The sequence below is a fragment of the Paroedura picta genome, chromosome 7, assembly GCF_049243985.1.
Source record: "Paroedura picta isolate Pp20150507F chromosome 7, Ppicta_v3.0, whole genome shotgun sequence".
Classification (NCBI taxonomy): domain Eukaryota; kingdom Metazoa; phylum Chordata; class Lepidosauria; order Squamata; family Gekkonidae; genus Paroedura; species Paroedura picta.
In genome coordinates this window covers 23,398,220-23,542,398 of record NC_135375.1, presented here as the reverse complement: position 1 = coordinate 23,542,398, position 144,179 = coordinate 23,398,220, and the positions used below count along the sequence as shown (strand labels likewise).

Here is a 144,179-nt window from a genome sequence, read left to right as displayed (position 1 = left end):
GTCATGATATGGCCAACGAATGGCCAATTAACCTCCTATTATCTGTTGGGAAATTATATTCTTCCCTTTTGCACCAACGATTAGTGGAATGGATCAAGAACAATAAAAGTCCTGGCAGGAAGCTTTATGTTGCCTTTATGGATCTTAAGGAAGCATTTTATTCATTCAGGCTGTGGGAGAAATGTGGCCTATCAATTAATTAAAGACAACTGTGGCTAATTAAGAGCCTACACACCAATACTACTGCCTAGGCCCAGCGTGGTGCAGAGGTGTAACTCACAGAGGGTTTCACCATCTAGTAGAAGGTGAGGCAAGACTGTCTGCTTGCTCTCTTTCTTTTTGATTTATATCCAAATTACCTGACATCAAGTTTTTCTACTCTTGAGTTTCATGCCCCCATATTAGCTTCAAAAGAAATACCCTTACTGGTGTATGTTGATTATTCAGTTCTGCACCAAGTTTGGCTTAAAGACACTCCTGGGACGTTTCTCAAATCAGTACTTAAATGAGGAATCACAAACAAATCTAAAATCTTGTGATTTTTTTTCTAAAAATGGCATCCTGGATCTTTCCAAGTCTAGAATTTCTGCTCCCTAGGAATAGTTTCCTCTTCAAACCTCCCCTGGTCTCACCAGCCCATGTTTGCCCTGAATAAGATTAAACTTGCTACTGGAGCAATATCCTGCTCCTTCTTCTTATTCCATTCTTAAATAATATCCCAGTGTTATTTTGGTGATCACAAAATCTTTTTACCATCCCCTATGTCATTTCATATGTAGGATAAGGGGAGATCCTTGTTGCATCTCAGATGTATCTCTCAGATCTGAACTCAGCCAAAAGTCATTGGAAGCTAGAGCATGACTTAGCTAAGGCTTAGGATTATTTATGCTTCAGAAGCTGGAAATCTGCTGTTCTTTCTTAAATAAGATGCTTAGCATTCTTGATTGATGAAGACAGTAAATACTAGATTAAAGCAGCTGGAGTTTGTCACTGAAGACTTATTCTTGCTAGGTAAGGCAAAGACCCTTTCACTTGTCTAGCATCACCCTAAGGAGCTAGATGACAGCAGTACAGTGATGTGCTCTCACCAAGTCTGCTTGAGTCAAGTCTTACCACCTTGGATTCTGCCGTTATACATGAGACACCTAATGACTCCCTACCTTGTTAGCTCATATTAATGCTATCCTGATCAAAGTATTAGATGGGAAATTTAATTGTATTTCATATTCAGATTGTCATTGCCCTTGTGGTTAGGGTAAGAGGGATACTCCATTCCATAAAATATTGGAATGTTGGGGCTTTTTACTGCTTTTAGAAATTACTGCATCTCACCACTTTTAACACACTCGCCATTTACATTCGAGCGGCATAAGAGCCAGTTTGGTGTAGTGGATGGAGTGCGGACTTCTAATCTGGCATGCTGGGTTTGATTCTGTATTCCCCCACATGCAGCCAGCTGGGTGACCTTGGGTTTGCCATGGCGCTGATAAAACTGTTTTGACCGAGCGGTGATATAAGGGGTCTCTCAGCCTCACCCACCTCACAGGGTGTCTGTTGTGGGGAGAAGAAAGGGAAGGCGACTGTAAGCCGCTTTGAGCCTCCTTCAGGTAGGGAAAAGTGGCATATAGGAACCAACTCTTCTTCTTCTTCTATAATATCCCATATCTGATGCTAGACTGTGATCTGAACATAACCTACTCAGTCGCAAAATTTCTAACATATTTTTGTTCAGTAAATAATGTATTATTCTTTTAGTCATTGCTCAAGATCATGTGAACATTGGAACTCTGAAAAGGAAAGGAAAGGAAGGAAGTTACTTTGTTGCACTGATTAATAATATATTAAGGGCTTTTGAGAGGTTTTATTTACACTGCTTGCCCTTCCATGAAACTAATACACACCTTCATTATTTATGAATAATGCACACCTCTCCAGTTTAACAACAATTAAATTATGCAGCACTAGAAGACAACGAACAAACTAATTCACAGAGCCATGTTGATCCTCGTTGAGATTATTACATTGCTTTTCCTGTGTGACGGATTATCTACAAAATATATTTAAATGGAAGTGGGCCAATTGCAGCCAAATGGCCATGACTTCTTGGACATCAACAATGCAGTCCAGAGTTACTTCCTTTCTAACCTCACTGAACGCTGTTTAGAATTGCATTGAAAAAGCTAGGGTATGAGGTGTATCCGAAGTGGAATTCTGATGCTGATCAGCTGTGAGTCATCTACTGCCCACCCCACACTTTGCTGTGTTCCAGCAGCAAGCTAGTAGGTTGCAATGTTTCCAGGGCTGAGACATCAGGAGTGGAGTCTTGGTCCTGGCAGTCAGCTGTGAGTTCCCTTCTGAATTCCTCTTTTCATTGGGTTGAAGCAGCACTGAGACCCCATGAAATTTCTTCAAGAGGAGATCAGAAGCGGACTCTCAGCTGATGGGGGATTATTTCAGAGTCTGGTTCAGGGACATATGCCTCCCCAGCCCACCCCAGCACCATCCCTGGGAGGGAGGTAGCCAAGAATTCTTAGCTAAATATTCAGAAGAAGTTCTTGGTGGTTAGAGTGGTTCCTCAGTAGAACAGGCTTCCTCATGAGGTGGTGGGTTCTCCTTCTTTGGAAGTTTTTAAGCAGAGGTTAGTAATCTGACAGAAATGCTGATTTTATTAATTTAGGCATATTGTGAGTGGGTGGGCAGGAAGGGATGTGTCAGTGTTTGTCTCTTGTGGCCCTTCCTTGCATACCCAGGGAATTGCTGATCACTACTGTGGGATAGTAGATGAATTTCCTCCAGGCCAGGCTGGATTCTGGAGTTTTTTTGTGTGGGGGGTGGGATCACTTGGGCATGGAATTAGGGTCATTATGAGTGGGCAGGTAGTTGTGAGTGCATTGTGCAGGGGGTTGGACTAGATGACCCTGGAAGTACCTTCCAACTCCATGATTCTATGATCTACTTGACCAGTTCCAAAGAGAAAACTTGGTGGCTGCATGGTGAGCCATGGCAAATCTAGTTCATTTTTTGTTGCAGCTGGACAAGAGGGTCCAGGAAGGTTGACCCTCATAGTAATTGCCATTACTATGGCAATACCTTCTTCACCATGACTCCAACTTGCACATCTTTAAGCTCAAGTGGCACCAGTTAGGAACACCCCCCAAGACATCAGTTCACTGAGGCTTTCCCCAATATACTTAATGGCCCCAGCAGCTACTTGGTGCCAAGTAGCATGAACAGGCTGTGAACACCAGAACAACCTGTCAGTTAATCAGATCCCCGATCAGAAGAAGTACACAGGTTGTGAACTCAACCAGCAGGTGTTCGAGCATCTCTACCTTAGCTGTTCAAAGGTTGCTTCAGCAACAGCCGTGCAAGATTCATGTGCTGCTACTTGATCCACTTGATATAATTAGTTACAGTGTTGAGATGTTCATGGGCTTTGGAATGGTGATGTTATCATAGGACACCATTCCATTTTTTTCAAGCTTCGTTCTTTCTCCCCAAGAACAAAAGCATTTAAATATGTAATCCCCCACCCCATACACCAAACTTCATTGAGTGATTTACTCAGGCTTTCTCAACCAGAGTTTCATGAAACCGTGGGGTTTCTTGATGGCCCTGGAAGAGTTTCCTGAATGGGTGGGAATTAATTATTTTTATATGTTTTTAAAATTTGTAAAATATATATGGTCATGTTGACCTGCCTCCCCTCCCAAAATGGCCAATGTTGGGCCTGGAGGGGGGCCTGGAGGGGGGTGGGAAGGGAGGGGACCCATGTAGGGAAGGGAGGGGACCCATGTAGGCATGTACACAGCGATACTGCCCAACCATATTCTGCACGATCACACCACTCCTGGGGTTTCTCAAAGTCTAGGGCAGAGGTAGTCAACCTGTGGTCCTCCAAATGTCCATGGACTACCATTCCTATGAGCCCCTGCCATCAAGCAGGGGCTCATGGGAATTGTAGTCCATTGATATCTGGAGGACCACAGGTTGACTACCCCTGGTCTAGGGTATGGAATGTTTTTCAATGGTAAAAAAGTTAAGAAAGGTTGGATTATTGATCATTTCTGAACTAACTAGTGGAAGCACTGTAGTTGTGGACAATGAGAACATGCTCGTATAGGAACAATGGCAATTGGGACACTCTAATGAGGTACAAGGAACAATGTGAAATTCATACTATACTTCTGATGAAAGTGTCCCAGCTGCCTGAATGTGTTTTATATTTTTTTTATATTTTTTTAAAATAACCATTTAAACAATTGTGATTATATGTGTGCCATCCTAAACTGGGTTATGGGGTCAGTACTTGGAAGGGAGACCACGAAGGAAGACTCTGCAGAGGAAGGCAATGGCAAACCACTTCTGCTTCCCACTTGCCTTAGAAGCTGAGGTTGTCATAAGTCAGTGGTGACTTGATAGCATTTTCCAAACAAGCAAGCCAAACTGCACCCTTCTAAGTCCATGGAAGTCTATACAATTCTTTGTGTATTTATATATAGTGGGGGTTCACAGCGAAGTAGGGTATCACTCTGCTTGGCATAGCTATGTTCACTGCAAGCATCTGAAGGAATTCATAAAGTACATGGATGCGGACAGGTGCTGCTTACCTATCAATGTGCATATGTCAGAACATACTTTTGGACACATAACTTAAGTCTCAAGTTCACTGGCACAGTGGCTAGCTCTCAATTGCCCATTTACTGGAGCAGTATTTGGAAACATTCCCACAAGGGACTTTGGTACATTTTAACATGCCCTTTTGTAAATCGTAGAATTAGCTGTATGAAAACCCCTGATTAGTAGTGTCATCTAGTCTAGCATTTTATAAAATTCTGCCCCAGTCCTGACTAGTTAGGGTGATATTTGGGAGAATGGCCATTGGCGCGACTGATGGAGTTACCTACCTTTCCTAGAGCAAAGAATAGAATGTGTTTTGATACTCTGTACTGCGCCCAGATCAAAATCTGAACGAAAACCATATTGACAATTAAAATGTCAAAAAATCTGGACTTCGATGTATCCTTCCAGGGAACTGAGAAACAGTAGAGGCGGAGGGAAGGCCCACTTAGCAGTTTCAGACTGTACCGTAACACAGTGAAACTGATATCAAGATGGGAAGAAGAGCTAGTGGGAGAATAGCTGACTCAGGCCCCCTTTTTATTTTAAGGAGCCCAAACATGTGACATGAAGAGGAAAAAACAAAGGATTCTGCCCATATATTAATGACAAACATCTGCCTTCCACAGTTCAATCATTTAACTTCTCATTATTTACAGAAACAGAAATGCTTTGTGCTTGTTTTAAGCCATTTTGTTTTCCTGCAGTAGGCCAAATTGGGATCTCACATTCAACCTGGAAAGAAGCAATTCCTGATTTATAGGCACTGACAGCTGAGCAGAATATTACCTGCATGCCTATTACCTGAGGAGAGCAGAGTTGGGAAGCAGAGTCAGTACTTGGGAGGGAAACCTTCAGAGATAGAGTAGGGTTGCTATGGAGAGTAAGGTAATGGCCAACCACCCCTGCTCATCAACTCGATGGGACACCATTATTAATTCTGTCTTAATGAATTATTTTATAACTATTATATTTTTAAGTTATTTCAATGTTGAACCGTTTTAATGTTATGATGTTGCCGGCTTGGGGACCCTCTTTGGGTGGAAAGGCAGCATAGAAATGTTTTAAATAAATAAACAGAGTGATTAAAGATCAAAACCTGGGTTGGGATGAGAAGGATCCAAATAAGGAGGCAGGAATGTTTGAATGGAGATGGGTTTGATTCTCATTGACTGAGGTCAGCAGAAATCAGATCTGTTATCATATAGATCTCCAAGTATGAACCTTTCTCCCATGAATGATTGCCATTCAGTTTGGTGTGGGGAAAAAGCCACTATCAACACTATGACAAGGGAATCTATTATCCCTTCCAATTATTGGGGAAGCCAGGCCTTCCCAATAGAGATTTATGGGAAGTTTCTCTTTTCCTGTCACAATCATCATACTTTTGTTGCACTAATTTCTAACTATTGTTGTTGATGAAGGTGGGTTCATATGGAACATGTTATTAACAGGCCAAATACCCATTCTCTGAAATGTGTAACTCCTAGCAGAAACATAGATTCAGGTGGACAGCTGTGTTCGTCTGAAGCAATAGAAGAAGAAGAAGAAGAAGAAGAAGAAGAAGAAGAAGAAGAAGAAGAAGAAGAAGAAGAAGAAGAAGAGTTGGTTCTTATATGCCGCATTTCTCTACTAGAAGGAGGCTAAAAGCGGCTTACATTCGCCTTCCCTTTCCTCTCCCCACAACAGACACCCTGTGAGGAGGGTGAGGCTGAGAGAGCCCTGATATCACTGCCCAATCAGAGCTTTATCAGTGCTGTGGCGAGCCCAAGGTCACCCAGCTGGCTGCATGTGGGGGAGCGGGGAATCAAACCTGGCTCACCAGGTTACAAGTTTGCACTCCTAACCACTACACCAAGCTGGCTCAAAGTTTGAGTCTAGAGGACCAACCAGTTTTAATTCTGGATATAAGAAGTGTGCATGCACTCAAAGGCTTATACCCTGAATTAAGCTTTGTTGGCCTTAAAGGTGCCCCTGGATGCAAACTTCGCTCTATTGCTACCATAAACAGCTTTAAAATGATTATGTACTAATCTCTGCTTCTGCCATCCACATAGGTCTAAATCACTTGTCCATTGTAAAGTGCGGGAGGATGGATTACAAAAAAAACTTCCAGCATAGATATCAATCAATTCAGAAACCTGACACAAACACATGTAAAACTGCCTTTCTGTTTCCTAGCCATGCATGCCAATAGCACAACAGTGGCTAAAAAGAGCTTTAAGCAGCATATATGAATTTGACGTATCATTTATTTATTATTTGCTTCCCTTATACCCCTCTTTTCTCCGTAATGAGAACCTGAAGCAGCTTACCTCATTCTCCTTTCCTCAATTGCATCCTCAAAGCAACCTGTGTGGTGAGAAACTAGGCCAGTCACACATACACATTCCATGGAAGAATGGAGATATGAACTTGGGGCCATTCCGCACATGGACCAATGTTGCTAAATGTTTGCAGTATGCAGAAACGCTAAAGACAATTGCAGAAGGAAGCTTTGTTTTACTGTTAAGCACTTCTGTGGAGGGACTTCAGCCAAATAAGCCTTGCTTATTCATTGCTTTCACCAGTTTAAGGGGGAAAAATGGCGATTGTGTCTCCGGAAGCTCGGGGGCTAGAGCTAGGGAGGGACATTCTTTCTACTGCTATTTTGAGAACGCATATGTCTTTCGCTGATGTGTTGTGGCTTGTGCTCAGAAGTGTAGCGTTTTTTGGGGGGGGGATCCACTTTTCTGGATTTCCCCCTAAGCGCTCTAAAATTCTGATTGTTGCTGGAGTTTGGCAGGAGTTTTGCGGTTTGTTTATGACGTCACGTGAAACGTTAAATTAATAGCGTTTACAAAAGGTAAGACTTTGGCTACATTAAAGTTGTGCGGAATGGCCCTTGGTTTTCCCAGATCATAGTCAAATCATCAACTATACTAAATTGACTCTCATATGACTGAGCCACAAATTGCCCATTTGTTTCTAGGCCAGATTCACAGCTTGTGCTCTATGCAGTTTCTCCCATTTTCTCTGCCTTTGGACCATCCAAGGATAGTTCCAGGAGCTTTCCTTTGTAAGTATGAGTCTTCCACTAGGAAGGGCTTTTTTGGGAGGCACCTGAACTATGGAATATTCTTCAGTGAGGCCCATGGGGCTTCCATCACGTTTACCTTTAGAAAGTTGTTTAAGATTTCTTTTTTGGGAAATGGGTCATCAAGAGGTGAGTTAGTTGAAGAAAAATCCAAAGGTTCCATGGAGCTGGGCAGGTCATAGGATTCATCTTTATATGTTTTAGCTGGATGTAGATCGGTAAGGATGGAATCAGAAAGCATCTTTTTCTCTAGGATCCGTGGTGGCTTCTGAGAACTTTGTTGGAGAATTGATATTTATGCTTGGCTCTATGGCTGTTGGTGTTTTCTGTCATATGAGCAGTATGGATGTTTTGAAGTATTTATAAATTACATGTTTTGTAGATGATGTTTTTATTGTCACATATGATGGTCCTAATTGTAAGTTTACTTGCAAAATGGATGACATTTTCACTGAGAAATCGCACAAAGCTAGCAACACTCTGATTAACCTGATGAGGCACAGAGTAGAAGGGTTCTCATTTACTGCTGAATTATGCCACTTTATACAACAGGACTGTGGGCTGAGGGGCCAGAATTAAATGTTAAATGTTATATGAGAAAACAATCAATGCATATAAAATTAGTATATGAAGGAGAGGGACCAAGGGACCAAGCCCTATGAAGATAGGTTGAGGGACTTGGGAATGTTCAGCCTGGAGAAGAGGTTGAGAGGGGACATGATAGCCCTCTTTAAGTATTTGAAAGGTTGTCACTTGGAGGAGGGCAGGATGCTGTTTCTGTTGGCTGCAGAGGAGAGGACATGCAGTAATGGGTTTAAACTTCAAGTACAACGATATAGGCTAGATATCAGGAAAAAAATTTTCACAGTCATAGTTCAGCAGTGGAATAGGCTGCCTAAGGAGTGGGTGAGCTCCCCCTCACTGGCAGTCTTCAAGCAAAGGTTGGATGCCCACTTTTCTTGGATGCTTTAAGATGCTTTGGGCTGATCCTATGTTGAGCAGGGGGTTGGACTAGATGGCCTGTATGGCTCCTTCCAACTCTATGATTCTGTGATTCTGAGAGGGATAATGTGATTTTAGTGTAACATTAGTATCACTGACAAAGTGCATTCTGCACATGTAAGCTTACAACTCAAATAAAAAGAAATTCCCTGGCGCACACAGTCCATCCTTGTGTTGTGAGTGTGCACATACAACTCTGGGGCGGAAAAGGTCTGTCATGCCTCATGGGGATCCCATTGCAGGATGGTGGGACAGTGGCATGCTGCTATCCTACTATTGAGGGGGTGTAGGAATGCCCTATTCGGTTCTGCAACACCCCACCGTTGAATGGGGCATTTTGTGTTTCTGCACGGACATCGTAGTGACACTTATACACAGGCCTGCCCTAGCCGGGCTTCTACTGGCTGCCGAGACAGGGAATGCAGAAGACTCTCCCTTGACACGGGCCATCCGAGGCCCTGATTCAGGCCAGGGCCAGGAGGGGGCCAGGATGTTGGTGATGTCATGCATATGTGGGGAGTAGTCCCACTGCCCTGTTGCCACCAGCCTGGCCTTTCTGCCTCATGCATAATCGGTCTATGAGAGCAGTTGTGCAGTGTCTCTCTTTCCTGTAGTGATTATTTCTCCCTCAAAAATCCTTCACAGATGCTCTTTTTCATTCCCATTTGGTGAATGCCTTAGAACAAGTTTTTAAAGGCAGAGTCTTCTTGCTGGAAGCATGATCCAGGCAGGGTAGTTGATGTCTTGGTGCCCTGTTGGCTAGATTATGACAGCAAAAGGCAAGCAAGTAAACAAAACTAAATCAGAGGAATGCTTTCTGTGTCATTTTGTACCACCAGCACCCAAGTAATGATTTCCAAGAGCGGAGGGGAGTGATTTCCCTTCCTCCCCCCCCCCTCCAAATGTACCTTTTCCATTTCAGCTTGGCTCAAATTCAGGGAAGATCCAAGTTTCCTTCCCCCAGCCTAAAAAAAAAAAATACATGGCTAGTCAACAGGCATTCTTAGGGAAGTTCTAGCTGCCTTCATAGTATCATTGGAACGGATCAGTGAGAGCCCTTGTGAACAGAATGTGCAGTATTGTAGAAAAGTACCTTTGCCAAGAGTCATTTCATTGTTTTCATATCAACAGTGGAAAGCAAACCTTCTTAATTTAAAGCATACTTGCATACAGGGGGGCCCAGCACACTGCACATTCCCTATCATGAAGCTGATTCGATGCCAGAGGCCCTGAAAACACAATAGTGGGGTGTTTCTTTAAGGGAGGGCAGGACAGAGACCGACTTTTGATTTTCAAAAAGGGAAACTAATCACTGAGGTGTTGCGAGACTGTTTTCTATGAATTACTAGAATGAAAACAGATGGTTCCTTTTGCTGGTCCCGGGTGGGGAGGGGAGGGGAGGGGAAGGCAGGTAAAACATAAAACCATGGATTTTGCTGGAAGAGTCTGACCACCTACCATCAAGCTGGAATCAGTGAAAACCTGAATCTGGTAAACTCTGCATGAATGTAGCTTTTCAGGGGAATAGTTGCTATCCTAGCAGCCTTTTGTACAAAAGAAGAAAACCCTCTGCTTAGTAACAACACAACTAAGGGAGGGTTTATGCAATACGGAAAAAGTTTAACCAGTGCTTTAAAAGAACAAGCACAATATTGTAATTCTCCAAAAGTATGTATCTGTAGAAATGCCACTGTAAATTCCAAATCCAAAATGAGGAACTGGTAAAGCCTGTGACTGCTTGTGACTGCTTCTTCAGTGGACCCCAACCCAAAACGTTTACTATGTTTCTGCTTTCAAAGGATTGGATAAAGTTTTCCCTATTGTATAACAGGGGTAGTCAAACTGCGGCCCTCCAGATGTCCATGGACTACAATTCCCATGAGCCCCTGCCAGCGTTTGACTACCCCTGTTGTACAACCTCTTACTTACTTGTGTTGTGACTGCACAGTGGGTTATCTTTTTTTGTACAACTGCAATACACTATGCATCCCATTTTGTATATTCGGATCCTAGCAGCCTTGGCAGGCAGGCATAACTAGACAGAATGTTGCATTTGCAGAAGGTAGAAATAGATTCAGATCCCTTGTTAGACATCTATGTATTTATTTATTAAGTTTGCATACCAGGCCTGGAGTGGTTCACAACATGAAAAGAACAACAACAATAAAACTTCATCATCATAAAGCATCAATAATCAATAAAAACCGCCATAAAATCATAGCAACAGTTGCTGCCCTACACATAGACCCCTGACCATCCTTCTCCACCTTCAGGCTGGTCATTCATTGGTGGGTCTCTGTGGAGGAGGAAAGATGAAGAGACAGAGAGGAGGAAAGGGAGCTAAACAATTACACGGAGCTAAGAAAATATTCTAAGCAAGTCACAGCCTTTCACTGCTTCCTGTAGTGCTGCCCAGATTAAACCAATGGAGAACATATTTGTGGCAGTTCTGATGCTGCAGCTGAGCCATCCCAGAAGCAGCCCTGGTGTGGCCAAACCACATAACACAAACACCAATGCGATCTTTGAGGTCTGTAGAACTAGTGTGTTTTCAGAAGGAGGCTTGACATGAGGCAGGTATAAGATGTAAATTTTCAGTGCCTTATCGCTCTAGTGTGACCCCCTCAGCTGCTGCACTAGTACGATGAAGACTACTTAAAAATACTGCTGCTTTGGATGAGACTTGGGGAGAAACGATTTAATTACTCATTCAATAAGGTACTTCCTTTTGTTCATTCTGAATCAGTTGTCAGTCAAGTTCATTGGGTGCTCCCAAGTTCTAGTATTATGAAAGAGGGAGAACAATTCTCTCTATGCTGTTTCTCTTGATGTTATGTGAAAGACCTTAACCTAAGACCCCAGAGTTTAGCTACCAGTCAGAGTAGACAATATCTATCATGATAGACCAATGACTTGACTCTGTATAAGGAGACTCATATTCAAACTCATCCCCGCTCTCTGTCAATCAGATGCTTGGGACATGGTTCAGGCTACCAACTACTGACTGCTAAATGACTAAGCACAAAGACATTTGCACATATATTTATCTGTTCTTTGCCTTGCATAACAAATCATAGAATGGACAGTTGTGTGTATTTTGGCCTTGCTTCCTTTCTTTGTGGGGAAAAATTATATCTTCTAAAAGTAATGTGTTATATTAAACTTTTGGGTTTGGGCTCTAAAACTTACAATGCATGGAGGCAATGCCGCTTTCATTTTAAATTAAAATCAACCGAAGGAATTCTATGACTTAAAAAAGAAATAACACAAAAATGAATGCAGTGCCCAAACTTTGCACTCACTTTAACATGTTCTACTTTACAGCATAAGGAAGTTAAAATATGCGCTGACTAATGGAATGCTTAGTGCATGGAAATTTCACTCCTCTCTTTGTTCACACAACTTCTGACAATTTTTTATAATAAATCTAATCATCCAAAACACAGTTTATGAAGTGTTCAGTATTTCCACTGGAGCTGTAAAGGAAGCAGTCTTGTTAGCATGTCATAGGATAAATAAAAGGTGTTTCCTAGTCTTCCTAACTGGAAGCCCCTTTACCGTAAGACAAACACAGCAGGAAGACTATGATAATAACTCTTCTTCATTTTCTGAATACATCAGGTTGTTGCCAATGCCAGCAAAATGGATCAAAAGTAATTTCCTATTGCAGGGAAATGAGCAAAATTATGGAGGTGGTACAGCCTTGTACTCAAAACCAAAGATAATTTCTGGGTGGTTGTCTTTGAGACACTCAACCCATACTAGTTGGGCTTCCGTCCTGGCCACAGGGTCGAGACGGATGATCTTCCACGCCAGCTGGATTGGGGCAGTTCAGCCATCCTTGTGATATCCAAGGGACCTCCTGTCGCCCTATACCCCCGGAGGGCTTTATGCTCTGCGAGTACTAACTTGTTGGTGATCCCCGGCCACCAGGAAGTTCACCTTGCCTCGACTAGGGTCAGGGCCTTTTTGATCCTGGCCCCAACGAGCTCCTGGAAGAGCTGAAGGCCCTTCTGGCTCTTCCACCATGTCTACAGTTGAGGCTAGGGCATGGAAGATCAGATGGGCCCCCCACTAGAAAAGACCACCACCAGGCTAGGTCATCACTGTTGGTGGATTGCCAGCATGCGAAGTTGCCCTATGGCACACTGAGAGGCAGTCTGTTATTATTGTGGTGTGGGAGGATAGGTTTTTGCCACCAGGGTACAAAATTTTAATAGGATATGATAGTTGTGTGTTTTATGTGGGGTTTTTACAGTATAACCCACCCTGAGATGGCTTGCCAATAGCGACAGGAAATAAACATGAACATGAACATGAACAAATAGGATGGATGGATGGATGGATGGATGGATAGATGGATATGAAGGCAACATACCAGTCCAGTTGTTTCTGCCCAGAGTAGGTATGCAGCTCTGGATTGGGAAATACCTGGAGATGCTGGGAGTGGAGCCAGGAGTGGGAGGAATTGGGGCAGGGAGGGACCTCAATGGAGTATAATGCTATGGACTCCACCCTCCAAACTTTCAGAGCTGCTCATATAAATAGAAAGAAACAAGTATTGTGCAAAATTTGAACTTCCAATATTCAGTTGAAAACCGCCATTGGTGGTTCTTACTGCCTATGGATGCAAAGTTGCCTCTTGGTGTGTGACTATACAGTGGATAATACAATGCAAACCAATTTTATATGCAAATAACTGCAGAATTGGGGCTGCTTCTTCTGGATGATCCCTCCACCCATTACAGTCCCGAAGGCTGAGCTATTGGTTCTCAGCAAACAATCAGCAGTCAGGTAGGTGATTGCAGATGGTGGCAGCTCTGTGAGCTCCCACCCCTCAGGAGAGTAGGCCATTAATTATGTTCCTTTACTCTAAATCCCTGTCCACTTTTGTAGAAACCCAAGAGCCTAGATATGGTTCACCCTCTGTCCTTTAACAAGGCTATCTCTGGCTTGAAAAATTCCTTAAGATTTGTAGGCAGAGCCAGAGGAGAACTTACAAAGAACTTACTGATCCCTTGATGTAGTCTCAGAGAACCTCAGGGCCTCCAGTGTGAGGAGTCTGATTGACATATCTAGAAAGATAAGATTATCTAGAAGATTTCTGTAGAATGGACTGCATCATTTCTATCTGCAGATAGAAGATCATGGGAAGTACACATTTTGGGAATCTCCCTTATGTACAAATCTTCCCACCAACAAAAAACAACAGTCAACAAAGAGAGGGGTGTATGAAGCTGTGTCACTTTTCAGCCTGAAAGCTATTCCCTGTAGTGTAAATTGGTATAGTCCATTCAACTGCCTCTGCATTCTTCCTACTTTTAGTACCGCAGTGATTCTGGCATAGATAAACTAGGCTGTACTAACATCAGCTGAAGAGCTTTTGCATCCCTAGAGAAAATGTAGATTTATAATTTGCTGAGGTCCAAAAACTGACCTGTTTCTTTCTCTGGACTCAGTTTCTTTTGACATCCCAGAACCCTGATATAATTGAACCAGTAGCAAAGTTTTTACATCTTGCCATGAGAAATCGTGAATGTATTATGTCTAAAGCATGATCTTTGCCTTTGTTCTCACTAGCAGTGGATCCTTTTGCACTTTCCCTTCTTATATTGTATTTTTATATGCTATTAAAGGCTTGTTGTTGTTGTTGTTGTTTCTCTGGAGCTAAAATTATCCAAAGACAGAGTTTGAGTTTGGCTCTTGGTACAGGATTAGCTTTGGTAAGCCTTTACAGCCACAGTGAAATAGATGAATTTGCTTTGTCACTGCACAAAATGTCAAGAGAAACAAGAATCCACAAGGTGTCCTTTCACAGAAGAAGACTGAAACAATCCCATGCACTGTTTCCTAACAACTCTCAATACATGGCATTGTTTCTTGGACACCTTTGAGATTTACCTCTATTGCTTGGATTGGTATCCTTCTCATTTTTAGGTTAGGCTAGATATCAGGAAAAAATGTTCAGTCAGATTAGTTCAGCAGTGGAATAGGCTGCCTAAGGAGGTGGTGAGCTCCCCCTCACTGGCAATCTTCAAGCAAAGGTTGGATGCACACTTTTCTTGGATGCTTTAGGATGCTTAGGGCTGATCCTGCGTTGAGCAGGGGGTTGGACTAGATGGCCTGTATGGCCCCTTCCAACTCTATGATTCTGTGATTCTGTGATTCTGTTACTTTTACCACAAAATAATGAAAAATGGTTACTTTGGACAGAAGATTTGAGGAAGGCTACCATGAAATAGTTTGTGGATGCATTCTGCTTCATCATCATCATCATCATCATCATCATCATAGCAGCTAATTGTTTTGTACCCCGCTTTTTATTACCCGAGTCTCAAAGCAGCTTATGGCTGCCTTCCCTTCCTCTTCCTCTATTTACAAAACAGTAACAGGCAGTTATTTTGATTCTTGCTTCAATACAAACGTGTCTTAAGGTATGTATTGCCCTTCACTGTGTCTTTCACATGAACCCTGCTTAAGCAAGTAGTCTACTCTATGCAAGTACAATCCAAGAAAACTTTGTCATGACTAAACCCTATTGAAGTCCTGACCTGGATGGCCCAGGCCAGCCCAATCTTATTAGATCTCAGAAGCTCTCCAAAGTGTGCCTTAGTTAGCATTTAGATGGGAGAACACCAAAGAAGTCCAGGGCTGCTACACAGAGAGTGGACCATCCAGTTCAGGGTCTTCAACCACAGGGAGATCCAAACATATAACATATTTTGAAGGGTGAGTGATGTTTCTGCAATCAAATCAAACAGAGATTTTTCTACAGCAGTCTATGAGCAGAACAAAATGGACGGCAATACTTATAAAGTCAAAAACCCAAATGTTGGTGGAGAAGATATCCCTTCTGGACAGGATATTGTGGCATAGTAAAAAATGAAGGGGTCATGCACAATAAGTTTACAGAGGTCATGAGGTCCCAGGTTTCCCCTGTGATCAGGAAGACACCGCCTCTGGCAGCTCAGAACCGCCTGACCAGGCAGGAATCCAAAGAACAGTGCTGAATGAGTTGTCAGTGACCTTTACGTTAATTTCTGTCCAAACAGTGGCCTGTGCCATGTGGCTGTGTTTGACACTCCTGGGAATATCAGAAATCTGATGGTGAAATAAAATGGAGGAGCTGCTGCTTTAAGAGATTTTAAAAACAATCTGCCGTGTGTGTGTGTGTGTGTGTGTGTGTGTGTGGTGTGTGCATAAGCTAACCTAAACTAGTTTCTTGGATCTTGGCTAAACTAGAAGCTTTTTTCCCCCTTGGCAAATGCCAGTCACTCATTAGGATAAGTTGAGTACATCTTTGTATAGACAGAGGCTGGGTCTTGCTAGGACCCTGGGACTACCCAGTACCAAAGCATCATGTTGATTTACCCCATAGGTCTGAATGGCAGCCATTAAGTTACAGGAGATAAAGAGGTGCCTCTAGGAAGATCACATAAGCTTTGCTTTTTTCTTCCAGGAAGCATCAGGGAGTCTCCTTTACAGAGATTGTTTCAGTGGATTATTGTAACATACTCGGCACACTAGCACCTTTGATGGGCAAAATGTGTTGATAATGTGTGGCATACACACTTATCAGTATCTGGTTCGGCCACACTTGGAGTATTGTGTTCAGTTTTGGGCACCCCAATTGAAGAGGGATGTTGACAAACTGGAACATGTCCATAGGAGGGCAACAAAGATGGTGAGGGGTTTGAAGACCAAGACGTATGAAGAAAGGCTGGGGGAGCTTGGTCTGTTTAGCCTAGAGAGGAGATGACTGAGAGGGTATCTGATAACCATCTTCAAGTATTTAAAAGGGTGCCATATAGAGGATGGAGCAGAATTGTTCTCTCTGGCCCCAGAACCAATGGGATGAAATTAATTCAAAAGAAATTCCATCTAAACATGCGGAAGAAGTTCCTGACAGTTAGAGCGGTTTCTCAGTGGAACAGGCTTCCTCGGGAGGTGGTGGGTTCTCCATCTTTGGAAATTTTAAAACAGAGGCTAGATAGCCATCTGACGGAGAGGCTGATTCTGTGAAGGCAAAGAGGTGGCAGATTACAGTAGATGAGGGATTGGTATGTGAGTGTCCTGCATAGTGCAGGGGGTTGGACTAGATGACCCATGAGGTCCCTTCCAACTCTATTATTCTATCATTCTATGATTCTATTCTATGATTCATACACTAGTACTGAAACTAAGCAGGATATCTGGCTATGCTGTTTTCATATTAACTGGACAGGGAGGCTGATGAAGCACACCAACCTGCCCAACCTCACCAATGTTGCAATCTTAAGCAGAGTCAAACCTTTCTAAGACGACTCAATGGTCTTTGAATGGTGTGACTGTTTATAATTGTACTATGATTCATGCATCACTTTTTAAGGTTTATACTTCCAAGTTTTATATATGTGTATCTTAACACACACATGCCTAAAGAGAAAAAATGTATAAGTGGAAGTGGCCCAGCCTAGCCTGGTCTTGCCAGATCTCAGAAGCTAAGCAGGGTCAACCCTGGTTAGTACTTGGATGGCAGACCAGAAGTCCACGGCTGCTATGCAAAGCGAGGCAATGGCAAACCACCTCTGTCATCTCTTGCCTGAAAAACCCTACAGGGTCACCATAAGTAAACTTTGACTTGATGGCATTTTCTACCCCCCTTTGGGATATAATGTCATACCTGTCAGGGAGCCAGATTTATCTGCAGTTCCTCAAGTGTACAATCAATAAAAACCTGGTGTTGTTGCACACCAAGGGCATGGAAGAAAGTCCATGCTCCTCTGATGTCCTTAACATTCAATGTATTAAAGTTACAGTGTTTTACATAATTTTTATGATGAATAAAAGAACTCTCTCTCTCCCTCTCTCTCCCTCACTATTCTACGATTAAGAAGTGTACATCTTCCCATCTATCTCTGATTTTGATATAGTTATTGCCTTCATTATGTTTCCCCCTGGAATTAAACCCAAAACAAATAGTGGACATATAAACTAAGATGGTTTTTCCAGTTTGGTCCTTGGATCTACTAAACACTTTGATTATGGTGTGTGCTAATTTGCTGCTCACCCTCTGCCTTTATATATGGACTGGTAACTTCCATTTCGAAGTATCTGAAGAAGCGTTTGTGTACATGAAAGCTCACACCTTGAATAAAACTTTGTTGGTCTTACAGGTGCCACTGGACTCCAATTTGGTTCTGCTGCTTCAGACCAACATGGCTACCCATCTGAATCTATTTTCTATAGCTATGTTAGTCTATAACACCAAACTAGAACTGGAGTCTAGTGGCACATTAAAAACCAACAAGGTATATTACAGCATAAGCTTTTGTGCGTTGAAGCTGGCTTCCTCAGGTGCATGAGGTATAAGCTTCAGACCAATTTATATACAAAGGAGAGAATGTTACAAAGTAGCTAATTTGAAGCAAGATCCAAGCTAAAAAGTTAGCAATTTGCTCAGCAAGGAGGCGAAAGATGCTTCCAACTGTTGCAGGATGGATAAAAGCACTTGCCCTGACTAAGATGTACTTCATTTTCTCACTTCATCTGAACATCAATTCTGAACATCACTTTTTTCAGGTATCCACCCAATACATTTGTCACAAATGTTAAGTGTTTGATTTGCCAATCCCATAGCAAAATTCTGGTTATTTTATGCCTTCATACGAAAATTTTTAATGTTCCATAGATACCATTGGGTAGGAGGACTGGATTGTAGACTCTGGTCTCCTTTATTTATTCTCAAAATGTTCCTCAGCATAATATTCCAACCAGACTAAAAGGACAGTGACAGGCTCATAAAATAAGTCTACGAGGGATCATTGCGGTACTAAAAAGATGCAGCAGCTAAACAATGCGACATGGTAACCGCTTCCCAAAATCTGTAACACTTGGGAGGTGTTGGCTACAATGCCATGGCTGATTTTCTTTCTTGTAAAGAACTTCTCCAAAGTCTTAAACTTCTTATTTCTAAGTGCTGCCATTTCAGTAGCAATGGGCATAACATCAGGATCTTTTCCACAGACTTCTTAGTAGACAACATCCTGCTTTGCATGTCAGTGTTTTTAAAAACATGATTGTAAGATTTTTAGCTATAAACACCATAGCTCATGCCCCCCTCCATTGTTGAGTCTATGGGCAGTGTTAGCATTATAAGAACAGGGAATGAGTGCCACCACAAAATGGCTGCCATAGAAGCTGGGCCCATCATAGAATGGTGGGAGATTCCAACCCAAGCATTCAGCTTTGATGTGGGTTGCTAACCTCCAGGTGGGTCCTGGAGAGCTCCTGGAATGACAGCTGCTCTCTTGACTACAGAGATCAGTTCTACTGGGAAAAACTGCTGTTTCAGAGGCTGGATTCCATGGTATTATATCTCACTGAGTTCCCTCCATTCTCCAAGCCCCATGCTCCACAGGCTGTACCCCCCTCCCTCAATCTCCACGAATTTCCCAGCCCAAAGTTGACAACTATAGCTGCAGTGGATGAAAAAATTTATGAATGTGTGTTCCCTGTAGAAAAAAGGTGTTGCACCACCTACTCCAATGAGTTGCTTTGGAAAATAGGGATCCTGTAGAAAATCTATACTTTCCATCAGTAGAACAAGAAGGCCCACTGGCATGATGTCTCTGGAGGGAAGGCCCAGAAGGAGCAGGAGGGCAAATTGGGAAGTCTGCAGCATAAGGGAAACAAGTGAAAATTGCTTTCATTTCCATCATCAGAATTTTCCTACTGGATCGAACCTTTTTCATGCAATATTTATGGAACATAATTATAATTATAATGTGCATCATATATGCATACAAATGGTTATGTTGCTTTATTCCAGTGATGAAGAAGCGAAGTTGAAGAATGCATATCATGGGAAACATTCAGTGCAAGGAAACAGAGTGTGACATGAAAGAATTAGAGGTTCACTTTGCTGAAGGAAAAAGCAGTATTTAAATATGGCGTTTTGGGGGGCAAAACAGCAGTTGTGAGAAAGACAAAATCATTCCAGTTGAGGGACAGAACAGGAGGATGCTGACCTCAGAGATAAGCAGGAAGAGGAATCTATAAGCTTGATCAAATGCAAGACACTGCAGAAAACTATATGAATAAGCTATGGCAAATATAAACAAGATAGCATATAAACAGTGAGCAGGGAGGGTCTATGCGTGTTCTAGCAAAGCAAAGGAAATGTAGATGTTTCCTTTAATTTTTCCAAAGTCTAATTCCTTTGGGTGTGATGTGTTATTTCCCCTTTCTGGGAAACAGTGAAATGAACCCACTTTTGGTAAGAGGTGCCTCAAATACTCACTGAGGCTGGGAAATGCTTCTTCTGTTGCTGGCAGAGTAGAAGTCCTGTCAGAGGCCATGGGTGAGCTGTTTTGTGGAAGCTGGAAAACTGCCCATAGTGATTCTCTAATAAGATGGGAATATTCCAAAGAAAAGGATGTCTTTATCAGTTTATAGCAGACAAAGCACAACCAACCCATTCCTAGTGTGCAGTTGGATTAGGTGTACTTTGAACATCTCGACATGTTAAGGGGAATTTAGCATTCAGAGCTCACAATGAAACAGCAGTGATTTGGATCTGTGTGGCCAATTTCTGAGGCTGGCAAGATAGAATGACTAGACTTCAGAAGGTTTTACTAAATCTTTAACATGCTGGATGAATTTGAAATAATGCCCGAAAGAAGATACCATATCATTAAGCTTTGCCCAAGGACTCTGATGTTCTTAGAAACCCTAAGCAATTTGCTAATAGCTCTAAATGCTGATTCATTTCAGTATTTGGAGGTTTTTATTCAACCCGACATTTCCCACAATTTAATTAGATTATTATAACCAGAGCAAACTTGTAAAATTATGGTCCATCCAAAGCCATATGGCCTACAGCCATGGTGAGTAATTACGTTTTTCTAATGGTACACAGAATGGTGGTATCTGTGTTGGGAGGTGAGCTTTCATGCATGTCTGTCCTCTCCAAATTAAAGCTGATTTGTCAGTCTCTAAAGTGGGGAACAATTACAATTGGTCCATTGCTCATTAACAAGTTTTTTGAAAGAACAAGGCACCAAATAGTTCCCCTTTCAGTTCTATCAATCCAGTGAACAGGTACCAATTTCCAGCAGTCAGTGATGTTCAAGCACTCAGTTTGACAAAGCAACATGGAGCCTGAAAGAAACAGCATAGGCATAAATTCAAATAATTGATTCACATAATTGTTAACCCAGTCTGACCGCCTGGCATAATAGGCAAGACTGCCAGCTATGAAACAGTGTCTCAATTCACTAAATTGCAGAAAGCATATGTTGGGTGCTGCAAAGAGCAAAGTTTCAAAAGTTGCTTAAGAAGAGGTAGCATGCCATAAAGTTCAACCCCAGGTAAGTTCAACCAGGGTTCTCTCTGCCCCATATGGATGCCAGTCTCTAGGAGAGAGATCCCCTGGAATTATAGCTCAGCTCCAAGTGACAGACATGAGTTCCCCTGAAGAAAATGGCTGCTTTGGAAGGTGGACTCCATAGCATTATACTCCATTGGGGGCCTTCCCCACCCACTCCCAGCCCCACTCTCCAAAGTATCCAGTTATTTCCCAACCCAGAGCTATTGACAGCCTGAACCCAAGCAGCCTTCTAAATGAAAGGGAAAGGGAAAGGTATCCCCGGTGCAAGCACCGGGTCATGTCTGACCTTTGGGGTGACACCCTCCAGCATTTTCATGACAGACTCAGTACGGGGTGGTTGGCCAGTGCCTTCCGCAGTCATTACCGTTTGCTGTTTAAGGATGGAAGGCTGAGTCAACCTTGAGCCGGCTGCTGGGATTGAACTCCCAGCCTCATGGGCAGAGCTTCAGACAGCATGTCTGCTGCCCTACCACTCTCTGTGCCACAAGAGGCTCTAAATGTAGCTCTACATAAAAGACAGGATTTAAATAAACCATTTTTATTCAAGAGATAGAAGAAACAAGGAGGTTCAGTAATAAGGTTTAAGACTATTTACAAGTTACACATAGGTTTTTCAGGCCCTCTTGTTATAGCTTTTCAGATATACAGATTGGGTACAAACAATAATTCTCAGCTGAGCTTTATTTTTGAAGTAATACCGGCCTTTCCTCAGCCTCAGGATTCTCTCAGAGTAAATGTGAGTTCCTCTCAGGAACCACAAATCTTTCACTATTTCCCTCATAAATTGGAACTTCAAGACAGCTGTTGTCTCGTCCTCAACCATTCACTTTGTTAGCCTGCTTTCCCACAGAAGCCAGATTTCGGAGATTTATATCATCTTCTGAGATAGGTTCTTTCCCATATGAATACTCTGGAAACACATTGATTGGATTAGCCTGCTTACAAACAGAGCAAACTCTGAGACAGTTTCTAACTCAAGTTCAAAAAAAAAACGTTGACTATGCATTCATTCCACCAAAACAGGAGTACATCTACGTGTAAGAAAAACCCAACATGGGTTCACTTTTAGAACTGAATCAGGGTACCAGTACTTGGATAAATGTCAAGTCTGCTGTTGCACATTTGACTGTAACATTGACTGAAAATTACTCAGTGCACATTCAAAGAAGAATGTATATTCAGTATACAGATCCAATATGGGTTCATAGTATCTTGCCACCAAGGCTTTGAAGGTTCAGACCCCATCTGACTCAACACCTCAAAACTGACAGTTTAACAGGTTTTCTTCTCCACCCCGGCCCCCTCCCAACTGGCTTCCTCCATAGGCCCAGGTTGATTGTTAGTTGCTCTGCACATAGACACCAAACAGGCATAAAAGGGACTGACGGCAAAGACTGAGAAACTGAGAAAAAAAGGCACCAGCAGACCAAAAAAATGCCTGCCACAAATCATAGCACATCACAAAAATCAGGGGAGGGGCTGCAACTCCTGCATGCATGCCACAATCACTCCGAACAAGGTACTGGGGCAGGGGGATTGAGGAGTAACTGGTTGTTATGTTGAGCACAGGGTGAGGATCCCAGACCCAACCTGAAATGTGTGAAAGGCTCATGGATATCACTATTAATCAAATCACAAATAGTTACAAGCCAGGGACTGACTGGGACATCTGATTTCTCATCCTGTATCCATTCCCTCTCAGCATTTTATCTAGGGTTCTCAGGTTCTCCATGGCCACCAGCAGGCAGTGAGTTGGCCAGGTTGGGAGAATGTCCGCTTAAATATTTAGAAAGCATTTTATGGTGTTGAGGGCTGTTTATAGATGGAATATGCTCCCTTGGAGGGTGGGGGAGTCTCCTGTCAGGGGTGGGGGACAGAAGGCGACTGGGTGGCTGCTGGACAGTCAGGCAAGCCAATTGGAGGAGGAGGCACTCAGGGGCGGGACAGCTACACTGAGTGGGTGTTTAGCGCTGAGTGGCACTTAAGCCATGAGACACGCTCCTCCTCCAAGGCCTTCTAGTTACAGCTGGTGTGGATGATACTCCCCATCCATAGTTTCAATCCACCTATCTGTCTGGTAGCCTAGGAATCCTACAATAATGTAGGAGGGAACATCCAACATGACACCTTCCATTGCTACTCTTGCCGACACCCTAGAGACCACACTATGGTATAGGAAATAGGCATGCCGTTGCGTTTCTTACACCTGATCTTCAAGGTTCAGAGAGTGCCAAAGAATGTAGGAAACAAACATAGGCAAATCACAAGAATATCATTATTGTGACTTTGGAATGGGTCCAAATACAAGGTTCATACATACAACTATATCGATTTATTATTATTATACAACTGACATGTGAAAGCTAAATGTATGTGCCAGTGGCACTTGTATGAAGGTATCTGCAGTGAAAAAGAAGAGTTGGTTCTTATATGCCGCGTTTCTCTACCTGAAGGAATCTCAAAGTGGCTTACATTCTCCTTCCCTTTCCTCTCCCCATAACAGACATCCTGTGAGGTAGGTGGGGCTGAGAGAGCCCTGATATCACTGCTTGGTCAGAACATCTGTATCAATGCTGTGGTGAGCCCAAGGTCTTTTGTATATCCTTTTGTATATCCTTTTGTATATCCTAGGCATCTCTTCATGTTACATTCATCAGACGAGGAATATAAATTTGTGAACCAGAAATCAAGGCTTTAGTGATGAGAATTCATGGATTAATCACCTTTAAGACAGCATAATACAATTGCCAAGAGTTTGATCTGGGAAGCCCAAGTTCAGATCTCCACTCTGCCATAGAAGCTTGCTGGGTGACCTTGAGCCGGTCACACATTCTAGCCTACCTCACAGGACTGTTGTGAGGACAAAGTATAGGATGGAATAATGTATGCGACCCTGACCTCCAAGAAGGGAGGGTAGGATAAAATAAAGACTAATGAAGCTAATGGAAAACTCCAGGAAAAAAAAAATCCCACTAGGCTGAAGAGAAGCAGGATTACTTCAATGTAGGTCAAACCCCTCCCTAAAAAGAAAGAAAAAAGTTCACCAGTGTGTGCTATGCATTTCAAATCAATCGTAGCTGCATCTTACTAGGTAGTTGGTTAACAGCACCCAGTTCTGACTGTTGTTTGTTTATACGTACACGATAAAATGTTACTTTTATTAAATCAATATAAAATGACAGGAATATAATTTCATTATGTTAAAGGGCCATAAAAAATGCAACACAGACACACAAGGAAATGTTGCATTGTGAAGCATGTAGAGTTTAGGCCAATTTATTTTCTTCCAAGAAATGATAATTTACAAAATGAGGGCATGAAAGAGTACTGTCCTTTTGCTACTTTAGATATCCTGTATGTGTTTTGCAAAATGTGGATGAATCGGTGTTACCAAATATTTATTAGCATGCATCCGGATGGATGATTCTCGCAGTCTTCAAAGGTCTTGAAGGAAGAGAGCGAGAGAATTAAAATTTTAGAAGTAGCAGGTACCTCTTCTAACCTAGGACCTGCACTGAAGATAGCTCCTTTTTAAACCTAGCAGTGGGAACAATTAATAAAGGAACCCATTAAGGTCTGATTGTTGCTGCTAAAAAGGAAGGTTGGGTTTCAATCCTTTGAAGTAACTGAGAATGATTCAGGCCTCATTACAGAGATATAATCTACATTCATACATTTATGTTAGTGATTCAGATCTATTGGGACAGATTGAATTCCGTTAAATAGTACATCTTTCCTCTGGAACTTTTCTCAGGCTTTTTCAGGCTAACCTAAGAGGGGACTTAACAATAGAAAGTAGTAGGGTACTTAGGATTCAACTGTGCTGTAAAAGAAAGGCTATACAGAAAGTAGGAAAAAAGGAATGAGATGTAATCTAAAAAGCTATGTCAGTTTTTCATTGGGCCTCTGTTTGTAAGTGCCTGTCCTGTCATCACATCGTATAGAGAGAAAAAGAGCTCATGAGTTCTTCTTCACCAAATATTGTATCTGCTGTAACAAGATTTAATAGGATAGTTTCTAAGACCGTTAAAAAAAAATAAAACTTTTCAGTCAGGCAAAAGACGAAATGCTGCAAACAGGATCTAAGAAAAACATTTGCACACAAAAAATTTTTTTTTATAAAATAAGTTGAAAGGGGTTAATTTACTTCATTAATCCTTCAGAACATTCTTTTTTATCCAGTATTTAATTGTACTCTGCAAATCGGCTGTAACTGAATGTGCCATAGAAGTTCCATTTACACCAGTGGTTCATTTGGAAGAAACTTGGAATAAACACATAATACACTTGGGGCCTTTTCTTGCATGCCCAGGGAAATGTGGATTGCCACTTTAGGATAGGAGGCAAATTTCCTACAGGCCAGGCTGGCCAGGGATTCTGGTTTTCCGGGGGGGGGGGGAGATATCATCTGGGCATGGAACTGAAGTCACTGTGGATAGGCAGATAAGTTCCTGATTCTGCAGGGGGTTGACCCTTCCAACTCTGTGATTCTATGATTCTTATTGTAATAATTAATAATTATCCATTATTATCCCCTCTGTCGTCCAATGAGGGAAGAGTGGTATACATGGTTTCCTTCTCATTCTGTCGTCACAACAACTGTGTGAGGTCAATTAGGCTGAGAGAAAGGTAACAGAGTGAGCTTTATGGGTAAGTGGAGATTTGAATCTCAGTATTCCAACACACTCAGAACTACTTGCCAATATTTCAAACCTTTCATCATGTATTTTCCCATAGGGTTTTTTTTTTTTAAGATAATGGCTCCAATACAGTTGGAGTTTCATGCAACTAGTTTGTGCCGTACTAGTGGCCTTTAATGGAAACAAGTACCAAAAGTTGCAACTTATGGTATTTTATTATATAAATTTATACAATGCTTATTTGATAGATTTATATTATGCTTTCCCAAAACTGCTTACACTTCTGTTCTTCCTTCCTCCATACAACAGCTCTGTGAGGTTAAGAGAGAATTACTGGCCCAGGCTCCTTTCCTCTCCCCTACCACCATTAACAGGCATCTCCCTTCCAGAATCCTAACTACCTGCCTGCCAAAGTATCCTTCCTCTGTCCCTGAGCCCTCCGACATGGTCTGTTTCTGATGGCACCAGGCAGAGTCGGGCTGGGGTGAGCCGCCATTATTGTTGCCAAAAATGCTGCCTTTCCATACCATCTGTATGTCCTTTACCAGTGATGGTGGGTGCTGCACACAATAGGGAGGATGGAGGGAGGACACAAAGCAGATAGGGGAGCAGGTTCCTGGGCCACAGATTGACAGCAGTTGGCCAGCCGCATCTCAGAGTGTGTTGACGCCACCTGCCCTTATTGTGAGAAAGGGTTGCTCAGTGTGGAAGCTTTCTTTCTCTAGATGGGTCTCAGTTACAAAATTGAAGGAATAATGCTTTACAAAATGGAGTCAACCTGTTCTTTGGGTTGAAATGCAACCCATATCACAGATCTATAGGGCAAGGCCAAGAAGAGTTATATTCTTCTAAGTTCAGTGAAGGTAATGTTGGCTCAGTACTGTGTACGTCTGCTTATGAATCTGAGAAACAAGTGACAGCAGGCACCATTTCTGGTTCCTCTAGGCCTGTGGTCCCCGACCTCCGGTCTGGGTACCGGTACCGGTCTGTGGATCAGTTGGTACCGTGCTGTGGTTCCTCCTCCTCCTCGGGGGTTGCCCTGCCACTCTGTCGCCGGCTCACCTTTGGTGCTCTCCAGCGGCCGCCATGGCTGGGGCTCCCCCTTGGTGTGGCATTGCGCAGCTGCTGATAGCAGCGCTCCCCAGAGGGCGGCGGGAAGTCAGGGGCATCAGCGGGAAAGCAAGTGGAGCAGGGGCTCAGGTGGCGGCGGTGACATCCCTCGGCAAAAGACTACTCCCCCCTGGGCCTCAGTAAAATTGTCAAGTGTTGACTGGTCCTCGGTGATAAAAAGGTTGGGGACCACTGCTCTAGGCCACCGTAATTTGGACCAGTGCTTTAGGATCCCTTTCCCCCCTTGCATTTAAACTAAGACCTCAAAAATAGCCTAGCACAACGCATTCATCCAAGGCACTGAGAGCATGCTTCAAATATGAAGAGGAAATATTTTGGAGTGGCACAAACAATGTAATAAAGCACATAGATTCCACCCACTAAACTTTTCTATTTTCATTTTAAAGGCAGTTTAAATGCCTCCCTCCCCAATCAAAAGCCATAAATTTCAGAACTGACTCTGGTGAGGGAGTACGCATCATAATTGAAGAAAATCATTTCTAATTTTCTACTGCTGCATTACCAATAAACTCTGCAGCCCAACCTAATTAATCAATCCAATCTGAGAACTATTTGTTCTGTATGTATGCTCTGCTAGTTAAGGGAAGATTGATTCCAAATGCACAATATATAATGCCTTGGCTGTTTTTTCCATTACATTCCATTGATCAGCATTTTCTTTACATTATGCTTCTTCCAAGCAAACTCTGTGTTTACATACAAGAGAATCCAATTCTCTTTTTCATTATTTAGAGGGCTAATTTTTCCTCTCTAGCATTCGTTTAGAACATGAAATAATACCCCCTTGCCTTGCAAATGTTGCAATCCTTATTTCATGCTGGCAAACACCACCAACACACTCTTTTTTGTCCTTTCTTCCAGTGTGGCAGTCTCGCAGATCCTGAGAAACTATCTGGAGAGAGGCATTCCTTAGCACTGAGGAAGGTATACACATTTGGCCTGTTCTCTTGGAAGCCTGTTAAGTGTTGGCAACAACAGGGATCAGCACAGGAAGAGCCTAGTATATCTGTCATGATATTCCTTGTGAAACATGACAAATTCACTGGGAAGGGCAGATAATAACAGCACCTTCTGTGAAAAATAAATCATTAGACGCCCTTCAGAAACAATAGAGGACTTTGGGGAAAGAAAGTTTTTCAAACTGGAAAATGTGCCCCTTTTCTGGCAAAGGCAATCGCATGATAATAATATGACAGACAGGCTTTACAGATAAAAGTTTGCAATGCCAACATTAAGTCCTCCCCTACCTGAGGTCCCCTTATTTTCTTTTGAAGTCAGCTGCCTAATTGGGTAAGTGAATCATGTTAGCAATTAGAAGTGGACCATTTAAGGGACCTTATTATTTCAAAGCGAGTTTGGAAGTGATAAATCTTGGGGAACTCCAAAAGGAAGTGTTGGTTTTTAAAGTGTGATTTCCACCCCCCCCCCCTTATTTCAGCAACGGAAGCGAGAAATCGCAGATTCATTTAAAAAAAAAGGGGGGGGGAAGCAAGAGACCTCCGTGGAAGCTGGCAGAGGAGAGGAGAGCAAAAGGACCTAATTATGTCTCCTTTCTCTCTCTTTTTTTATATTCTCTCTGACCATCATATAAACTGTTTTTGCTGGGTCGGTTTGAGCTATATATTGTTTCCAATCCCACCTCCCTTTTCTTTCCTTCTTTTTTTTTGGGGGGGGGGGCGAGAAAGAGAGAGAGTCAGCAAAGCAACAAGCACCAGGTGGCTCTTAAGTACTCGCTGCCAAAAAAATAAAATAAAAATCCTTTTCTAGAAAACAAGTTAAAGAGAGAGAGAGAGAGAGAGAGAGAGAGAGCAGGAGGAGGAGGAGGAGAGGAGGAGGAGGGGGGGCTCCCTAGAGGGGATTGGCTGAGCCTGGAAGACAGGGAAATTAGTAAAGCATGAGTCTCCAAGCCATGCTGGTGGCCAGCAGATCCCTGCAGAAGAACTGCGAGAGGAGCAATTAGCTGCTGCCGCCGCTGCCGGAGAGGAAGGGGGGGAAAGGGCAGATCCTGGCGGCTCTCGCTCTCTCCCAGCAGGCGCTTGCTCGCCGCAACCGGGCAAAGGGGTTTCAGATGTCCCAGCGCCGCTGCTTGACCCCCTGCAAATAAAAACCTGCGCGCCACAGAGGCACAAGAGTCTCACCTCTCCGGGTTTGTAATCTCTCGCCTTCGGGATACGGCTTCCAACCTGTCGGGAGCCTGAAGGGGGCGGGTGGCTTGATGTCTCCCGTCTCCCCCTCTTCCTCCCCCCCCCCAAATTTCTCCTTTTCTTAAAAGATCCGTCTGGTCGAGATAGAGGTTTATTTGGGAGGGCAAAGAAACGGGAGGCGCGTTTTCCCTTCCCTCCCTGGACGTGCGTTTCTCGACTCCAGAGGTGCGGAGCTGCTAGGGGGGGATTCTCCGTCTGCTCCTCTTCCGATCTTTTCAAAACTTTTTTTTTTGGGGGGGAATAAGTGTGTGTGTGGGGGGGGGGTGTCTTCTTGCGGTTGTTCACTCCCCTGTCATCCCTCTCTTCTTTCCAGACTCGCTTGCTCGAAGATGGTGCGGCCGGGACCGGGAGTGAGGCGGCCGCCGTGTTAAGCTCGCCCCCCGACCAGGAGCCGGCGTTCCGGGGCTGGGCTGGGGAGCGCTCCCGGCGGGACTCGGTCTTTGACGCGGAGGCGCCCTCCAGGCCCCGGCGGGAAGGAGCGGCGGTAGTGGGGGGGCCCCCTGCGGCATGGATGCGGGCGCCCTCCCGTCAGGCCAGCGCACAGCCCCGCGGGCGTTAAGCGGGCGCGCAGCCCCTCAGCCGCCCCCTCGCCTCTGCCCGCGGCGCCCCCTTCCAGCATGTTCCTTTTCATGAGGCACTCTGCAGCGCCCAGAGCTTCAGGACAATGTGCAAATGGAGACTGACACAGGGTGCCGCCGCCGCCGCCTTCGCCCACCTGCCCGCCGCCGCCGCCTCCGCCAGCGCCAGCGCCTCCTCCTCCGCCTCCTGCGGCGGCTGCTGCTTCGTGGTGCTCCTCCTCTGGATGTCCGCGCTGGCTTTGCCCTGCCATGAGCCCGGCCGGGCCGTGCCGCTCCCCAAGGCCACCAACTCTTCCTCGTCGTCGTCTTCGGCCGCCGCCGCCGCCGCCGCCTCCTCCCCGGCCAGCGCCGGCAGACACGTGCGGAGCTACTATCACCTCAGCGGGGACGTGCACTGGAGGAAGCTGTACTCCTACAACAAGTTCTTCCTCCGGATTGAGCCCAACGGGAAAGTCAGCGGCACCAAGAGCCAAGACTGCCCGGACAGTAAGTAGCGCCGTGGCTTTCGCTCGCGCCGCCCGGCCCGAGGGCGCTCTGTACATGCCCAGAGGCCCCGCCGCCGCCGCCTCGTCGTGGGGGTGCGCGCACATCCCGCACGCTTGAGTTCTGGCACGGGGCACTTGTGTCTCGGAGTGAGGTTTTACAGACATTCTCTCCCCCCAAATCCCCGAGCTGGCCGCCTCCCTTAGTATCTGCCTGATCAATATTCGAACGAAGTTTTGCACAAATTCCTTTGCAGCCCCTTAAAGTTGCTGGACATTTGGTGTGTGCCTGGGGGAAGTGGGAGGTGGTTGTCACAGTGCAGTCTTCGGCAGTGCAGTCAGTCCTGGGAGACAAATGGGTTGAGGTTGGCCTTGTTACTTCGGGATACTCCTGGAAACTGCTGGTCTTTGCCATCATTTTATTGAAAGGAGAGGGTGAATGAACAGGGGGTGTTGCATCTCATCCCCCCCCCTCTCCTTTTGCCGTGTCCAGAGCATCATTTCTGCAAATGCAGATCTGCAGTGAATTCTGGCTTGAATCGAGCCCCCTGGATAGGAGGGAGAAAGTGACGGTGGGAAGGCAAGAAGAGCGAAGTTGCCATTTGCTTAATTTCAAACTCTTTATCCTATGGGGTTTGTGCAGACTGGAATACAAAGGCAGTGGTGTCTTAGGTTGGTTCTGGAAATTGTGTCAGATCGACAGGTTAGGAACTCTGGGGAAACCGAGAGGATGCCTTGAACTGAAAAAAAATGTACTTGGGAATGATATAATTTTGAAATCTGGATCAGTCCTTTTAAAAAAGGGGTGTTGAGTGTGGGGAGGCAAGTGGCTGAAAGTCTGGCAGAGCTCCCTGCTCTGCTTCTCCCAGGGGGCTCACCCGTTTCACTAAAAAGACAGGTTTCCCCCTTTATCTTAACTTTTTTCCCCTCCCTGTTTGGCTGGCAACTCATAACATCTTAATATTTTAAAAAACTCAGGCATGTGCTTCTTGCATCTCTGTTTTTTAATTGTGACTCTGCATTGTCAAATAGTGTATATATATGCTGCTCTAGTGGCATCCTGTCAGGACTTCCTCCCCCCCCATACACCCGCTAAGGGGTCTCGTGTTGCAGCCCTGAGAAAGCCTTGTAAACATCTGGGGCTACATCCAGTCACCCAGACCTCACACACATCTCTGTCCCCCCTTTTCTCTCTCTCTTTTTTTTTTTAAAGTGAGGGTCGATATATGTATTTAAAGTCAGTCATGTTTAACTTTTTTTCCAGGAGCAGAATTGGAGAACTGTAGCCTTCAAGTCACTTTCCTTTGCCTGCACAGTCTCAGTATAAGTAACTGCAGTAAATCACAGGCTCTTTCATTGTAATTTTAAGTGACTCCATCCTTGCAAGACAAAAAAAAGGAGGGAGGGGGAGACCTAGCGACTAGGGTGATTTACAGTGCAGTCCTATCCAGAGTTACCACCCTTGCAAGTCAACTAAAGTCAACAGGCTTACGAGAGTGTAAAGGCTTCAGGACAGCATATTATTGATATGTTTGAATAAGCTGTGTGAATACATTTAGAGGCTCGTTGAAATGCTGGTAGCTGTTCCTTGAGACGGCAGGCAGCTTTTTGTCTCTGATCACATTTGGACTCTGTGCTTGCGTTAAGAGGCCCAGGTTGGCAGACCTCGCGGTTTTCCTTGCATTTTCCAAAACAATAAGGGATATGTAAGTTAGGGTCAGCTACAGAGATGGGCCCTACAGTCATTTTAACTCACAGCTCATTTACACTCAGGTTTCCTTTATTGGGTGTGAAGAAAAATCGAGAGGCATAACCACCCTTATGGTTCTCTACAGGATTCGAACCCATAACCCCATGCGAGCTAAATGGAAATTTCCTGCCTACACTGGTCACCCACTCCATCAGCACTCATTTAACTAAAACAAGACTTTAAAAAAATGGGCATGTTGCAGTTCAGGGACTGTGGGAGGAAGGTACTGGACCTTAAAGAAGATAAACTGTTTATGCATAACTGGATAAAACAGTTGGACTTGGAGAACGTTGAATTCTTATATGGTGGCCCGGCTTGGTACACTTGACTCTGTATTCTCTGCTTAAGTAGCTTGGTATCAGTTACCACACGTTGCTGATTTGTGCCGTATCTGTTAAGGAGCTACTATATGGCTGACTCTTATTTTATGTTTTTTGTGAAAATGAACATAGTTGTATGACTAAGATTCTTCTTGGGTACCTGCTTCATGGATTGCAGTAGAAGCAAGACCATTATAAACATTGAACCAGCAAACGGTGGCAGGGGCTCATGAGAATTGTAGTCCATGAACATCTGGAGGACCACAGGTTGACTACCCATGGTGTAGAGGACACCCTTGGACCTTGGGAGTCTTGGACTCAAGTGTTTGCTTGGGCAATGGAAGTTCATTAGGGAAGTCGTGGGCCAAACATTTCCCTCTACTGAACATTCTTTGAAGGGTTGTGGTGAAGAAATGAATGGGATGTCTACCTTTCACCTCTGTCTTTGTGTGAGATGCCTGTTGTGTTGGTACCTAGGTGTTAGAGGCTGTCAAGGGAACTTGATGTGAGCCCCCTTCATGGGGCTTTGCAAACTCAAGAATCTGACATTCTTGGGGGTTCCCACATAAAGAGAATGATTTGTTTTTTGTAACCCTGGATATACCCAGGCCCACTATGCATTCTTTTTTGTCATGGAATGTTCCCCTTGTTACAAAGGGAGTGGGGTAGAACTACATACACACTGGATACTGAATGTTTCATATGTCGACTGTGCCATATGATGCAGACTTCTGTTTTTAGTTCCTGTTGCCCTTATTCATTTTGAGGTATTCCCTTACAGAGCTGGTGGCTGTTTCTATGGGAAGTGCAGGTTCTGGGAGTTGTGCATGCTTTTCACTTCTTGTGAGATATTCTCTGGGGCATTTTAGCATCCTAAATTTGTTAGCTTCTGTCACCTTATGCTAGAAGTAAGCTGCAGGACTCTTGATAACTCCCCCCCCCCACCTTCTTTGCTCATGGTATTAAGATTTGGGTTTAACCTTCCCAAGCTGATTGGAACCAACTGGCCTTCGCTTAATACATGCATTGTTCATATATGGCATTCCGTTGCTGCAAGATAGTGCATTTCTTCTAACATATTAGTTGCATTCATATTAGCCATGATAGTTAAACTGAGCCTCCATCTCTGAGCAGCAGTCCTGGTGAAGACTGTCAACTTCATACCCTGCTTGGGAGATTTCCAGAGATTGGCCACTCCTGAGGAAAAGATAATGTGGGCTTAGATATCACTTCAGTGGGATCCAGAATGCAGTTCTGGTGCTCTTTGTTTTTCATGAATTATTTCTGGGGAGAAAGGTTTGGACTAGTTTGCGAATAAACATAGCAAGCTGTTGCACCTTCAGCCAAGAGGGAGTAAAAAGGTGCTTTGTTGTTATCAGTATTTTCACTGCAGTACTTCAGCAAAAAGAGTGTGGGAACAGGATTGCCTCTTTTATTTTATTTTTCTTCACTGTCTGTCCTCCTGTGCTGTAACAGTGTGCCTGCCATACAAAAATAAAGTAGTTCAGACACGTTTTCCCTGCAAGACCTCTGTGTGTCAGACTGCTGGTAAAGGCATTGAATGGGACAAGTTAAAAGGTGGTACTTTCAGGTGCACCTGTGTGCATGTGTGGTGTGTGTAAGTGCCATCAAGTCACAGCTGACTTGTGGCAACCCCATAGGGCAGGGGTGACCAGTCTGTAGCTTTCCAGATGTATGCGGACTACAATTTCCACAAGTCCCTGTCTGTGCATACTGGAATTGTAGTGTGTGGACATCTGGAGAGCCCCATTCTGGCCACCTCTTCCATCGGGTTTTTCAGGCAGGAGACATTCAGAGTTGGTTTGCCATTCTCTGCCACTGCAGAGCAACCCTGGACTTCCCTGTTGGTCTCCCATTCAGGTACTAACCAGGGCTGACTCCACTTTGGTTTCCGAGATGAGGCTGAGCTAGCCTAGGCCACTCAGTTCAGGGTGGGGCACCAATAGGAGAACTTAATGTTTTTATAAAAGGCTTTGTCATGTAAACCCCCCCCCCCCCCCACATCATGCTGTTTTTCCTAATTGTGCAAGTGAATTCTTTACAACAATAGCTGGGGAGACAACAGCATGCATCCTCTTGTAGCTGCAGTGTGGTTCTTCACAAGGAAGTCCCCCTTTTATTTATCACATCACTATACTAACAGCAAAAGAGCCTCTTGTGGCGCAGAGTGGTAAGCGACCGAAATGCTGTCTGAAACTGTCCATGAGGCTGGGAGTTCGATCCCAGCAGCCGGCTCAAGGTTGACTCAGCCTTCCAACCTTCCGAGGTCGGTAAAATGAGTACCCAGCTTGCTGGGAGGTAAACGGTAATGACTGGGGAAGGCACTGGCAAACCACCCCGTATTGACTGTGCCATGAAAACGCTAGAGGACGTCACCCCAAGGGTCAGACATGATTTGGTGCTTGCACAGGGGATACCTTTACCTTTATACTAACAGCAGCTGTGTATTAAAGCTAGCATCGCTAGCTTGACAAGGGACAAACCCCCATAGTGTGTGGGAGAAGGCTGTTCCTGGGAGCAGAAGGTATAATATTGTGTAGGGTTTCTAGTGCTACTGTCGCACTGGCTAGATTTGTACAATTTCCTGCTTCTGTTTTGTGGAATGGGGGTTTAGGCAGAATGAGAACCTGTAAAACTTTGGCTCTTTATGTAGATATGTCCTTAACTTGACAGGTAACTGTGTGGTTGGGATCATGGAGAACTTTCAACCCAAGATGAAGAACTCCAAGTGTGTATGGTCCTGCAGGAATCCAGAACAGTATCATAATTATGATTTCAAAGACACTTTCATCTTGCCCCGCTTGGGGCTGATATACAAGAGAGCTTGGGTACTTCCTCATTTTGGTACCATACCTGCAGAGTTTTCTAAAAAGTATGGTCGGGTGATGTCCAGGAAACCAGTGTGGTGGCAGGTGGAGCAGGGTGGGATTGCACCTTCAGCTTAAAGGATCTAGCTCATAGGTGCCTGACACCACATACCAACCTTCTCCTGATTTTGAGAAATCGGCTCAGGAAACAAAATATTTGCCTGCTCTGCTTCTCCGGCCTTTCTGCCAATACTGAATCCTGGTATGATTCTCTAAAGAAAGGTGCAGGGAAACTTGGACAGTAGCAGAATTGGTGGACCATTGGTTAGGAGCATCTAAGTGCTGCTTCTGGAATCTTCTACAAATAGCCTTCCCATGGTAAGTGCCATGGTAAGTGCCAATGCTAATATGAGGCATGGTGATGCGGACATTTCAGACAGAATACGTGGAATGCAGTTGGGATAGAGTACTGTCTATTGACTATCTGTATATCTATGGGCTTTCAGGCTGGCCACAAGTTTTGCATTTTTCTTAAACATGAGTGTAGTGCGGAAGAGCATACCATGTTGATTACCAGGATCTCCTTATAATCATTGTGCGCTCTTTCCAGGTGGCATAAAGCTATGTTCTGTAGAGTGTTTCATATGGTAAGAATTCTACAGTTAACAGTATGAAAACTGTGCCTGAGGCATGCTGTAAAAAAACTGAACTTTACAAAAAGAAGAGAATCCACTTATGCATTGAAGCTTTCTTTTTTTTTAATGCTAATTTGTAGCTTCGGTCAGCTGACTCTCCTGAGACTTTTCCCACAAAACCACCTTGAAGCTTTGGAAGTGGAAGAAAGGGTTAAAAAAACCCCTTTTTCCCAGTGACCCTTTGAATATTCAGGGAAGAGTATGATCTTTTATTTTCATGTTCTTCCCCAATTTAAAAGGCTTCTTCAACTGTAGGGCTCCTGAGTCTTTCCCCACAAAGCCAACGAAGCTTTGGAGAAGTGGAAAAGGTTTAAAAAAAAAACCTTTTCCCCAGCGACCCTTTTCCTATATATTCCAAGCAGAAGCCTGAGGCAGTAAATTAACATATAAAGAACTGCCCTCAACCTCCCCTGGGAGGGATGAATGGGAAGTTACTGTAACTAGTCAGCTGGCCTCTCTTGAGGTTTGTCAATATATGGTACCTTGTTAAAGCAGTAGTCAACCTCTTGGTGAAGTATCTATTGCTTCATGACGCCTGATATTTGATGAGACTTTGCAGTCATTAAATTGTCTACTTGAGAGCCCTAATTTATTATCTTTTTGCCTGTGTCTGAGTTAGTAAGGAAGTATTCTTAACTAGATATGTCTGAAATACTTAGAATTTAAGTTCAGTTGAAATCAGAGGGTATGAGTGTGTCAGGTTTAAACAAATGACATTCCAGTGATATCATGGGAAGAGCTAGATTATGTCCACATTTCCACGTTCCTGTGTTATTGCTGTGTTGAGTTTGCTGCTTGTCAGTTTCTGAAATCTAGTTTACCCACATCACTACAGTGCTCCAGGTAGATAAAAATACTGGTATACTGAATATTAGTGTAATATTAAAGTGAGACATCATGAAAGTGGAAATTATTTTGCCATGCACAGTAACTGTAATTAATACAGCTGAATACGAGTGCAGCCCAGCCACAAGCACAAGCATTATGCGCAGCTTTCCTGGATTTTATCGAGAAGGTAAAAAGTGTGGTTTGCATGTTGAAATACTTAACCTTGGCTGCATTGTGCACCATTTCCATCACTAAATTTCAACGAGGTCGGTTCAAATTTAACTTTTAAGGAAGGGCTGCAAAATTGGATTTAAAAAAATCTCTAGTAGAATGCCAATGAAATCGTATTAAAGAAGCTGTTCGTATTAAAGAAGCTGTTCATATTCAGTTTAAAACAGCTTCTTTGTCAATAAAGCTCGTAAAGGATCAGCCCAGACAAAACAAATTCATTCAGAAGCAGGTTCCAATGAGACTCAGTTACATTTGGATGCCCATGTCTTATTTAAACTGGCACACTGTTTGCACGGGCAGTGTTAGCGTACACTAGGCATCTCTAACTATGGCGAACATTGGCACACTAACATTGTCCATACAGCAGGCAAAGGACCTGTTTAAATAAGGCATAGGCACGTACAGTGCCGAATGGGTAATTTATTCTTGCCTGCCCGGTGTCACATTTTACTCTGAGCCTGAGTTCTCTCGGCCTTCCTTTCGAAGTAGGCTTAGGGTTGCAGAGAGTGACTCAGAATAAACACTTGGATGGGAAGCTAACCAGGACTTGCTAAGTAGCTTAAACAAGATGCATTTCAATAGCAGGTTAGGTCCATAAATTCTGTATATTAAGTACTAAATAAAGGTTTACTTTGGCAGATGTTTCCCAACTTGATTACATAGTGCTATTACCTCAGCCTTTCTTATACCTTTAAGATAATAGGATTCGGCGATGGGGGGGAGGTGAATGATGGCGGTACTGTCAAAAAGCCTGGGACAGCTTGCATAATTTAGCCCTGCCTGGAGTATATCTGTCACTAGATACGCGTAGGGTGGAGTGGCTTTTGTTTTATTTTCTTTGCAGTTAGAGCTTTGCCCTGAAACTTATCCATACGGCTCTCCAGCTTACTTCAGTGTTGCAGCTGCAAAGGTTTCTCTGAAAAAAGCTGAGCTTGAAAAGCTGATTCCAGGAGTGAATAAAGCAGCTGTAAGTCTCTCTCTCTCTCTCTCTCTGGTGATGACTGCTAACATGTGTGAAATAACAGTCAAAGGGTTAGCATTAAAGCACTGCTTTTTCAACATTCCCCCAGAGAGTACCTAAGCAAAGTTTGGGGAGGAAGAAGCCCCACAGCAATGTGCAGAATTGAAAAAAAAAGGACCAGATTTGGGGTCATTTGGCAATGTGTATATAGAAAGGGAATGTTAATCTGCAGTAAGGCAACCATGCATTTCATCTTTTGGAATTAAACTTTGAACATTCAATAGGGATGTCTATATGAGATATATGGGGTAAGGCTATTTATCTAGATCAGTGATTCACAACACAGTGCTTACGGGTGCTACAGTACCCACTAGTCTGGTTCCTGGTGCCCACTTCCCTCTTCCTCAAAGTATCTGATTTTTATTTATTATTTACATTTATAGACCGCCCCTATCAAATTGTTCATCTCAGGGTGGTTTACCTCCAAGGAACCAGTCCATCCCATTAAAACAGGAAGGGCTTCAGAAGATCAGGAGGAGTCACATTCATGTCTGCGGGAACAATCTTTGGGAACAGACTTGAAATGGAACAAGAAGCCCGCTACAGAAGGCCCAGCATTCTGTGGCAGGTTCCATGCAGCCATTTTGTGGTAAGCTGTGCCCCTTGGGAACTATTTTGGGGTGCTGCCCAGTGCCTGCTTTCAGAATCGCACGGGTTCAACAAATTTGGGAACCCCTCTAAGTAACCCAGAACAACAATGCTCTTCTTCATTGTGTCTTCACAACAGTGTTTTGAAGTACGTTGGCTAGGTGTGGAGGTTACCAAGTGAGTTTATTTTTTAATGTTAGGTGGTGATTTAAACATTGGCCTTGGTAGTCCTACTCTTATATTCTAACCGAAACATCATGTAGCACTCATGCAAATACCATGATCTTGGGCCAAGGGACCAAGCCCTATGAAGATAGGTTGAGGGACTTGGGAATGTTCAGCCTGGAGAAAAGGAGGTTGAGAGGGGACATGATAGCCCTCTTTAAGTATTTGAAAGATTGTCACTTGGAGGAGGGCAGGATGCTGTTTCTGTTGGCTGCAGAGGAGAGGACACGCAGTAATGGGTTTAAACTTAAAGTACAACGATATAGGCTAGATATCAGGAAAAAAATTTTCACAGTCAGAGTAGTTCAGCAGTGGAATAGGCTGCCTAAGGAGGTGGTGAGCTCCCCCTCACTGGCAGTCTTCAAGCAAAGGTTGGATACATACTTTTCTTGGATGCTTTAGGATGCTTAGGGCTGATCCTGCGTAGAGCAAGGGGTTGGACTAGATGGCCTGTATGGCCCCTTCCAACTCTATGATTCTATGAAGAGAGCAACTTTTGAATACAAAGTCCAAAGTAACTGTAAATAACTATAAATAATCTAGAAGATCAATATGAGTGTGTGTGTATGGGGGGGGGTGGAGTGTTTTGTACCTAATCTATGTAATAGAACCCCAATTATAAGGAATCTACTCTTGGGGATAAAATGTGCATGAACATTTAATGTTTCTCATCCTACCACTGTTGTATTGCAGCTAATTTCCCCAAAGCCAGTTATGGGAATCAGTACACAGCATTAAAAGTGTGGTTTAGTTGGGGGCTAAATACTGGTGGATGGAGCAGTATTCAGCCCACATATCCATCCACCTTTTCCCTGTCAAATTGCCCCCAACCCAAGTCTCTTTTATTCAGAGGGATTGCAGTGAGTGTTAATAACATGCCCTTAATAGGGATCCACAGCACCTGCAAACAGGCTTCCTTGTGCCCACGATAATAGGCAGGTCCAGGTGCAGCTTTTGCCCATAAAGGCTTCTGAATCTCCACGGTGCAGTTTTCTTAAAATGTCCCTTTAGGCGCCCCTGCTATCACAACACAAAGATCTTCACTGTGTGGCTGAATGTTAGCTGCGGCAGCCATTTTGTGGCCGGTTCCACTTACTGCAGTAGCCATTTTGTTGCAGTTATCATATGGTTGTACCCAACATACTGTGTCAGAATTCTAAAGGTTCAAAAAGGTTGAGGACATCTATGCGAAACTCTATATCTCTGTGTTGCATATTTTGAAACATTAAAGTAAAAGAAGTAGCTTTGGTTTGTTGTTGACTTCAGAATCTAGTACATGGATGAGGATCAGTTTAAAATTCAGTGGGAACTTTAGAAGCTTATGATTACTTTCAATCGATTTTGAAGCTGGTTGTATACAAGTGGTCTCTGCCTTTTTTTCCCCCTTTGAGGAACCTTTTTTCCCACAAAATTATCTGAGAAGCAACTGATGTCTGCCTTGAGACCACTGCTTGCCTACAAGGAATTATTGAATGTCTTCCTGAGTTCCCTCCTTAATTTATATTGGGCACTGTCCAACTGTTGGTCCTTACTATTATCTGGTATAGGATTAAGATGCAATTTAGAATACAACCAGAATTTTTTTGTTCCTGTTGTAAGAGTAGATCAATAGTGAGTGGGGATGCTTTTGGAACTCTTACCCAGAGTTCTCCTTTGGTTTTGGATAGATTCAAGTGGGTAGCCATGTTGGTCTGAAATAGCACAATAAAGTCCAGTAGCACCTTTAAGACCCACAAAGATTTATTCCGGGCGTGAGCTTTCAAGTGCAAGCACTCTTCGTCGGACTATGAACTCCCAAGAAGAATATTATTCATTAGGAGTTTACCCATTGTCCTGTTTATTATTTCCTTATTTTGCTTTGAGTGCTATGCTTCTGCAGTTTCCGTTCATATGTATTTCTCCCCTCCAAGACCCTAAGCGGAATAAAAAGCAACTGACCCTGGTGTGTGCTGGGGGTGGGGGATAAAACTACTCTAATTGTTTCCTCATGATCACCTTAAGTTCCTTTGAGAATTGGTTTTGTATATTAAACAGTAATTGCTTTTCTTATACTAAGCCTTCCCAGTTTACTGTTTTCATTCCACCCTCCCTCCCATAAGCGTCAGGGCATGCTGTTGACAGTTTTAAAAAATAGGCATAGAGAAAATCGGAAATTATGTACTGCTTCCTAATAAGTACTGAGTAGGGAAGCAGTATGCTTTTTATTATACCAACTGGTTTCTCATTTAAATCTCAGTTGTTCCTGGAGCTCAACTCCATAATTTATAACCAGTGACTTACAACTCTGGGCATTTGGGATTTATGAATGCGGAAGGTATTGTATTCTTTGGTGTCTACATGACACTCTCTTGTTACCTTTACTCATTCCCATAGGGCAGACCCTCTGCACGGATACCCCTAGCTTTATCATAAATCTATTAAAATATACAGTTGTAAGGAGCCTTTGTCTTCATAAAACTGATTTATAGCCACCTGCTAGAAATGTCTATGAAAACATTTGGTAAGAATCACCCTGACAACTTAAGATGAAACTGACACAAAGGCCAAAGGAGCTAGAGTGTCCCACACTATTTCAACCGGGCTAATTTTCTGCATGTTGCTTAAGTGAAGAGCATGGGCTTGAAAGGGAATTTTGCTTCAGGCAGCCAGATTTGACCTAGAAAGAAGCAGCCAATGACTGCATATACACTGAAATTTACTCAGATGTAATTAGAGTTCAGTGGAACATCCTGTTGAACACAGTTGGGTTTCATGTATGTGTACATAAGTTACAGGTAAAGAAGTGGAAATGGAACAAACCACTGTCATACATTTTAAAATATTTCTGGAAGAAAAGGAAACTGATCCAAATTGAGGCGAAGAGAAAGGAAAGTTAGTGAATCCTTTCCTGTGCTGGTTTCCTCCAGGGTTTATGCCCTTTCATGGCTGCTGTTTTATCGGGGAGTGTGTGTGTAACTATTTAATGCTTGTATGTTTTCCCTCACAGGTGAAATAAGGATTCCAGAGAGATGGGGAAGTGATTAAGACAGGGAAACTGACAGAGGCAAATGAGATAAGCTCTGAGTTACTAAACTCAGTTGGAACTTCAGTTCCTGCTGCATAAAACTTGATAAAACAAACATATTGCAAGAAAGTGGTAGTGATGTTCTATGGTGATTCTTGTAAATCTATCCTGAATTATGTACAGTGACATGACCATTGGTGTGGAATGGCCTTCCTACACGGTGTTGTAAAATGGAGCTACCGAGTTTCAGCAGTTTGGGCTGGCAAAATTCTTTAGGGTTGACAGTCTGAAAAGAATTCCGTCAATTGACCAGTCAGTTATTGTCAACTAATGGTTTAAGAATTTCTAAATCATTACATTTATCAAGCCAGCACGACAATGCATGTTATTTAGTTCTGGACTATATTTATGTTGTTGATAACTGTGTTTCAATTCTTTAAAAATTGAAGCCTATTTGAGTACCTTTTCTTGAAAGACAAACTGGGCCAAAAGCCTTTTTGAATAATACATATGGAATATGTGTTGGGAAATACCTGACATTTTGGGAGTGGAGGGTGGGGTTTGGGGGAGGGGAAGGCCCTCAATAGGATATAGGGCCATAGAATCTGCTCTCCAAATCAGCCATTTTCTCCAGGGGAAATGATCTTTATAATCTGGAGTTCATTGGAAATAGCAGATCTCTAAGTGCCACCTGGAAGTTGGCAACAGTAACTGAAGATGCATATTTTTAAGTCCTTGCTGCAACCGCTTCTGCTCCCTTCATGCATGCTTGGATCCAAAATGCTACAGGATTTTCGTTGACCAGCTTTCTCCTTGTTTACATTGGTACCCACCAACCATATAGCTATCATCTTTTCATTTTGGGTTCCACCGTCTTTTCTTAGATATCAAACCAGAAGTATGTGCCATTTTTGCTTGATGCAATCTTGATGAATGTTGATAAAAATTCAGTGTGTGAGGAGCAAACTTGAGCTTCAGTAGGTCTGGTAGAGAAGGTAGTAATTGGGACAAAAGCTGATGTTTCTAGAACTGTGTTTCTTTTGAGAGTCATCTTTGGCATAACCAGTTGAATCTTTTCTCCTGTATTACATTTTGGATATTTTTTATGACCTAGAAAGAAAGAAATCAGCTGTGAGCAGGGTGAATGAAGTAGGGCAACCTTTTCATATCTGAACCAGTATACAGAACCCCTGCATCTTCTTCTTCTGCATAGTGAAGTAGAACTGTCAACTTTGAGTGGTTTCTTCTTCGTCTTTGATCTTCTGAAATAAAAGCAGCTTTTACTGTTATATGCTAATTTTTTCTTTTTAATTTCTATTTGTTTTATATTTTCATCTTGTTGGAATCCACCCCGAGGCTTTGGAATAAATTGGGAGAACAGGCGTTCTGAGAAACATCTGATTTCCCCCCCCCCCTTTCTGAAGTTCAGATTATATAGCTGTCTCTCTCTATATACATAACCCAAACGGGGTAAATTTAGTATTTCCATTCTACTCCTTAGTGGAAGGAATATTAAAACAAGCCTATATTTTGGGTGTAGGTGTTTACTAAATGTGGTCCATGAAACAGGACATGCTTAAAATGTGGCTTGAGTAATTCATTTTAAATAATGCTTTTACAGGCATTCTTTGCTTTTAAACTGGGTCGCTGGTGTTCTTTCTTTGAACACTCTGTTCTAATTGGAACAGTAAATCATTGAAGATGCTCAAAGTGGATTCCCTTGTATGGTGGACAACTGGACTGTGCCTCTTTACTACCCTTAGCTTGTGCTCTGCATTCAGTTATTGCCTGTTTAGAGATAGGGTGTCATTATGAAAGCATTGCCTTCTTTCATGGTTCAGATAAGACCAATTTCCTCCTGCATTTACTGGACGATAATCAATGCATTTACCCTCTACATAAGTATTTGACCTAGGACATCTTTGGCATTACTAGGAAAGGTAAGATTGGAATTGCAGATAAATAAAATGTTATCACAGTTCAGTGTGTCTTAATATACACATCAGCAGAAGAAAAATAACCACATTCAGTTTGTTCTCTGGTGTGTCAGCCCAGGTCATGACCTTCCCCACACACATATACACATGAAAGAAGTTCTCCTTTTTCTTGTTCTCATTGATTGCTCATGTTCTCCTTCTGTGTTTCCTCACCCAGAAGCTTCTGTTCACTGTTAGCACTGCTTAGAGATGTGAAGGCCTGGAAATATTCCAGACTTGGGAGAAGCAGGAGTACTGGGGGGGGGGGGGGGGGTTAAGGAACTGGGGTGGGGGGTGGGGTGGAGGAAGCCCGCTTGTGAATATTATTTACATCTGTAGTATTGTTTCAGTTTGGAAGACATGAGCAAGGCTGTCAAGGACATTTTGGAGGTCAACACTTCTTAAGGTCATCATAAGTCAGAAGTGACACTTCACTTGCATGCAATTACACACACATGCGTATAATTACACACATACTTATGTATTTTTGTACTGTAAAGAGGTTATTTTCTGTGGGAGGGAAAAATATTGGCCAGCTTCTGACCGGGCAAGCCAAGTTTGGTTCCCCACTCTTCCGCATGCAGCCAGATGGGTAACCTATGGCTCAATGCTGTTCTCATAGAGCAGTGATGTCCGGGCTCTTTCAGCCCCACCTACCTCACAGGGTGCCTGTTGTGGAGGGAGGAAGGAAGGTGATTGTAAGCCTCTATGAAACTCCATCTGGTAGTGAAAAGCGGGACACAAAAGCCAACCATAATATGTCCGAGAGGGGAGGTCTGTAAATAAATAAGCTCTTCTTGCTAATTTAAAATGTCAGTGGTTTCTATTTTTGATGTGTTTCTTCTTTAACTGTTGGAATTATGGTGCAGAAACTTGTCATGTAGGGCAGAGGGCTTAGAGATGAAGCATTTTGTTTTGCCTACAGAAGGTCTCAGGATCTGTTTGTGACCTCTGACATTGCATTTTCTTAATGCACTCCTAGCAATCAGATGTGCACTGAGAGTTCCATGCTTAGAACTCTGTTCCCAAGTTCCTGGGAGCATTCTTGGATTGGCTTTGTGGTCCTTGGGCAGAGGGCAGTGAAATGGTCCATGGGGGCCATCATTGTGCAGACCATCAGTAGGGCATTTCAAGATGCAAAAATGGTGTGTTTCCTCTTCCATGGTTCTGCTCTAAATTGACCTCTGTTTGAGTGGAAACTATGAGGAATTCACCGAACATGTTTAATCACCAGGACCTGGTGAAAAACATAAAATAGATGCACTTATTTAAGCCCAAATAATAGGTGCTGAGACCTAAGTGCCTTTCAAGTACAATCCACTCCAGATTACAGTTGGAATAATATTGCTTAATTCATAGAACTCAGATTAACATTTTGAGAGTTATGGATAGTCATCAAGGTCTGAGGTTAGATAGAGATGGACTTCTATGTGTGGGCACCTTTGTGCATTCTTTCCCCTAAACCATAAGATTAGCAAGCATGTGTCAGTCAGCTCAAGGAGCTGGGTGAGCATGTGCTATCTTTACAATTGCAAGTGGGGCTGTTTGCTGACTGCTTGGCAAGTCTATATGTGTGGTCACCTAGCCACTGTGTAGTCATACACTTGGATCAGGGCCATGCAGTGCAAATGAGTTTTGAAATGTGGACATACTTTGGTGTTCTGTTTTCCTTTGTTCATTTGATCATCCATTGACCATTGGCCATCAGATATTGATTATCACTTACAGATATTCTCTACCTCTTCATTGTTACCTCAGACATATGCTGTTCAATGAGGTCACTTCACACATTTGAGTACCATTAATCAAGTCTTTGCTTGTGCCTACAGAATAGAACAATTTTCATGGCTCTCTCTGCCATGTCATGGTACACTGTGGAACATGTATGTGTGAACATGTCCATTAACCACTAAAATGTAGCAGCTGTTATAAATGCAAATGTACTGGTAAGATCCTGCTGTCACAGCAGTACTCTTATGCTACTAAGTATTGTGAGTAGAAAGCACATGGGTCAAAAACTGTTCAGTGTACAGCAGATTACTGTCTCTTCATAAATGCATGATGACTACAATAAGGATTTATGTGTGATTTTTCTCATAGAAACTGGCTTGAATTGGACATGTGTAGGGCTTTTTCCTGCCTATTATGTGAGAACCTGAAATCAGAAAAGTTGTTGATTTAAACCCTGTCCATTTACAATACTGTTGGAAGGATAATGCTACCTGTGTATTTTCTGCATATTTACCAGGGCATGTATATTTCAAGCTTGCTAGAAATAATCTGTTGTATATGTGGATTAGTGGAACTGCAATTCAAATACTGGGAAGTCATAATGGTATGGGGCAGCGCACAGGATCTGTCCTGTTATTTGATTGTTTAAATGGTCCAGTCAGTTTGGAGGAACTTGCAGTGGGCCAATCACAGTCTATGGCAGGAACCCTACACTATAAGTTTGGGTGATGGGCTGTTGAGTTCAATTCAGTGGTGTGTGATCTAATAAAGAGCTGATATTTTGGCATACAAATGTCTCCGAGCTTTATGGACTCCACTGTTCAATATAATCCATTGGATCTCGGGTAAGGAAAACCTAATCCCAGCTGTACTTGTCAGTCCTTTCCTTCACATGTCACTCTGGTTGATTTCCCTTGAGCTGGATTTATGTCCAGTTCATAATAATGCTAATTAGAAGCTGCCTTTAGCAGGGGGGGGGGGTATAAGGAAGAGTGAGTTGGATCCGGAATAATTCTTGCCAGCAGGGACGGGTGGAGTAAGTTCCTAATTTGCCTCTCATGCTGTTCTCAATTGTCCTTTCTCCACAGGAGCACCATTTTGGAGACATAAGTGGGCTGGGGGGAGGGAGAAGCAGAAATTTCTATTCTCTTGGTAAAAAATATCTTGTATAACAAGGAAATTCAGTTTGATCCAGCCTCCTTTTCTTGCCAGCTGTCCCCCCTTCCCTTTAAATACTGATCTATCGGGATAGGAAAGAGAATCTGTGCACCATTGACAGTGAAAGTTCTTTATCTCACTGTCTTCCAATCTAGCTTGAAAAACTAACTTCTCTTACACCAGCTCAGTCTGTGGGAGCTCAATTGTCAAATAGTTTAAGATGACAAAAAGAGCCCAAGGAGCTTTCGAAAGCCTTGATTCTCTTCTCTTTTCCTGTTCAGATCTTGTAGTTGAACGTCACCTTTGTTTTCCCCATCCCAACCAAGAATGAGGTTCCATTCTTCAAAACTGTCTTTTTCACATAATGTTTTCTTATGGTTCTTGCTCCAAAAATGTGTGGTATGCAACAACAAGAATGAATTAATGTTTTCATTGTCATTCACTTTCCCTTGGGCAACCGTCATCTTCTGTTTGTGCTTTCCAGTGAAAAGAATATTGCGGAGTCATGCTGTATTGTCTGGAAAAATAAAACTTCCATTCCAGTTTTGCCTACTGCCTTTGGTTGTAATGTGGAGGTCTCTCCTTATGGAGAGAGCTAGACTGCTCTGGCCATTTGGGAATGAGGAAGAAGACTTGTAAAAAGTGTAAAGCCAATATACCATTACATAGTTTGAGAGGGGGGGCTCTGAAATGACTTGAAAGTGTGGAAACACTAATTTTATTCATTTAATTTGTACACCACTCTCCCATGGAGCACCCAAAGAACTGACAGTACCCCTGGACTTGATTGTCCAATTGCTGGTTTGGAAGACTTTATTCTTCCTCGAACAGGTTTCCTGGAGAGGTGTTAGAAACTGTTATAAATAAAGAAATAAACTCTGGTTCAGGGAAATCACTAGGTCACCTCAGCATTTGCTAGTTCCATTTTGGAATCACAATTACAGTATCTACTGCAGCAGGTCAAAGGAGGCGTAAGGAAAAAAATTAGCTGTGGTTTTCATTTGACCTTTATGGCACTATGAATTAATATCTAGATTTTTTAAACTGGGATTATTACATGTTTATATCCCAACCACCCAGGTTTGGCAATCAATAAAATATGCAAGTACTTTCTCACACAATTCCTACGGATAATGACTTAAAAAGAGATTAATCGCAACTTTGAGACTGTCAAGTTTGCCTAATATTGTATTGGCTGTGGCATGCATGCATTGTTAATTTTATGAAGCAATGTATGTTTAGAAACAGAAAACTTTCAGCCCCACATTTCTGGAAGACAGACTCTGATGCTGGAAGAGTATAGCTTGCCTGAAGCAAGTATCTGAATTCATGGCCGAGATGACGGATCTGGCACATTTATAGCTTATAGTCTTTGACAAAAGTGGCCCTTATGCTGGATGACAGCCAAGGACTTTAGCCTGCTTTGTGAAGTGAGTGGAATGGTTGGTTACAGGCTGACGTTTCTAATGGCAAGATGACTCCCACTTCATTTTAATCTTGTGCTATTGCTGAGGTTCCCAACCTTTTTGACCATGTGGACACCTTTGGAATTCTGGCACAGGGTGATGGCCAACACCCAAAGCAGGCTGCTGCTGGAGCCAGAGCCAGAGCCAGCCACAAAATAATTGCTATAAGACAGGGGTCGTCAACCTGTGGTCCTCCAGATGTCCATGGACTACAATTCCCATGAGCCCCTGCCAGCGTTTGCTGGCAGGGGCTCATGGGAATTGTAGTCCATGGACATCTGGAGGACCACAGGTTGACGACCCCTGCCATAAGAGACAAAGCCAGCCAGCCAGTGCCAGGGAATGAGGTTATGCATTGCTCTAATACTAACTCTTCATTATTTCAGGCAGAAACTCTGCTTAACAGGATGCCTTTGTGAATGGACATATTGTCTAAAAATACTTTCTTCCTTACAGTCAGTTAACCATCAGCGTACAGCGAAAATCCTTGTGTTGTATTGGCTACTAGTGCTGAAGCAATATTCTTAAAAAAAAAAACCTGTGCTACAAAACAGCTCTCCAGTAGCCAATCAGCTTAGCCCCTCCCACTTTCTAACATTTCGTAGGCACTGTGGCACCTGTGAGCATCACGTTGGGCTTCCCTATACTACTGCAATAATTCACTACAACTCCTGGAGTTGGCTCAGAGGAATACTCACTTTTCTTGCATTTTGCTCTGCTTTTATCTTTCCCTGCCTTTGACATCAATGAATAGAACTCTCTTAGTTCACATTCCACTTAGCATTATTCCTTCTTCCACCAGTCATGTTCCTTCTCCCTTCACTTGCATACAACTGTTGATTTTTTTTTTTTGGGTGAGTGTGTGCCATCAAGTTGTAGCCAGTTCATGGCAATCCCACAGGTTCTTGAAAACAAGACACATTCAGAGTTAGTTTGACATTGCCTGAGCATAGCAACTCTTTGTTTTCCTTGGTGGCTTCCCATCCAAGGACAGATCTTGGCTGACTCTGCTTAGCTTGTGAAATATGAGGAGCCCAAGCTAGCCTCCAGGTCATGGAACTGCTTATCCTTAGAAGGCCCTTTATGCGCAACCCAAATATTTGTTTCCACTTTAAAAAAAAATCAACATGGAGCTTCTTGACCAAGCCTACATTTCTGCATGTCTTCCTATTTCTCCTTCTGAAAGCAGAAAAAACCCACTCTTGCTTTTCCCCTAAGTCCATTTTAGAATATCTTATGGCTACTCAGATATCTGCCACTTTGAGGACAGTGGCAGTGGTAGATATAGCCAAGGCATTAAAGTAGTTCAGGAGTGAGAAAAGAGTTTTGGAGAGGGGAAAACGAGACCAAAATGAGAATAAAGGATATAGATAAAATCTATATTGGTTAATTATCTCAAGGAATATAGTGAAGTACCATTCACTCACCACTTAAGCCCCTGGGATAGGTCTATATAATAAATAAAAGATGAATACCCTGCCTTGAATAAGCCAGAGTCAAAAATTGAACCTCATAAATTCTTTTGAAGATCTTTTATTGTTTGAAAAAAAATATACCAGGTGCCTGAAATGTCTATCCTGGGCCACCTGGGAAAATAAAGCTTTAAAAAAATTGCGATTTTTTTAAAATTCTGATGTTGTATGAGAAAGGAACACAGTTCAGATGAAGAACTTGGTGAGACTTCTTGTTCACATATATAGCATTTTAATACAAAACACTCCTGCCTCCAATTATCATTAGAGATTGGTTCATCTGAGGGCCAGTGGTTGGCTCCAAGTCACACAAGGGTCTGCGCATGCAGCAGAATTATGTCGAAATCTGGTGAGAGAATATTTTGTTAAATGCATGTTCTTGTTCAGACCTACATTAATACCCTTCATGTTTTGATAACTTTCTGAAGATGTAAAACTACTGCAGGGTATGAAGTTAACTATTTTAGAGGTGTTTTTAAAGTAGCGATCCCCAACCTGTGGGCTGCAGACTAATTGGAGGTGGGCCCCGAAGGACGCCTTCTCCCCCCCCCCCCCAGCCCTTTACAACACACTTCATTGTTGTGGCGTGTCTGTATCTTATTTTGAAGGGATGTTTAAACATTACCATAGCGATCAGAGATCCATAGCGATCAGAGATCGCTAGGGCAGTGGTTGAGAGTAGAAGAGTAAACTACCCCCCCCCCACCGGGCCTCAGTAAAAGTCGTTGAGTGGTCACCGGTGATAAAAAGGTTGGGGACCACTGTTTTAAAGTACACGAGGGAAGGTATGAAAAGTGTGACTTATCACTGGCAATTGGAAGAGGTACCACCTGTTCCAGCATTTCTCATCTTCTGTTACGTGGGTAGATTGGGCTCTAATCTGGGATTCTTAATATCACACTGGCTCTAGCCATTTGTTAACCATTGAGGCTACTTCCAGATTTGTTGTGGTCTGGATTACGTAAACAAACAGTGCTCCTGAATGAATAGTTGGCCACGGTGAGACAACATGGAGTACCAAAGAAGTTTTGTACTGGACCCAACATTATTACTAGAGAATCAAGTTAATACATTATTCACAATGTTCTTCATTTCTGTAATTTTAGTCTTGTTGTGTTGTTTATTGTTTGCCTTGTGCTTTCTGATTGCAATGCTTTATAGTCCATAAAATCTGCATTGAATCTGAATGAGAAAGGTGGACTTATAAATAAGTAAGTAAATAAAACAAGACATTACGTTGTCAGATGAACAGAGAGACTTAGCTTCAATCCTTACTACATATTTATTCCATCCTTAGCCTAGGCTTTCAGTCTAAACCACACAAAGTGATTGTAAGGATAAGATGGAGGATGGGTAAACCATTTTTTTATTGTGTTAATGTTCTTGGATGTAAGCCAGGAAGTTAATATTATTTTGGAGAGGGCCGGCTCAAGATATTTTGTTCCACCAATTGGCTGAGCAGATCTTAAGGACATCTTGGGATGCTTTGTAAAGGATAATGTTTTGCAACTGTTGATCTGGAGCTTTCGTACCTCTGTTAAATTGCAAGACATCCTCAGATCTTGGGGATCAGCCACTTGGGGGAACAAGATATTCTGCCATATCCAGAATTACATTAACTTCCTGGCCATCCTTCAAGGAGATCGGGAAAGTGTAAATGATTTTGTTTTCCTTCAGTTTTGAGTGTTGCAAAGTCTGATGCTTTGCAAGTCTTGATTTGGACTCAGCCTCTGCTGCTATAAGAGCACAATTTCCCATCCTGTGTGATTTTATTGGCCTTTCTAAAAATATTGCTATTTCAGGTGACTAGTGGGACTGATTAGGTTGCCAAGCTGGTCTCTACCAAGATTGTTGCTTCTTAATCACACCAGTGTTTGTTGCAGTACATAGTTTGTTACGTAATGTCCTTTGGTGTTTTTCTGACAATTTTAAGAATGCATTTTGAATGAATCCAAAGAAGCACTTAAGTGCATAGTTTTGTTTTGATTTTTTGGGGGGGAGCATTCCTGTTCTTCATTCCTCCAAAAAGTCTTAATAGAAAAAAGCATAACCTAAGAAATATTCAGAAATTATAAACAATCATAATTAGATTGGGTCTGTACACTTTGTGACCAACAAACCACAAAAATTGATATCAGTGATGCCAGGTATGTGAGCCATGGTACCCACCAGTTTACTTCCTGACACCCACTTCTTCCTTGAGCAGAAATATTCAGAGGTTTCTAAATGGAATGGGGAAAAACAGGAAACATCCTACTAGCTAACTAACAAAGTGCCAAATTTAAGGGCAGGTGTGTCCTAGATGTTATGTCTCTCAGCCTTGAAGGCTATCCCTGTGATGGAGCTTGGAGTAAATCCTCCCTTCTCCTTGAAAACAGAAGCCAAACTGCAAAGAGGGGACAGGATATAGAAGTTTATAAAATTCAACCACAAAGGAGGAGGTAGATGGAGGTAGGGATCCCCTAGTTTTACAGTTCATCTCTGGGCGACAGAACTCAGTTCCCCTGGGGAAAAAATGGCTGCTTTGGAGGGTGGACTTCTTAGCATAATACTCAGTTGAGGTCCCTCCCCTCCCCAAAACCCGGTCACTCCACTCCCAAAGTCCCCAGATATTTCTGAACCCAGAGTTGCCAACCCTAGATGGGGTAACTATTTTCCTCCCTTCCGTAGTACAATGGGGCCCAATTGTTTGCCCACTCCTGGACTACCAATTGCAGGGGGGGGGGTTGAAAAACCAGAGAACTCACTCATGCTCAGGAGGGGGGAAGAGGAAAGCCATGCAAGTAGCTGGTTCCTTAGCTTGTGGCCAGCTCCATTGAGACAGGAGAGGAGAGGCTTTGGACCCCCTCCAGAGCTCCTGTGGACATCTGGTTGAAAATCCATGTATTAAAAGCTGACAAATATGAGGTTCGGAGGGCATATATCCAAGAGTTTTGAAAGTACTCAGATATGAACTTGTGGATCTCCTGACAAAACAATCTACCACTAAAATCTGTCTCTATTTCTGAGGACTGGAACGTAGCTAATGTAACCCCCCAGGAAATTACAGGCCAGTCAGTCTAATGTTGATGCCAGGTAAATTGATTCAAGCTATTATCAAGGTAAAATTAGGCATGTTAAGAAACAAAAGGTATTGAGGAAGAATCAACATGGATTCTGTAAGGGAAGATCTTGTCTCACTAAAGTCCTCTTGTGGATTAAAAACTGGTTAGTTACCACGAAACAAAATGAATATAAATGGGCATTTCTCACAGAGAAAGGTGGTAAGAAGTGGGGTAATGATTAATGATTTGGAGTTGGGAGTAAGCAGTAAGCAGTCAAGTGGCTAAGTTTGCAGATGACTCTAGGTTGTTCAGGGGGGTGAGAACCAGGGAGAGCAGTGAGGGGCTCCAGAAGGATCCGTCAAGGCTGGACGAATGGGTGTCAGTGTGACAAATGAGGTTCAACATGGTCAAATAATGCATATTGGAGCTAAACGGCAACTATTAATACAAGTTTATGGAGTCTGAACTAGCAGTAACTGACCAGGACAGAGGTCTTGCAATTGTGGTAGAAAACTCACTGAACATGTTGACTCATTGATTAGCTGCATAGAATCCAAGAGTTTGAAGGGACCTCCAGGGGTCGATATAAAGGCAAATGGTATGCTAGAAACTATTAGGAAGGGAACTGAAAACAAATCAGCCAGCGTTATATGGTTTATAATATAATATGTAAACCAGTGGTGCATCATTTAAAATGCACCTCAAAAAAAGAATATGTTCCCCATAGAGCACTTTGGTCAAGTAACACCAACCCTGGCCCTAAAGAAGTATGCTCGGGCTCAACCAGGGATATCAGGGCCCTGATGGAACTTGCTAAGTTCTGCAGGACCCACAAGACAGAGCTTTTTTTGCCAGGCTTATGGTTGAGACCAATGAGGAACTACACTGTAACAACAAACTGGGCCTCCACCCCTATCCCCGACACTCTTCACCTCCTCACTCTATAACAGCCTTTTCCAACATTTTTACTATGGAGGAGCCCCTGAAATAAATTTGCAGGGGCCAAGGACCCCCTGGAAATGGTGTCAGTTGGCCATGCCTCCCTGCCACACCCCTGGAATTGGCATAACCATCCCCAACCTTTGGCCTTCTTTCACTCCCTCCCCCTACCTTTACTACTACTATGGTGGCTTTGCTTCACGGAGGCCAGAAAGAAGGGCAGGAGCTGAGTAGACAGACTAGATCACCCACACATACCATGCCACAAATCACTCCAGCCCCTTTGATTTTTACACCCCCAGCCTACCCACCAAGCCAGTTCCCTAGCTTGTGGGCAAGTCCATTTTAATAGGAGGGAAAGGACCATGGATCCCCTATCGATCTCCCACAGACCCGTAGACTGCTGGTTGGTTATCCTCGCTCTATAATATCAATTGGCTAGAAGCCTTCCCTCACTGGTGTTGAGAATTGCTTTTTAACTATAATTTTAATTTTATGCTGATATATTGTTCTATTGCTACTATTTTATTGATGTTGAAATGAATTGCACATCTGAATTGTAATTCACTGTCCTGAGATGGCCAGTCCAAGAGGGGCTGTATACAAATTAAACTAATAGCATTGGGAAAGGGGCAGAAAATGGCAACTAAAAAGATTAAGGGGATTCAGCACCTTCTCTATGAAGAAAGGCGAAAGAAGATAGGGCTTTTTAGGTTGGAGAAAGATGATTGAGGAGTGACATGATAGCAGTTTACAAAATTAAGCAAGAGATAGGGAAAGTAGAAAAGAAGTACTTTTATCCCATTCTCACAATACAAAAACTCATGGGCACTCAACAAAATTAAGAAACTGTAGGCTTAGAATAGGTGGTTACTTCTTCATCTAAAGAGTAGTTAACACATGGAATTCACAGCTGCAGAAAGTTGTGGCAGCTACAAGCATAGACAGCATCAAGAGGGGGTTATATAAACTTATTGGGCAGAGGTCTATCAGTGGCTATTAGATGAAGCACTATGTCTGGGCAAGGATGTGCTGTATTTTTGGTGCTTGGGGGGCAACAATGGGAAGGCTTCTGGAATTCTGGTCCTTTTGGTGGACCTTCTGATGGCCCCTGGGTTTTGACCACAATGTGGTACAAAATGTTGGACTTGATTGGCCACTGGCTGGATACAACATGGCTTCTGTTATGTTTTCACTAGAAGTTGAGGACACCCAATAAAGTTCATGGAAAGGGAACCTCTTTGAATATCAGCATTAGGAAGCAACATAAGTGGGAGGCTTTGGCTTCTGTGTCATGCTTGGGTTGTCTTGCAGGGCAACTGCTTGGCCACTGTGTGAGACAGGATGCTAATCTAAATGGATCACTCCTCTGGTCTAGTCTAAATAAATCACTCATCTGATTGTTTATCATTCTTCAGTATCCCTTTTTAGAATCCAACAACATTGAGGACACCTCCATATTCATAAATTTTAGCTAATGAAGATGAGGCTGTATGTTTGTTCCCTTACCAGGAGGGAGCCTGGGAAGCTGTGAAAGGTGCAAGTAGTCTTCTTAGCACTCTAGTCAAGAATTTTTGAATGTTTTTCTGAATTTGTGGGAATAGGCAGAAAGGGGTCTATGATGACTTTCAGCAACCCTGCCTTCTAGTGATTGCAAAAATGGAGAGGACCCTCCTGTGGTAGACCTTGGGACTTTCCTTGACTTGGATAGTCCAGGCTCACCTGATTTTATCTGAGAAGTTAAGCAGGATCAGCCAAGGTTAGTATCTGGATGGGAGACCACCAAGGAAGTGCAGGGTTGCTAGCCAAAGGTAGGCCATGGTCAACAACCTCTGTCCATCTCTGTTGCCTTGAAAGCACTACAGAGTCATCATAAGAAAGCTGTGACAGCACTTAGGAGGGGGAGAAATATTTAGATTGGTAAATCACAAGTTCTTCAGACCTACAGTAAATCATTCTATTGCAAACTGTAATTGTGTAGGTTCCAGTAGAGAAGATTGTCTTATACTCATGTTGTCTTTATATCTGGGTTGGACAGAGGTTCTAGAACTGTTCATATCCACCTTGGAAATACTATTTCATTACTGTCTGCACTGCCTTGATAGTTTAATTTTCTCAGAAGACAAGGTTTCAAAGTGAGCCAGAGGATTACCAGCTAATCCCAGATAGGGGCTGGTTTGTAAATCTGTCTCAATACTAAGCCATTTTATCATTTTGATGCCCCGGCCCAGATAGTTTAATCTTGTCAGATCTTGGAAGCTAAGCGGGCTTAGCCTTGGTTAATACTTGGATGGGAGACCACCAAGGAAATCCAGGCAGGCAATGACAGACCATCTGTTTGTCTTTTGCCTTAGAAACCCTATGAGGGTCTCAATAAGGGGGCTGTGATTTGACAGCACTTTCTACCTCGCCTATCGCTTTGATATTTCTATGCAACCTCACTTCAGAATGGTACGCTGCAGCCAGAAGGATATATTTGAGATCCACTTCAGTTAGGAAACAGTCTGTTATGGCTTTGTGCCCCAGACCACACACGGAACAGCCCCTGGAAGTAGCATCAAGATTTTGCTCAAAATTTACCGTGTTGGCTTTGCTTGCCTCCTCCTGCCACATATTCACTTGCAGACGGAACCCACAGCTGATTCTGCTTATGGGACAGGAAGTGTTTTGCAATGGCAAAAAGGGTCAGAAATGAGAGAAGGCAATAGAAAGTTTCTGCAAATAGAGTTTTGCCCTTGTTTAGCTTCATTGGTTCTCTGCATGCATTTAATGGAAGACAAGAATGGTTGCCCTGCTTTGTCTTTCTTTTTTGATGACATTTAGCTCCATGCCAAATTAGTGGAAAATCCACATTTCTGTTGGTTGTTGCATCGCTGAGATCATTCACCTGCCAGATTTTCCTATCCACACAGGACGTGGTTTTGTTCTGATCATGATTGCCCCCCTCCCACTGTTCAGCATTATCAGTAGGTGCCAACTTTGGTGTGTTAGGCCCAGTCGGGGCCTCCTTCAGTGATCTTGTTTAAAAGGAAAAAAAATGAGTCTATTCATGCTGCTACAATATCATTATTCCTCCATTTCCCCGCTCCTTCCCACTAAGCAACAAAGATTGCTGTCTTAAACATAGTTAACACCCTTCTACTTCCATTGACATTGTGTGTGTGTGTGTGTATGTATGTATGTATATATATATATATATATATATATATGTATATATATATATATATATGTATATATATGTATATATATATATATATATATATATATATATATATATATATATATATATATATATATATATATATATATATATATATATATATATATATATATATATATATATATATATATATATATATATATATATATATATATATATATATATATATATATATATATATATATATATATAATTGGATTTCTAGTCCATGCTTCCCCAAAGGCTCAGGGCAGTTCCCCAGTGTCACATTCCGTCACCACATAGAGGGGGACAAGAGATGAAATGCAGTCCCCAAGATCTGAATATGATGAGGTAAACTTGGTCAGGGGGGCTAACTAATTTATAGTTGTTTCTCCAAGGCCTCATCCGTAGGCCCAGTGGAACAACTCTAGTTTACACGCCCTGCTGAACTGTTTAAAGTCCTGCAGGGCCCTGATCTCATTACACCAGGCCAGGACCTGAGCAGATTTTGCTCACTTTATTTTAAGAGTTTGGGGGGGGGGCATAGTGGGAGAGGTGATCCCAAAGATATGATGGTCCCAGACGATTTAGGGCTTTGAACATAATCCAGTCCTCAATTGAGCCAGTACAGCTGGGAGAGCACAGTATATGTGCTCTCTACTGTGTCCAAGTAAAGACCCAAGCTACTGCATTCTGGACCAGTTGAAGCTTCTGGATCAACTTCAAGGGCAGCCCTGCATAGGGTAAGTTAGGGTAAGTTACAGTAATCCAACCTGGAGGTGACCGTTGGGTGGGTCACAGTGGTTAAGTTGGCCATCGACAGGTGGGGTACTAATTCTTATCTGAAGGTGGTAGAATGCCTCGCAAGAGACATTTGTGACCGGGGCCAGATAAAGATCATACCCAGAGTCTTGGTGGTCACCAAAGCAGTTAATTGGATGCCATCAAGGACTAGGAGTTGCACTGTCAAATCTGGGTTGTGTCTTAGCTCCATCTGAAGTGGATTTAACTTCAGCTAATTCTGCTTGAGCCAATCCACCATGGCAAGAAATATCTCCACAAAAAGCTCAGAAAAACCTCACAGCTTAACTCCAGTTGTTTGATTCCAGATGGTCCTGCAACTAAGGATGTCAAAGATTGAATTGTTTTAAATTATTGTGCTGGGCATAAGCCATCTCTTTCAGGGGGACTGTCTTGTCCTCTTGCCTCTGGGTCTCAGTCACGGATGCCAGGTCCACATTTTGCTCTGAGAAGACCTTGTGATGGGGCAGAGGTTACAAAAGGGTGTGAATATTGCCATAGCCTCCAGCCCTTTGTTAAACCACCTCCCACCACCATTCTTCCCATACTGGCCTCCTTACCCTTCATCCACCTCTTCTCCACCTCTCACTCTGTCCTAACACCCAGCAGTTAAAGCCCCCACACACACTCCCTGTAAAAACTCCCTAACAATAAACAGTTAATAGTCTTTATATTATTGGGCCAATCTCCCTACCTCAGTGGGGTCTCTTGGTGGCCAAAGCGCTTAAGGCTAAAAGTTCCTGTGTAAACTTTTATCACAGGTAGGGCAGGTGATGGACTTCTTGTGGATCTTCAAGGTCAGGCTCGTGTTGAAGACTTTCTTGCACAGGTCGCACGTGTAGAGCTTCTTTTGAATGTGGGTGGCCTCTTGCCAGCAGAGGATGTTAGTCTGGTAGAAGCTCTTGCAGTAAGCCTTGCAAGCCAAGGGTCGTGTGTCCATATATGCTGGCATGTGACAGGGGAGGTTGTAATACACCTTGGAAGACTCTGCCGCAGACCTTGTAGGCTTCGTAAATGGAGACTTTATTGTTATTAAATGGGTTGTGGCTGAATGGTCAACAGGCAGGCAATGAACAGGTGAAAGGTTGGTAGGTGGAAGAAGCATATAAGTAGCTGGAGGAGGACACAGTAGTGGCTCGGGTCTAACACCGTGTGGGTCATGGTTGAGGCTGATTTGTGGAGGAGAAAACAAGCAAGCAGATTGCTGCAGGGTCAATGGTAAACATTCAGGCAGCCCATAATGGTGTTCCCCTATTCTCAGCCAACACCTGATGGTGTTCTTCCTGCTGTCAGTGCCACCAGCAATGTCCGGAGCTGGGCAGAAGCCAAGTCCCCAAAATCAGCAGCAGGCATCTGTCCAAGTCGGCAGCAAAACCTGCAGCCTCCTCTCCCACCCATCCGTCTCCAATCAGCGTCATGGAGCTGATGGTGGGTACTCATCCAGGTGGAAGAATAAAGGCCTCAAGAAATAGGAGAACATTGAGTGGAAACACAGGCTGAGTGATTGAACAGTGGAGGCAGCTAAGTCCCTATGGCCAATAGTGGGCGCCCGGCCAAGTTGGCCACGGAGCTGCAATGCCTGCAGCCCCCCCCCCTCACATGAGTACCCACAGCCTGCTGTGTATTCCTACCAACGTTGTCTGGGTATATGATGGCCTCATATCTGACCAGTGTGGAACCTTTCTGAGCAGTTTATTCTTCTTTTCAAACCCAGTTACTTCAGTGGGGATTGTGCCAGGGGGAATGAATTTCTGTTAAGATATAGAAGATCAGATTCTGCCTCTGTAATGAATTCGCTTTAGATTAGCTGCTCTTGCACACACAGGCTTAGCTCTCCATCTGCAGTATGGGAATAATAACACTGATCTACCTTATAGGGCTGGATTTCTTCTGTAAAGCATGTACTGCCTCGAACACTGAATTTGCTGTATTCAGCCTCCAAGCTAAAACATGTCCCTGTACCCAAGGCTTTAATTGAAGTTTTAACCTGCAGCTGTTGTTTTTATGGGCCTTTTATTAATGTCCTTCGCTACTCGGCTTAAATCATGTTATGAGATCATGCTTTTATGTAGTGCTTTCATGTTCCTAATGATTGATTGTTACTTTTAATATTGATGGAGGTTTTATACATTATTGTTTTATTCTTGAATTGTTTTTAGTTTGCTAGCTGCCCAGCATATGTCTCTGGAGAGGCAGTCTATGAATTTTCGGTATAATTAATAGTCCTGTTTATCACATATTGCACAGCTGATAAGAGAAGCCTATGTAGGGAGGTCTTTTGCTTGTATGTCAGTAGTTCATTATATAGCTGTGAGGCAGTATTATAGATTTTTAAATGTTGTGTTCCTATACACTCAAGAGAAATGTCTTTTCTAGGCCATAGTATTTCTTTCTACCTTTCTGAGGGTTTATCTCCACAGAGAAGGAGCCAGAAAATGAGAGCCCCACCACAGGTTAACAACGGAGCGTACCTGCTCATCTTCCCAGATGGTGTATCTCATTCTGAGGTGAACAGCGAGCAATTTGGCATGTTTATATATGCACGTCTAAGAAAAGGAAAGCCAAATGCTCTGTGAGGGAAGAGAAGCTTTGCTTGGAATAGGGTTTGGAACCCCAAGAGCTGCAAATGTAATGATCCTAAAACTGGCAAGCTAAGCCGCCTGCTACCTGCTTCGTGTTTCCTCCAGACTATTTTCCCATCCTTAAAAAGAGACATCTCCCCTTGCTCTTGTCAACATCTCCCCTTGCTTCTGTCAACGTTTCCGTCTGCTGAGGGAAATTTCCTTCCATCGGCAAACACCACTCCAAAGAGCCACGGAGTGTAAGAAAACCAGACACCCCACAGACAGCCCGATCTTTACTGCTGTCTGCAGGAAGTTTTGCAATTCCTGCTTACGCTGGTTCTGTTGATTTCAGCAACTGGCTAGCCAGGAATTTCATTTGCCACAAACGTCTAACAGCTGCAGGATTTCTTGTGCGGGAGAAGTCAGCGGGAACTTCCATTTGGGTTACACTAACAGCAGACAGGCTCAAATAATCTCGGGGTTACACAGAGGTGTCGTTGAGCAGGTGCTGATGCCTTCGTTCCCCACATGTGCTTCAAGGCTGAACTGAATATTCTTTTAAGAAGTGTTTGTTTTACGCGAGTGAGTCACATAAACGGCACACATAATTTGTCGCCGATATGCAATATCATGCCCATTTTAAAAGAGAGCCAGAGTTGCATTTGTTTGTGGCCAGTCTTGTTTTGTGCAGCTCTTGGTTGCGCAACTGAATTCATCGGATGTGTTCAAGGGCCTTTGGCTGTTTATAGCTCTTGCTATTAGTTACAGCCTGCAGATTATTAAAGGATGTGGTGGGGTTATTAGTCTAATGAACTAACTAGGAATGGGTGCCTGAATGGCAAATGTATTTTGTGTGTTTAAACAGAGCTCGGGAAGACAATTTGTTATATCCTCCTAAGCTGCCGTGAATGCTATTACTGGCCCAGCGGCACTACTTTCCTACCCAGGAATATTTTAAGCACAACAAGGGCCGACTCTGATGGGAAGCAGACTGCTACCTCCTCTTGTGCGCAAACCCTGGAAGGCGTAAGAAAGTATTGCATCCAACCCTACTACCCTGTGTGCTCAGCAGCTTATGGAAGGACCCACTATAAGAATCCTTCCTCTTTAATCTATTGGATTATGCCTAGTTAGAGTCATAGAGTTGGGAGGGGCCATACGAGCCATTTAGTCCAACTCCCTGCTCTGTGCAGGGGACCTCCTTTCCAAGTATACCCCTGAAGAGCACTCTGATCAGCTAGTACCAACCTGTCGGTGATCCCAGGCCCAAAGAAGTGCACCTGGCCTTGATCAGAGCCAGGGCCTTCTTGGCCCTGCTCCAGCCTGGTGGAATGAATTGCCAACGTTCCCAAGGGCCTGCAAAATGGCACTCTTCCACCAGGCGTATAGTTGAGGCTTAGGCTAACACTCATTAACATCTGCATTGGGGGCTCCTGCCCCTTGCCCCCCCCATCTAAGTATGGGTTCCATCTGTTTCCCAAGTTTGCTTTAATTGGCTGTTTTAAATGCAATTAGTATTATATTTTATGTACTGTCTTTTAATTGTTGTTAGCCACCACGAGACTACTGTCAGAGATGGGTGGCCTAAAAATAAAATACTAAACAAATGCACACAAACAAATACATGATCGGCCTAAAGCAGGGGTAGTCAAACTGGGGCCCTCCAGATGTCCATGGACTACAATTCCCAGGAGCCCCCTGCCAGCATTCGCTGGCAGGGGGCTCCTGGGAATTGTAGTCCATGGACATCTGGAGGGCCGCAGTTTGACTACCCCTGGCCTAAAGCATCAGTTAGCGTTCTCTGGAAATCAACAAAAACTTAACTCAACTAAGTTGTTTGTGGGCATGTGGGGGTTGGATGCAGCAACAGGCAAGTAGACATGTACATGGACTCAGTGCAATGCCAATTGCACGGCACTTAGCGCTTTCCTTCCTGCATCTTACAGTGCCCAGAAACTGCTTGTATAGCATCTTACAGGAGGGCCAGAATGTGAAGAGGCCAATGCGAAGGGTGTTCCATTTTGCTTTTCTGTTTCACACTCCCACTTATGCAAGGACTCTAATACATGTGAAACTCTTCCAGTGGGATCCAAACCTGGACTTTACCGTAAAATTGCCTCTACCTTTGCTAGTGCAAATTTCCTCTTAAGAGTGCAAGAATGGTTCTTTGATGAAGTGGAAGCCTGTCAGAAGGGACAGCACCAAAAGCGGGGTTTGAAATATGGTTGCACAGTAGGGTCCAAGCGCCTTGTCAAATGGGGCAGGCCTTGTGCGCCTTTCTGACGTTTAAGGTTATTCTGCTTCCTGATGAATGCTGCATGGTGTGGTGACAGCCAATGTTGCACAGACGTACAGGACGTCTAATGCTAATCCTGAATTTTTGTCAGATAAAGGCTTTTCCTGTTCCAACAAATACCTTGTTAATGACTTTGTGTCCCTATATCAGTTTTTGACATTCTGTGTACTAATGGCAGATTTGTTTTCTGGTGTGAGTTAAGAAGGGCGGGAGGGGGCGGGGAGTTGGTCCTCCTACCTCGTAAGTCACAAGCCACTAAAAGTGTCAGAATCCCACAGCAGCCCTTTGGTGGCTTGTTAATATCTTCTCCTTCAAGGGAACAGCCTAATTCACTTAAAGATAATGAAATCCATGCCTTCGATGGTGAAGCTTCTAAACAGTGTACAGGCCCTGCCTTCTTTCTTCACCTCCTGTTCTTCTGGCTTCAACTGTTAAACATGAAGTATGATATTTTTATGCCTGTGGTCTCTCACATGTCACCCATGTGGAAAAATGGAATCTGTAGTTACTGCAGAAGGACAAAAAAATATACACACAAAATTTTTTGAAAAACCTCTGCCCATTTCCCTCCACTTCCTCCGCCTTTCTCCTCTAATTTATATTGTCTGCACAGTGTAAAAAGGATAAACCTGGATGCTAAATGGAAAGACCAGATGTATTGTTAACCTTTTGCCCTCATTATTTGACTTCGCTTCTATTAAATCAACCAAAAAATTGTTCCAAATAACAACTTAAAGCAACTAGCCATGAAGAAGCATCAAAAATGATACCATGAGCTAGTCAAAGAAGAGTAATTCATAAAATGAAGATATTTTTTTAGAAACTATTGTATTTTACTGAGAACCAAGATATTTTGATGCCCAAATGAAGAAACGCAAGTGGCACTCATTCTCCCAAAATAGTAAAAAAATATAATAATAATAAACGCCCTACAATCGAGCCTCCAGGGGGAGGCGGGATATATATTAAATAATCATAATCATAATCATCCTTAGTACAGTGGTTCTCAACCATCCTAATGCTGTGACCCCTTAATACAGTTCCTCATGTTGTGGTGACCCCCCAACCATAAAATTATGCCAGTGTTCTTTCACAGAAATTAAATCGAAACTGACCAACGGTGTGAAGAACCATGGTTCGTAATTCTATTTAAATTGGTTTTTTTTCTGGGGTTTCTCAGTTCAGTGCTGCCTTTTGTCCCACCATGCCGATCTCGCTCTTTTCCGCTGCTCCAGACAGAGGAATGCTCTATATCGATCTACACTGCAAGGCTGTTGTGTGGAGGGTGCCCCACCCGGCCAAGCTGCTTGCCCTGCCGCAACCCCTTTGAAAGGGTTGTTTAGCCCCCCAAAGGGTCATAGTATCATAGAATCATAGAGTTGGAAGGGGCCACACAGGCCATCTAGTCCAACCCCCTGCTCAACGCAGGATCAGCCCAAAGCTTCCTAAAGCATTTTGTCCCCCTCCCCCTGACCTCCAGGTTGAGAACCACTGCCTTATAGAAGATCATAATTCTGATAGGATAGCACTGTAAATAATTGATTATTTGTTGTCTAAGTAGTACCTCAAAGCTTTTCTCGAGAGGGTGCTAACATTTTCTCCTAATAGGAGGTCTGATCCTATTTCAGAATAGGGGCTGAAAAGCTCGTTTTCATACCATCCATCTAAAGATTAAACTGTACAGATATGTAACCCCAATCTAGACTGGGAGTGTGCAAGGAGGAGGGGAAAGGGAATTAAGCCCTTCAGTACCGATTGAACTTTGCTAATTGATATTCAGCTTACTATCCAGTTATTAGCATTTTATAGAGCAGAGGATAAGGTAAGTGTTTTTCTTGTTATAATAATAATATGGTGGCAGAGAGAATTGGTCATACCCAAGCCAGGTATCAAATCCAGAAGGAAGCCTAACTGGCACAATCAGGCAGAAAAGGAGCATTTGAAGGAGAAAATGATACCAGAAATGTTTTATATCGCACTTGCTGATTTTTCTCCACAGATGCATTAATGTTCTATCAAGGTTTGACATTTGGCATTTGAGAAGACAATGGGTATCTCTACCTTGATGGACCACACACCTGATAAAAAATGAATTTACCTCATGTCTTCACATGCTTGCTAGTTTACATGGAAGAGGAGTAATAGCTATAAGCTTCTGGGAAACGTAAAAATAAATAAATAAAAATACAAACTATAAAATATATGAGAGATGTCAGCTAGAGCATCTTCCCCCCCAGCACACAAGCGCTGTGAACCCTTGCTCCTGTTTTCTTATATATTATTATTATCATTTATATATATGTGTGTGTGTGTGTGTGTGTTACCCTTTCAAACATTATGGAGGTTCACCAAGAGAGAATGATGGACAAATGGCAGAATTGCCTGCAGCAAAAACCAGGAATCGGCCTTGATAATGTATTAGGGAATAAGAATATAATTTACTTCTAAATATTCCTGGGAGTGCAATGGCTCAATAGCCATCATAATTAACTGTTGGTTTTGTTTGTTTTCAAGACTGAATGAATAGCTTTGGTCAAATCCTCATGGGCCACACATGATGAGAAAACCACAGCTTCGCTCCTTCCTTCAGCACTAAATATTTGAGTAAATAAAGCCAGTTACATTCTTACCTTATTTACTCTGGAAAATTGATAAATGTTTCAATGGCAGATGAAAGCATTCAGTGTATTTGGAAATACCCAAGTGTGATATACCTGAAATCAGCCATTTAGGCTTGGCTTGGGTATATCTGGACAAAGCAAATACACTCGTGGAATGTTGGGAGTCATGAAAAATTCATTTCCGGAATTGTTAGAGAGCTCATACTGTCAAGTACTATTTTTTAAACTTTGGAGGCCCATATCTACCTCTCCCATGGGAATTATTTTAAAAAAGTAAAAGGGAAGAAGGCAACCATGGGAGCTACTTTGACGTCTCAGTCTACAATGCAGTTGGTGGCTTTCCTCACAAGAGACCTTGCCCAGGCTTCAACAGCCTCCAAAAGATGGTCATTAGCCTGCCTGAATTTTTCAAGCCTGGGTAATGGTTCCTAAAGATTCTGAAGCCACCTACAATTCCCCCAACATCGGTCCAGGCCCCAGAAGCATACAAGCACGCCTGGCAGCCATTCCAGTCCCCACTGTGGCTGTTGGGGTTCAGGTGGGCTTTGTTGTAAGAAGAGCCAATGGCTGCAACACAGAACCAGATGGCAAGGTAAGTTTTGTGTCTGCTTCCTTTCCTGTTCATTTGAAAAGCCTGTGGGGAGGTAACCTTTCTATCAGTTGATAGTCCAGCTTCCTCAATTTAAAATTACTGTTTAAGGGGTTTGGGGAATACAAATTCGCTTCAAAAATTTCTATTTCAGTTTCTGGTAAGGATTGTTTTTTTGGGGGAGGGGGCATTCTTTTTGGGTGCTGAAATTCCATTACCCCAGAATTGCTGGAAAATATTTTTTTTAAAAAACTCCTCCTTCCAAAATTCAATCATATCAAATAGTATTCCCTGCTGAAAAACTTGAACCCAAATTAAAACTGTATTTTTTTGAAGTACATACCCTTGGCATTTAGTTACAATTCCTCTTTAAAATGAAACGTTTTACTAATTAGAATAGCAGAGTTGGAAGGGACGTCCAGGGTCTCTAGTTCAACCCTTGCAGAATGCAGGAACTTCACAACTACCTGTTTCCTCACAGTGACCTCAATTCCATGCCCAGGTGCTGCCCCCCCCCCCAGAAAACATTTGCTTTTTCTTCACATCTCTGAGATTCTCCTTGAATTTGTTCTGAACGTTTCTTCAGATGAAATTTTAGTGGCACCTCTTAAGTGCAGCCATATGGCAAATGGTTAGGGGTTAAGTTTGATTTTCTATAGTGAACCCTAAGCATTCCCTTAAGTATTCCCACCCACCCCCAACCCCCGTGCAATTTCATTTGTCAAGATCATATATAACTCTACCCTCTGGTTCTTGACCACTTGATCACATAGGCTTGGTGATGAAAATAATATGAAGTTTGAAGAAAAGCCATACAGAAAAGCAGACTTCATTGAATTTACAAGGCTGTACACTCTGTATAGGTTTGCACTGCTACTGACAGTGTGGGAGCGACCCTTGTAAAAAATTGATCCTTTTTATCTGTGAAACATCTGTATAAAAATTAAGCCTTTTTTCCTGTGATGCACTGAGCTTGTGCCCACAGCAGAGTCCTGCTATTCCCTAGGTCCAAAATAAAAAGGTGCCATGAGAAGTGACAATAGATTTCTTAAGCAATTTTAATTGGTCAATAGCCACATGGGGTTCAGAATGGGACTGTGGCATTGGTAGAAAGGAGCATAATCCTTTCACCTAAAGCAGGGGTAGTCAACCTGTGGTCCTCCAGATGTCCATGGACTACAATTCCCATAAGCCCCTGCCAGCATTTGCTGGCAGGGGCTCAAGGGAAATGTAGTCCATGGACATCTGGAGGACCACAGGTTGACTACCCCTGAACTAAATAGCTGGTTTGCAACCCTTTCAAGTCTGAGGACCCCTTTTAACATCAGAAACTACATATTTATACCCCACTCTTCTTCCCTACAATCAGTGGGATACAGACTAAATTGTCTGTTCTTGCCAGTTACTTTTGTCAGTGGGACAGAATATTCTTGCCTTCCCATCCACTCCCTCAAAAACACACACACTACAGTGATCTCCCTGAGATGCTACTCCTGAGGGACAGGAAGCCCTCAGGAACAGCACAAGAGGCAATCAGGACAAGTGTTGAAATTACCCCACCACTTCTGTTAGCAGAACATTTAGTCAGGTTCTAACCTGGCCCTTTTCAACCTTTTGACCATGGAACAACCCCTGAAATATTTTCAGACTTTGAGGAATCCTGGAAGTTCACCTTCACAGAAGCAGACATGAAACTAAGATGTGGTAGCCAACCAATTGATCCATCATTTACCATTTCCATTGTGGAGAAAGAGATTAGGGGAAGTGGGCTCCAGTGATGTCTGATGATGTCAGTAGCCATCCAAACATCTGGGAAAGGCCATATAACCCCTGGGGAGCTCTCACATAACCTCAGGGACTCCCTGATCTAGCCCCACAACCTCTCCTCCATTTTTGTCTTTGCAACAATCCTTTGAAGTGGTTACTCCAGCCTTTTTCAACCTCTGGACCATGGAGGAGCCCCTGAAATAATTTTTCAAGGAACATCGGAAATGATGTCAGCTGGCCATGGCCCCAGAAGTCACATCACTACCTGCACCCTTAGCCCTTCTTTTGCTCCCTCCACCCACCTTTACTACTACTATGGTGGCTCTGCCTCATGTAGGCTGGAAAGAAGAGTAGGAGCTGAGAAGACAGCCCAGAAATGCTCCCAATACATACTACTTCAGAGCTCCCAAGGACCCCTGGTTGGAAATCCCTGGGTTAGACACAGGTAGTGTGTGACCCAGCATTGTTCTGCAACCTACTGTGGTGTAGCGGGAATTCAAACTGTGGTCTGTTGTCAGAAAGTTGGGGGAAGGACTTATCAATGTTGTTTCTCCTCAGGCTTGATAGACTCCTCAGAGCACTGTTTGCTACTGCCACCCAAGCTCACTAGAGACAAAAGACAGGGGGGAAAGGAGTATAATGTGCCACAGTTCCATTTTAAATCAAACATTTGGAAGGAATTAATTCCTGCATACTTAGGCTACAAAGTGGCTCCTGAAAAAGGTGTCTGTGTGTGTGTGTGTGGGGGGGGGATGTTCTGAAATGTTCCACGTGCAGGGTGCATTGCATAAACATCTTTTTGATTATGAATGCTGCAGTCCCAATTCCTTAGGCTGTTATACTGACAACATAGATGCTGTAGAAGTCTGATTATTCTTTTTGGCATTTCCTGTTTTCTACAGTGGTGGATCAAAATAGGTATAAAAGGACCCCAGGGTTAGAAAACATAACTGGGTTATGTGGCACATTCAGGTTAAAAATCCTTAAATGTTACTAGAGCTTTGAACTGAGAGGGTGGGCTTGGCCCTATAGGTCAGTATTGCAAGCCAAAATCTCCTCTCTTGTTTGGTCTTGCTTTGTACTTTAACTTGGCAAGCCGAGGGAGCTGAAGTGCTCATGCTGTGAATTTTAGCATCTACCCAACATATTTTCATGAAACTCTCAAGAAAGATAATACACTGAAGCCCAACTCAGTTCAGTTCAGCCAGGAAAAAGAATTACATCCTGATATGGCAGGGTGGGCTATAAAATGGCCAGTAAGAATGTTAAATGGTCAGCGGTATTGCATGTGTAGGGCAATACAGGGGAAAGAAAGAGGAAGAAGAGAAAAGCATGAATAACTGTTCTGTGGTGTAGCTTGTAATCATTAGAATCATAGAATCATAGAGTTGGAAGGGGCCATGCAGGCCTTCTAGTCCAACCCCCAGCTCAACGCAGGATCAGCCCAAAGCATCCTAAAGTAGCGATCCCCAACCTGTGGGCCGGGGACCACATGTGGTCCGTCGACTAACGAGGTGGGCCGCGAAGGACGCCTCCCCCCCCCCTGGCCCTTTACTTCATCCACAATCCGGCAGGCGCACATGGGACTATCTCGTTGCAGAGAAACAAGCTCAGGGTTCCGATTGATTTGTCATTGTCATAAAATTTCCATGAAAATAAAATGTTCCTTATGTTCATTGTTGTGGCATGTCTGTCTCTTATTTTGAAGGGATGTTTAAACATTACCATAGCGACCAGAGTCAGAGAGCGTTAGGGCAGTGGGCCACAGTAAAATTGTCAAGCGTTGAGTGGTCCCCGGTGATAAAAAGGTTGGGGACCACTGCCCTAAAGCATTATTTCATTATGCTTGGTGTAGTGGTTAAGAGCAGGGGCTTCTAATCTGGCGGGCCACTTTTGATTCCCCACTCCCCCACACGCAACCAGCTGGGTGACCCTGGCCTAGTATCTGTCCTGAAAGTGTTGTTCTCACACAACAATCCTGTCAGGGCTTACTCAGCCCCACCTACCTCACACGGTATATTAACAACTGTTCATTCTATTTATTATTTATTTAATTCATCTATATCCAACTTTTCTCCCCAGTGGGGACCCAAAATAGGTTACATTGATCTTCTGTTCTTCATTTTATCCTCATAACAACCTATGAGGTATGTGAGGCCCTAGGTCACCAGCAAGCTTTGAAGTGGACAGGGCTCTCCCAGAATCCTGGTATGATACTCTCTCAAACTGCGGCCCTCCAGATGTCCATTCGCTGGCAGGGGCTCATAGGAATTGTAGTCCATGGACATCTGGAGGGCTGCAGTTTGACTACCCCTGCTTTAAACCAGTGGTCCCCAACCTTTTAATCTCCGGGGACCGGTCAATGCCTGACAATTTTACTGAGGCCCGGGAGGGGGGGGGGTAGTTTTTGCCGAGGGACGTTGCCACTGCCGCCTGAGCTCCTGCTCCGCTTGCTTTCCCGCCGGCACCCGTGACTTCCCACCGCCCACTGGGGGGCGCTGCCAGCAGCATCTGCACAATGCCACACTGAGGGGGGCCCCAGCCATGGCGGCCGCCGGAGAACACCAAAGGTGTAAAGGTATCCCCTGTGCAAGCACCGAGTCATGTCTGACCCTTGGGGTGACGCCCTCTAGCGTTTTCATGGCAGACTCAATACGGGGTGGTTTGCCAGTGCCTTCCCCAGTCATGACCGTTTACCCCCCAGCAAGCTGGGTACTCATTTTACCGACCTCGGAAGGATGGAAGGCTGAGTCAACCTTGAGCCGGCTGCTGGGATTGAACTCCCAGCCTCATGGGCAAAGCTTTCAGACGGCTGGCTTACCACTCTGCGCCACAAGAGGCTCTTTCCTTTCACCAAAGGTGAGCCAGCGGCAAAGCAGCCTTCGAGGCAGCTGCCAGGGAGGAAGAGCCGCGGCCCGGTACCGACTGATCAACGGACCGCTACCGGTCTCCAGACCAGGGGTTGGGGACCACTGCTTTAAACCACTGTACTTTGCTTGTTTACGTTGACTTTTGTTGTGCAATGGTAATACATCTTCATTTCCTCACAAGGGGAAATGGATTCCTCAAAATTTCAAAATATAACCAACATCCATCATCAAATTAACCACAAATTAACTCAAAGTGACCTTGTTTAATTTGGGGGTCCTCTCCAACCTGTGACTCTGTAAGTAGTATTGTGATGAGTCTCTTAGGTAAGTGGAGGTGTAAAAAAGGGCTCATGCTTCAAAATGGGCCAAAGTAGCAAATAATGCAGGTATTGCTAACAAGAGTTGGATTCACTGTGGTTGTCACCAAACTAAGGGCTGCTTATTCAAAAAAGGATCCATGTCAATATGCTGCTCAGTAAACAATGTCAGCTGGCAATTTAAGGACTAACAGATTTATATAAATGAAATATACCCTCAGTTGTGCACATGCACACACACACAATGTTATGCCAGCATAAAAGGGCCTGATGACTTGTGTTAACATTTAAAAAGTCATGCATGACTCCTTTTTTCACTGTTATGTCGAACAAGCTAGCTAAAAATACTGAACCTTTTGATTTTGCACCTCAAAATTGCAGGTATCCCTTCTGATGTTTTCTCTCCATCTGAAGTACATTGTAAAACCACTCACACAGAAGATTCAGGATCTGAGACAATGTACAGATGTGGAGTATGTCTAGAAAGAAAATACATGGTGGTTCTTCCCTGCCCTCTAATATCTGAATGGAGGTTTAGATTCTGTACCAGAAGCAGAAAATAATAGTTCCCATTGATGAGATCTTTATCTACTCCTACTGTGTGCCTCATACATCCATTTGTTACAGCAGTTTCAGTAGAAAGTATTCCCTCCTGAATATGCAATACGTCAACTTGTAAGTAGAAGTATTTCCTTTAAAAAAACAAGAAGTATCTTCTGGTACACTGTATACTTGGTAGGGGGAGAAATCCACATGACCTTTCTCCAAGTTTGATAGATCTCCTGAGACTGCTTGTAGTCCATGTCAGGAAAACATTGATTTAATGGAACATTGTGCATTATGCTGTGCACATATTCTGTAGGAAGATTAATTGCAAAAAATGCATTGGAGCAGCTTCTCTGAGTTTATGTAACCGTCTTCACCTCTCCATCTAGGCTTCTACGCTCTCCCAAAAGATTGAAGGGTATTGACCCCAATTTTAGAAACATCATTTTGTTCCAAATGAGATTTGAAGCAAACTGAACTTTTTTTTTAAGCCACACATTTTTAGCTTTGAAACCCACTGAAAAGAATTGGGGAAACAAGAGAATAAGAAAAATTAATGACAATAGTTTTGAAAGATTGCATGAGTAAACAAAAATGACACATGCTAAGCAAAGAGATACGAATACTAGTGGGCAGTTCTGAAATTTCTTGTGCTTCCTGTCTATCCATGAGGTGCATGAGATTGTTCAGTACTTGATTTGAATGTGTGAACAGATTCCAATCAGAAGCTTTAAATTTGAAGAGACAGATCAAAAAATAAATTTATCCGTCATGGCACAATTACTTGTGTAAATTGTGACTTAATGCTGCATTAACGATCCTTATCCAGCAAAGCTGCACCCTGATTGGCCCTGCCCCTGCAGCTCCTGCCCTCCATCCATGGACTCTAGCCTCTTTGCTCTCAGACGCTCCTCAGTGCCTAGAGCCAGCAGCAGATAAGGGGAGAGGGCCCTGGGCAAAGGGTTGTGGTGCAAGGCCTGCTAACGAGGGCCTCTTGGCCTGCTAGGCTGGGCCAGCTAAGTAGGGCCTCCCGGCCTGCTGACTGCTAAGGAGTTCTGTCCGGGGCCTGCTAATGAGCTGGCCAGCTCTTGCCCGCCCCCACTTGATCCGGCTGCGAGCTGCGGCCCAAAGCCACCTTAAGCTGCCTGGCCAGGGGAGGAGACCCTTTCAAGGCCCGTTCTTAGGAACGGGCTTTGAAGCTAGTAAAATGGTAATCACATATGTGTGAATCAGTTCTGTGAGTCAAACACCAATGTGAATAAATGGCTAAGAGTCCTAATAATACCTTCCTGTGGGGATTTGATGCTGTAAACCGTTTCCAGGATCAACTGGAAATGGGTGGGCATGCTGTTATTACTGATTGTTAAGTTCCCAGAAACTTGGATTCTAGAGGGTTGCTACTGCCAAGAATTGTACACATGATAGGACAAAAGGGAAGGAGTATCAGGGACTCAAGGGTGGAAGGGGGCTTTGGCCAAGAGCCTCATTGTATAAGAGTGGAGTTTAGAGTGGACCACATGGTTGGATGGGAAATGGCTGTAGATGGACAGGATTTCTGTCAGCAAAGCAAGACTTCCCTGTCTCCCACTCCTGCTAGCCACCCTAAAATGCCTCCCATAACGCTACTCTTGGGATCCTGACTTCTGAGAAAAAGCATGAGGATGGAAGTGGGAGAGAGAAGTGAGTAAAAATACCCCCATTTCCATAGATTTAGCCCTATTTCGGGCCTCACAGCTCTTTTCCGGAACGGAGGCGGAATGGGGCAATGGAACATTGGCTGTTGTGACTGGCAGGTCATTTGAAACCTCTGGGTTGTTTAGGCCTGGTATAAATATTAAAAGCTGATGTTCTGTCTTTGCTTTGCTACCAGCACAAAAGCTTCTGCTTGTGTTTTCTGAGGCTTAAGCTTGCCAGCTCAAGGCACTTACCTCGGGGACTCAAGACTAGAGAACATACCATTCAGTTCCAAATTCAGAACGGCCATCAGGACCCACCCCACCCTGGCTGCAACAATGGATTTATTTTTATTTAATCCCTTATTGTTCTTATTAGGCTTTGTTTTACAGCTGGCCTAACGGGGTATTTGTAGCATTTGGCGAGGGTTCTGTGTGTGTATGTTTCTGTGTATAAAACTTTCACAGTCGTCCCTCAGTGGAGGATGTTGGGTCTCCTTGTGGTGTAAGAACCAGAGAACTATATATTTATGTCAAATGGGATTTTTGGACAGACTTGAAATCGGAAATGGATTACGTGGCCCGTTCTGTTTAAAATAGTCTAGGGTAGAAGAAGGGCATGCAAGCTGTGTACAAACAAGGCGGTCAGAGAAGACTGGAAATAATATGTCTCTCCACTGTATCACGTGACAGTGGTCTGTGCAAATAGTCATCGGCTTGTTCTTGTTGTTAGGTGCGAAGTCGTGTTCAACCCATCGCGACCCCATGGACAATGATCCTCCAGGCCTTTCTGTTCTCTACCATTCCCCGGAGTCCATTTAAATGTGCACCTACTGCTTCAGTGACTCCATTCAGCCACTTCATTCTCTGTCGTCCCCTTCTTCTTTTGCCCTCGATCGCTCCCAGCATTAGGCTCTTCTCCAGGGAGTCCTTCCTTCTCATGAGGTGGCCAAAGGATTTGAGTTTCATCTTCAGGATCTGGCCTTCTAAGGAGCAGTCAGGGCTGATCTCTAGGACTGACCGGTTTGTTCAAGGGACTCGCAAGAGTCTTCTCCAGCACCAGAGTTCAAAAGCCTCAATTCTTTGATGCTCGGCCTTCCTTATGGTCCAGCTTTCGCAGCCATACATTGCAACTGGGAATACTATAGCCTTGACTAAACACACTTTTGTCGGCAGGGTGATGTCTCTGCTTTTTAGGATGCCGTCTAGATTTGCCATAGCTTTCCTCCCCAGGAGCTCATCCCCAGGAGTCATCGGCTATTGAACTATTTTTCAGAACAAAGTTTAATGCATAACATTTTGTACAGTGGCAAATTCAGTGAGAGAAGACCATCGTGCTCTTCTTCATTTTTATGTGCATGTGTAGGATATGTGTTCACTTTGCAAGAGTGTTAGAATTTTCCCATTATTTCCTCTGAACTCTGTTCACGGTGTCATGGCTATAATGACTGAGTAGATTCTAATAAATCCAATGTTTTATTGTTCATAGAATTCAAGTTGTGGGAGTTGGGAGTTTTTTCTCATCTGGTATTTTAAACAAATCAGTTTTGCATTTGGGATGTACAAAATATGTCTGTTATCCTTTCAGATATCTCACGTATATTGGCACGTCTAGCTTGGAACATTTGCCAGTGCAGTCCTAACCAGAGTTGCATCCTCCTAAACCCATTGACTGCCTTGAATTTAGAAGCATGTAACTGTGCCTAGGACTGCCATGGTAGGTTTTGAAGTGGATTTTGAAATTTAGAGCCAAATAATCATATACAATTTAGAGCCAAATAATCATAAGCCTATTACCACATCACATTCTCTGTTCAAAAGCACAGAGAGCAGCACAATTTAAAAACTGTTGCAATTTTCAGGCACATTCTGCTTAATAGTTCATCCGGGTCCTATATTTAAAGTACAGATTATAACATTGATAAATGCATGAATCAACACAGTGCATCACATGTGCTAGTGACTCAGTTATGCAACAAGTGCATGCAACATAGGACTCTTATGTGGACTTGTGTTTTTTTCAAAAAAGGTTGCTGTTTTGTAAATTGTGAAGTGAAGCAATTTATGAAATTCCGCCCTTAAAAAAAACACGCACACACAATATCCCCAGTTCTGTTCATGTTTGAAATACTTACATACAGCAGCGCATAAGCAATTTTTATTTGAGGATGGTTTAATTTTAAAGAGTATTTGATTATTAAAATATATATACCTCACCTTTTCTTGTGAAGCCATTTACAATAATAGTTTAAAAATTCCAGTAAAAACTTGAATTAAAAAACAAACCCCAAATTTATTGTATCCCTAGTGATTATTATTGACTGTGATGAATTAGTCAATTTACGATGGAAATTATGGTTTCATGGCATGTTTTAGTTATTTTGCTTTTTAAATCATATAAGCAATAGGATTTTATTCTCAGGCATTCTGTTTTTGTATCATTCTCATGGTAAAATTGGTGTGACCACCCTGTTTGCTGGAGGCTGTCTTGCTTCCAGCCAGTGGCAGCTCCCTGCCTACGGTTTCCAGGTCTGATGCACCAGTCAGCAGAGGATGCGGGGAACCTATTGGGAATGGATATGAAAGAAGCGTGAAATAAATGTGATTTCTACATCACTCGAAAGTGTCGTAGAGAGATCAGGGGCAATACTGTGGTTTTTTGGGGGAAATCTATGGTAGAATTAGCTTCTTACCATAGAGTTTTGTCCCCAAAGCACAGTGTCTCTCACACACACACACATCACTGACGTCCCTACGTCACTTCTGGGCGATGTAAAAACATCACTTTTCTCCAGACATCTTGCTTGTTTGGGGAGGGAAGATTTCCCCTGGTTTCTTAAACCCTTGAAGTGTGTTTGTGTGTGTGTGGGGGGGGGAGAGACATCAAACTGGGGGATCCCCAGGCCCCAACTGGGGTATGGTAACCTTATCCCTGCCAACTGTGAGTGGGTCATTTAACCATGGAATAGTGGGGAGTTTGTGGAACTTTCTTCACACCCAGGATGGTTGCTGATAGAATGCTAAATTTCTGCCTCTGTTTTCAGCCAATAAGACAGATGGCCATGAGCTTAGAAGCTATCATTGGCTGCGGAAAAAGAACCCAGCTGCCACAAAAGCAAAGATGGTCATTTATTTAGATATCTCTGCCCCGCTTTTATTTCCCATGAGGACCCAGTGGTGTGTTTTTGGGAAACAAAAGAACACTTCTGCCTGGCAAATATATGACCTACGCTTGCTTTCATCTATTTGCATATCCATCCACTTGTTCAAAAGGATACAGAAATAGAAAGTAAACAAATATAATACTTTCACAGTGCATTGGAATATCAAAACTGTCCATAATCACATGATAGTTCGTAAGCTACAGACAAGTGTGTCTGAGACTGCTATATCCTATACGTAGTACCTTGCTTGAATTGCAGCTGTATCATGGAGCCACCCATTGAATGGAGCATTTTTTAAAGTCAAAATGAATAAAAATATTCTTTCTTCAAAGGCATCCTACCTACATCCACCTATACTTCCGTTTCAGATGTAAAAACGGTTGATAGATGTGTTTTCTTATTGTGACAGATCTTTCTAATATAATATTTCCTGAGGCTAGCATGTGCAATTTTATCTGTTCATCACTTTTCCTGACAGATGTATCAACAGGGGATACTTTCAGCAAACCAACTTTTAAAAGATTTCACGGATAGAGTGCTCACCATTACAAGTGATGTATGCAGATAATATACACCACATGGTCGTTCTGAGGGGGAAAAAAATATGCTGTCTTTGTGTCTGGTTTTAATCACTGACTAATCCATGAAATGTTGCAATCTTAGATTGGAAGAGCCATTACACTCTTCTGTAGAATATAACTGTGGATTAGAGGTGAAACTGCATTAAGAGGCTACAGAAGTTAATTATGTTTGAAGGTTTCCAGTGCTATGTACATCAGCTGACACTCTGAGAAAGCTAGGTAATCACTATGGGGACCCTTACTATTAGCAGAGTGGAAAAGCAGACAGTTATCTACCACCTGGCACGATTACAGGGGGAAGAGCTTGCCCAGGTCCCCTCACTTATTATACGAAGGGGTTAGAGCAGCCTTTTCCAACCTTTTGACCATGGAGGAGCCCCTGAAATATATATTTTAGGCTTCAAGGACTCCTAGAACTTATGTCAGCTGGCTGCGCCTCCCAGCCATTCCCCCTAGAAGTGGCATAACCATCTGCATAACCACCATATGTGTGTGTGTGTGTGTGTGTGTGTGTGTGTGTGTGTGTGTGTGTGTAAAGGTATCCCCTGTGCAAGCACCGAATCATGTCTGACCCTTGGGGTGACGCCCTCTAGCTTTTTTTTGGCAGACTCAATACAGGGTGGTTTGCCAGTGCCTCCCCCAGTCATAACCGTTTTACCCCCCCCCCAGCAAACTGGGTACTCATTTTACCGACCTTGGAAGGATGGAAGGCTGAGTCAACCTTGAGTTGGCTGCTGGGATTGAAGTCTCAGCCTCATGATCAGAGCTTCAGACAGCATGTCGGCTGCCTTACCACCCTGCGCCACAAGAGGCTCATAAAATTAATTAACTCTTACCCGATCAGAAAGCTATTCCAGGGCCAACAGGAACCCCCCCCCCCCGGTTTCACAAAACCCCTGTTGAGAAAGCGTGCCCTAACCAGTGATAATCACAAGGTGGGTTGTAGGCCACCTGTGGCTCTTTGATATGCCCCACAGCTACTTTTTTTTTATTAGCCTACAATGCTTGATTTAACTAACCTTCCATTTTTGCAGAGTACCATCTATGAATTTGAATTAAACATTAAATAGAATACAATAGTGGTTGGGCCAAACCAGAAGTCAGAATGTCAGTATATATAAACCCTGCCTTGGATACGTCAGGCTAGCCCAATCATGGAAGCTCAGCAGGGCCTTCCTGGATGAGTATTTGGATGGAAGACCACCAGGTTGCTGTGCAGAGGCAGGCAATGGCACACCACCTTGGAATGTCTCTTGCCTTGAGTTGGCTTTTAAAGGATTTCACGGATAGTGCTCCCCATTACTGGAGCATGTGTGTGTTTGTGGGAGGGGGGGTGAAATCAGAGTGCCAATGCATATAACCTTGTGCAGTTTTGGAAAGCATTCCTTAGTATCAAATAATAGATCCACGAGGATTTTTTTAAAGTTAGGAATTAATATGCGGTTTGAAATGGTAACTGTTGAGATCTGATGCGGGACATTTCTTGCTGTCAAAATGCGCTTAGCCACGTGTAGCAAATGCCAACAGGATGTTGCAAACAGGAGAAGGTACAAGTTTTGCTGTCAGACCATGCCAGTAAATGTCTGCATTTGTTTATACAGTATTACTGCACACAAAATCCAAGATGGTCGATAGCCAAATGGCGTATTTGTGAAGTCCAGTTTGATTCTCGTACTTGGATCCTCCGTGCCAAAAATGATGTTTATTACATTTTAATGGGTTGTGTAAGAAGATAGCTAGGTAGTTAAGCTAATGAAATGATTACGTGGACAATCCTGGCAGTGCGGTTTCCAGCGAAGGTCATATTTGACACTATCCACATAGAAGGATTTATTTTGAATTAATTGAAATAGACTTGGCTATTGCTGGAGGTTAAAATGCTCCAGATCAGCATTTTAAGAGCAGATCCTGCTGTTGCGCACCAGCGCACGCCCACATCTTCAGCAGGCCGTTGCAACCCTTGGCTGTAACATGAGTGAAGAGTTCCAATCTATTACAAACCAGGGGGGAGCGACTGAGTTTTCTCAAGTGGAAGGTGATAAGCCTTTTCAGGAACTCTACCACTGCAGGGGGGCAGATTGCATGGCTCATCATGCCTCCATTTTTAAAAGTTTGTTACAAATAGAAGATTAGACATCTGGCACATTTTTATCTCATACTTCATCAAAGGAGCTCAGGGCACGATAACCCAGTTTTCCCTTTTCCATTTTATTCTTAAATTAGGAATTAGGCTGTGAGAGTACAACCCACAAAACAAGCCTGAAATGCCTACCCAATTTAATTTTATTTCAGAAGGCTTACTGTCAGGAAAGCATTATTAGCACTGCAGTCCCAGTGAGCTTCATTGTACTTTGTGGGTTTTTCCCAGATCGGCTTCCATGACATCCAGGGTATGGGTTTTTATGTATAGCCTTCTCTCTAACAAGCTAGTTTCCAGCATTCAAGCATACTTTGTATGTGTAAAGCTAGATGTCTGTCAAAATTTCACAAGCTTCTAAAACACAGAAGCAGGAAGGCAGAGTATTGGCTGAGCAGACTTGGGGTGGAGCCAAATAACAGGTTGGATCCTACAGGAAAGTTTCTGTTGTTGTTTGTGAGATTTATTTCTTGCCATTTCCGAGACCGGCTCATGGCAGTTTACAAAATCTCATTAATAGAACAGGGTCTGATTTTTTGCCTTCATCCTGCTTCTGACTTATCTGCATTTTTTGCTGGGTCCCCTGCTTGAATGTGGGATGAATGACATTCCTTTGATTACAGGGGAAGCTACTTTGTGTTCAGTAAGACCATTGGTCCATCTACTCAGTCTGGCAGCAGCTCTCCAGCATTTCAGGCCCTGGTCTTTCATATCACCTACGAAGAAATGAAGGTAGTGACAGATTTTATTTTCCTGGGCTCCAAGATCACTGCAGATGGGGACTGCAGCAAAGAAATTAAAAGACACTTGCTCCTGGGGAGGAAAGCTATGGTAAATCTGGACAGCATCCTAAAAAGCAGAGATATCACCCTGCCAACAAAAGTCGTCTAATCAATGCTATGGTAATCCCAGTTGCAATGTATGACTGTGAAAATTGGACCATAAGGAAGGCTGAGCGTCAAAGAATTGAGGCTTTTGAACTCTGGTGCTGGAGAAGACTCTTGCGAGTCCCTTGGACTGCAAGGCAACAAACCGGTCAGTCCTAGAGGAGATCAGCCCTGACTGCTCCTTAGAAGGCCAGATCCTGAAGATGAAACTCATATACTTTGGCCACCTCATGAGAAGGAAGGAAGGACTCCCTGGTAGAAGACAGGAAGGCCTGGAGGATCCATGGGTCAGACACGACTTTGCACCTAACAACGACAACAACTGCTAGATTTTATCACTGGAGATGCTCGGGATTAAATCTGCAACCTTCTGTGTACCAAACATATTCTCTGCCCCTGAGCCACAGCCCCCCCCCCTCCCCAATAGAGCACAATATAAAATACCTGTATTCATTGGACATAAACACGGGGATTCTGGTGTGAATTTAATAGAGAATGGAAAGTAGCCAGAGTAGCATTCACTTGTGTCAAAGCAGATAAGTTCGGAAAAGTAATTTTATATGGGAAGAAGGAACGGTCTAAGAACCAAGGGGTCTAACATTCCTTCTAGATAACTTTATCCAAACTAGATAGAAATAATGGGGCTGGATTGCCTTGAGGACAAACAAGCATGAAACTAGATACTGTACAGATGTGTGCTGTCACTTCAGTAAATAGTTCTAAATATTAAATATAAATTTGTTTGTAGCTGGCTCCACTGAAGGTTTGTGGTGGGTCTTGACACACAGAAAGCAACCGCAATCAATTAAATGACATTTGAAATCTGTGGTTAAGAGCAATGGCTTTTAATATGGTGAGTCAGGTTTGATTCCCTGCTCCTCCACATGCAGCCCCCTGGGTGACTGCGTAGTCCTGTCTGAACTCTCTCAGCCTGATCTACCTGTCTGTTGTGGGGAAAGGAAGGGAAGGCGATTGTGAGCCATTTTGAGACTCCCTTGGGCAGTGAAAAATGGGGTATAAAAATCAACTCTGGTTATTGAAGGTCAAAGAAAACCTTGCATCACTTTCAGAAAATGCATCTCTTTTTCTTTCTGTAATCAGGTCCCCCTTGAGTGAACATCACCTAAGGTCAACTATTGGGCATTAAACTGGGAATGGGAGAGTTGAGGCACTGGAGTACGGTGGAGTAGGGTATAAATGTTTACCACCATCAAGCTATCAAAAGCTGTTGTAAGTTGTTTCAAATTGTAAATTGTATTTTGGGAAATTGTGTGGGGCTTGTTTTAATGTTTCTGTTCACTGTGACTGCACAGTCCATAATGATCTTTAAGCTCTGAAGGGGAATCTGAATCATTCTGACAAATCATAGTATTGTCTAAATTGCAGAACTAATAAAAGTGAGGCATTTCCTTTCACTTTCCGCCCAGGGGAATTTACTGTTTTGATGGTTCTTTTGCAAGATGCTATTTGCCAACTTCTGTATGTTTCCAGCATCTGAGGCATCTCATAGCAGATGCTGTTGAAGGAGGATCGATATTGAGTTTTGGAAGACCAGTGACCAGAATGATAGTGGTAATTAGGTATAAGATGCAGAATATAGTAAACAATATATATTGCCTCAATTTGACAATTGTCTTAATTTGACAACATTGAAATTTAATTAAACTTCATGGCCACTATGTTGGGCTTATAAAACGATGTTTATTGGAAATTGGAAGAGGGTTCATTAAAATATTTGGAAGCTAGCCATTGGGCAATTCTGGAGACAGGTAACTAAGATGGGCTTCCAGAAGGTAGACATAAGAACTAACACAAAGGGATCCAGAAAGTTCTTGGGATCAGGAAGTAACTTATATAACTTAACCCCTGTGGTTATGTGGCTTGCTAACTGGGTTAAACAAATGGACAGTGGGTTATGTATATAAGGGGTACAATGAATAAAGAGAAGCTTGGAGCATTTTGGAGAAAAGGAGCCATACTCAAAGGTAGATTAATTTTTGGTACAAGAGAAGACTCCCTTAGTTAAGCCTGAGCCTTGTTTATTCACATGCTTTACAGGAGTGGACTTTGTAAACTAGCCAGTCATAAGCATTTGAGATAAAGTGGTACCGAATTTAAATAAATTTCTCTATGCAATCAGACAGCTTATTGTACATACACCTGCAATGGCTTTGAAACTCACAACCTTCATGGGGAGTTATATACGACAGAGGAATATGAAGATAGGAAAAATCCTACCTGTCCATGAGATGCTGATAAAATTCTCATAACATATGCAACACGGGATACATCCTTATGTTAAAATATTTGGCATCAGATCCTGCACATGGCTCTTGGTCACTATCTGGGGATGTGTCGCCAATAGGTAGAGAGGTTTTTATACCATGGAAAGTAATGTCTGTTTCTGAGTAAAACTTAGGTCCATTCCACACAGCGCTAATGTTGCCGAAGGGTCACCATTGTGTAACGCTATTTATTTTGTGTTATTCACGACGTCATACACAATCTGCAACACTCCTGCAAAAATCGCTTCATTGTAGCAATTTTCGGGGAATCCGTAAAAGTGGATTCCCCCTAAAAAAACTGCTTGACTCTTGAGAACAACCTGCAACACATCCGAAAAAGACATGTGCGTTCTCAAAACAGCGGTAGCAAGCATGTCCCTCCCTAATTTCTCGCACCCGAGCTTCCTGCATCCCGATCGCCATTTTCCCCCCCTTAAACCCGCCAAAGCAACGAATCAGCGATGCTTCTATGGCTGAAATCCCTCCACAAGCAATTGTTCGTAAAGTTTCCGAGCACAATACAGCCCCCTGTCCGACACTGCACTAATTTCGGCCAGAAATAGCACGGGGGGGGGGGGGGAAGGATTTTTTTTTTTAATTTCAGAACGTGTAAAGAATAAGCGTCAGCTCCTAAGCCAGCAAAAACAAGGTCTTTCTGATACATCGAATGAACGAATATGCATTGCTACTGGTCTTTTTGTGCTTTAAAAAAAAAATGTTTTTAAAGGGAAACATGAACACAACAGTTAATTGGCTGCTCTCTTTGATTGTTGGCCGGGAGAGGGAGGAAGCATGGAAAAATATCCCCCCCCCCTTTGTTGCGATTTCTGCGAGACCGGAAACTTGTGCGTTATGATAGCAGCGCTAGTGGGAGTGCCTTTTTTTCGATTGAACTGGCTGTGTGCGTTACAGAGACCTGCCGCTTTTGCTTCCAGCGCTTTTCAATAGCGCTCAGACTTAGCGAAATGGCTCATTGTGCGGAATTGCTCTTAGTATTCCTGAGTTCTTGTGTGTCCTTCCCTGATCCTGTTGATCTTACGAGAATCCTTTTTTCATTCGTTCAAAATTCTTTGGATATCTTGCCAGAATAGGACAGTCCAAATTTGCATAAACTTTCTTTTTAAGTACAATATGGTGTGTAGTTCTTGGTCTCAGTACAGAGTGCCTTTTCATATGCATCTATCTAGCAGTGATTGGAGGTGGGGATTGGAGGTTCTGAAAGTGCACATGGATGGGACCTGGTGGTACTAAGGTTGCCTTGAGGATCTGAGCTGGGTGTAGTCTGCATGGGGCTTTTAACCCAGTCCCAGTTCGAATGAATCCCTCCCGTGTACACTGAATTTGATTTGTGTTTTGATTTTGGGCGCTTTAGATTTTCGTTCTGCAACATGCATGATTGATTTGTGGTGACCCTACTCCCGCCCCCCCATGATATCCTGGAGTGGATATAAGCCTTGATATTTCAAAAAATGTCATAAGTAAATGTGCAGCTCTCTGCTTTTTGTGACGCTGTAGCAAAGCAGCCGTCCCTGATTGGCCAGAGCATCAGTTCAAAGCTTTACTGGTTCCCAGTTGCAAGGCTTGTCTTAAAGTGACTGCACTCCAGAAACCCTAACTTCTCACAGCAGAGATTTGCCTCTTGATTTTTCCCCCTCCACTGCTGTCTCCAATCCTCTCCTCACCCCTCCTTCAAGAAAAGAGGTTCTTGCTGCGCTTGGCTCTCTCACCACCCCCACCCCCAGCTTCTGATTGCCCCCCCTCCCCTCCGAATGGGGCCCAGAGCAGCTGCCCCATTGCCCATTTGCTACAACCATCCCTGATTGCAATGCCTGCGATTAACATGGTTGGGTATTTTAATCTGACATATTTATTTAATGGGAATTTTGATTTCTTGCATGTTTAAGTTCTTGATTTTACTATCAGTAAGGGTTGCATTAACAGCTTTTTAGGAACCTTTAGGATCAAATAGTGCTCAAGCATGGGACCACTTTTTAAGCTGGTTTTAATTTTTACCCTGCTTGCCACAATGTAATTGGGCCTTTCTGTTTTTTCACTGTCATCTGCTATTGAAGAACCTTACTGCCTACTGAGAGGAAGCCTCAAAGACTCACATTGTAACTGCATAAAAGTACATTAATAGTTCGGAAATGCTTTAGGGGACCGTGTATAGGAACCGTATAATTACTCAAGTTACGCATGTTAAGGGGAGGAAAGACTCTCAGAGCATGTGCTCTTTTCAGTAAAGTTTCCTCACTTTGTACTCCCACCCACCCACCCTTAAAAGTGCAACTTTCTTTTGAGTACTTGGCTATCAAATGAGAATGTTAAGAATATATAACTTTCTGGTAAGACGCTCTACCAAAAAGGCTAATGGCATAAAGCATTAACACTTTATATCTGTTTTTTTTTAAAAAATGAAAATGTAAACTAATTAAAGTTCCAGAAGCACAGGAAGCAATAAAGTTTTAGTAGGGCTTAGCATGGAATGGAATAGTGCAGTTTAATCAGTCAATTTAGAAAGTGGGAAATTGGCTCGAGAGCACTGCTCTTGCTGGCTGTCAACTTCCGAGGCAAAAGTTTCTGATATATTCAAAAAGTAGTATATTAGCAGGGCACTGTTTTACATTGCAAGCCTAGTTAGGCCTACCTAAGCCCAGCTGACTTACAAGTAACCCTATTGAAGATTGCTTTGTTAGACTGTCCGTGCACTGAAATGTGGAGATCTAGAAGCCAAGTTCTGTAACTTAAATGTGAACATATTCGTTAAGGAAAATGTAAGGGCAGAGAGATTGCAGTGGCACACGGAAAGGAAGACATGTGTCTTAGGCACAAGACCATGTAATGTAAGGTCAACTTTCCAAACTGGTTCATGGTCTGAGGTTTGGCTAGGTCCCAATTTAACAGGGATACACTGGCTGAATCAGTAAAGTCCTGAAATGGAGAAAAGCGACACCTATTCCTGTGCTTTAACCAACTCGGGCTTAATTGACTCAAACCTACAAGGAACTACATAGAACAAAACAGTGATTAGGCTCAATAGCAAGAACATGGACTGGAAGGCTGGCCTCTGTTTCCCATTGGACTGCCTCATCATGGACCCACTCTTTCTGCTCTTCTAGCCAGCTGGGAAGGCAACCTGGAAAACTATTGGGATCTAGTTGTACAAGGCATAGGAGCAGCTACCTTAGGCTCTGGTGAGCAGGCAGTTTGTTCTTAAACTGAGTCTTCAGAGTCCCAAGGTTCTTGGCCTGGGTCTAGTCTATGGGTGATGGACGTCACCCGAGTTCCCGGATCTTCCCCTCTCCAGGGTGTCCACCTCTTCATTTTCTGAAATTCTGTTCTGTGTCTGATCCAGGAGGCATCACAAAAAGGGGTTTATAGCAGACTCTCCACCAGAGTTTGAGCAGAGGTCCAAATCCTTCTGTACCCAACATCTCAGCTGCCAATAATCCAATATGGAAGAATTAAGGGGGTAGCAAGATGCACATGAGACTGTGACCTACTGGGTCTTGAGCTGGTTCACAAACCCTAGGCTTTGGAGTAGCTCAAAAGCATGTTTGCAGCCTTAAAACTCAAGTGAAAAAATAATACACTCCTTTTGTTGAGCTTGAAACATGGGGATATGAAGCTAACAAAAAATTAAGATGTTCCCAAGTCCTGCAAATATGAACAAAGGAGAAACTTAGGGTAGGAGGTTTGTTGGAGGGCAGTTGCTGGGCAGAGTTTGGTGGATTTGTTCTTCAGCTGACCAATACTGGGTCATGTGTATTGAAAACCTTTTATGCAGGTGTGAATCTAAGCCAGACATTCTCAGCCACCCCAGGGCAGGTTGACATGCCTCTCAAAGTGGCCAGTGATGGATGAGGGTCTTTTGACATCCTTGTTAAATTTGCATACAATGGAAAAGGGGGAGGGAAGAACTGAATCTGCCATGCTCCTCTACTGACTCCTCCCATTTTCCCGCTCTCAGAATTACTTCTCAGACTCCTGTGAGCTGCAAATGGCTGAAAGGAGGCTGCTTCAAGCAAAGAGGGGTTCAGATATTGAACCAGGAGAAGACTGTGTACAATGCCATAGAGTCTACCCTCAAAAGCAGTCATTTTCTCCAGGGAAACTGGCATCTGTAGCCTGGAAATGAGCTGTAAATCCAGGGGATCCTTAGGTCCCACCTGGAGGCCGGCATCCCTAGCTGACAGCTACTACACCTGGATCTAGTGCAAGGATTTTGTATAGTCTGCATAAAAATTCCTTTCATCCCAGGTTACCCCTTGCCCTGACAGCCATTTTTGGCCCCAGAAAAATATATTCTCAGGTCTTGCTAGTCTTGCCAACTTCCAGATGGTGCCCGGAGATCTCCCAAAGTTTCAGGTGATGTCCAGATCCCACAGATGATTTCCACTGAGGAGAATTTCTGCTTTGCATGAAGTTGTTTAATACAGCTGAGATGAATGCTTTGTTTTGTTCAGGCAAATTTTGCTATTTAGCATGCTACACATACAAAAATGAAAAGAACTTAAATACGTTATTTGGGCTGATCCTGCGTTGAGCAGGGGGTTGGACTAGATGGCCTGTATGGCCCCTTCCAATTCTAAGAAGTGTTTTATTAGTGATGCCATGCACACGGTAGACATGTGACTTCTGGGGACATGGCAAGGAGTCTTGCCCAGGGTTACTTGAAGACTGAAGAATATTTCAGGGGTCTATAGTCAAAAGGTTGAAAAAGGCTGTCTAGGTTTTTGTAAACAGGAGTGTTAATAAAAACGGGTACTTTTGAGGCTAAGTGTATTTTAATTAACTTCTAAGCATTTCTAGATTAATTATCTGGGGCTAGGTAGAGAGGAAGAGCTCGTTTGTTGTTGAATCTGGCGATATTGTAGTGGGTGTATGTCTGATTCTTTCCGCTTCCTTTTCCTCTGTGTAAGGGCCTGAAATGCCTTTGGTCACCTTCATGTTGCAAGCAGAGTATAGCTGATTTCATTGTCAAGATGGAAGTGGTTAGTGAAAGATAAACAAAAATGAATGTTTGGTGTGGCGGCTCATTAGAAAATGACATTTAACCAAATTTAAAACTATATAAGGATGTAATCATGCATCTTGCATGGCTTGTAGGCAAGCAGTATGAGTCTCCTATCCTTTTATGTTGGTTTGCTTAATGAGAATCAAGTATACTTATTTCCATGCTGTCACTAAATTACATTTTTTCAGCTTTGTTGCCTCTTAAGGCATAAAGAAATTGGTTTTCAGAATTTTTAGTTGAAAAGACTACCTTTCTTTTCAGTGGTAGGTTGGATTCTATCAAGCAGTCATTAGAGTTGTAAGGATGAATTCCAAAGCTGTCCAAAAATAAATATATAGAAAGTATGCCTTGTATTAGACCAGGCTTTCTCAACCAGGGTTTTGTGAAACCCTGAGGTTTCTTGAAAGCCCTGGAAGGGTCTCCCAAACAGGTGGAAGTTAAGTTATTTTTTATATTTTTAAAAAAATTGTTAAACATTTATTGGGTGATATTTGATCATACATGGTTATGTCAACCCACCTACCCCCATCCCAAAATGGCCAGTGATGGGCCTGGAGGGGGTGAGAAGGGAAAGGGGCCTTGGGTAGGTTTGTATACAGCTATGATCGTGCCACTTCTAGGATTTCTTGAAGTTTAAAGAGTGTTTCAGGGCTTTCTCATTGTTAAAAAATTGTGAAAGGCTGTACTAGACAAACATGTAGGCAAACATTTAACAACTTGAGGAACATACCTGGATGACCTCCAACTAATTATTTATTGCTACCAAATCAGCCATTTTGTTTAATCCTGCTTTGCTAATGTGTCAGTTATATGAAATCTCAAGGTTCTAGATTTTGACATGCTCTCTGCATTAAATTTTACAGTCTTATTCCCACAGCTACAGTTGCAATCTGACTGATGTTTTATTTGTCTGTTTCAATATTGGACCATGTCATTCTTGTATTCTGCAGGAGGTTGGACAAGATGCCCCTGGAGGTCCCTTCCAATTCTATGCTTCTAAGCTTCTATGTTTTGTAACCTGAGGGAGGTTTTATTCAAGATCCTTTAATTGAAGTCATTTTACAGCAAAGCCGGTGTTCAGATATCAGGCTGTGGTAGCTACTGCTTTGTCACAAGTCACACCGTGGTATGCTATGAGAAAGACGTGTGCACATATGCTGATGAAATAGCATTTTTGTATGAGGATAGGGATTGCTTCTCACCCACCCCCTTCTCCTAGGGACAAAAGTTCTGGAAGGAGAGGTCTGCAAGGGCTAGTTGCAGGAAAACATCCCATTTCTTAATGGTGTACTGCACCGTCAATTGTTCAGAGAATTTCAAAGTAGGTGGTATGAATTCAACACTCAACATTTGCCAACCTAACCACGTGCTAAATTTTCTTCTGCTCTCTTCACAAGTATAATGGCCCAAAAGAATGAGGGAAAGCTGCTGGGCAAGGAAGCCTCTGGTAGATTATTTTGCCAAATACAATTCAAAATAGGGAGGTGCCCAAATACAAAACAAATGTTTCGGCAGGCAAAGATGTCAGCTGAGGATTTGATGTTTTATATGACTCCATGGTTTGAATCAGTTGCTAATTCCAATCCTGGCCGCCGTCGTTGAAAAATATTGCTGCTACGCCCAATAATTGCTTAATAAAGGCTGTTTTATGTGTTACACATAACAAAACCTGGTTGGCCACTGAGTATATATGTTCAAAAGGGACACATGAGGCTGCCTTATATTATGTTAGACTATGGGTCTAGCAAAGGGGTCTCAAGCAGAGGCCTTTCACATCCTTTAGAACGTCATCCTTTTAACTGGGATGCCAGGGAGCGGATGCAGGACCTTCTGCATGGCAACTAAGCCATGGCCTTTCTCTGAGTTGCAGCCAATCTGGGCTTATGGATCTGTGTACTTGTACGATGCCAAAGTTGGCTGCAATCGTATTTTTCACTTTAAGTCATGCACTTAGTGTTTTTTGTAAGTACAAAAGCCTGCATCCTGCCAGTCTGCTCAGCGAAGTCCAAAGCCTATCTTCCACATGAGTAGCCATGCTCCAATTTAATTGGCCTTTTTTTTCAACAGATGAGCTACTAAAGTTGGAAAAAGATTTCAAACTCTGATGAGTGGAGTTGTAGGATACAGCCCAATTTGTGAAGAAATATTGAGGGTCACTGCTTCAATTTACATTATTTGGAATTTAGACTCCAGTGAGCTGGCCTGTCCTTTGAGCTTGGTTGGGAGGGGAGAGTCAGAGCCTACCAAAAAAAAGAAAGGTCTTGTTTCTTAACAGCTGTAGGTGTTTTCTTGGTTTATCTTAATTGCTGAGGAAATGGCTAGACCCAAGCTGGATTGGCAGCACTGGGTTGGGAAATTCCTGGAGAACTTGGAGCTGGAGCTGGGAGAAGGCTGAAATTGGAGAGGGATCTCAATGGGGTATAATGCCATAGAGTCCACCTTCTAAAGCAGCCATTTCCTATAAGGAAACTGATTTCTGTAACCTGGAGGCCAGTTGTAATTCTGGGAGATCTTCAGCTACTGCCTGGAAACTGGTAGCAGTAGCTCCAGTATTCCTCAGGGCTTGGAGGAGATGATCCCAAGCCAAATCTGGATGATTTGCTGCCACCACCCCACGCACCCCAGGCTACTGCTTTCCTTCATTGGAGTGCTGGCTGTGTTAGTAGTGTTACAATGCAAAATAAGTTTATAGTGTGGATATTGAACCCAGCACCTTATTTCTAGATGGTTCTTCTCACATTTCCAGTTAATCATTAATTCAACTCTTCCATAAAGTGGTGGTGCAGCAGTATACATGCTCAGAGTCACGGTAATAGATTCCCAACTAAACTGAGTTCTAGAAACACTGAGAAAGCAGCTTGGCATGGAATGTGTCTGGCATGTGGACCAGGATTTATGTTGCATTATTGTATTAACTGCCCTTCTAAAAGTATGGCACCATTGCAAAGCTTGCCATGACCTAAGATTTTGTCGGCCTCACATGATTCAGCAAAATAACTTGCTGCGGAGAGAAAAATCCAGATGGTTTTTAGGGGATAAAAGCTTTCACTTAACCCTGAGTCACGGTGAACATACAAGAATTCTAGGCCTTCATGATTCAAACAAGCAGTTTTGCATAGATAGCACTGGAGGATGACCATAATTTTTACAAAGCAGAGAGAGAAAGAGAGACAGAGCCAAGAAAAAATAGTCCCCTTTCTGATAGAGACATGTACTTGCATATATACGTAGTTAATAGTATAGCTGTAAATTCCTAAATGACCAATTGAACATTTGCTTTGGTATAGAATGTTCATTTGATGTATCCCTCGGATATTTTCTGAACCATGCCGCTTGGCTTGCAGGCTCCTTGTCTCTTTTCCTGTGGATTGATTCGGATGTCCCATTCTGTTATCTGAAAACTGGATTTGGGGGATAGGATTAATTCCAGATGGGTCCCTGTGTTAGTCTGTTGCACCAAAATTAAACGGGGATCTTGTGGCACTTATTTTGTTTTTGCTATCAAGTCACATCCGACTTATAGCGAGCTCATAGGCTTACAAGGCAAAATATATTCAGAGGTGGTTCTCTACTGCCTTCCGATGCCTAGTGACCTTGGACTTCCTTGGAGTTCTCCCAGGGGCAGAAGCAGCTTGGTGGGTGATTTCCACCATCCACTCAGGAAGGCAGGGGCAACTTTTTTCTTCTTCCTGTCTTCTTAGTGAGAATCACCCTCCATTATTATTTCTAGCCTCAACAGGAAGAGCAGTTATGTCAATAGGCTGTCCTACTTCTCTATCCCATTCTACGCACTTATTACTTCCTTATTACTTATTCTGCTAGATTCTCCTCTTAGCTTTTTCCTGCGTATATCTTTTACACTCCTTCACTGATTTCCCCTCTCTTAGGCTCAGGGGAGTAAGTGAAGACAAGCTCCAAAGTAGAGTGGCAGCTGTTTCGAACATTTTTGCATAATGTACCTTGCAGGGCACTCAAGCTATGGAGAAGAGAGAGAGTGGGAACACTTCCTCTTTGACAATGGATTGGAGGTTCCAATTTCTGCAGAAGCCAAGGAGCCATTGAATTGGGTGAGCACAACACTAGCTGGGCTGTCTTAGCAGTGATTGTTTGAGAACCTCCATCAGAGCCCCAAAAATCCCCAGGAAATACACCATCCAAGGTTCAGGCCCCGATTTCAAGTGGCAGCCATTTTATGTACGTGATGAGCTACTTACAGCCCCCACAGTCAAATAAGCCTGGACTTGGGAGACAGCCACCACATTTTGACTGACGTTCTTCAGATAGATAACGTAAATGCTTCCAGGCTCTTTAATTTCCCTTCAGAATTTTTCACTCTTAAAAAGCAAACTATGAGGGTGGAGATTGAAAACGTTTGCCAGCAGGGTGCTCTAAGATCAGGAAGAACTTTATCTAGTTGCCCTTCCTATCCCTCTCCCATGAGGCATTAGAGTCCAAGAGGAATTTATTCAAGTTGAAAGACTGGTGGTTGGCCAACTAAAGCAACAAGGAAGAGAGGGAAATATAGTCCTCTAACTAATGAGATATGGCCCTCCTCAGATAGTGACTAATGATAAGGAGGGAGAATTTCTCTCAAAGAAGATAGAAGTCCCTAAACAGTCCGTTGGATTTTTTTCAAATCTGAAGACTGTCAATATCTACTGTCAAAAAACCTAGCAGCATTAGATCTTAAAGGGACATCAGGGGTCTAGGGATCAGGCAGCAGTTTTAGACACCAAACATAGAGCAAAGGGAAATAAAAATATTCTTTCCCGAGTTAAGTTCAAATCTGGAGGCTTTTCCCTGTTTTTGAGAAGCAGATTAAAGCAGAATGGGTGAACCCCATTGCCAGCAGACAGTTTCATCCAAAACAAATAAACAAAAAGCTATATACATTGCCACTATATGCTGATGAGGTTTTTTCAGGTCCCCTTGGTTGATGCACCAGTTACATCATCAATCTCCAGGGTTGGCTGAAGGCAGAGAAGGACATATCACACAGTCTAGATGGAAGGGCTAACTTTACATTAAAGAAAGCACAAAAAACTGCAACACTGGCTATCAGAGCATCCACCATTCCCCCTATTGTGTCCGGGGTCACCATAGTTTGGAGTAGGATAATATAGCAGTTAATTCCAGACAACTATCAGTTTACTAAGAACACCAACAGACTTTTGAAAGCCACATATTTTTCCAGAAGATATAAGAGTGGTCTTCCTGACAATTTTTGTCAAGAGCCATAGCTTCTCCAGCAGCTGCCAGAAGAGTGAGAAGCAATCTTCCATTCCGAAGCCATTTGGTGGTATACAAGGGGACAGATTGTTTAGAGAAGTACTCAACAAAATTGTGGTTGAGACCAGGGATGGAAAAAAACCCTCCCTAGTAATTTAAGACATACTGATCGAGGGCCTTTGGAAATTATTCCTTTCATGCCCAATACTTGCTCCCCTAGATATAAACAAGAGAACAGAGGGAATAGCTAGAATCAGCTGAGGCAGCCATTCAGAAGAGGAGGTTTCAATTCTAGATTCAATAAATAAAACAACAAGGCAGACCAAGATGGCAATGCCATTAAGGCATGATTCAGCACCCACTCTGGTGGAAGGATGACTAATTTTTTTTCAAAGATGTTTGGTCCAAACCTCAGGCAGACATTTGGGCAACTGAAACTGTTTCAAACGGATGCGTCATAGAGTTTCCCCACTATTTATTGGACCAATTTATAACCTCCCATTCCATCCAAATACTCAGAAGCATTTAACCCAAACTATGTTCCTTCCATGAGGATTAAGTAAAGAGTTAGACCCAGCCTTCAGACCTAAGAAAAATTCCATTTTTCACAAATCTCAAGAGAGTAATTTAACTTCTGCCCAAATCCTGTATGGAAAGAAAGATTCTTGCACATGCTAGACATTAGAAGAACTCTGAAAACATATATACTCAGAACAGAGCATATCAGAAAAATTGATAGTCTATTCGTTTCCATCTCTCCACCAAACTTGGGGAATTAAATGCCCAGATCTGCCATCAGTACCTGTCTCAAAATATATATTATAGAAATCTAGTTATACCATTAAAGGCGTCTTCAGTGTATAGAAATCTGTAAGTGTCAAAAACTTGACATCTCACAGGGCTTAACTGCTCACTTGGTGAGAAGTGTGGGAACTAACGCAGTGGAGGAAGTACGCAGGGTGATGACATAGTCCTCTGCTTTTATGTTTGTGAAACCTTATAAGATTAATGAATACAGTTCAGCTGGTGCTGCATATGGCAGAAGAGTCCTCCAATTCATAAGAGATGCAGATACTGAATATCTACCCAGAAAACAGGACACTAATGTGGGAGGTTCTACCAAGATGTTCCCCAACTCAGCGGGAGAATTGGATACTTACCGTGAAAGGTCCTTCTTTGAGGATAGGAGGACATCTTGTCTCTCCCAAATCATTGTCAACTAGTAGGATTCTGGACCATTCCCGCATGGTGGTTTTGGGGGCTCAAACATCCCCTCCGTCCTGAAATTAATTTTTTTTTTAATGAAACTTCCACATTGCTACGGGGACCTGCCACAACAATAAAACATTCTTCTTGATTTCAGGATTCTTTTTGTGATGGTCTTTTATGATGGCCATCCAATTACTAACCAGTGCCAATACTGCTTAGCTTCTGAAATTTGATGAGACCTAGCTACCCTGGGCTACCCAGGTCAGTGTGGTGATTTGGATAGCTCAGGTTATCTCAGTCTCGTCAGGTCTTCAGAAGCTAAGTGAGGTCAGCTCTGGTTAGTGTTTGAATGGGAGACCAGCAATGTTGCTATGCAGATGCAAGCAATGACAAACTGCCTCTGAATGTCTCTTGCTCTGAAAACCTTGTAGGGCTGCCAAATAAGTTGGCTGCAAATTTATGGAAAAAGAAATGGCACCTTAAAGCAGTGGTCCCCAACCTTTTTATCACCGGGGACTGGTCAACGCTTGACAATTTTACTGAGGCCCGGGGGGGGGTAGTCTTTTGCTGAGGGACGTTACTGTTGCTGCCTGAGCCCCTGCTCCACTTGCTTTCCTGCCGGCGCCCCTGACTTCCCACTGCCCACTAGGCTTCTGAGCCCCAGCCATGGCAGCCGCTGGAGAGCACCAAAGGTGATCCAGCAGTAGAGTGGCAGGGCAGCCCCTGAAGCAGCAGCTGGGGAGGAGGACAAGGAGGAGCTGCGGCCTGGTACCGACTGATCTACGGACCAGTACTGGTCCCCAGACCGGGGGTTGGGGACCACTGCTAAAGACTTAAAAATATTCCAGCATAATCTTTCATTGAATACAGCCCACATTTTCTGATACTATGAGCAGATACTTGTGCAGACATTTTATGCAGGACGTATGAAAACGTCCGAACAAGGACTATAATATGCAAGAAGCCAAGGGGCAAAAATTAATCATGTACAATGCAAATCAAGAAAAATGCAGGGTCTAATCAATAGGTGGAGTTTTTTTTCTAATTCATTGTCATCATTGAGCTAAGGAGGGTGTAGCTTTGGTTGGGATTGCACTAATATGTGCAGAGTCATGTGAAATACAAATCTAATCAAGAAAAATAACAAAGACGAAATCACTGCTTCTGCGAGGGAGAAGAAGAATTTCTTCCCAGAGGCAATCAGCTATTTAGGTTTTGCTTGCAATTTGAGGTCATGGCACTGGAATAGCCCTTCTTTATTCATTTTCTCTGCAGTTCTTGGTGCTTGCTCATTCATTCTCTCATGATTTATGTCCTGAGGTGATAGATATAACTGAACCAATCAATGTCTGGAATGTCTTCATTGACTCCCGATGTCTCCACCAAATTAAATGCTAAGCTTGTGCAGAGCGTAAGAGCAAATGTGTCAACTGTTCCCTCCACTGATCTAGCTTTATTTAAGAGAGGAAAGGGAAGGCGACTGTAAGCCGCTTTGAGCCTCCTTCGGATAGGGAAAAGCGGCATATAAGAACCAACTCTTCTTCTTTTAAGGCATCGTGTCTCCTGGTAGGAACCAGTGTGCCACCTTAGATCAGCCCTGCAGAGGATAATATTTTTCAAAGACTTTTTCTGAGTGTTATTCATTCTGTGCAGTATCCTGCCCACTAGATAAATAACAGTTTCAAACATTTTGATGATTCTCCAGGGTCATATTTAGCTGTTTTTCATATTAACAAGTTTTGATTGTAGGTTTCCAAATGCCAGAACATAAGAAGAGCCCTGCTGGATCCATCTCATCCAACATCCTGTCTCACATAGTGGCCAACTGGTTACTGGAACTGAGGCCTTCTCTGATGTCGCCTTTTGACCATGGGATTCAGAGTCTCATTGCCTCTGAATATGGAGGTGTCCTTTAATCCCCATGTTTAGTAGCCAGTGATAGACCTGTCTTCTATTACAGGTCCCAAGGGATGGATTGTCCGCCTTGGTAATATTACTGCAGGTTGGCCATTTACTGAAGCCTTGGTTGATTCTTCATAGTATTATTTGGCCAGGGCAGCTAGTATCTGAAAAGCTGCTGCTGCTTTTGCTGTTTCAAAAGAACTGGGGGGGGGGGGAGAAGATAGGAACTCTTCCACTTTGGTAAGCCACCTTGAGCCCTTCGGGGGAATAGTGGAGTAGAAGTCTAAAAATAAATAAATAATCAGAAACAGCAAGTTGGCTCCCTGCTTGTGAGCCTTCTACCCCAGTAAAAGATTATGGATTTCTGGCTTCCTCTATAATCCTCAGTATTCAAAATCTGCAACCATTTCTTTTGTTACTGTCTTTTAAAAGCTTTTTTTCTTGGTATGTTCCAAGTGGTCGATGGTTTATTAGATTATTATAGGTTCCTAGCTTCTTTGAATAGTGGGAAAGACTGATGTGTGTGAGGAAGATTTGGATGAAAATCTACTTTCATTTTCTTCTCTTCTCCCTACCCTCTCTTGTAGTCATAGTCCTCTTCACCGTAAGTTTGTTTTGGCTACTGGCTACTTCATACATAAGCCAGAGCCTGTAAGTTCGATTTAAGGTTCTACATCTGCCATATAACATCAGACAGTGAGAAACTGCCTTACTGCCCAGATACAGACAATGGAAATTGAGTTTATCAATCTTATTCAAGTTAATAGGAGTTTGGAAGATTCCAGAAATGCAGGATGATGATTCCTTTCTATTGCAGTATCTGGTATGTTCTTCTTGCTTGGTATGACCAATCATTCGCAGGCTGTTTTCATGTTGTGACAGTTCTCCATGAAGCACTGACAGTACCAACGGAGGATTACATATACACAAAACATTTATTTGCTTCTGTCCCCCATAGCCATCACCCACCCCCATTACTGGAGCACAACAACATTAGAATCATAGAACCATAGAATCATAGAACCATAGAATCATAGAGTTGGAAGGGGCCCTACAGGCCATCTAGTCCAACCCTCTGGTCAACGCAGGATCAGCCCTAAGCATCCTAAAGCATCCAAGAAAAGTGTGTATCCAACCTTTGCTTGAAGACTGCCAGTGAGGGGGAGCTCACCACCTCCTTAGGCAGCCTATTCCACTGCTGAACTACTCTGACTGTGAAAAAAAATTTCCTGATATCTAGCCTATATTGTTGTACTTGTAGTTTAAACCCATTACCATGTGTCCTTTCCTCTGCAGCCAATGGGAACAGCATCCTGCCCTCCTCCAAATGACAACCTTTCAAATACTTAAAGAGCATTATAATGACCTGCTTTATACTAGCTCCTATGCATTTCCAGGTTATATATTTGTTTCTAAGATGAGAACTCTCTAGGAAAAAATTTTTCACAGTCAGAGTAGTTCAGCAGTGGAATAGGCTGCCTAAGGAGGTGGTGAGCTCCCCCTCACTGGCAGTCTTCAAGCAAAGGTTGGATACACACTTTTCTTGGATGCTTTAGGATGCTTTGGGCTGATCCAGCGTTGAGCGGGGAGTTGGGCTAGATGGCCTGTATGGCCCCTTCCAACTCTATGATGCTGTGATTCTGGGACTCAAAATCCAAAAACTATTTAAAAAGAAACAATTATATAGAAAGTAGAAACAAAAATATGACATCAATGATGGCAGATCTATCCATAGATCTTTCTGTACAGTATTGTCAAATATCTGAAAGCATGTCCTTACTCAGGGATTGCCTGTATACAGGGTATAGGTATTTATCTCTGCAGTGCTGTAATACAAGTCTTTTAGCTAGAGTAGGTCATGGAGGGTCCATTTTCATTTACCACTGGTTAACCTCCAAGAGATAGGCATATAGTTTAAAAGCACATAAGCACCTTCAAAAATTAGTGCATGTTCTAATACAAAATTGCTAGGAGTAATGACTTCCTCCCAGAAAGAAATCTAATGACTGGACACATCCTGGGAATTACAATACCAGCAATTAAATATATGATTTTTTTCTGTTTTGTTTTTCTCATTGTTTAGGAACACTATTTTAATCCCATGTGCTTACTTTGCCAAATTTTCCATTTTCATTTGTTTCTTTTGTGTCATGTATATGCCACTTGCTATTTTCTGTCATTGTTGTACAATGTTATGTTGCAACCGATACAAAAACAGCTGTTTTAACACCACTGCTGCCAGTTAATTTTGGTAATGCAGTCTGTAGCATTAGGTGGTTCCCATTCCATCCCAAGTGTAGAGAAACCACAGAAAACACTTGAACTTGCAAGCAGAATGAGGGTATGTCACAAAATCTTGTATTATCTCTGGTCCAAAAGTGTGTTCCACTGCCCTTTATATCTCTGCTTGTCTTGACCCTTGACTGCCTCCAGATGGTAAAATGTTTTAGGACCTTTAGCCCTCAGGAGAGAAAGAGAGAGCTGACTTATTGAAGAGTCTGTGAGAGGAAAGATGTTCAATCATATACATATTTTTGCTGAATGCCACAAAGTGAAGAAGTTATTTTGCTTAGCCCTCTGTGCTGAAGAGGAAGTTGCCAGGAGAACTTGTCACAATCCTCCAGTGTCTAATATGACCCCCCACACTGTGACTACTATCACCAGCATGCCCTCCTCCCTCTTCTCACCCCCCCCCCCCACACACAGAAGAAGTCCACTGCATTAAAGTAACCTTTCGAGTTGATGAAGTACCTGGCAGCACACATAGCCCTGACAGATAGAGAAGGTGTCAAACGCTCAAAAGCACTCGAGAGCCGGAGGCACTTCAATCTGTCAGCGGGTGATCATTACGATTATGGTGTGTGACATGCTTGTGATCACAGCTCTTGTTTTAGAGTCTTGTCTGGCCTGTGGGTAGCCATTTATAATATGCATGGAGAGCCCCAGATCAAACATTGTCCTGCCAAGCGATTGCAAACATAATGCTTTATAACTGAGAGTCAAGATCCGAGGCAGAGATTCCGTCATGGGTACTTAGCACTGAAAACTTCCCTTTGAGGGCTAAAATTATTCATGGCATGTGTGAAGATGTTTTAGGACGTTTCTGTGGCTAAATTTCAACTTTGGCTCGTATTTGGGCCTTCAAATGTCATTGCTCATGCTGAAATTATATCTTTATTAGCTCACCCACTGGTATAAAATGCAAGCTTTAGAAATCGCATGCTATTCTTCAGGTATAGGCACACATCTCACAAATTAAAACCAGACTTATTTGCTAGTTTTTCCTCTAGAGTTGTGTGTGTTATTCTCAGGTGGTCTCCCATCTAGGAGGTTGTCAGAATAAGAGCTATTTAGCTACTGTAGGATAATGTCATCCTGTACTTTCAAGCCATTGTCTACTTGTTGTGCTCACTTGGCTGAATATACTGTTATTGCCTGCTTCTACAACAGTGGTTCTCACCCTTCCTAATGCCGCGACGCTTTAATACAGTTCCTCATGTTGTGTGGTGACTCCCAACCATAAAATTATGCAAGTGTTCTTTCACAGAAATTAAACCGAAACTGACCAATGGCGTGAAGATCCATTGTTCATGATTGCATATAGATTGTTTTTTTTTTCCTGGGGTTTCTCAGTTCAGTTCTGCCTCTTGTCCCACCATGCCGATCTCGCTCTTTTCCGTTGCTCCAGACGGACGAATGCTCTATCTCGAACTACCCCGCAAGGCTGCTGTGTGGATGACGCCCCCCACCCCCCAGCCAAGCTGCTTGCGCTGCCATGACTCCTGTGAAAGGGTTGTTCTACCCCCAAAAGTGTCCTGACCCCAGGTTGAGAACCACTGTTCTACAATAATGGAACAAAGATAAAATTATGCTGTTACGTCACTTTATATGTTTGTGGAAAGTATTGTCAAGTTGCAGCCTACTTATGGCAGCCCAATAAGGATTTTCAAGGCTAGAGACAATCCATTCTTCACACGCTGAATGTTTTGATGCGCTAGAATTAGATTTTCCTGTATCACACAGGAAAACCTAGCTGTAAACCTGCTATTCCCCCCAAAAAAATAAAAATAGAAAGCAGCCTGGATCAGTTCATGTATATTGCAAAACCATGGTTTAGCATTGCCTGGCTGCCCTATTCCTTTGCTTCAAGTACTCAAACCAGACTCAGGGTTTACCACCTTGGCTTGGGGAAAGGAGTATCATCTGCAGTTTTTTCACGTGCATTTGCAGCCAAGTTATCTGCTAAACAGGAAGTGACAAATTATAGAATGGATGGAATAGAAGCAGCAGCATGCAAGACTGAGGTTTGGTCATGTAATGCTTTGGAGTTAATGTGTGAGCTGACCCCATGTTGAGAAGGGAAGATTGCAAACAAACTTCACTGCCATGAGATGAACTTTGGTATCTTGCGCTTTCTCTTTGGAATCCTAGAGCAAAATACCATTAGCAGAAACATGTGGAATGTATTTTAAGCTTTTGGCCAAGGGATAATGGAATTTGTTGTTTCTGGGAAATGTGGCTCTTCTCTTTCAAAAGAACAGGTGCAGTAAATGCAATCTAGTCCAGCAAACCTTGGTATTTTCTTTTTGGAAGTATGGTAGCCCCAGAACTGCTGCTTCTGTCATTCTGTTTTTCATGTACTAAATTACCTGATGAGCAATGCGTAAGGGAGTTATCAGAAACAGCATATATTGCTCTGGAGCTCACAACTTATGTGTGCAGGCCAATCTGATTTGCATGCAACGTTGAAAACAGACTTACAACCTTTAAGGCCGCTGACTTCTGGGGATCTAGAAGGGAGTAGATGTTCGGGACTCCGCTGTTAATGCAGGCACCTTACATGAATTGCTGCTTTTCCAATTAAGATCTTAATTACTGTGTTGCGAAGTCATGGCAGGAGCCTCTGGCAACACTGCTGCTTTTCATGTTCCGAATCCAGCACTGACCCATGAGCTATTGGAAGCATTCCAGTGCTATAGAATTGTTGAAGCCAGGTGAAAACTAAAAATGTTATTATCTTGCACAAAATCCATCATGCAACTCTTAAAGAGTGAGTAGGGACTGAAAAGAATTCCCAAATAGTGTGTGACAATCCAATTGGGAACAGACTGCTTCTCTACGTCAGCTTTGCAGGAAGTTAATCCGGCAAAACACAGACTATCTACAGTATACCAGGGGCTTACAAAGGCAGTTTTTCAAATATAGCAACTTATATCCACTCCTGGATATTGCGGGGGGAAAGTAGGGTCACCTTGGATCAATCCTGCATCTAGCAGAGGGAAAATTTAAAGCACCCAAAATCAGAATGGAAATTGACTACAATGCAGAGGGGAGGGGTTTATTTGGGCTGGGAGAGGATAAAAAGCAAAGTACAAACTCAACCCTGATTTTGTTAATTAAATTTATATTAAAGATTAAAATCCAGGAATTTCAGAAGAGCAGCCTCCTTCCCTTAGAGAGAGGGGCACCTAAAATACCTAAAATATATCTTTACTAGTCAGCAGGTGGGTGTTATGGGCATCTTAGGTAGAGAGGCCAGACAACGGATGGTATTTCTAGCTTAAGTAGGTAGGGGAAAGTTACTTGTTCTTTGGGCACTGGGTCTTTCACATAAAGGTTTCCTTACTGTTTGGATTCTATAGTGCTTGTACTCTATAGTGCTTGAACTCTGAATCTCTCAGAGATTCCAGGCTCAAATTCCCACTCCACCATGAAAGTTTGCTAGGTGGGTAGCCATGTTGGATTGGAATCACAGAACAAAGTTGGAGTCCAGTAGCACCTTTAAGACCAACAAAGTTTTATTCAGGTTATAAACTTTCGTGTGCATGTGCACATCGCCAAATACCTTGAGTCAGTCACTCAAACTAATGTGGCTCAGTCAGTCACAACTAACCTGGTTGGGAAGATAAAATGGAAGATAGGAGAACAATGTAAGCCATTCTCAGTCCCCACCAGGGTGAAAGGTAGTATAAATTAACTGCCTCCCAATATCCTTATCCATTTGTTTTCTTTCCACAGTTTTCTCACCATTCCTCCATTCTTTCTCAAAATTGGATTAAAGCTATGGCTTGAGAGAGTGTAGAGAAACAACCATGAAACTACAACAAATGAACAAAGATGTCTTGAGGAGGCTTGGCAGACAACCCCAGCAGTTCAGCAGCAAAACTTGTCTGTGACACACCACTGTGAATTTCACTTTCTTGGGCAATCTGACAAATGATATCCCAGATAAATGTTACATAGAGTAATTCTCTGTGGTACGTTAACTAAAATATCTTAATAAATGCTCAAGTAATGCTCTATTGAAAAATATATTTACTCCTTTACATGCAGCCAGCTGGGTGACCCTGGGCTAATCACAGTTTTCTTAGGGTTTTTCTCACAGACCAGTTCTGTTAGAGCTTTCTCCCCTCCCCCCACAGATTGTCTGTTGTGGGAAGAGTTGGGGAAAGGTGTATGTAAGCTAACTTTGGGTAGTAAAAAGCTGGGTCCTAAAAAAAACCCAGCTCTTCTTCCACTTCCTTGAACACAGTCTGTAAAAATTGGCTATGTGAGAGCCAGTTTGGTCTAGTGGTTAGGAGTGCAGACTTCTAATCTGGCATGCCGGGTTCAATTCTGCACTCCCCCACATGCAGCCAGCTGGGTGACCTTGGGCTCCCCACGGCACTGATAAAGTTGTTCTGACCGATCAGTAATATCAGGGCTCTCTCAGCCTCACCCACCCCACAGGGTGTCTGTTGTGGGGAATGGGAAGGCTACTGTAAGCCGCTTTGAGCCACCTTCGGGTAGGGAAAAGCAGCATATAAGAACCAACTCTTCTTCTTCTTAAACTTTTTAAAAAATCATTTTATGAAATAGATTGCAGTAAGACAAAGTGACTGGCCCAAAGCCACTCAGTAAACTTCATAATTAACTTGAACCACGATTTCCTCACCTGCTATTCAACACTCTGCTATACTACACTGGCTTCTATTTGAGGTTTTTCAGAGAAGGCAAGAAAACCACTTTACTACTTACTTACTATGTAGTTCTTTCTCAGTATTTTTTGCCAGACCTGCACTTTATAAAGAACTGATGTTTGAAGCATACCATCCAAATAATTTTCATTTTCCTCAACTAAGGCCTGAATTGCCCTCATATCTTACAAATATCATAGATTCATAGAGTTGGAAGGTACATCCAAGGTCATCTAGTCCAACCCCATGGACAGTGCAGGAACTCACAACTAGCTGCCCACCTACAGTGTCCCCAATTTCATTCCCAAGTGATCACCAAAATTCTCCAGAATTCAGTCTGGCCTGGAAGAAATTCACCTACCATCCCACAGTGGTGATTAGCAATTCCCTCGGTATGCAGAGAAGGACATATACATCCAACATAAGACTAGAAAAACCACTACATTCCAGAACTTTGTGAATTTCTATTTTAGCCTGTGTCAAAGCATTGGCAGGATATTTAAGTTACTACACTAGCAACATATTCTTGGGAGTAAGACCTGGTAATAAACCTTACTAGGACTCTTAATAAACTTTCTAAGGAAGATTGCTCACAAAATCTACTTGTGCTGTTCTTAGGACTTTGTAAAAGTGCCTGTACTTACTAAAAAATAAGGCTCCTCTGACTTTTCCTCCAAAATAGTAATCATCTTTCAAAACTGTTGGATATTTCTGTCTCCCCCTGCTGGAATGATCCTGGCATGCACAAGACTTCTTCCTTGCTATTGCTTAAAGATTATGCAGCTATCCCTTTTTGCAAATCCCATTCATCTTCAGTAGGATCTGACACAGGCGGCATTTCTTGTATGACTTCTGTAACTACAACACTTTCGTGGACGGATCTGCTTTGGGCAAATGTGTTGTTTAAGTTCATTTTCTCTGATTTTTATGACTAAGCAAACCATCATTCTGTTCAAAAGCACTGAGAGCTTCATGCTTCTATCCCCACCTTCTTTGAGGTTTCCTTATCTTGCTTTAGCTAAAGAGTGGGCATGAGCTAAGACCGTCATCTTTGCTTTATTCTGCTATAATAAAAGTCACAGTCCTTAATCGTTCCCAGCGATATTAGTGGCACACCAGTGTTTACATCCTGAATATGCTTCTAATTTTCCCATTCAAAGGCAAATTGCTGGCGATATCTTAATGTTTTGTTCTTTTGAGGGAGTTAATGCCAAACTTCAAGGTTATGATCTTGAACGGAATACTTCCCAGATGTGGGGTAAAGTGAAAGGTGGCACAGCTAACAGAACCTGACTTCCTATCGATGTTAGTCTAAGTTAAGTGAATATTAAGTCAGGATTAATTAAAGCCCTAGCCCAGACGAGGTTTCGCCTTTACAGCAGGCTTGAGATGAAAGGTTAGGACTTGTGCACAGGGTAACATAAGCCACATGCTGGGGAGAAAACTAAGAATCGGCTGTCAGAATCAACATGGTTTATAGTACCCTCTTAGGCAACGTCTAAAGCAGGGGTAGTCAAACTGCAGCCTTCCAGATGTCCATGGACTACAATTCCCAGGAGCCCTTGCCAGCATTCGCTGGCGAATGCTGGCAAGGGCTCCTGGGAATTGTAGTCCATGGACATCTGGAGGGCCACAGTTTGACTACCCCTGGTCTAAAGGAAGTGGACTTGAGAGATCTGAATTCCATTCCATACCTTTATCAGATTTAGACCCTCTTCTCTCCCCCGCCCAGAAATGTGGCTTGCAAAAGGCCTATTATCTCCAGTGATAATGTGTGACTGTGGAATATATTTGGCTCGTCGTCTTTCAGTGAATGGCATGAGAAATTAGTAACCGCCAGTGTTGCTACTTTGGGTTATGTGCCGTTTGCCAGCACTGGCTGCTGTGAACTAGCAATTACCAAATGCAGCTAGGAAATAACCCTCGGGAAAAGGCAGACTTGGATGCCAAGGTTTTGAGACCTGCATTTCCAACTGGATCTCTTTGTGTCAAAATATAGGAAGTGAGAAGGCGATGTAAGAGATCCAATGGCCAGGGGAGGCCAGAGGAGATGGGATTTGAAAGCTTGATGTGTCAAGCTAGAGAATAAACCACATTAACTGATACAAATCTGGAATGACTATGTCAAAATAAGGACGGTGCCAGAGAAATGAAGTCATGTGACCATGCAAAGCTGCCTTATGCTGACTCAAACCATTGGCCAACGTTAAGTCAGTATTGTCCAAAGAAAAGGTCTTTCTCAATACAACTTCTAGGTTGTTACTAAGGGGAATTCATATGAAGATCCTTCAGCGGGAAATGTGAAGGATGGAACCTGACATCTATTATGTGCCAAGCACAACATGTAGTCCCCAATCTCCCCAGATGTGGAGGAAGTATTTGCCTGAGATAACGTGGTAATACAAATAAAAATGGGAATGGTACAAGCAGGAAGAAAGCAAGAAGAGAGCATGTCCTTGGATAACACAGCTGGTCCTGAAAACCTTAAGCATCCAGGCTGAGTTCCATGCTGGTTGTCCACCATTCCTTCATGGTAAAAGGGAATTTTAGCTGGATCTTCATCAGCTGAACCAGCCACGCAACCTCGGGACAAAGTGACCAATGGACTGTGCTGCTTGACACTGCAGAAACAGTTGAAGCCCCCAGGATGAACTACATCACCATTTCCATTTTCCAGTTTGAAAGCAATGGATTTCTGTAAAAAAAAAAAAATTAAACAGATTGCAATTTTACTTCATTGCTTGCTTTCACAGTACTTCATTTTAGACTAGAACTAAATATATATATTATATTCATCTACGGTCCCACTGCAGGTTCTGTTGAATAAGTTGGGTTGGATCCCAACAATGGTGCTTTCTCCTGCCACTAGTCACTTTCCTAGGATACACGGAGATCTTCTGTTAGCCTTGTGCCAGAGGAGGCTTCCTTTGCTAACGGAACTCTGGGATCCAACACCATGGAATCCCTTTCACTGTTTTTCAATTAAAAAAATACGCTCAATACATTTTAACAAAACCGTTATTAAAAACGTTTAAAACCATGTTTCAACAGTTGTCTGATCCTGGTAGACTTAAACCTCAGGGGAAAGCTGTATATAAATGTGAGTAAGCAAGCAAGCAAATAAATAAATAAATAAATAAATAAATAAACTCTGCCCAGTTAATCTCCGATGGGCACTTCAGCTGGGGAATTTTGATGGGGGCCCAGTAGATGGGCGCTGAATATCAAGGTTACTATTTCGAGTTTTTTGTTGTTGTTCTGCTCTAACAATTTCTTAAGAGCTTTTTATTATACAGAGGATTAAATGTTTGGCACTCAGAATGTATCAAGTAAAAATATCTCATTGATTCGGAATCTGTTTGAAAAATTCAAAAGCCTTCTTAAGGCTCCTCAGTTCATACTGTTGACACAAGAAGGGTTGTCAATGGAAATTAGTTAGATGTATAGTACAAGTTATGTGGCATGGTGCAGTGAGCCAGTGTAGTGTAGTTCTTAACATACCGAACTTGGGACATCCAGGTATCCCTGTAGGTGGCATTATACCATTTGCTCTCAGTTAGCCTGACTTATCTCGCAAGAGCAAAGTTGGATCCAGTGGCAACTTTGAGACCAATCAATTCTTGGTATAAGCTTTCTTGTGCATACACACGTCTTCACATACCTTGAACAAAATGTAGTTGGTCTTAAAGGTGCCACTGGATTCAAACTTTGTTCTTTTGTATCACCAACACAGCTGCCCACGATATCACACAAGGTTATTGTGAGAATAAGGACAGGAGAATCATGTCTTGAGCTCAGCAGAGGAAAAGTGGATTTAAAAGGTGACAGTTCAAAGACCCTATAAGATCATAAAAAGAGAGATTTGAAGAAGAAAATGTTAAGCTGGAAAGCCCCAAATATGGTTGCCATTATTGCTATTGGGTTGAATGGAAAGTTATATTTGTTTGTTTGTTTAAAATATTTATATCCCATTTTCTTCCAATCAATCAGGCTCAGTTTGGGGGCCGGAGGGTAAAGTTTTATGAAGGTTATGGGATTAATTGTTTTCATGTGAGGCTGAAATCCCATGCACGCTTGGAAGTAAGCCAGCCCCATTGTGTTCAGTGGGACTTGCTTCCGAGCAAATATGTGGAGATTGTAAATATGTTCCAAGTAAAGTCTATGTGAACTGTAAAAATATGTGTTTTTTCTCCTTTTTCATGCATAGTTGGGAAGACCATTATTGTACTGTCTGTGTTCTTTGGCAGATGGTTCTTTTCCCCACTGTTTTTATATCACATTTATGCCATTTTTAGGCAATTGATACAAAAACAGTCATACATTTTAGTGGCAGTATTGCCATTAAAGTTTATTCATAGGATTGGGGAGGGGGAACACAACAGTTTCCATCCAAGTGTGGAGAATCCATAAAAAGAAATACGAGTTTTGAGACAGAATCAGAGTTGTCACAAATTTTATAACTTTCTCTACGTTGAAGAATCTTCACTTCCTTGAAAGGTAGAATGAGTATGGATAGTAAGCGCGAGCCACAGGTTAGCACAAAACACAGTCGTCTGAAAATATCAGCAGACAAGGTGATAAAACAATGTCAAAGTGGGATGTTAGTAATGAGAGCAGAAGGGTGTAAATTGTTTGTGTTCTAAACCAGGGGTAGTCAACCTGTGGTCCTGTCATGGGACGCTTTAGGATGCTTTGGGCTGATCCTGCGTTGAGCAGGGGGTTGGACTAGATGGCCTGTATGGCCCCTTCCAACTCTATGATTCTATGATTCTATATATGTAATCAATTGCCCTGCATGCGCCTGACATGTGTCTCTTGGAGCGTTTTCATCTTTTACACTGGACTGATTGCCTGGATCATGTAGGTTCTCTCCCTGGAGCAAAGCCGTTTTCTCCAACACAATAACAATCAGCACCATTTCCCTAAACATTCTTTCACCACCTCATTAAAAAACAAAAAGTGAAGCATGATGGCAAAGAATCCACTTGACTAAGCAACCCAGAAGGGAGGTCTAGACCAGGGGTAGTCAACCTGTGGGCCTCCAGATATTCATGGACTACAATTCCCATGAGCCCCTGCCAGCTGGTGGTGGATCTACAGTTGAGCTGCAGTGAAAGGTCCTTAATTCATAACATGGCTTCTGTAATTTGAAACCTAAGACCTATTGAGATCCCTTCTACACATCCACTCAAGAATTGTAGCTCTGCTGTGGAACCACACAATCCTGTATTGAAGGCAGGGCTTTTTTCCCTTGGACATTCGGTGCCTGGATTGGATTCTCTGCAGTTCCCTAATAGACAGTGAACTGAACCCTTCTCACAACCTGCAACTGATATTTAACAATTGGTTTATTCTCTTGATGGACCTCCTGTGGCCAGAAATAGCACTTAATAGGAGAAAAACCTTAAACTGTTTGTTTTGGAAGAGAACCTATAAGTAATGGAAGAATTCAGATACCTCTTCCTGTGCAAATGGTATACTGGAAAGGTCTCATATAACCTTCTGGTTTATAAGTATTAAGCATAACCCAAGATGTAACCTCACAACTGGTTGTTCCCTTAGACCAAATAGCAGACAGAAGCAAAATGATCAGTTCCTGATTGGCCATTTCAGAGACCAAGGAAAAGGTAGGAATAGAGAGTTCTGGAATTTGAAATCAGGAGCACTGTCATATGGAAATAAGAAAATCCATGATGTCTTATTGCACTCTGACCCTCTGGCATAAGAGGCACATGAGTGTCAAGAGACTAACCCAGGGGTGTGGCTAAAGATGTCGTCCTGAGAGGGTGGCAGGGCATCTGCTCTGCTATCTCTGAAGCCTGACAGGGGTCAATTGTGCAAGCAATTGGCAGAAAAGAGGAGGGGTACGCAAACCCCACCTCACCTTTCTACCCAGGAAGTTCTTGGGGCCGTCTCCAATCCTTTAGGGAGTATATCTCCCTGGATTATAGGCTGTCAGCGTTCCAGGTCCAGAGGACGACTGCCATTTTCTACCTCGGACTTTCTTTTCTTTCTTTAATCTTAAAGTATCTGCTTCAACCCTACATGATGATTTACCACAAATGAACGCTCTGAACTGAGGGGAGGACATCGGCTGAGTTCCAAAACATCATTTACTGCAAGTATCTCTCGCTTTTTTTTTTCTCCGTCTCTCTTCCTGCATCAAAGCCCTTTGTTTCCCCCCTCCTCTTACTCTGCTCTGCCTGAAGCCACCTCGTTAAGAGGCAGGCTAATTCTCCTAACTAAGCAGAAGAAGGACTCAAATCAACTCGAATTAATTGGCAAAAGTTCTTATTGTAATTGTTTTGGTTTTCGAAGATAAGATAAGCTGTGAATGGGAAAATCTCACGAGAACTCTGTGCCAGCACGAGAATCTCTGCCTTCAATACGTCACATGCCTGTGCCGGAACATTAGAGGATAAAACAGAGGACCTCTACTGGCCACTTGTAAAATTGTTTGGGGCCGGTTTTTTTTAAAGTCAAAATCATGTCTATGTTAAAAAGATTGGCTCATCTAATAGAGATACAAACCCAAGATTACAAAGTATTTTTAGATGGATTGATCAAAAATATCTCCAAGGAGATCCAAGATGGCAAGGAAGAAGTCTTCAATAGGAATGATGGATCAATAACAGTGACTGATGACAGCTTTAAACAAGGTGGAAAACCAACAGCAGAAGAGAAATCTGAAATTCATATCTTCAAGGAGATCCAAGATGCCAAGGAAGACGTCTTTAACAGGAATAATGGATCAATAACAGTGGCTGATGACAGCTCTAAACAAGGTGGAAAACCAACAGTAGAAGAGAAATCTGAAATTCTGGAGACGGAAAATGGGATGCCGGAGTTCTGCAGCCCAGATAAGGACACCCTTTTTAAAAAGACATACAGCCATCTCAAAGCAACAGTGTACAAAAATCAATCAAAAGAAATATGGATCTGCAGTGAAAGTAACCGATTTAAAGGATCTCTCTGGGGGGAAAATTGTATTGATACTGGAGTCCAGGAGGTGCAACGGCCTCAAGATTTATCGATGCATATTCTGCGGGAAAGAGTACAACTGCACTTTCTACGCCAAAGGCCAATGGGACAGAATATAATTTTACGGGAACGACAAGATGTAGCAAGCCTCGAGATGAGACCCCCTTAAGAAGACCGAAAGCTCATATTGTTTTATGTTTAATGTTATACTGTATTCTATATTTCCATTTTTATGAAAAAGGGGAAGCAGTGTCTCTTTCTCTCTTGTTTTTTTTTTTGTCTCTTTTCTTTTGTAGGCATATAGGTAATATAATCATTAGTGCTGAAAATGTAAAATGGGGTTCCCCCCCCTTATTTTTTCTTTCTTCTATTAGGGTATTGTCCTAGGACTAAAGCCTACACTGACTTGTAGAAAATGTTTAATGTTAAGCTTTCAACTTAAATCTGAAAATATATCTGTCAGGATGGTTCTTAGAATGGGTCAAGCATAAATTGTTTTGTAGACGTATCAGAACCAAGGATAAGGAGAAGCTATAGAAGACTGAAAGCTTATATTGTTCTATGTTTAATGTTAAGCATTTAATCTAAACCTGGAAATCTTATTATTCTCTGTATTAACAACATATACTGTATCCTACATTGCTATTTTTATGAAAAAGGGGAAGCAGTGCCTTTTTTTTCTCTTGTTTCTTTTTCTTAGTAGGCATATAGGTAATATAATCGTTAGCGTTGGAAATATAAAATGGGGCTTTCCCCCCTTATTATTATTTTTTTTTATTGGTGTATTGTTATAGGGCCAAAGCTCATATTGATCTGTAGAAAATGCAAAGCTCTCAACTTATACCTGTCAGGATGGCTCTTAGAATGGGTCAAGTATAAATGGTTTGTAGATGTATCTGTATTAAGGATAAGGAGAAATTATGAAATCCTTTTGTAATTTTTTTTTCTTTGTACATCTTTAAGGCAAAGCCCTACTTTCCTCTCCCTTCATCAGGGTATTGATACAGGGCCAAAACTCATACTGTGCTATAAGAAATGTTTAATGTTAAGCATCTAACTCAAACCTAGAAATATCTGCTAGGATAGCTCTTAGATTGTATCAAGCAGTTAATGTGAGGTCTACGATCTCACAAGTAAGTTGATTAATAATAACTTTTCTTTTGTATATCTAAACAGGCCTTTTTTTTTAATGTAGTGGAAATGTGGATGGCTCTTAGACTCATGGCTCTTAGAGTTTTGGGCAAAAGTTTATATCACTGTGGAGTCAATGTGGGGTCGTATATTCTTAAATGATGATTATATTTCTATCTTTATGAAAATAAAAAAAATCATTATAAAAAAAAAAAAAAAAGAGACTAACCCAGGATGACATCCAAGGCAACACTCAGCTGTCATGACAGTCTTCAGACCACACTCACCAGTGCCCCCAAATCCAGAAGCCAGCAAATGCCAAACGGAAGCAAAAGACAAAGAACACAAATGTCATACGACCTAGCATGCAGACTGCTCTGAAGCAGGCATTGGCCCAGGAATAGCAGCAGCTAGCTGAGACTGGGGAGCTTGAAAGAGAAAGGTGGAGGTGGGTGGAAAAGATGTTGGGAGGCATTTAAGCCACAGCAGGCTTAGGCTAAGGGAAATGTCTCCAGGCTTATCTGAGCACTGTTCTTGACATCACTTGGCCACATCATAGTATTGGATAATGCCAGTGTAACTTGGGCCTAAACTGCTGGAACTGAATCCTACTTCAATGGGACCCGTCATGATGGGGAAAGGCAGGGGAATGAAAACAGAAAGGGCACCGTGTCTGGCTGTGTTGCAGCAACAAGGGACGATGTAGTTGTGCAGGATGATCATGGGAGAGTTAATTCCCTGCCTCAGACTTGAGGGTGAGAACCGTGCACTGAATTTGTATCATTTTCGGCATTCCCTGGAGTTCCTGAAGAATTTGACAGTATAGGTGCCCAACTGGAAAGTTAACATACTCATGACTAAGCATGTACTGATTTAAAAGAACTGATCACAAACCCTTCCTGAAGTAGCTGTTTAGGGTTAGCTTGTTGCCTCTCAAATCGGTACCTGTCTTTTGACTCCTGAGTACAGCAGCTGCTTTATCAATGGTGCTTGACCCTTAGTTGCTCTAGTGGGGGGCGGGGTGGAGAGATTTTTGCTCAGACTCTTAACGGGATTATCCCTGAACAAATGGTTCACAAATTGGGCATATGGTTCCTAGAGTTGCACATAATAGTGTAAATTGTAGGCTGGAGGTAGTTGCTGTTGGCAGTTCTTAGCAGGTTTTATATAGGGTTAGCAGGCTTTATATAAGGTGAAGAACGGAAAGGAGAAACTAACAGAAAGCTGATCCCAATCAGGATAATATTTTATAGTGCCTTCAGAGCTGTGCTTCTCACACTTAATCTTCTTCTGATTTCTTGGTTGCAGTCTCCCTTTTGGTTGATAATTGTGTCAAGGAATATAACATTTTGGACAATTTCCTCATCATCAACATTTGAAGGTGCAGTGATTACTTTTGTCTCCTTGGATGCTCAGCTGTAACCCTGCTTGGGCACTTTATGCTTCAGCCTTCAGCAGCAGTTGTTTCAGGTCTTCATTACTTTCTACCAGTAATGGGGTATCTGCCTATTTCAAATTGTTAATGTCCCTTCCCCCAGTTTTCAGTCCAACTTCAACCAGATCGAATCCAGCTTTCCTTATTATGTGTTCTGTATATGGACTGAAGAGATAGGAACATAGCTTTGCCAGTTGGAATCTATTCTGTTTTTCCATATTCTGTCCAAACAGTAGCCGTTTGCCCAAAGTATAGGTTGCACATCAAAACAATCAGATGTTGTAGCACACCCATTTTTTATACCCACCGTAGCTTGCAACTCCTTTGGTATTAACAGCAACAAAACGAATAAACTGTAAAGTTATCCTGGATCATTAAATTTCTGTGAAGTCAGTTTCAAACTGATTTAAAGTTTTGCTTAAAAGGTCTATAAACAAAAATTTAAAATAAAAATCTACCAAATATTAAAATCCCATTCCTATTTAATCTCAGCCGCAAGAATCTCACTGACACAAGAAAGGATGCTCCCGATTCTTTCAAAATATTCCAGGATTACTATATCAGGCCTCTGGCTCTTAGAGAATTACTCTTTCTGTTGGCTTGCACACCTAGTTTGGCAACAAGTTATAAATACTGTGTAATGAGAACATCTGTGCTTAACAAGACACAATTGTATTTATAAAATGTTGTTAGAAAGCTCCAGGACAAAAACTTGGGGACTTGTGCAAACAAATAACACCTTATTCCATCTTATTTTCCAGATATAGTGCCTCTGTTCTTCAGACTTATAATAAAAACAATGACTTGCTGCAACCTGAAATGTGTGTGTATCTTGCTGTGTGTAAATCTCACTTCTGCAAACTTTTGTAAAGTTTCCATGAGCCACACTTCTGAAGAGTGCAGTGGGACACAGTCGTGAATTTCAAAGGGTGTTCTTGGGTTTTGAGTTCCCATATTGATGTCCATTATTTCATAATATTCAACTGATAAAGTCTGTTCCCTGTTCTTCAGTGGCATACCAGATTTGCATATTCAAACTGTAAGTGTAGAATTATTTCTATAAAATGAGAGTCCAGTAGCACCTTTAAGACCAACAAAGATTTATTCAGGGTGTGAGCTTTTGAGTGCAAGCACTCTTTGTTTGTGCAGTTTATTTTTTCTTATGAAATGCCTAACAATTTTTGTTGTGTTGGTGTGGCCTGAATTTGACTTGTATACAGAAGTCACTTGTGTTGCATACTGAAGTTCAATCCCTGCTACCTCTAATAAACATTTTTATATAAAAGGATTGGAAAGACCTCTGTTTGAGGTATTAGAAAGATATTGCCAGGGAGAGTAGACAATACCAAGATGTATCATTTGGTATAATATAACAGCTTAATTGGCTCAAGAAGTGCACCAGATGAAGAATGATGCCATTTCCACTTTGTGTAATGCCTGTGGATCTTGACTCTTCCTTTCATGTTGCCATTGATTCATCTAGGTCAGGGGTAGTCAACCTGTGGTCCTCCAGATGTCCATGGACTACAATTCCCACGAGCCCCTGCCAGCAAATGCTGGCAGGGGCTCATGGGAATTGTAGTCCATGGACATCTGGAGGACCACAGGTTGACTACCCCTGATCTAGGTTATGTTCACTCTGATTGGTGGAGAGCTCTTGGGGAGACCAAGAAATGGGCTAGCAGATGGGTACTGACGCAAGGGTCAGTGCTGAATTCATGCAGAGCGAGATTCCCACTCTCAAAGGATTCCCAAGGTTCTGCTTTCTCACTGCTTTCCTTCAAATGACCCCAAAAAGCTTTGGACCAGACCATGAAGAAGTAGCTCCTGGACCTGAATGAGTATTCTGAAACATGTAGCTGTTTTTTGTTTTTTTTTTTTAAGAAGAAGATCAATAAACTAGCATCGCCTTTTGCAGTAATTGTTGTAAGAAAACAACAGCAACATTTTCTGTAAATTTGCTCAGTTTATCTTTCCTTCACTCTTGAAATAGCGTGAAAGTTAGGAAACAGTGTTCAAAACCGCATTGGGCTCTTGTTATGGAACCTCTCTGTGGGGTGAGATGACTAGCCATTGTTTTGCTCCCTTGTCATTTTGTATAATGAGTACTTGTTCTTACTATAAAAGGACAGTTGATTTAAAAGTAAGTATATTTGGCTTCTCTGGGGAACGAACTTCAGTCTTCAGACCCATAAAGCCAGCACATATAATGACCACAGGGCATATCTCACGTTGATATTTGGAATGTTTCTAATTATAATAAATTAGAAATGATTTGGGCATTGGGAACCATGTTTTTATAGTGGATGTGGTCAAACAGGGTTAGCCATAATTGTTGCAGTTAACAGAGTTCCGACTGCTACAAAAAGAGAGGGAAAATAGTGTGCTATCTGTCTTAAAATCATAATGGGAACCACAAGTACGCATTCCTCCCCAAAACATTCGGGAGGGTGTAAACCTGAATTGAGCAGCTACTGCTGAGAATGACCAATATAGGTTTATTGCTTCCCCTTCCCCCTGCTTGTTTCCTTATGACAAAGCGTTCTGGTCTACACATCTTGCAGAAATAAGGCCGTTAGTGTTGAACCCATTCTTTCCTTTTATTATCTGAGCCTTCCAGAACAGGGGTAGTCAACCTGTGGTCCTCCAGATGTCCATGGACTACAATTCCCATGAGCCCCCTGCCAGCAAACGCTGGCAGGGGCTCATGGGAATTGTAGTCCATGGACATCTGGAGGACCACAGGTTGACTACCCCTGTTCCAGAACACCTCAGAGCCCTCGAGACTGCATCCTTTCATGATCACAGAAATCAGTCAGAAACACCAGCTTAATTCAAGCAAACTGATGAAGGTGAAAAGGCAAAAGACAGTATAAGAGTGCGTGTTTCTTCTTGGTTGCGGTTTCATTTTAAGAGCAAAACATACCAGCAGCATCAGCAGATATCAGAAACAATAGAAATATGTGTAAAATACTACCTACTGAGGAGCTAAAATCAGATTCCTCCCATTCAAAACACTTTACGGGAGCATACTTCAGTCTTGGGACCCATAAAGCTAGGATATGTAATAGCATATCTCGTGGTGTGTCAATAAATTTTATATTGCCCGCATTTTCCCCAACTTGGATGTGTTTTTTTTTTAATCCCTCTCCTTTGGAAGCACCTTAAAAACTCCAGGCAGTGGGTTGGATCCAGTGTAAAATTTCCCTTGCACTACACTTTTTTCACAAGTGGAAAGGCAAGATAAACACCGTGCCAGCCACTTGCAGTATCTCAAAATTATTGTATCCCTTCATGCCTGTCCACAAGATCTTGTGCTACTGGACGCAATAATATTTAAGAAGGAAAGTTCTAGGTATTGCACAAGATTGTGCACCAAATGAATTGCAATAAGTCTGTTTACGTTTCTGCTTGTACATCCCCGGATCTATGCCAGTGTATATGCAGTAAGCAGGATTGCCCCATTGTCACAAGTGATTTCTATCTGCAAAATGAGACTACCCCCCCCTCGCTTCTTGCTGCAGCCAAACAGGTTGTTGAATTGCTGCACACGGGAAGAGGGGCTTCCCAGTTAGTGGGGGGATCATAAATGTCTTCACTGGGAAGATGTAGTTGGTGAAAACCTTCTTTCCATCAGCAAAGATTTCCCATGGTATCCTAGCCACTGCGGGGTAAGTTAGGCTGAAAGATGGAAATGACTGCTTGTGGGCTTTGTGGCTGAACAGGGATTTCATCCTCAGTCTCCCCAGTTTCATAGAATCATAGAATCATAGAGTTGGAAGGGCCATAAAGGCCATCTAGTCCAACCCCCTGCTCAACGCAGGATCAGCCCTAAGCATCCTAAAGCATCCAAGATTTTGTTGCTGTTTGTTGCTGTCTGCGCTGTTCCATATCAACTATAGTTCTGTGCCATCCAGAAACCTGGTAAAAGTAACAGTCTAGAACAAGGGCCTTTTTGGCCCTGCCTCTAGCCTGGTGGAATGAGCTGCCAGCGGAGATCTGGCCCTTGTTGGAGCTGTCGAAGTTCTGAAGGGCATGCAAAATGGCACTCTTCTGCCAGGCATATGGTCGAGACCAAAACAAGCACATCTGAGATGGCCTCCCTCCTCTCCTCTCCACCACCCTGCCAACGGACCTTAACTGGGGATATGAATTTGGTTATATGTTTTTGTTTAATCCCCTACTGAGGGTTATTGGAGCATTTTTCATTTTATCTAAGTTAAATTGGAAAGAAATTCTTAAGTTGATTTTAACCATATATGTCTGGTTTTATATGTTGGGAACCGCCCCAAGACTCTGACTAGAAAGGGGCAGTCTATAAATCAAATAATAAACAAATAAATAACAGAGTTGTTTGTGAACGCCTTGTAGACTTTAAGCCACTGATACTCTGTGGTTTGGGAGCCACATCTGGCTTTTTGAAATGCCACCTGTGGTTCTGGGCATTGTCATCTAATGTGGCACTCACCTCATGTCACAGGAAAGTAAGCAAGGCTATTGCCCTAGAGCAGGGGTAGTCAACCTGTGGTCCTCCAGATGTCCATGGACTACAATTCCCATGAGCCCCTGCCAACATTTGCTTGCAGGGGCTCATGGGAATCGTAGTCCGTGAACACCTGGAGGACCACAGGTTGACTACCCCTGCCCTAGAGCAGTGGTCCTCAACCACCAGACTGCGAAGGCCCTGGCACCTGGCCGCAGCTCCCTCTCCCTGCCTCCGCCACAGTGAGAAACTTCCCAGGCCGCAAGCTTCTTTTTGTGGGGGGGGGGAAGTAGGGCCACCGGTGCAAATGCGCATGCACGGCAGTTTCACGCATGCACATTTGTGGCCACGCATGGCGCAAATGCGCATACGCGGACCTGTCACTCATGCACGACATGTGCGGCCGCCGGATCGCCCTCCCCCTCCCACTGGTCCGCAGCCTTAGAAAGGTTGTGGACCACTGCCCTAGAGGGTCTTGTGGCAGCCAGTCCCCACTTTGAAATACCTGCTGCAAGGGCTGGAGGACAGATAAGCTGTGGGCCTCTCTGAGCTTTAGGCCTCATTCCATGGACAGAAGTAAAGAGCCCATCCACTCTGACATTGCTTATTTATCCATGTTGCTCCCAGGGAGAGAGCCATCTGGCCACAGAGGAGAGACAATGCAACCACCACAATCACCATGGCAGCCATTTGGGAAAAGAGCAAACTAATCACAGTGGGCTGCTGGTGGCTTTAGTCCTTGGTCTCCTCGACCATTGGGCTGTCCTGTGGAAGCCTTGGCATCTCACTTTGTTTTTGGGGCTGCTATGGCTCATGATGAGGGGAGAGAACAAAAAGGCAGAGAGGGAAGGCCTTCCCCTCACTCCAGGTGCTAAAGAGAGCCAGCTTGGTGCAGTGGTTAGGAGTGCAGACTTCTAATCTGGCGAGCCGTGTTTGATTCCGTGTTGCCCCACATGCAACCAGCTGGGTGACCTTGGGCTCACCACAGCACTGATAAAGCTCTTCTGACCAAGCAGTAATATCAGGGCTCTGTCAGCCTCACCCACCTCACAGGGTGTCTGTTGTGGGGAGAGGAAAGGGAAGGTGACTGTAAGCTACTTTGAGACTCCTTCGGCTAGAGAAAAGCGGCATGTAAGAACCAACTCTTCTAAAGTTCAACGTGCTCAGAAGTAAACTAATACTTTATTATTATTAATTATTATGATTAGTATTTATTAATTAAATTTATAGCCCACCTTCCTCCGAAGACTCAAGGCAGGTTATATAAAAATATAAATTTCATAAAATCTCATAAAAAACCCCTAACCTGTATAATTTCATAATAACAGTTATGTGGAGAGGAAAGGGAAGGCGATTGTAAGCCGCTTTGAGACTCCTTTGGGTAGAGAAAAATGACATGAAGGAGAAGGAGAAGAAGAGTTGGTTCTTATATGCGGCTTTTCTCTCCCCGAAGGAGGCTGAAGCGGCTTACAGTCGCCTTCCCTTTCCTCTCCCCACAACAGACACCCTGTGAGGTGGGTGAGGCTGAGAGAGCCCTGATATCACTGCGAACAGTTTTATCAGTGCCGTGGTGAGCCAAAGGTCACCCAGCTGGCTGCACGTGGGGGAGAAGAACCAACTATAAGAACCAACTCTTCTTCTTCTTCTTCTTCTTCTTCTTCTTCTTCTTCTACTTCTTCTTCTTCTTCTTCTTCTTCTTCTTCTGTAATTGTATATGTGTTTGTTGGGATTAGGCACCCAGCACACTATAATGTGATTCTCTGCAAGCTGTAGAGGGACTACCTCTAGCTTAGCCTATAAACCAGCACAAAGCTAACTGGATGGCCCAAGCTAGACCAATCTCATCAGATCTTAGACGTTAAGCAGGGTCTACCCTGGTTAGTATTTGGATGGGAAACCACCAACCAAGTCCAGGATTGCTATGCAGAGGTAGGCAATGGCAAATCACCTTTGGACATCCCTTGCCTTTAAAACAGTTCCCCAGGACCTGCAAAAGGAAGCACCTCCACCAGGCATTTGGTTGATGTTGACCTGAACCACCATTTCCCATTATTATTATTATTATTATTATTATTATTATTATTATTATTATTATTATTATTAGATTTTTAGCCCGCCGCTCCCCTGAGGCTCACAGCGGGTAACAACATGTAAAACCCCCATAAAACACCATGGGCCCTCCCCCTGAGCATCCCTCCAGTGGCACCCACTACAGTTCCGCCCAACCCACTGGGCAATCAGTAAGCTTTAATTTAATGTTTCCCACATTTGTCTACTGTTCCATGTTGTTTGTTGTTATCACTTTATTATTGTAAAAATAAGCTACCTGTATTGTTTCTGTTTTATGTGAACCACCCTGAGCCTTCAGGGCAGAATGAATGAATGAATGAATGAATGAATGAATGAATGAATGAATGAATGAATGAATGAATGAATGAATGAATGCTTATAGGGTCCCCAGAAGTCAACTGCAATATGACAGAACTTTCCACCACCCACCTTATATTGCTTTTTTGCCCTCAGATCTAATTAGAACCCAAATCACCACACTTGTGTTCAAAAATCACAAACAAGACCATACGGTTTCGGGGGGGGGGGGCTCCTTTTACACCACACTGAAGACTTCCTGGTTTGGAAGAAAGTTCAATTTCTTGGCAACATAACAGATTTGGGTTTATTTCTCGCCTACCAACTCAGATTGTAAACTACTGTTTATCCTTCTTGGGGATTTTGGTTGGCAGGCAAGATGCAAACCACAGTTTGTTACATTTCCTGATTCAGAAATAACAGCAAATTATGGTCTGGAAATTTTCAGTGTACGGGCTGCAAGTAAGCAGAGGAAGAAGTATTCATGCTCTAGGACCCCTGAGGTCCTTATCTGACCAAACAAACTGGTTTTCTTGATTATCTGGCTGCTGCCCATGTTTCGATATCCATTTATCTTTTGTAAAGCTGGGATGATAGTATCATGTTTTTCGGCGTGGGGATGAATGAGATAAGGAGCATAAAATCTTTGTAGAAGTAAAAAAGTAAAGAGTTAGAAAGCGTGCTGCCATGGTACAGAATTACAAAAGATGTTTCTGCAATTTTTTAAAATTTAAAAACGACACTTGATTTGTTTTCATTCTTAAAAGCATAGTGGAAGGCAAGTCAAATTTAATCCCTGTGTAAATCTCATCACTCCTGATGAGATCTTTGGCCTGCCTGAATAATGGATATCATGTAAGAATACAATAAATCCTTACTGGGAAAAAAAATGTGTTTCCTTTAAGCTGGCTTGTATTTAAACATATTGCTTTGGCTAACTACTGTATCGAAGCAACATTCATTGCTGGATCACCGCAGTGCATAACACTTGCCAATTTCATACGAAAACAATATGCTGTCCTCTCCCTTGCAGCACCCAACAGATTCAGAAACCTGCTGTGCTGAAAAGCGATACATTATTGGTTAACAGGACTGGCAATTTGTGTTGCAATCCTTACAAATGTAATACGATAAATATGTAATTCAATTTTAAATTATTTTGAGCGTAAACTAATAAAATTCCCTGAAAAGGCTAATGCATTGAGGAGCTCATCCAACCTGGCAGCACGGTAGAAGCCACAACAAACAGATTTGCCCTTCTAGAATATCAGCCTGTGTTCTTCCCCTTTGCTCTCCAACAAGGAGATGACCGAGAGCTCAGTAAAATGGGCCACCAGCGGATACTGCAGTGGGACATGTTCCCCATTTCTGCCATACTGATGAGGGACTCGTTTGGGTTTTACGAGAGCAGAGGCTTGCTGCAGAACATCAGACAATGGTACCCTACTGACTCTTTGTCATCGGTATTGGGCTTCTAATATGCACTGCTAATGAGCTTCCAGTAGCGACAGTTCTAGAATGGCCATGCACGAGTCATATCCGATAATCTGAAAAGTACCCGAATCAGTGTTGGTACGAAATGTCATTTTCCTAAAGTTTAGAAGTCTGAAGCAGCCCGGCCCCAACCACCAAACCAGGATAAAGTTAAACTCCAGAGACCAAGCTCTTTAAAGTTTAAAGGGCTCCCAAAGATTCAGGGAGAGTGGGGGTGGTGAAGACATGTCCACCCTGCCTTCATTCTCCCTGATCCCCACCAGTACTCTTCTATACATCGTTTAAAATCATTTCTGTGGGTCCTATCCCCTGCTGTCAACAGGAACTACCCTCCTCCAAGTGGGCAACCATTCATATGTTTAAAGAGAGCAATCTTGTCCCCTCTCAACTTGCTCTTCTCCAGGCTGAACGTTCCCAAGTCCTTCAGCCTTTCCTCATAGGGCTTGGTCTCCGGGCCCCAGATCATCCCCATCACTTTCCTTTGCACCATCTCAATTTTGTTCCCATTTTGAAGTGAGGCCTCCAGAACAGCACACAGGACTCCAGGTGTGGTCTTTCCAATGCAGTATACAGTGGGACCAAGGCATCTTGTAATTTTGATGTGATGCTTCTGTTGCTACAGATACTGTGGGATCATCTTGATTCATTCTGCCCTTTCCCTATATCCCTATATTTTCACTGTTACTCATGTTGTATATCTGGAGGATGGGTGTATTGAAAGACTGGGCTTTAATCTGAACCAAGATTTCTCCTCCATAACACAAGCTCTGTGGTATATATTGCATTGCTGCACAACCCATCCTGGAAAGCCAATATATGCATGTAGTTCCGATATAGCAAAAGTTTGCCTATTCACCCTAATGTCAAAGACAGCCCTGCCTTCACTGCAGGCCTGCTCGCTGTGAGAAGCATGTTCACATCCCAAAGCCAGCAGAGCTTTGGATCGAGAGGGTTGTTTTGTATTCCACTTGGACTGCTGAAGTCTCTGTTTTGATCAGATGCCAGTCATGGTACTGAATTCTCAAGTCTTATGGCAGAAGGGATGAGGAATGTTGTCATTCATATGGACCACATTAATTACCCATGGCTGTCAGAACTGAAATTTTATTGTGTGGATATAAAACTGAGTCACACAGCCCATCTGTTGTCATCATGAAAGCCGTACACAATGTAACTAACAAAACAAAATCAGTTGTGATTTTTTAAACCTCCTCCCCTGTGTTTATAAGCTGTTAAGGAACGAACGAATGCTGCAGAAAGGGTAGCTGGGACAAATTGACACCCACTTTGTATAGTAATGATGGTAATTTAAAAATTATGCTGTACAATTAATCTCTACAGCGCAGAGTTAGAAAGGGAAAAGGACAGGTCCCTTTCACAAAGGAACTTGCTCTCTAAATTTCGACCATGGGTGTGATACTGTGATATTCTATGAGAACTGCTCTGAGCCTTAGGGGAGGGCAGTATACAAAAGTAATAAAATAAATAAATAAAATATAGCAACAGGGATATTTATTTAAAACATTTTAAAGCTGCCTTTCCATACAATGTATGGTCCCCAAGATTAAAAACACATATAAATATATAACAACAATTAAAATACAACCTATAAAAAAAACACAAGTACCGTAGAAAGCATTGGCGAGAATCGGCAAGGGAACACCAGTCAAAAAAAAGCAACTGCTGGCAGGGGCCCATGGGAATTGTAGTCCACAGGTTGACTATCCCTGATATAAGGGGACAGATGAATTTCCCTGGGGAGGGGATTTCATAATTTTGGTGCCATGACTAAGAAGGCCCTTTCTCAAGTGACCGCCCACCTACTTTCCAATGATGTGGACAGACAAAGCAGGGCCTCTGAAGAAGACTGTAGTGATCTGATGTGTTCATATGGAAGTACACAGCCTTTTCTGAAATCATAAAGGACTTTACACATTTCTTTCAAAATGAACAGCCAAAACCCCCCTCGAAGAAGGCTTCCTTTGAAGAATGGTGTATTCTGATGGAGAAAGACTTCATTTTCAATGGACAACGCTTCCTTCTGCCAATGCAAAGACTCATTGACCAAAGGAGGCAAGCCACTTGACCATAATATATGGGGGATCCCAATGCTGGGAATCTTATGTAAATCCAAAATTGCTGGCCCACAGTTAACACGTCTGATTCATGGGATGGCAGGGTATTTATTATCCTTCAACCCTCAAATGATTTTACTGGGTTATCCGGAAAGATGAGTTGCAGAATTTACAGCTGCAATTATTTGAAATTTCCTTATCTTCTATCTAATAATTGCTTATTTGGATCTCCCATGCTTTTTCTATTTTAAGCACAGATTTCTAGATGAAATTCCCGATTAAATCTAATACATTATAGCAGGATGATACAGGACCACCAAAAAATGCTTCCATATGGCTTCAACTTCATTCAGCCATAGTATTTGTAAGCTGTTCATCGTATAAATGATATTCCTGCTTTTTATGGACAGACCCCTACATGTGGCTAGGAATGTGCAGCACTAAAGGGATGTCTGCACAAGCCAGGATGTAAACTTTTAAGAAATATTGAAACTCGGTCATTTATCAAAAATCTGTGCCAGTGTTCCAGATATATGCAATCAATGTCAGGGAAGCCAAGACAATTTTTTCTTCAATTCTTTTGGAACTGTTTGCAAATCCAAAATTGCTGGCCCACAGTTAACAGGTCTGATTCATGGGATGGCAGAGTATTTATTACCCTTCAACCCACAAATGATTTTACTGGGTTATCTGGAAAGATCAGTTACAGAATCTAGTGTAAAGATAATTTTTGGTCTGCTTTACAGCACCAAAACTTTGGACTGGATCCACACAACTGTTCCACTTTTGAAAAATAGGACCACCAAAAAGATTATGCTGGAGATAATGGGATGGAGGCTGTAAGAAGGAGGGGACGTGGGTGAAAGAAAGTGAAAAGTCTGGCTGGATATAACCCTTTATATTGCAGCCAGCTGGAAAAAATATAAAGCTTTTACTAGAGAGTGGCATCAGAATCACTGTATTAATTGCGAAATTAGAATTATGTAAGGTTCTGGGAGAGGTTTAAGACAGCAAAATCCAAGATGAGGCTACGCTTTATGTGACTTCTGCATTAGATTTAAATGTTTCCCGACTGCAAGTCATGTCTTGTTGCTTGTTACAATTTTTTTAATTATCAACATTTGTTTTTATTTTTTATTGCAAGAAATTTATGCAGTATTTGTTTTCTTCTTACCATGTCTTAACTTACCTTACTAGTTTAAAAGCATCAGACACACCATGTGCAATGCTTCAATCCCATAAAATATAAAAGCATACAGTTTTTTGCAAAAAAAACATAGCACAAGTTTTGTAGATGATTTGTCCCACTGGCTTATTTCTGTGAGAAAGCTGGATGAGAGGGGACCAATTCCATACCCTAGGGTCAACTGTATATTACGTGGTCCAATCTAGAGATGTTGTGGATCATTCACAGGTGGCTCTTGCTAGTTGGCCAAGCCGATTATGTTCCATTGGAGCAGAATGTTCTGGATGGCCCATCTACACATCCACTAAACCTACAACAGCATTGTGGGGTTTTATGACACCATTCCATTTTAGACACCAAGGAAAGGGATTTCAGGATGAGAGATGGGCTCCTTCCTCACGTGTACTAGTTCATGTATTTGACATGCCTGCCCAGTCCCAAGCAGATTACAAGCCTGTCAATGATATGTTCCTATACCTTGCTAACATCAGTGATACCTTGGGGTATAGTTTTTTTTTGGGGGGGGATGCAAAATACACATGATTACAAACAGATCAGTATGTTCCTGTAATCTGATAGAAATCAAGACATCGCATGGATATTGCCATCTATATGAGTAAGCCCAACACAGATTCTGAGTCCCGATATATTTTCATCTGTCGAACAGCTGTTTATTCCAAAGTATGAAATAATTATTTCATTTTGACTCTCACTTCCCAAAAATTGAATGAAAGTCCACAGGTTCTCCTTTGCAGGTTTTAACTGTTGGCCAAGTATGACAAACTGGCCCTGAATAGAGGGCTATTATACATAGCAGTCTCAGCCAGCAGTTATGAACTCAGTCTTGTGTTGGTGCCTAGATGTTTAGGGAAGGAGTGGGGATAACCCTCTAGCCATGACATTTGTGTTGGGCATATAGGAAAGAGGGTGAATTATCTGCTTGTCATGAGTGTCTTTGAGTGAACTAGAAACCTCCAACTCCAGGGAAATTCTGCCCTTAGTTGTTTCAGAGAGCAAAAAATGCTAAGCAGATTTGATTACAAACAGACCCATGTAGGGAGTTTTATTTTGTTGGGGTGGGGGGTTGTCTTGTTATCTGAGAAAGCAAGACACTGTGGCACACCAGGCTTAGCATAACTATACCTCAGAACACCATCGTGCTTGCCAAAACGAAGTGTATCTGCAGCTCTCTACACCAGAGAGATTTAGTTTTATCTAAATGTTCCATAAGGAATAAAGTGCTTACCACTGTTTCGGCCTATTGGGATGAATCTGACATTCTATTGACATATGCTATAGATTTAATTTAATGCTGTGGTTCAAATGTCTCTTTTGATAAATTTCAGTGAAAAGCTACACTAAGAAGGGCTGAGCTCTTTCAATATTTATGGAGTTTAAAAAGCAGTAATAAGAAAGGAAATACGGTAATTGAAACAACATTTGGGTATATCTGTGTTGCAAAGTGTTCTGAAGCCAATTGGTTAGTGGTAGGGATGCATTTGAATTTCTCATCCATACTGTCTTGATTCAAAAATACCCATTTTGATTTAACTTCTCCCTTGTACAAAGCCAGCCCAAGAGCGTGCATTTTTGTGTTTTTTCTGTTTCCTTCAGATCTCTTTTTACCATTGTTTGCACACTTTTAATGTCCTTTTTGTGTCAAGGGTGTATAAATGTCATAAATAATATAAACAGCACAAAACAGTTTTAACTAAACAAATGCATGACTAATATTAGTAATTAGAATGTGAAAGGACTCACAACAACATACGGAATGGGAAAAGTCATGAATGTACACCCCCCCCCCCCGTTTTTGTGAATATTTGGAATTTGGCTTGCTAGAATCTATTTCAGTTCTAGTTCAGAAAATTTTCTTTAATAATGCTAAATTGATAGATCTGAGTCATTCTCATTTTCCTTTTATTGTTAGGTATAATGGCGATTCGATCTGTAGAAACTGGAGTTGTGGCAGTTAAATCCATTAACAGCAACTATTATTTAGCCATGAACAAGAATGGAAAAGTCTATGGTTCTGTAAGTACATTTCTTCTGCTTGATCTTAGCTCATGCTTAAATTGCTCCATTGAACACAGTGGGATTTAATTCTGAATAAATGTGTTTAGCAGATTGGGTTTCAAAAGGTTTTCCTTTCTTGTGATCATAGACTCATAGAATAGAATCATAGAGTTGGAAGGGGCCACACAGGCCATCTAGTCCAAGCCCCTGCTCAATGCAGGACCAGCCTTAAAGTATCAAGGATAAGTAGCTGTCCAGCTGCTGCTTAAAGACCGCCAGTGTGGGGGAACTCCCCACCTCTTTAGGCAGCCGATTCTACTAGTGAACTATTCTGAAAATTTTAAATTTGATATCTAGTCTATAAACGTTCTAAACATTGTTTAAGCCTGTTACTGCAGGTCCTATCTTCTTCTGTCAATAAGTACCATTCCCTGCCTCCTCTAAGTCAGAGAGTCATGTCCCCTCTCAACTTCCTCTTCTACAGGCTTGTATTGTTTATAAGTTGTATGTTAACCACCCTGAGCCTCCAGGGAGGGCGGTATATTAATATAATTAATTAAGAGCCAGTTTAGTGTAGTTGTTAGGAGTGTGGACTTCTAATCTGGCATGCTGGGTTTGATTCTGCACTCACCCACATGCAGCCAGCTGGATGACCTTGGGCTCGCCACAGAACTGATAAAGCTGTTCTGACCGAGCAGTGATATCAGGGCTCTCTCAGCCTCACCTACCTCACAGGGTGTCTGTTGTGGGGAGAGGAAAGGGAAGACGACTGTAAGCCACTTTGAGATTCCTTCGGGGAGAGAATAGCAGCATATAAGAACCAACTCTTCTTCTTCTTAATTAATTAATTAATTAAATTCCCAAGTCCCTCAGCTTTTTCTCACAGGGCTTGGTCCCCAGGCCCTGGATCACAGTTAGTTTTCCTCATAGTGTAGTATATAAATTCGGGCCTGTTGCTTTGGCACCATTCTTGGTTTCTCCTCTGCTATGGAGACATCTGCCTAGTGCCAAGGCAATAACCCCAGGAAACCAGGATTATTTCAAAGCTGTATTCTAGTTTTTGCAATCATCACCATTGTTTTGTATGATATCTGAGCTGAGACACACAACTTTAGAAGATCAGATTTTTCTGTGGATTGCATTCTGGTCCCATTTAGATATCTTCACACATTCTGAGCAAATATTTAAGAAATGTGTATACTTTACTAGGGAACAGTTACTCTCTTCTTAATCACTTGATGATAATTTCAGGTTGGTAGGTCACAAAAAATTGATCCAACTTTGCATTTTCTTGAATCCTAATTAAAAATCATGAGCCTCTTGTGGGGCAGAGTGGTAAGGCAACCGTCTGAAAGCTTTGCCCATGAGGCTGGGAGTTCAATCCCAGCAGCCGGCTCAAGGTTGACTCCGCCTTCCATCCTTCCGAGGTCGGTAAAATGAGTACCCAGCATGCTGGGGGGTAAACGGTAATGACTGGGGAAGGCACTGGCAAACCACCCCATGTTGAGTCTGCCATGAAAACGCTAGAGGGCGTCACCCCAAGGGTCAGACATGACTCGGTGCTTGCACAGGGGATACCTTTACCTTTAATTAAAAATCACTGGTTGATATTGGATCAGATCCGAGAACTTGCTACCATCAAGCTGGACTGACTGACTCTATTCCATCAAGTTTCCATCCAACAGAAGAAGTCTTTCTGTTGGAGATTTTTTTCTGGTGAAGGAAGACTTGGCAGAAGAGATTAATTGAATACAACTTGGAGGAAGAAGTCATTGGATTCAACCCATTATTTCTTTTAAGGGTTCTTTCCCCATTTTACTCATATATGGCAGAGTAATAATATTTAACATTTATATAGTTAGACCTACATTATCTCTATAATCTTTACAACACCATTGTAAGATAAATCCATATTATTATCTCAATATTGCCAGGGGAAGGTTGTGGGAGAATGTTTTGATTAAGAGAACTCAGTTCAGAGCAGGATTACGTAGTGCCTAGTTTGGAGCTCAGCACAGGTACTGAAATGGTAAAAAAAAAAAAAAAACAACCAACCAACACTATTTTTATTATTTCAAGGCTGAACTAAACATGTTGACACTAATCCAGAACAATGCTTTGTGGCCTTATACAGTCCCGCGGATATTTAATATTTGTAGCCTTCCGCACTGTACTGAAACTTGCCAATGACACAAAGTTATCAGAAACAAGTTATCTTCCAGAAACTACAAGAGCATGGCCTGACTACAAAATACTTAAAATATGTGCTCTTCAGAGCCCTAGATACCTAATAAAGAGCTAGCAGTATAGGGCATGCTCCCGTGATTTGTTGGAGTTGCCTGGAATTGAGCTCAAAATACATATGTGTTGGCTCTGATGCGTAGAACATTTTAACACCAATCCTGTGATTAACAGGTTACTTTTAGCTTTCAAGAATGCTGCGGATAGAATTTTCAGTCCCAACAGGTTGTCCTGTGCTTGGACTCATGCTGGTGTGAGCTAGCAGCTTGGCAGACAGAAATGAAAAATAGCCTCAATAAACTATTCTTCTCAAAGATTCCAGGACAGTTTTTTCAATGAGATATCGGCCATGTGCAGAACATGTGCTAATATGAAGTGATAGCAAAATCAGCTAATAAACCATGAGATTTCCTCATTTATTTATCATATATGTCTTTGCCCTGAGATGGACCTGAAAGAGCAGGTCAAATAAAGTACCTGGACTAGAAACAGGTAAGAATAGTGGTGCAATGGTAGGGCTTTTGTTTAATAGATGACAGCATGTGTTCTTGAAAGACTGTAATCTTAAGAGCATGGAGAGCTGTTGTCAGTCTGACTAGACCAGGGGTAGTCAAATTGCTGGCAGGGGCTCATGGGAATTGTAGTCCATGGACATCTGGAGGGCCGCAGTTTGACTACCCCTGGACTAGACAGTACTGTGATGGACCAGTGGTCTGGTTCAGTATATGGCAGATCTATGTGCAATTTGAACTGCCATCAGATGCATATTACAAAATGAAAATATGAAACTGCCTTGTACAAACTTTAAGCTATAGGTCCATCTACTGCCTAGAAGCTGATTTCAGGCAGTGAAAAGCCTTTCCCACCATTTGCTACCTGAGATCCTTTAACTGGAGATGCCAGGCCTTGAACCCTGGGACCTTCTGCTTACAAAACCCATGTGGTAGTACTGGCCCATGGTTGGGAAAATATATCTCAGTACTCCCATGTCACATCCTGTTCTCATTCCCTAATAGCCCTACCTTGCATCTGCCCTCCATAGCAAATGCATATGTACAACTCATTTTTATATTTATTTCTCATTTATTGATTTATTGAAAAGGTGGGTGGTACAAAAGCTACCAAGCAAGAGGGAAGTCCTTCTGCTCATTTGATCCACCTTGAGGAAGTTGACACATGTCGTTTCCCATCATTTCAGTTCAGTTTGTTTTTGCTACTCCAACTATTTAGCATCCAGAAAGTATCTTTTTAGCTGGACTGCTGAAGACTTGGAGACAAACAAAATCAGACTCTACATATTGTAGTATTAAGTGTGAATGTATTTTTTTTTAAAGAAGAGGAAGAAGAGTTGGTTTTTATACCCCCCCCTTTTAACTACCCAAAGGAGTTTCAAAGCGGCTGACAATCATCTTCACTTCCTTTCCCCACGATAGACACTGTGTGAAGTAGATGGAGCTGAGAGAGCTCCGAGAGCTGTATCAGGACTGTGACTGGCCCAAGGTCACCCTGCTGGCTGCATGCGGAGGAGTGGGGAAGCAAGCCTATCTCTCCAGATTAGAAACCACCTCTTAACTACTACACCATATTGGCTTTCTTTTTTTTTAAATAATCTTCTATTCTTTGATTTTGCATTGCAGTTTGGCCTTCAACACTGCAGCATAGCCAAGCATGGACCACTATAGACTGGACTGTCTTGTGATGTAGGAGAATAGGATCAAGCCATAGAATCGTTCTGGCCGCCAAGTTATCTCATATACACATGTGGCCTGTGTTTACACTAAGATTCTATGTGCTAGTGTTTACGTTATCTTTGTAGCATGTCCACAAAACCAAAGTTCATACCACAACACTAACACAAATGAGACTAAACTGGACAGACCAATGGATGAAACAGTTGATCTACTCCAGTTACATTTTCAAATATCAAGGGTGCCTTTTAACACTGAGGCCTCTTGTGGCGCAGAGTGGTAAGGCAGCGACATGCTGTCTGAAGCTGTCTGCCCATGAGGTTGGGAGTTCGATCCCAGCAGCCGGCTCAAGGTTGACTCAGCCTTCCATCCTTCCGAAGTCGGTAAAATGAGTACCCAGCTTGCTGGGGGGTAAACGGTAATGACTGGGGAAGGCACTGGCAAATCACCCCGTATTGAATCTGCCATGAAAACACTAGAGGGTCAGACATGACCCGGTGCTTGCGCAGGGGATACCTTTACCTTTACCTTTTAGTTACATTTTCAAATATCAAGGGTGCCATATAAGACTCAGGCACCATAGAATTAATGAGAGTACTGCAAAGTAAAGTCAAAATCTTCCCAAAGAAGCCCTTGTAACGCTAGCAATTTATTTTTGGAATGTTGTTTCACATCAGCATTGTGACCCACATCTTTCTATGTTGTTTTCTGTTTTTGTGTTTTTTGTTCCCCAAACAGAAGGTGTTTAACAATGACTGTAAACTAAAGGAGAGGATAGAAGAAAATGGATATAATACGTACGCATCATACTTCTGGAAGCACAACGGAAGGCAAATGTTCGTGGCATTGAATGGAAAAGGCGCCACAAAAAAAGGACAGAGAACAAGAAGGAAAAATACCACCGCTCACTTCCTCCCAATGGCTGTTGAGCCACGGATAGACCTGTACTATTGATAGCAGCTGAACCAAAGATCATTCGTCAGGAATACTTGGTAATCCTCTTGAAGAGGAAAGGCAGAAACTGTGCGGACGTCTGCTTGATTGAAAAGGGGGGGGGGGGGGAGGAAGCCTTTGAAGGTTTTGTACTCTCTGCTGGCACATGAAGTCCTTCTAATTAGGTCTGTGTCATATCTTATAATCAAGACACAAGCCGGATCAAATGGGATAGGAGCTGTTTCCAGTGTGAACAAATTATTATTATTATTTTTTATCTCTGCGCTAGAACTTAAAGGACAATGTATTGAATGATCTTCGGGGAAAGTTATTTATGGAATACTAACTCATATCAAAGACTTTTATTGCTCATTCAAGCCTAATGATCCAATGAACGGTTAGGCACGCAAGCATTTACTGGAAGCACATGGATCATACGCAGAAATAAAGGAGATTCTGGAATGGTCTTGTGGAAGACATGAATAGGATTAAGAAATATAAGCACATTAGAGTAAAACTGTTCTAACAAAATAAATAGTATGGTCTCCCTTTGTATGCTAACGCCATGCCTTTGTACTTCTCCCTAAGTTATTTATTTAATAGGATGTTAAATATCTTTCTTCTCTTTTTTTTGTTTGTTTGTTTGAAGGATTTTCTCAGTTGCTTCCTGTTTTTGTCGTTGCTCTTTTCCTCCTCTTAGAATTTTGTACCCAGCCGTATGTCAAAAGCATCCACAGGTGTTTGAGAGTAGGGAATGGGTAAGGCAGAAAGGAAAGTGTAGGGTTGGTTTGTTTTTAATCTTGGGAGCTTTTTTCCCTCCCTCCTCTTGAGACTGGGTTTCTTTTTAATGTTGCACTTACAACCAATAGGATCAGATATGCATGGGAAATGCTACTGTGTGTGATTTTTGTCAGCATCTTCAATGTTCTTCCCCTCCCCACAGGAACAGCGTTTCCCATCATGTATCATCCAAAGCAGTGGTCCCGAACCTTTCTGAGGCTGGGGACCGGCAGGGCAGCGGGCTGTGCCCGCACATCATGCATGCGCGAGCCGCGCCCGCGCATGTGCACATGCGTTGTGCGCAGCCAAAATCGCGCATGTGCAAAACTTTTGCGCATGCACGCATGCGCGAAAGTGCCGCGCATGTGCGATTTCAGTTGTGCATGGCGCATTCGCGCATGCGTGATGCACGATGTGCGGGCGTGGCCCTGATACCCTCTCCACGCCCTCCCGCAGTAAGAAGCTTCCCGGGCCACAAGCTTGCGGCCTGGGAAGTTTTTTACTGCGGGGAGAGGGAGCAGCGGCCCGGTGCCATCGCCTTCGCGGCCCGGCACCAGGCCGCGGCCCGCAGGTTGGGGACCACTGATCCAAAGAGTCATGCTGCTGTTTTGAAACAGACAGAGATAAACTGATAATTCAGAGGTGTGTTCATTTCCAACTTATTTCAGTTCAATCCTCAATCGCAGAGATACTGAACTTTCATCGGAAATAGTCAACAAGTTTGAGGGGGGGGGGGTTCCAAATAAATTTTGAATACCTCTTGCCTAATATTTTTTTTAGAACCTCTTTTAAATTAAAGCTGAATTAAGTATGTGGAGATGACAACATCTGAGGACACAATTTGTCTCCTCTTCTCTACCCTTAAAAAAGTAAGACAAAAAAGAGCCAATTTTTTTTTTGACTGCTTATACTTCGGAAGAACTCCAATGACAATACGTGTGGTTTGCACATTGTAGTCTGTTATCTGAAGAACTTTCCCATAATTCCACTGGGTTTTGAATGCTACAGAGGAGCTAAAGCAGCAGGATTGAGTCATCCTTCCAGTGCCCCATCCAGAGCAGGAGCTTCCCCATGCCCTCCAGGAAAGTTTTTTTTTTGGGGTGGGGGGGGAGGGGGAGTGAGCAAGTTCCCATGAACCAAAGGAGCATGCATGAGCTAAGCTGCTTCTGTGTAATGTGTGGTAGCTGCCCTGAAGCTTTTTTTTTGTAGCAGCTTAGGATGGCGATATGTATCCTGTTGTCAAATGAACCTGCTACAACCCTACTGATCCAACTGGGAATGATGCTTTAAGAGAAGATGTAGGGATGGATCCAGAGTCAGGTGTGTGTGCGTTTACCAGATGCTGCCCTCACTTTCTTCAGGCAACTTGCTTTCAAAAACCTGGGTGGCAGTGGCTCAAAATGGCTGAAAGTACACATGGTGTGGTCAGCTGAGAGACCTTTTGTGAAAACACAGTGACAGATTCTAAGCACTAGGTATCTGAGCGGGGCCCAAGTGCTTGTTCCTTAGTGCTCCATGTCAACATAGTGCTGCTTGCGAGAGAGGGCTGGAACATTATATCTGCTGTACGCTGTTTTTGTTGTCTCCCTATCTCCTTCCCCTTGAAATGCATTGATCAGGATGAATGCACCCCAGATCAGCAACATTCTGTCCATCAAACAGTGTCTGCATACTCTAATGAGCAGTGACAGGTTTTCTTTGGGCAACCATCGTGGGCCCAACATGAAGCAACAACATTCTCTGCCTTCCCCGAGGCATTTACAGAATTGATTTTTCAACCGCCTTGGAAAAACTGTGATGACCAAAATTGAAACCTGCCCTCTCCCCCAAGTGCACCTGAGTCCCAGGTACCCAAATGGCAGAACATAAGATAAAACTAGCATGGGACTGTACCATTTATGACTGCAGGTTGGCAGTGCACGAGTACATACTCGCCCTGTTATCTGTCTTCTTGCAGAATTTTAGATCAGGCCTGAGACACATTAAACAAAAAAGAGCCATTTCATGACATAAACCAGTTTTTCTCTGACATAGCATAATTTTACCCAGAATTGTCTGAAATTCTGGTTTGGGCTATAAAGGCAGACTGACTCTGGCCGGTAGATAAGGAACATTGTTAGGGTAACAATGAAAGATTAAATCTAGGAAGTTCAAAAGATTATGAATATTTTCCTATTAATATTCATATTTATTATTGTTGCCACAAGAAATGGCCATTGGTGTGTAGGTGGAGATCACCTAAGATACATAGGATATGTATAGGATATTAGGCCATAAGACCTTTGTGTTGAGCCATGTTTTTGGAAGATGCCATATGAGTAAGAATACCTCTAAATTCTCACCGATTTTGGCCAGTGGAAGAAATTTTGGAAATAATTTGTTGGATCCTTGAGAACTGAGCTTCACTAGTCCAATGTATGTAACCTGTGTTCATGTAAGCTTAGTTCTCTCTCTTCATCAACCTCCTCATTGATAACAACATCTGTGCCATGAGTCTGAGCATTCTGGTATAGCCTTTTTTTGCATGTAAAGACTCTCTTTAATATACAAGAGTATTAAAACCTATAGTCCCTATCCTGGTGTTGTAAGTGGTACAATCCCAAATTAGTTTTACCATGTGGACCCATGGGAACTGGTTGATTCCGTTGTTCTTTCCACCCCGACACCATCAACAATAATCACGCCATAGAGAAAAAGGTCTACTCTGAAGTCAGTGACTAGGACTGCAGCCACTATTAGTTGTATGTGTATATAACTTCTGAGAGCCGATCTAAAAGTAAAATCTGTGTTATCATAATGTATACAATGACTCTGAAATGCAATATGGGACACATTTTTAACGGAGTGCTCCCACTTTCACAGCTTACACCGAGTAAATGCAGTCGTCAGTTAAACATACTATCAACTTTGTTCAATCTGGGTGGGAAAAAAATAAGTATATGATTTTTTTTTGTTTTACTTTTTTTTTTTCTTTAACATTAGAGAGCTGTGGATAGTTCATCAATATAACCGTAATGAGATTTCATTTTTGTTAGAGCAGGTTACGTAGAAACTGTACATCAAGCCAACATGTACCACACTCTTCACATTGTATTCCACTAAATAAATGAATAAATACATACGTCTTCTTTGCAGTGTCTGTAGTGAGGAACAAAAGTAGTTTTAAGAGTATTAATTTTGTTCAAAATACGTTAAGGGATTAATTATATTGATGCTGCAGTTTTGTCTACAGTATTTCATGTCACAAAAGAAGTCTGTTTTCTTAGCATTTGGAAGCGGTATTTGTTGGTACCAAGGAGAGACTTGCCGTGTCTCTTTTGTTAAAATGAATGTTTAATCTCTACAAAGGCTTGTGATTTTGTGATTTTAGTTCATTTTTAGCCCCTGTATTACTAGGTCTTAATAACTAGGCCTAGAGCTATTGAAAGGGGTGTGTGGGAATATGGGCACCATCCATCCTGTTGGTGGAAAGCTAATAAAAAAACCCGCTGTCCTTTCTTTTCCCCATCCTTTAGCACAGGGGTAGTCAACCTGTGGTCCTCCAGATGTTAATGGACTACAATTCCCAATTCCCATGAGATGTTCATGGACTACAATTCTCATGGGAATTGTAGTTCATGGACATCTGGAGGACCACAGGTTGACTACCCCTGCTTTAGCACACATGCGACACAACTCCTGGGTCTTTATCAGGAGTGGGTCTTCCATGCGTATAGCCCTGTTCTCATCAAGTCCTTCATTTCTTTCATCTGCCAGTTACAAGATTACTTTGTGGGATGTGCAGCAGGGCTCTAATAAGTTCAAAACTATTCCAATTGCATATACTAAACTGGAGACAGACTATGCTAGATTAGAGCATCTCCCAAATGGTCTCCTTGAACTGTGAAATGATCAGGCTTGTAGATCACATAATTTTTTAAAAATTGCTCTACAAAAAGAGTGTTAAGCCCAGTGCGTGCCCAAGTGAAATGAATGGGGGGAAAGTAATGGTCTTGTGCAGCTTTCTACTCCTGCTCTGTGTATCTTGTGCAGGAGAAACATCCCACAGCACTGTTCCTGAGCTCAAGCAAATGATAAAGCATTTTGGCATGCGGCTAATGTATATTGTTAACTTTGCTTGTGGGAGAACAGAATGTTAAAAACACATGAAAGTACCAGAAGAAGGATGTTTTGGATGGTTCGTTGAGATTGGTTATGATGGAATAACAGCACTTGTCGTATCAGGAGAGCGCGTTCCTTGTGTTGTTGTTTATTTCCAAGTGATAATTGCATCTGACAAGGCATGGTGGACCACCCACAACAAAAATTAAATGTTTGGTTGGCAAATGAAGGATTGAGTGACTAGTCTTGATAGTGTCTATGACATGAACAAGGTTCTCATTTCACGGAACCATTAACATTGATTGGGGGGAGATGTATAAACATTCATAATTAAACTAATTCCAAATGCTTAGAGGCTCCTCACAAAAACACTACAGCTAGCAGAGGCCAGGAAATGGAAAGTATTCAATACAGTGAATAGACTTGGGACAGATATTCCGGGAGGAAACCTTGCAACATTTTCCCTAAGCCTTATGAAAATATTTTCATTTCCCTCGATGTACGGTTTTACCCAAGAAGTGAGTCCACATTTAATTTAAATTTCTTGAGCCTTATCCAAATCAGTTTTCTTTTAAATCCCCCTGATGTGATTTGTAAAAAGAATCTCCTTGGATTAAATGTTCACATTTGTTGGTATCTCCTTCTGGGGAACTGCATCCAGATAGATTTACCCAGCCTAACAACTATTTTGTTGGCTTCCCTCAAAATTCCTCAAGCTGGGGAGGACCCCCCCCCCCCCGCAAAGTTCCAATTTTGTTTTAAATGAAATGTTCATGAAAATGGTGAATGGAAGTTTGCAACCATTGGGTTGGATCTTACAGAGCTTTTCTGCCATCAGGAGGGCCTCTTTCATCAGAGGAAGAGGTTCACGTAGATCCAACCCATTTGTTGGTTTATGAAGAAAAAGCTGCTAGAGGCATCACAAGGAATCTGTACAAATGACATGCTTTGGAACCTGCTGTGACAGGAGAGTGCTACAGCTGGATTTCCCAGAGTAATTTTGCTTCACAGGAACTCAGAGCACAATCCTCAAAGAATTTCTCATGTGTAATACTGACTGAAATGAGTCCAAGCCCTGATCCAGTTCCCTTTCATGAGGCTTAAACGCTACGAACTCCCAGTAGGTATGCTCTGAAGTGTTCCTCTGTCTCCATCGTAAAAATGAGACAATCTGAGTAAGAAAAAAAAAAGTTATTGTATGGTGTTTTAAAAAAAAATAGATTGAACAACATGTACAATATATTTAAATAATAAAAATTAATATTCTGGGAATAGAAAATGACGGGTTTCTGTCTTTATTTTCCTCCTCCAAAACTCCAAAAAATGTAAAAGTAAAATAAAAGACTCCAGAAGTGAAAGGTGGGGTTTTAAAAACTTCCATACAAGTGCATACGGTAACTTATTTAAGCGTCCATAAATTTTCTCATTAATACATCTACAGGCTATGGTACCTGCACTCCCAACCCTATTGCGTGCATCTCTAAATGATACAGATGCATATTGAAGTTTGATTCTAGTTTCAGCTAGCTTGAATATGAGGCACAGGATATTGGGTGGGGGCAGGGGGCATGATGGTTTATGTTTTTAAACATATATTGCCCTAGGTAAAGGTAAAGGTATCCCCTGTGCAAGCACTGGGTCATGTCTGACCCTTGGGGTGACGCCCTCTAGCGTTTTCATGGCAGACTCAATACAGGGTGGTTTGCCAGTGCCTTCCCCAGTCATTACCATTTTACCCCCCAGCAAGCTGGGTACTCATTTTACCGACCTCGGAAGGATGGAAGGCTGAGTCAACCTTGACCTGGCTGCTGGGATTGAACTCCCAGCCTCATGGGCAGAGATTCAGACTGCATTTCTGCTGCCTTACCACTCTGCACCACAAGAGGCTCTATATTGCCCTAGCACCCAAAAATGTCACCTAGTGTGAGAGGGAGGGGATATTAATGCAGCCAGTTATAAAGCCAAGCCACAGCTTCATTGAAGTTACCCATCATAAGTTTTGCAGGGGATCATGATATGTGCAAACTTAGGCAGAAACGCTTGCCTAAGTCCTGTATGGTGAACTGGGAGAGGAAGATGTCAAAGGGAAGATCAAATATGTTGGACATGACTGCTTCTTACCTAGAACTGTGGTTGCCAACTCATTCCACACCCCTTTGCAAGACTTGTTCGGGCATACAAAGCCCTTGATCCTCTTAAAGGGCTCTCCCGTAAGGTGCTTCTTTCCACTTACATCTCCAGACGCTCAAGTCCGGGAGCTGCAGTCACAATGACCCAGCTCTCCCAGCCACATAATTTCTGGTTTTGTTGGATTTCATTTCAACCAGCGGTGCCTCTCGGCTATCCAGGCACTGCAATAGGGCCAAGAGATCGGGCTCAGGCTGTTTATCCAGCAAGAAGAAGATCTGGGCATCAAGTTGGCACCCAACACAACTCCAAACCTGGCAAGCTCTGCAAGAGGGCACATATTATCCTTGACGTGTTTAGGCTGATGATGATGTGACACAGGTAATCTGAGCAAGTCAGTAATGGTGAGCTATCAACAGCAGCTCCCTGGGGTCTCCATACCATTGCAGAGATGTAAAATTACTCCCAAAGTTGTTCATTTTGAATTGGGAGTAAATAAGATGTGGAAATGAGGTGCTGAACTTGGCAGAAAAGGTAAATTCAACTGTTGACGTTTTTGGCAAACATTGCAGCATTTCTGATTTTCAGTGCACCCTTCGGAATAGCTGAGCTTAACATGTTTATCAAGCTGAAAAATATGCCGTTGTGACAATTCCTATATTACAAGTGTCTGGACCTGCCCTATTGAAAAACACAATAATCTCTGCCATAGCTGGCTTGTACTCCATGGTAAGTGGGATTGTTTTTTTTGGGGGGGTTATATTCATAAACACCAATATTCATCTAATCAAGATCTGTTTTGTCTCCCTGCCCCACAGATTCAGTGTGGTACAGTTCACACTGAAACCCTTTCTGTCGTTTTATTACAGAATAGACTTCCTGAACATTAGGGAAGACATCCACATAATTGGGTTTCAGGAAATTATCCAAAGCAAAATGGTTTAGAATGGCTTTGAACAGAAGGTTTTGTTTAGGGTACAGTTATGATATGAAGAAAATGCTGACATCCTTAAATCATAAGCAAGATGTAGAATCATTTCATATATCACTGCAACAAAATGGGAGCTAATTTTATAGAGTCTAGTCCTACCAAGCTGTGGCAATTTTCATTAACAGAATGCCTGGGTAAGTGAACACCTTGGTTCCTTGAGCTGTATCAGCCCGAGTCACCGAACAGGTGAGAGCTAAAGGGGACAAAAGAAAGACACGGATGTCCAGTGCTAAATGGGACAAAAGTTGGGTCTCCAGTGCTCCATTTGCCTCAGAGCAAAATCAGAGATTTTACAGATGTTTTGAACAATGAGTTGACTTCTTCCTGTAACCAATGGTGGATGGTGGTGCATAGGCCAAATCCTGAGGGATACCCCTCAGATAATGAAGTCAGTTCCCCACAGGCTCAAATTCAGACTGTCAACATCATGTTGCAGAAGGAAAATTTAAAGTGCCCAAAATCAAAATGCAAATCGAATTCAGTGTAGACGGGAGGGATTCATTCGAACTGGGACTGGGTAAAAAGCTCTGTTCCCCCGGGCTAACTCTGCTTCAGTTCCTAGATCTGATGAAATTGGAGTAGCCACAAAGCCATTTTCAATACCCATGTTGGGTTCAGACACCACTAGCTTGCTCATCCTTTTACTTTAACATTGGAAATGAATTCTTGTTAAAGCTCTAACTCCAATCATCCAGGTAGTAAAGGAGCAAATTTTTATATATGTAGAAATCTCACGCAACGGAGTTGGTTTCTATGGATGTTAACGCGATCTGATGTTAGTGAAAGAGCTTGGGCAGTCAAAGGTAGGCTGTTAAATCATTTGCTCTGCTTTCTCTTCCCACTCTTTGGCGTAACAATAAAGTATGACTCATATCTTTGACAGCTCCTTTTAAAACCCAAGGCAAAACTATCCATAGCGCACAACCCAACTTATTATTTTCCAACAATGCCAATTTTCTCTTGACTTCTTTTTGTTATCAGCGTCTTCAGTTCTTCCTGCTGATCTGACATTTTTTCAGGCTCACAGGACTTATTTGGCATTCCCTACCTTGAGGTCAGCATGTTTGATCAAAAGAAAATATGCATTGAAAGGCATTATGATTTCCAGTTCTTTTCATTGCCTTCCCCTTCCAATTCCAGCACGAATTTCATCTCCAGTTTTTACTTTTATGTCTCTCATTCCTAGCCTTGCTGGTACTTCTTGCAATTTGAAACAAAGCTTTTAATTTGCCATGTGTTCTTTATCATCTTTATTATTTTGCAGAGGCTATTTTTGTTTTAAAAACCCACACTGTGTCTAAAAATACTTCTGAGGCTACATATTGAATCTACGGTCATTATGGTGGTGTATAGGTAATATATCGATTGTGGCAGATTCACAGGGACTAAGGTATAACTCTCGTTGCTACATGAGATCATAGAGAATCATAGAATCATAGAATAATAGAGTTGGCAGGGACCTCCTGGGTCATCGAGTCTCACAACCCTATCGCTCATCCACTGTAAATGTGCCAAGTGAAATGGATTAGGAAAACTTGCACATAAATGTGGGTGCTTACAACCAAGATGACCACCCAAATGCTCTGAAATTGTTTAAGCCGTTTCTGAATACCCAGAGATGCTAATTCCTCATGTGCTTAGGAAGAGCTCAATATACTCTGCCATGAGTCAGAGCACAGTACGAACACATGTTGTTGTCAGCCATTTAGTCATGTCCGACTGTTGGCCATCATGAAGCTGCTTTATACTGAAACAGAAAACTGGTTGATCAAGATCAGCATTGTCTTCTCAGAAAGGGAATGGTTTTCCAGGATCTCAGGAAGGCTTCTTTCACATCACCCTCACGGAACCTTTATTAGGCGCTTGTTGCTAACTCTAAACAATCTAAAATACAGCAGAGCCAGTTATCACAAAAATACACCTCAGAAAACACACTGTAAATAATGGCAAATAAGGTAGAGACTAAAATTATTCATAATCTTTCACAGCCAATGCATGGATACTCATGGCGGCTAGGCAACACTTAGCAATTTGATTGGTAATGTCAGGAGTCCTATGAAATAAAAGACATGAAGCCAACCACACACTTGAAATTTGTGTAAGAGGGAACTAATTATGGATACAATATAACAAGACATGAGGTTAAAAATCTAGGAATCCAAGACTTACATGGACAAGACCTCTCTATACCATTTGCAATAGGGCAATCGAGCAACATTTAACTCTCAATATCCAGCAGTCTGTAACACCACACTATTTCCCTATCATAAGGAGTGGGTCAAATGGAATGGCAATTGAATTAATTTTCTGCAGAATCATGCAGGACCACTTAAGTAGGAGTCTGATAACAGTGCATCCAGTTGAGGTCAAGGCAGGGTACGATCTGCTGGACCCTTTCTATGCACACTCCCTGAAGCATAAGGCCTACTAGGGGTGGGGGCCCATCGACTTGAGGTACTGGGAGGCTTGTTAGATTGGTTTTTATTGTACGGTTTTATTGTGACTTTTATTGTTGTTGTACACCGTCACGAGCTGGCTGGCTGAGAGCGGCAGTAAACAAATAAAATTATTAATATTATTAATAGTAATAGTAGTAGCAGTGGTAGTGGTGGTGGTGGTAGTATGCATATAGCTAGGATGACTTTCCAAGAAGTCTTTCCCATCATCAACTGCGTAGTTCTTTTTTATAAATGGCAGATGCCAAGAATTGAACTTGGGACCTTCTGCATGCAGAGTAGAGGCTCTTTCGCTATGTCACAGCCCTTCCCCTTACAGAGTATTCTTGATTTTTTGACAAAAAAACTTTGAAGTCAAGTCAATGGCAGCATGCTGACCTAATTTCATGCCTATGGTTGACATACTGATGAGTGTTGCCTTGGGCTCTAGTCTACAAGAGCAATAAGGGGAATGGCTGGTTGCTTGGGTTCCAACTAGAGAAATTACGGGGGAAAGTCAAGAACATGACTTGCTCATTCAATGTGTTCTTTGCTCTGTATTCTCTGCGCAGAAGTGGTAATATGGAAGCTGAGTGGCTGAGAATCCTGATGCATAAGAAGATGCTAAAGGTAAAGGTAAAGGTATCCCCTGTGCAAGCCCCGGTCATGTCTGACCCTTGGGGTGATGCCCTCCAGCGTTTTCATGGCAGACTCAATACGGGGTGGTTTGCCAGTGCCTTCCCCACTGCCAACTTTCCATTATCAGATTATGCCAAAAATATATTCGCAGTTAGGCTTCCCAGGACCCAAAAGCATTCAAGAACATCTTTCTTAATTAATCATATGGCCTTGCTTTAAGCACCAAGGAAATCAGGACAGCCATTACCACAAAAGGGACATCATTCATGGGGGGAACATGAAATAACTACAAGGGAGAAGGCATGGGTGAGGATAAGAGTGAAGAATGGGGAAAGAACTGTGGTACAGTGTCAAAGAAGAAGAAGAAGAAGAAGAGTTGGTTCTTATATGCCACTTTTCCCTACCCGAAGGAGGCTCAAAGCGGCTTACAATCGCCTTCCCATTCCTCTCCCCACAACAGACATCCTGTGGGGTGGGTGAGGCTGAGAGAGCCCTGATATCACTGCTCGGTCAGAACAGTTTTATCAGTGCCGTGGCGAGCCCAAGGTCACCCAGCTGGCTGCATGTGGGGGAGTGCAGAATCGAACCTGGCATGCCAGATTAGAAGTCCACGCTCCTAACCACTACACCAAACTGGCTCTCTGTGTAGCTTGCAGAAGGTTCCCAGCTCTATCCCCATTACCTACAGGTGGTGTAACAGAGCTCCGCCAAAGACTCTCAAGTGCTACCGCCAGTTTGAGTAGCCAATGCTGACCTTGATGGACCAACAGCCAATGATCTTCTGACAGCTAAGCAAATTTAGTTTAGGCTAAAATGAATTGATAAATGGGGCTGTGCTTCCTCTAGTGACATTAGAGCAAAAAGTTCAATTCCTCTTAGAGGATCCTGATTCCCCATGCACTTATTTGTTGCTCAGTTTCTAGAGGCTGCAGGGAAGGGTCACGGGGGGATGTTTTGAGAGGTGGGTTTTAAGTTTGTCAATTTTATGGTTCATGTTCAAAGCACTGGTTTAAGATCAGGAGGTTTAAGAAAGGAGAACAAGGACTGATGGTCAGCTTCATTTGTGTTCATGTGATGGTGCCACCTTCAATCAAATGTTTAGATCGGTAGGTGCAAGGTACACATATTAAATTGTCAGTCAATACAGGAGGAGAAATGAAAACAGCACGTGGTCTCTGAATCAGTCAAAATTAAAATCCACATCTTCAGTGCACAGGCAAATTTGATTCAAAGGAGAATGAACACTTTTAAAATAGGAAATCAGCTTTCTTAAAGTTTCATTCCAGACAGACCGGCAGTTTCCAAGATTGTTGAATGCTTCTTAAAACTGTATTTTGTTCAGCCTCAAAAATCAATCTCCTTTGCACTGGGGGGGGGGGGATTGCAAGTATTCATCGTTCTTTGCCAATATTGCAGCTGGAATAGGACACAAAGGGCACATCATTGAAATGCTCCCTTCATAGCTCCATTGAAATCACTCCCACTGAAGATCTTCTTAAGTGTGTGTGTGTATACACATATGCATGCAACCATGAGATCATCTTGGCTTCAGACACACAACAGGGAACCAAAGTTGGCCAGAGATTGCTTACTCCCCTTTCATGATCTCCATCTATACCTATACTCTAGAAGAAGAAGAGTTGATACTTATACCCCGCATTTCACTACCTGAAGGAGTCTCAAAGCAGCTTACAATTGCCTCGTAGGTGAGGCTGAGAGACAGTTCTGTGAGAACAGTATTAACAGGACTGTGACTAGCCCAAGGTCACCCAGCTGGCTGCATATGGAGGAGGATTGGGGAAGCAAACACAGCTCACCGGATTAGAAGCCACTGCACTTAACTACTACACCAAGTTGGCTCCTACCCAGACAATACTATTGCGCTGTACTAAATAATTCACCAAGATAAGTTATTAGGGACTGTGGTCTATACTGGTGTGTTTGGGCTACTAAAACTAGAATCCTGCAATGTAAGTTAATCTTAACATTTAATGTGTCATGTTAAGTTTGTGTTTTACTTCGGTTCTCTTTTTAGATTTCTGATTGTGTCGACAGCCCTAATCTTGTTGTATTGTTTCTTGGATACTCCATCCTGTCAATTGTATTGACACACTCTGCGTGTTGTACACCTTGAGTCCAGGTAAGAGAGGTGGAGTAAATACAGGGGAGGGGATCTGGATCCAGACATGGGCCAAAGAAAGGAGGACACTCATTCAGCAGAACAGTTCACTTGGACTGCAGATGCAAAAAGATGCAGAACTCATCCTAAATTACCCTACAGAGTTGATATGAGGAGAGGGGAACAATGTAAGCTGCTTTGGGCTCTCATTGGGAAGGTATGTTTATTGTTTTAATGTATTTTAAATTTGTAATTTATTGTACTGGTTTGGCAACCTATAAATTGAAACAATGAATGAATGAATGAATGAATGAATGAATGAATGAATGAATGAATGAATGAATGAATGAATGAATGAATGAATGAAGTTGTAATCCACCCTGAGCCTCCGGGGAAGGGCAGGTTTCAATAAAAATAAATCACTAGTTTGCTACTCAGCCAGTGAGCTAGATGGACATTACTGAGCTAGATTGGCATGTCTATTCTTACACCTTCTCAGTCCCAGACAGAACCACCACCTGCTTTTTGAGTTACTACTAACTGATGCTCTGAGAGGGCAGTAATATTTATGAAAAATCTGTTTCTTGCCCCTTCTCCCCTCCTCCTTTTCAGAAGTGTGAGATTGCACATATTGATCCAAAATTGCAGGCCCAATAAACAAGTCAACCTTAAGCAGAATCTCCCGCCTCAATTTTCCCTTTCCGTGCAGCTTTAACCTGACTAAATTGCATTCCCGGCTACATCCACTGTTTGCCAATAAAAGGTAGGCCGATATCGCCTAAGGGAGTGAAACGTTCTCGCTATGAAAAATAATCACACGATTAACAGCTTTTCCAATTTCCTTCTTGGTAAATATACCTGTTGGGGGGGGCAAGAAGTGGACCCCTGGCAGGGAGGACGGTTTGCGTTTCGTTCTCATTTAACCCTCCGGATCTGTTGCGACGGCTCGTCAGTTTCAGTGGTTGTGGCTGTTTGGTGACGTGATG

General features: G+C 42.6%; 1 protein-coding gene across 2 annotated transcripts; it reads left to right on the top strand.

Moving 5' to 3' along the window:
• The first annotated feature begins 28,738 nt into the window (after positions 1-28,738).
• On the top strand, positions 28,739-136,161 carry FGF10 (fibroblast growth factor 10). 2 transcript variants are annotated; one of them, XM_077347079.1, is made up of 4 exons: positions 28,739-28,985; positions 29,357-30,107; positions 125,054-125,157; positions 129,807-136,161. In XM_077347079.1, the coding sequence occupies exons 2-4, from the start codon at positions 29,708-29,710 to the stop codon at positions 130,020-130,022; spliced, it is 720 nt and encodes a 239-aa protein (XP_077203194.1). In that variant the 5' UTR covers positions 28,739-28,985; positions 29,357-29,707; the 3' UTR covers positions 130,023-136,161. The 2 variants fall into 2 exon arrangements, with proteins under 2 accessions (XP_077203194.1, XP_077203195.1); XM_077347080.1 differs by lacking the exon at positions 28,739-28,985 and adding an exon at positions 29,134-29,208.
• The last annotated feature ends 8,018 nt before the right edge of the window (positions 136,162-144,179 follow it).

Coding starts and splice junctions, on each gene's coding strand:
- FGF10 (XM_077347079.1), top strand. CDS start 29,708: ATGTGCAAATGGAGACTGACACAGGGTGCCGCCGCCGCCGCCTTCGCC. Junction 30,108..125,053: donor GAGCCAAGACTGCCCGGACA/GTAAGTAGCGCC, acceptor TTTTATTGTTAG/GTATAATGGCGATTCGATCT. Junction 125,158..129,806: donor ATGGAAAAGTCTATGGTTCT/GTAAGTACATTT, acceptor TTCCCCAAACAG/AAGGTGTTTAACAATGACTG.